General features: G+C 37.7%; 2 protein-coding genes and 1 long non-coding RNA gene across 4 annotated transcripts; 1 reads left to right on the top strand and 2 right to left on the bottom strand.

Moving 5' to 3' along the window:
• Window positions 1-23,646: 23,646 nt before the first annotated feature.
• LOC121965989 (uncharacterized) lies at window positions 23,647-37,339 on the bottom strand. Its single transcript, XM_042516098.2, has 12 exons — window positions 37,017-37,339; window positions 34,647-34,780; window positions 31,303-31,412; window positions 29,093-29,182; window positions 28,961-29,007; window positions 27,332-27,465; window positions 27,121-27,202; window positions 26,852-26,965; window positions 26,499-26,588; window positions 24,863-24,934; window positions 24,600-24,777; window positions 23,647-24,452 (listed from the first exon to the last, which is right to left on the bottom strand). Exons 1-12 carry the CDS (start codon window positions 37,136-37,138, stop codon window positions 24,246-24,248), a joined length of 1,380 nt encoding a protein of 459 aa, XP_042372032.1. The 5' UTR covers window positions 37,139-37,339; the 3' UTR covers window positions 23,647-24,245.
• A 1,533-nt stretch (window positions 37,340-38,872) lies between these two features.
• xxylt1 (xyloside xylosyltransferase 1) lies at window positions 38,873-66,705 on the top strand. Its single transcript, XM_042484036.2, has 5 exons — window positions 38,873-39,380; window positions 40,589-41,211; window positions 47,610-47,757; window positions 55,421-55,553; window positions 65,746-66,705. Exons 2-5 carry the CDS (start codon window positions 40,693-40,695, stop codon window positions 66,140-66,142), a joined length of 1,197 nt encoding a protein of 398 aa, XP_042339970.1. The 5' UTR covers window positions 38,873-39,380; window positions 40,589-40,692; the 3' UTR covers window positions 66,143-66,705.
• LOC148189555 (uncharacterized) lies at window positions 47,591-110,250 on the bottom strand. 2 transcript variants are annotated; one of them, XR_015776600.1, is made up of 3 exons: window positions 109,909-110,250; window positions 67,692-67,884; window positions 47,591-47,751 (listed from the first exon to the last, which is right to left on the bottom strand). It is a non-coding gene; the product is annotated as an uncharacterized LOC148189555 (long non-coding RNA). The 2 variants fall into 2 exon arrangements; XR_015776599.1 differs by lacking the exon at window positions 47,591-47,751 and adding an exon at window positions 59,602-59,729.
• Window positions 110,251-136,233: the final 25,983 nt, after the last annotated feature.

The raw sequence follows: 136,233 nt of genomic DNA, 5'->3' as shown, positions 1-136,233 counted from the left end.
CAAGCAGCAAATCAAGTTACTACTACTATAATCTAACAAATGAACCAAATGCACAAGTGCAAAAAAATGTCATATTATATACTTTGTCTAATATCTTCTTGAAAAAGTCATGGCATAGTAGTATAGGCTTAAGATTCTACCAAAAAAATTACGTCCTAGTATAGTATGTCAAATACCTAAATTTAAAAAAAAGTCATAGCATAATATATCGTTTAAAGATCATAAAAAGAGATAGTACAGTATTTCATCCAAAAAAATAAAAAGTAATGGTTAAGTATGTTGTCCAAAATTGCATGCAAAAGGCAAAGTATACAAAATTGCAAAATATTGCAAAAAACTGTAATACTATAGTATGTCATCCAACATGGCATAAAGAAGTCATACTACAGCATTTCGTCCAAAATCCCACGAGAAAGTAATGCTATAGGATGTCATCCAAAATACCATAAAAAAGTCTTACTAAAACATGTTGTCCAAACTCACATAAAAAAAGTCATACTATAGCATGTCATTCTGAATCGCATAAAAATGTGATACTATATCATGTTATCCTAAATCTTTTTTTTTTAAAAAAACTCATACTAGAGCATGTCATCATAGATTTTATTAAAAAAAAGTCATTCAATAGCGTCCTAAATCACACAAAAAAGTAATGCTATAACATGTTGACCAAAATAGCACAATAATGTCCTGATATAGCATGTTGTCCAAAATTGCAATAAAATCTCAAACTGTATAGAATGTCGTCCAAAATTTGATAAAGATGTCGAACTTAAGCATGTCGTCCAAAACTGCATGAACAACTCGTACAATAGCATGTTGTCAAAAATCGCATGAAAAAGTTATACTATAGCATGTCGCCCAAAATTTCATGAAAATGTCATGCTATACCATGTGGTCAAAAATAAAAAAGAATAAGTCACACTATAGCATGTTGTCCAAAATCACATAAAAAAGTCATCCTGTATTATGTTGTCTAACAAATCCTAAATTTCCATACTATATTATGGCAAATTATGTCAAAATATGACCTGTCCCAAAAACAGCTGAAAAATGCATAAAGTAGCATGCTGAGACATGCCATAGCCTAGAATGTTGTGAAAATGGCCAAAACACCATACTATTACAGGTCCAAAGAACAGCCGAAAATTCCATACTATAGTATGATGAAAAATGTCAAAATATAACCTGTCCAAAAAATAGCTGAAATCTGCATAAAATAGCATGCCGACACAAGCCATAGCAAAGAATTTTGCAAGAATGGCCAAAAAACACCTTAATTGAGCATAGTATGGCGAACAAAATGTCAAGATATGACATGTACCAAAAACATCTAAAACCACATAAAATAGCATGCTGACACATGCCATAGCATAGAATGATGAAAAAACAGCCAAAACCACCATAATATAGCATCCGTATTATAACTCACATAGACTCGTAATTGCATAGCATGTGGAAAAAAGTATCAAAAAACGCCAAAATGGTCATATTTGACCATTTTGGCATATTTTTTTTGACGCATGCTATAGTATGGCGTAAAAATCTCAAATTTTGACATTTTCAAAAAATGGCTGGAAATGCCTTATGATAGCTCATAGAGACGCGTAATAGCATAGCATGTGGAAAAAAGGATCAAAAAACGCCAAAAAGGTCATATTTTAGCATGTCAAAAAAATGGCCAAAAATCGCATGCTATAGTATGGCGAAAAATCTCAAATTTGACTTTTTCAAAAAATGGCTGGAAATGCCTTATTATAGCTCATAGAGACGCGTAATAGCATAGCATGTGGAAAAAAGGATCAAAAAACGCCCAAAAGGTCATATTTTAGCATGTCAAAAAAATGGCCAAAAATCGCATGCTATAGTATGGCAAAAAATCTCAAATTTGACTTTTTCAAAAAATGGCTGGAAATGCCTTATTATAGTTCACAGAGATGCGTAATAGTATAGCATGTGGAAAAAAGGATCCAAAAACGCCAAAAAGGTCATATTTTAGCATGTCAAAATATGGCCAAAAATCGCATGCTATAGTATGGCTAAAATCTCAAATTTGACTTTTTCAAAAAATGGCTGGAAATGCCTTATTATAGCTCATAGAGACGCGTAATAGCATAGCATGTGGAAAAAAGGATCAAAAAACGCCAAAAAGGTCATATTTTAGCATGTCAAAAAAATGGCCAAAAATCGCATGCTATAGTATGGCGAAAAATCTCAGATTTGACTTTTTGAAAAAATGGCTGGAAATGCCTTATTATAGCTCATAGAGATGTAATAGCATAGCATGTGGAAAAAGGATCAAAAACGCCAAAAGGTCATATTTTAGCATGTCAAAAAATGGCCAAAATCGCAGGCTATAGTATGGTGAAAAATCTCAAATTTGACTTTTTCAAAAAATGGCTGGAAATGCCTTATTATAGCTCATAGAGACGTGTAGTAGCATAGCATGTGGAAAAAAGGATCAAAACGCCAAAAGGTCATATTTTAGCATGTCAAAAAATGGCCAAAAATCGCATGCTATAGTATGGCTAAAATCTCAAATTTGACTTTTTCAAAAATGGCTGGAAATGCCTTATTATAGCTCATAGAGACGCCAGAATAGCATAGCATGTGGAAAAAGGATCAAAAACGCCAAAAAGGTCATATTTTAGCATGTCAAAAAATGGCCAAAAATCGTGATGCTATAGTATGGCTTAAAAAATCTCAAATTTGACTTTTTTCAAAAAATGGCTGGAAATGCCTTATTATAGCTCATAGAGACGCGTAATAGCATAGCATGTGGAAAAAGGATCAAAAACGCCAAAAGGTCATATTTTAGCATGTCAAAAAATGGCCAAAAATCGCATGCTATAGTATGGCGAAAAATCTCAAATTTGACTTTTTCAAAAATGGCTGGAAATGCCTTATTATAGCTCATAGAGACGCGTAATAGCATAGCATGTGGAAAAAAGGATCAAAAACGCCAAAAGGTCATATTTTAGCATGTCAAAAAATGGCCAAAATCGCATGCTATAGTATGGCGAAAAATCTCAAATTTGACTTTTTCAAAAATGGCTGGAAATGCCTTATTATAGCTCATAGAGATGCGTAATAGCATAGCATGTGGAAAAAGGATCAAAACGCCAAAAGGTCATATTTTAGCATGTCAAAAAATGGCCAAAAATCGCATGCTATAGTATGGCTAAAATCTCAAATTTGACTTTTCAAAAATGGCTGGAAATGCCTTATTATAGCTCATAGAGACGCGTAATAGCATAGCATGTGGAAAAAAGGATCAAAAACGCCAAAAGGTCATATTTTAGCATGTCAAAAAATGGCCAAAAATCGCATGCTATAGTATGGCGAAAAATCTCAAATTTGACTTTTTCAAAAATGGCTGGAAATGCCTTATTATAGCTCATAGAGACGCTGTAATAGCATAGCATGTGGAAAAAAGGATCAAAAAACGCCAAAAGGTCATATTTTAGCATGTCAAAAAATGGCCAAAATCGCATGCTATAGTATGGCGAAAAATCTCAAATTTGACTTTTTCAAAAATGGCTGGAAATGCCTTATTATAGCTCATAGAGACGCGTAATAGCATAGCATGTGGAAAAAGGATCAAAACGCCAAAAAGGTCATATTTTAGCATGTCAAAAAATGGCCAAAAATCGCATGCTATAGTATGGCGAAAAATCTCAAATTTGACTTTTTCAAAAAATGGCTGGAAATGCCTTATTATAGCTCATAGAGACGCGTAATAGCATAGCATGTGGAAAAAAGGATCAAAAAACGCCAAAAAGGTCATATTTTAGCATGTCAAAAAATGGCCAAAAATCGCATGCTATAGTATGGCGAAAAATCTCAAATTTGACTTTTTCAAAAATGGCTGGAAATGCCTTATTATAGCTCATAGAGACGCCATAATAGCATAGCATGTGGAAAAAAGGATCAAAAACGCCAAAAGGTCATATTTTAGCATGTCAAAAAATGGCCAAAAATCGCATGCTATAGTATGGCGAAAATCTCAAATTTGACTTTTTCAAAAAATGGCTGGAAATGCCTTATTATAGCTCATAGAGACGCGTAATAGCATAGCATGTGGAAAAAAGGATCAAAAAACGCCAAAAAGGTCATATTTTAGCATGTCAAAAAAATGGCCAAAAATCGCATGCTATAGTATGGCAAAAAATCTCAAATTTGACTTTTTCAAAAAATGGCTGGAAATGCCTTATTATAGCTCATAGAGACGCGTAATAGCATAGCATGTGGAAAAAGGATCAAAAACGCCAAAAGGTCATATTTTAGCATGTCAAAAAATGGCCAAAATCGCATGCTATAGTATGGCGAAAAATCTCAAATTTGACTTTTTCAAAAATGGCTGGAAATGCCTTATTATAGCTCATAGAGACGTAATAGCATAGCATGTGGAAAAAAGGATCAAAAAACGCCAAAAGGTCATATTTTAGCATGTCAAAAATGGCCAAAAATCGCATGCTATAGTATGGCGAAAAATCTCAAATTTGACTTTTTCAAAAATGGCTGGAAATGCCTTATTATAGCTCATAGAGACGCGTAATAGCATAGCATGTGGAAAAAAGGATCAAAAACGCCAAAAGGTCATATTTTAGCATGTCAAAAAATGGCCAAAAATCGCATGCTATAGTATGGCGAAAAATCTCAAATTTGACTTTTTCAAAAAATGGCTGGAAATGCCTTATTATAGCTCATAGAGACGCGTAATAGCATAGCATGTGGAAAAAAGGATCAAAAAACGCCAAAAAGGTCATATTTTAGCATGTCAAAAAATGGCCAAAAATCGCATGCTATAGTATGGCGAAAAATCTCAAATTTGACTTTTTCAAAAATGGCTGGAAATGCCTTATTATAGCTCATAGAGACGCGTAATAGCATAGCATGTGGAAAAAGGATCAAAAACGCCAAAAGGTCATATTTTAGCATGTCAAAAAATGGCCAAAATCGCATGCTATAGTATGGCGAAAAATCTCAAATTTGACTTTTTTCAAAAATGGCTGGAAATGCCTTATTATAGCTCATAGAGACGCGTAATAGCATAGCATGTGGAAAAAGGATCAAAACGCCAAAAGGTCATATTTTAGCATGTCAAAAAATGGCCAAAAATCGCATGCTATAGTATGGCGAAAAATCTCAAATTTGACTTTTTCAAAAATGGCTGGAAATGCCTTATTATAGCTCATAGAGACGTAATAGCATAGCATGTGGAAAAAGGATCAAAACGCCAAAAAGGTCATATTTTAGCATGTCAAAAAAATGGCCAAAAATCGCATGCTATAGTATGGCGAAAAATCTCAAATTTGACTTTTTCAAAAAATGGCTGGAAATGCCTTATTATAGCTCATAGAGACGCGTAATAGCATAGCATGTGGAAAAAGGATCAAAAACGCCAAAAGGTCATATTTTAGCATGTCAAAAAAATGGCCAAAAATCGCATGCTATAGTATGGCTTAAAAATCTCAAATTTGACTTTTTCAAAAATGGCTGGAAATGCCTTATTATAGCTCATAGAGACGCCAGTAATAGCATAGCATGTGGAAAAAAGGATCAAAAAACGCCAAAAGGTCATATTTTAGCATGTCAAAAAATGGCCAAAAATCGCATGCTATAGTATGGCTAAAATCTCAAATTTGACTTTTTCAAAAAATGGCTGGAAATGCCTTATTATAGCTCATAGAGACGCGTAATAGCATAGCATGTGGAAAAAGGATCAAAAACGCCAAAAGGTCATATTTTAGCATGTCAAAAAATGGCCAAAAATCGCATGCTATAGTATGGCGAAAAATCTCAAATTTGACTTTTTCAAAAATGGCTGGAAATGCCTTATTATAGCTCATAGAGACGCGTAATAGCATAGCATGTGGAAAAAGGATCAAAAAACGCCAAAAGGTCATATTTTAGCATGTCAAAAAATGGCCAAAAATCGCATGCTATAGTATGGCGAAAAATCTCAAATTTGACTTTTTCAAAAATGGCTGGAAATGCCTTATTATAGCTCATAGAGACGCGTAATAGCATAGCATGTGGAAAAAAGGATCAAAAACGCCAAAAGGTCATATTTTAGCATGTCAAAAAATGGCCAAAATCGCATGCTATAGTATGGCGAAAATCTCAAATTTGACTTTTTCAAAAATGGCTGGAAATGCCTTATTATAGCTCATAGAGACGCGTAATAGCATAGCATGTGGAAAAAAGGATCAAAAACGCCAAAAGGTCATATTTTAGCATGTCAAAAAATGGCCAAAAATCGCATGCTATAGTATGGCGAAAATCTCAAATTTGACTTTTTCAAAAAATGGCTGGAAATGCCTTATTATAGCTCATAGAGAGCGTAATAGCATAGCATGTGGAAAAAAGGATCAAAAACGCCAAAAGGTCATATTTTAGCATGTCAAAAAATGGCCAAAAATCGCATGCTATAGTATGGCGAAAAATCTCAAATTTGACTTTTTCAAAAAATGGCTGGAAATGCCTTATTATAGCTCATAGAGACGTAATAGCATAGCATGTGGAAAAAGGATCAAAACGCCAAAAGGTCATATTTTAGCATGTCAAAAAATGGCCAAAAATCGTGATGCTATAGTATGGCGAAAAATCTCAAATTTGACTTTTTCAAAAAATGGCTGGAAATGCCTTATTATAGTTCACAGAGATGCGTAATAGTATAGCATGTGGAAAAAAGGATCAAAAAACGCCAAAAAGGTCATATTTTAGCATGTCAAAAAAATGGCCAAAAATCGCATGCTATAGTATGGCGAAAAATCTCAAATTTGACTTTTTCAAAAATGGCTGGAAATGCCTTATTATAGCTCATAGAGATGCGTAATAGCATAGCATGTGGAAAAAAGGATCAAAAAAGCGCCAAAAGGTCATATTTTAGCATGTCAAAAATGGCCAAAAATCGCATGCTATAGTATGGCGAAAAATCTCAAATTTGACTTTTTCAAAAATGGCTGGAAATGCCTTATTATAGCTCATAGAGACGCGTAATAGCATAGCATGTGGAAAAAGGATCAAAAACGCCAAAAGGTCATATTTTAGCATGTCAAAAAATGGCCAAAATCGCATGCTATAGTATGGCTTAAAAATCTCAAATTTGACTTTTTCAAAAATGGCTGGAAATGCCTTATTATAGCTCATAGAGACGCGTAATAGCATAGCATGTGGAAAAAGGATCAAAAACGCCAAAAGGTCATATTTTAGCATGTCAAAAAAATGGCCAAAAATCGCATGCTATAGTATGGCGAAAAATCTCAAATTTGACTTTTTCAAAAAATGGCTGGAAATGCCTTATTATAGCTCATAGAGACGCGTAATAGCATAGCATGTGGAAAATAGGATCAAAAAACGCCAAAAAGGTCATATTTTAGCATGTCAAAAAATGGCCAAAAAATCGCATGCTATAGTATGGCGAAAAATCTCAAATTTGACTTTTTCAAAAATGGCTGGAAATGCCTTTATTATAGCTCATAGAGACGCTGTAATAGCATAGCATGTGGAAAAAGGATCAAAAACGCCAAAAGGTCATATTTTAGCATGTCAAAAAATGGCCAAAAATCGCATGCTATAGTATGGCGAAAAATCTCAAATTTGACTTTTTCAAAAATGGCTGGAAATGCCTTATTATAGCTCATAGAGACAGCGTAATAGCATAGCATGTGGAAAAAGGATCAAAAACGCCAAAAGGTCATATTTTAGCATGTCAAAAAATGGCCAAAAATCGCATGCTATAGTATGGCGAAAAATCTCAAATTTGACTTTTTCAAAAATGGCTGGAAATGCCTTATTATAGCTCATAGAGACGCGTAATAGCATAGCATGTGGAAAAAGGATCAAAAAACGCCAAAAGGTCATATTTTAGCATGTCAAAAAATGGCCAAAAATGCATGCTATAGTATGGCGAAAAATCTCAAATTTGACTTTTTCAAAAATGGCTGGAAATGCCTTATTATAGCTCATAGAGACACATAATAGCATAGCATGTGGAAAAAAGGATCAAAAAACGCCAAAAAGGTCATATTTTAGCATGTCAAAAAAATGGCCAAAAATCGCATGCTATAGTATGGCGAAAAATCTCAAATTTGACTTTTTCAAAAAATGGCTGGAAATGCCTTATTATAGCTCATAGAGACGCGTAATAGCATAGCATGTGGGAAAAAAGGATCAAAAAACGCCAAAAAGGTCATATTTTAGCATGTCAAAAAAATGGCCAAAAATCGCATGCTATAGTATGGCGAAAATCTCAAATTTGACTTTTTCAAAAAATGGCTGGAAATGCCTTATTATAGCTCATAGAGACGCGTAATAGCATAGCATGTGGAAAAAAGGATCAAAAAACGCCAAAAAGGTCATATTTTAGCATGTCAAAAAATGGCCAAAATCGCATGCTATAGTATGGCGAAAAATCTCAAATTTGACTTTTCAAAAAATGGCTGGAAATGCCTTATTATAGCTCATAGAGACGCGTAATAGCATAGCATGTGGAAAAAGGATCAAAAACGCCAAAAGGTCATATTTTAGCATGTCAAAAATGGCCAAAAATCGCATGCTATAGTATGGCGAAAAATCTCAAAATTGACATTTTAAAAAAAATGGCTGGAAATGCCTTATTATAGCTCATAGAGACGCGTAATAGCATAGCATGTGGAAAAAAGGATCAAAAAACGCCAAAAAGGTCATATTTTAGCATGTCAAAAAAATGGCCAAAAATCGCATGCTATAGTATGGCGAAAAATCTCAAATTTGACTTTTTCAAAAAATGGCTGGAAATGCCTTATTATAGCTCATAGAGACGCGTAATAGCATAGCATGTGGAAAAAGGATCAAAAACGCCAAAAGGTCATATTTTAGCATGTCAAAAAATGGCCAAAAATCGCATGCTATAGAATGGCGAAAAATCTCAAATTTGACTTTTTCAAAAAATGGCTGGAAATGCCTTATTATAGCTCATAGAGACGTAATAGCATAGCATGTGGAAAAAGGATCAAAAACGCCAAAAGGTCATATTTTAGCATGTCAAAAAATGGCCAAAAATCGCATGCTATAGTATGGCGAAAAATCTCAAATTTGACTTTTTCAAAAAATGGCTGGAAATGCCTTATTATAGCTCATAGAGACGCTGTAATAGCATAGCATGTGGAAAAAGGATCAAAAACGCCAAAAAGGTCATATTTTAGCATGTCAAAAAATGGCCAAAAATCGCATGCTATAGTATGGCGAAAAATCTCAAATTTGACTTTTTCAAAAATGGCTGGAAATGCCTTATTATAGCTCATAGAGACGCGTAATAGCATAGCATGTGGAAAAAGGATCAAAAACGCCAAAAAGGTCATATTTTAGCATGTCAAAAAATGGCCAAAATCGCATGCTATAGTATGGCGAAAAATCTCAAATTTGACATTTTCAAAAAAATGGCTGGAAATGCCTTATTATAGCTCATAGAGACGCGTAATAGCATAGCATGTGGAAAAAAGGATCAAAAACGCCAAAAGGTCATATTTTAGCATGTCAAAAATGGCCAAAAATCGCATGCTATAGTATGGCGAAAAATCTCAAATTTGACTTTTTCAAAAAATGGCTGGAAATGCCTTATTATAGCTCATAGAGACGTAATAGCATAGCATGTGGAAAAAGGATCAAAAAACGCCAAAAGGTCATATTTTAGCATGTCAAAAAATGGCCAAAAATCGCATGCTATAGTATGGCGAAAATCTCAAATTTGACTTTTTCAAAAATGGCTGGAAATGCCTTATTATAGCTCATAGAGACGCTGTAATAGTATAGCATGTGGAAAAAAGGATCCAAAAACGCCAAAAAGGTCATATTTTAGCATGTCAAAAAAATGGCCAAAAATCGCATGCTATAGTATGGCGAAAAATCTCAAATTTGACTTTTTCAAAAAATGGCTGGAAATGCCTTATTATAGCTCATAGAGACGCGTAATAGCATAGCATGTGGAAAAAAGGATCAAAAAACGCCAAAAAGGTCATATTTTAGCATGTCAAAAAAATGGCCAAAAATCGCATGCTATAGTATGGCGAAAAATCTCAAATTTGACATTTTCAAAAAATGGCTGGAAATGCCTTATTATAGCTCATAGAGACGCGTAATAGCATAGCATGTGGAAAAAGGATCAAAAACGCCAAAAGGTCATATTTTAGCATGTCAAAAATGGCTAAAAATCTCATGCTATAGTATGGCGAAAAATCTCAAATTTGACTTTTTCAAAAAATGGCTGGAAATGCCTTATTATAGCTCATAGAGACGTAATAGCATAGCATGTGGAAAAAGGATCAAAAACGCCAAAAGGTCATATTTTAGCATGTCAAAAAATGGCCAAAAATCGCATGCTATAGTATGGCGAAAAATCTCAAATTTGACTTTTTCAAAAATGGCTGGAAATGCCTTATTATAGCTCATAGAGACGCGTAATAGCATAGCATGTGGAAAAAAGGATCAAAAAACGCCAAAAAGGTCATATTTTAGCATGTCAAAAAAATGGCCAAAAATCGCATGCTATAGTATGGCGAAAAATCTCAAATTTGACTTTTTCAAAAAATGGCTGGAAATGCCTTATTATAGCTCATAGAGACGCGTAATAGCATAGCATGTGGAAAAAAGGATCAAAAACGCCAAAAGGTCATATTTTAGCATGTCAAAAAATGGCCAAAAATCGCATGCTATAGTATGGCGAAAATCTCAAATTTGACTTTTTCAAAAAATGGCTGGAAATGCCTTATTATAGCTCATAGAGACGCGTAATAGCATAGCATGTGGAAAAAAGGATCAAAAAACGCCAAAAAGGTCATATTTTAGCATGTCAAAAAATGGCCAAAAATCGCATGCTATAGTATGGCGAAAATCTCAAATTTGACTTTTTCAAAAATGGCTGGAAATGCCTTATTATAGCTCATAGAGACGCGTAATAGCATAGCATGTGGAAAAAGGATCAAAAACGCCAAAAGGTCATATTTTAGCATGTCAAAAATGGCCAAAAATCGCATGCTATAGTATGGCGAAAAATCTCAAATTTGACTTTTTCAAAAAATGGCTGGAAATGCCTTATTATAGCTCATAGAGACGCGTAATAGCATAGCATGTGGAAAAAAGGATCAAAAAACGCCAAAAAGGTCATATTTTAGCATGTCAAAAAAATGGCCAAAAATCGCATGCTATAGTATGGCGAAAAATCTCAAATTTGACTTTTTCAAAAAATGGCTGGAAATGCCTTATTATAGCTCATAGAGACGCGTAATAGCATAGCATGTGGAAAAAGGATCAAAAACGCCAAAAGGTCATATTTTAGCATGTCAAAAAATGGCCAAAAATCGTGATGCTATAGTATGGCGAAAAATCTCAAATTTGACTTTTTCAAAAAATGGCTGGAAATGCCTTATTATAGCTCATAGAGACGCGTAATAGCATAGCATGTGGAAAAAAGGATCAAAAAACGCCAAAAAGGTCATATTTTAGCATGTCAAAAAAATGGCAAAAAATCGCATGCTATAGAATGGCGAAAAATCTCAAATTTGACTTTTTCAAAAATGGCTGGAAATGCCTTATTATAGCTCATAGAGACGCGTAATAGCATAGCATGTGGAAAAAGGATCAAAAACGCCAAAAAGGTCATATTTTAGCATGTCAAAAATGGCCAAAAATCGCATGCTATAGTATGGCGAAAAATCTCAAATTTGACTTTTTCAAAAATGGCTGGAAATGCCTTATTATAGCTCATAGAGACGCGTAATAGCATAGCATGTGGAAAAAGGATCAAAAACGCCAAAAGGTCATATTTTAGCATGTCAAAAAATGGCCAAAAATCGCATGCTATAGTATGGCGAAAAATCTCAAATTTGACTTTTCAAAAAATGGCTGGAAATGCCTTATTATAGCTCATAGAGACGCCAATAGCATAGCATGTGGAAAAAAGGATCAAAAACGCCAAAAAGGTCATATTTTAGCATGTCAAAAAAATGGCCAAAAATCGCATGCTATAGTATGGCGAAAAATCTCAAATTTGACATTTTCAAAAAATGGCTGGAAATGCCTTATTATAGCTCATAGAGACGCGTAATAGCATAGCATGTGGAAAAAAGGATCAAAAACGCCAAAAAGGTCATATTTTAGCATGTCAAAAAATGGCCAAAATCGCATGCTATAGTATGGCGAAAAATCTCAAATTTGACTTTTTCAAAAAATGGCTGGAAATGCCTTATTATAGCTCATAGAGACGCGTAATAGCATAGCATGTGGAAAAAAGGATCAAAAAACGCCAAAAAGGTCATATTTTAGCATGTCAAAAAAATGGCCAAAAATCGCATGCTATAGTATGGCGAAAAATCTCAAATTTGACTTTTTCAACAAATGGCTGGAAATGCCTTATTATAGCTCATAGAGAGACATAATAGCATAGCATGTGGAAAAAAGGATCAAAAAAAGCCAAAAAGGTCATATTTTAGCATGTCAAAAAAATGACCAAAAATCGCATGCTATAGTATGGCGAAAATCTCAAATTTGACATTTTCAAAAATGGCTGGAAATGCCTTATTATAGCTCATAGAGACGCTGTAATAGCATAGCATGTGGAAAAAAGGATCAAAAAACGCCAAAAAGGTCATATTTTAGCATGTCAAAAAAATGGCCAAAAATCGCATGCTATAGTATGGCGAAAAATCTCAAATTTGACATTTTCAAAAAAATGGCTGGAAATGCCTTATTATAGCTCATAGAGACGTAATAGCATAGCATGTGGAAAAAAGGATCAAAAACGCCAAAAAGGTCATATTTTAGCATGTCAAAAAATGGCCAAAATCGCATGCTATAGTATGGCAAAAAATCTCAAATTTGACATTTTCAAAAAAATGGCTGGAAATGCCTTATTATAGCTCATAGAGACGCGTAATAGCATAGCATGTGGAAAAAAGGATCAAAAAACGCCAAAAAGGTCATATTTTAGCATGTCAAAAAAATGGCCAAAAATCGCATGCTATAGTATGGCGAAAAATCTCAAATTTGACATTTTCAAAAAATGGCTGGAAATGCCTTATTATAGCTCATAGAGACGCGTAATAGCATAGCATGTGGAAAATAGGATCAAAAAACAGCCAAAAAGGTCATATTTTAGCATGTCAAAAAAATGGCCAAAAATCGCATGCTATAGTATGGCGAAAAATCTCAAATTTGACTTTTTCAAAAAATGGCTGGAAATGCCTTATTATAGCTCATAGAGACGCAGCGTAATAGCATAGCATGTGGAAAAAGGATCAAAAACGCCAAAAGGTCATATTTTAGCATGTCAAAAAATGGCCAAAATCGCATGCTATAGTATGGCGAAAAATCTCAAATTTGACATTTTCAAAAAATGGCTGGAAATGCCTTATTATAGCTCATAGAGACGCGTAATAGCATAGCATGTGGAAAAAAGGATCAAAAAACGCCAAAAGGTCATATTTTAGCATGTCAAAAATGGCCAAAAATCGCATGCTATAGTATGGCGAAAAATCTCAAATTTGACTTTTTCAAAAAATGGCTGGAAATGCCTTATTATAGCTCATAGAGACGTGTAATAGCATAGCATGTGGAAAAAAGGATCAAAAAACGCCAAAAAGGTCATATTTTAGCATGTCAAAAAAATGGCCAAAAATCGCATGCTATAGTATGGCGAAAAATCTCAAATTTGACATTTTCAAAAAATGGCTGGAAATGCCTTATTATAGCTCATAGAGACGCGTAATAGCATAGCATGTGGAAAAAGGATCAAAAACGCCAAAAGGTCATATTTTAGCATGTCAAAAAATGGCCAAAAATCGCATGCTATAGTATGGCGAAAAATCTCAAATTTGACTTTTTCAAAAATGGCTGGAAATGCCTTATTATAGCTCATAGAGACGCCGTAATAGCATAGCATGTGGAAATAGGATCCAAAAACGCCAAAAAGGTCATATTTTAGCATGTCAAAAAAATGGCCAAAAATCGCATGCTATAGTATGGCGAAAAATCTCAAATTTGACTTTTTCAAAAAATGGCTGGAAATGCCTTATTATAGCTCATAGAGGCAGCGTAATAGCATAGCATGGGGGAAAAAAGATCAAAAAACGCCAAAAAGGTCATATTTTAGCATGTCAAAAAAATGGCCAAAAATCGCATGCTATAGTATGGCGAAAAATCTCAAATTTGACATTTTCAAAAAATGGCTGGAAATGCCTTATTATAGCTCATAGAGACGCGTAATAGCATAGCATGTGGAAAAAAGGATCAAAAAACGCCAAAAAGGTCATATTTTAGCATGTCAAAAAAATGGCCAAAAATCGCATGCTATAGTATGGCGAAAAATCTCAAATTTGACTTTTTCAAAAAATGGCTGGAAATGCCTTATTATAGCTCATAGAGACGTAATAGACTAGCATATGGAAAAAGGATCAAAAACGCCAAAAAGGTCATATTTTAGCATGTCAAAAAATGGCCAAAAATCGCATGCTATAGTATAGTATGGCGAAAAATCTCAAATTTGACATTTTCAAAAAATGGCTGGAAATGCCTTATTATAGCTCATAGAGACGCGTAATAGCATAGCATGTGGAAAAAAGGATCAAAAAACGCCAAAAAGGTCATATTTTAGCATGTCAAAAAAATGGCCAAAAATCGCATGCTATAGTATGGCGAAAAATCTCAAATTTGACTTTTTCAAAAAATGGCTGGAAATGCCTTATTATAGCTCATAGAGACGCGTAATAGCATAGCATGTGGAAAAAAGGATCAAAAAACGCCAAAAAGGTCATATTTTAGCATGTCAAAAAAATGGCCAAAAATCGCATGCTATAGTATGGCGAAAATCTCAAATTTGACTTTTTCAAAAAATGGCTGGAAATGCCTTATTATAGCTCATAGAGACGCGTAATAGCATAGCATGTGGAAAAAAGGATCAAAAAACGCCAAAAAGGTCATATTTTAGCATGTCAAAAAAATGGCCAAAAATCGCATGCTATAGTATGGCGAAAAATCTCAAATTTGACTTTTTCAAAAAATGGCTGGAAATGCCTTATTATAGCTCATAGAGACGCGTAATAGCATAGCATGTGGAAAAAGGATCAAAACGCCAAAAAGGTCATATTTTAGCATGTCAAAAAAATGGCCAAAAATCGCATGCTATAGTATGGCGAAAAATCTCAAATTTGACTTTTTCAAAAAATGGCTGGAAATGCCTTATTATAGCTCATAGAGACGCGTAATAGCATAGCATGTGGAAAACAGGACCCAAAAACGCCAAAAAGGTCATATTTTAGCATGTCAAAAAAATGGCCAAAAATCGCATGCTATAGTATGGCGAAAAATCTCAAATTTGACTTTTTCAAAAAATGGCTGGAAATGCCTTATTATAGCTCATAGAGACGCGTAATAGCATAGCATGTGGAAAAAAGGATCAAAAAACGCCAAAAAGGTCATATTTTAGCATGTCAAAAAATGGCCAAAAATCGTGATGCTATAGTATGGCGAAAAATCTCAAATTTGACATTTTCAAAAAAATGGCTGGAAATGCCTTATTATAGCTCATAGAGACGCGTAATAGCATAGCATGTGGAAAAAAAGGATCAAAAACGCCAAAAGGTCATATTTTAGCATGTCAAAAAATGGCCAAAAATCGCATGCTATAGTATGGCGAAAAATCTCAAATTTGACTTTTTCAAAAATGGCTGGAAATGCCTTATTATAGTTCACAGAGACGCGTAATAGCATAGCATGTGGAAAAAAGGATCAAAAAACGCCAAAAAGGTCATATTTTAGCATGTCAAAAAAATGGCCAAAAATCGCATGCTATAGTATGGCGAAAAATCTCAAATTTGACTTTTTCAAAAAATGGCTGGAAATGCCTTATTATAGCTCATAGAGACGTAATAGCATAGCATGTGGAAAAAGGATCAAAAACGCCAAAAGGTCATATTTTAGCATGTCAAAAAAATGGCCAAAAATCGCATGCTATAGTATGGCGAAAAATCTCAAATTTGACTTTTTCAAAAAATGGCTGGAAATGCCTTATTATAGCTCATAGAGACGCGTAATAGCATAGCATGTGGAAAAAAGGATCAAAAAACGCCAAAAAGGTCATATTTTAGCATGTCAAAAAAATGGCCAAAAATCGCATGCTATAGTATGGCGAAAAATCTCAAATTTGACTTTTTCAAAAAATGGCTGGAAATGCCTTATTATAGCTCATAGAGACGCGTAATAGCATAGCATGTGGAAAAAAGGATCAAAAAACGCCCAAAAGGTCATATTTTAGCATGTCAAAAAAATGGCCAAAAATCGCATGCTATAGTATGGCGAAAAATCTCAAATTTGACTTTTTCAAAAATGGCTGGAAATGCCTTATTATAGCTCATAGAGACGCGTAATAGCATAGCATGTGGAAAAAGGATCAAAAAAGCCAAAAGGTCATATTTTAGCATGTCAAAAAATGGCCAAAAATCGCATGCTATAGTATGGCGAAAAATCTCAAATTTGACTTTTTCAAAAATGGCTGGAAATGCCTTATTATAGCTCATAGAGACGCGTAATAGCATAGCATGTGGAAAAAGGATCAAAAACGCCAAAAGGTCATATTTTAGCATGTCAAAAAAATGGCCAAAAATCGCATGCTATAGTATGGCGAAAAATCTCAAATTTGACTTTTTCAAAAAATGGCTGGAAATGCCTTATTATAGCTCATAGAGACGCGTAATAGCATAGCATGTGGAAAAAAGGATCAAAAAACGCCAAAAAGGTCATATTTTAGCATGTCAAAAAATGGCCAAAATCGCATGCTATAGTATGGCGAAAAATCTCAAATTTGACTTTTTCAAAAAATGGCTGGAAATGCCTTATTATAGCTCATAGAGACGCGTAATAGCATAGCATGTGGAAAATAGGATAAAAAAACGCCAAAAAGGTCATATTTTAGCATGTCAAAAAAATGGCCAAAAATCGCATGCTATAGTATGGCGAAAAATCTCAAATTTGACTTTTTCAAAAAATGGCTGGAAATGCCTTATTATAGCTCATAGAGACGCGTAATAGCATAGCATGTGGAAAAAAGGATCAAAAAACGCCAAAAAGGTCATATTTTAGCATGTCAAAAAAATGGCCAAAAATCGCATGCTATAGTATGGCGAAAAATCTCAAATTTGACTTTTTCAAAAAATGGCTGGAAATGCCTTATTATAGCTCATAGAGACGCGTAATAGCATAGCATGTGGAAAAAAGGATCAAAAAACGCCAAAAAGGTCATATTTTAGCATGTCAAAAAAATGGCCAAAAATCGCATGCTATAGTATGGCGAAAAATCTCAAATTTGACTTTTTCAAAAAATGGCTGGAAATGCCTTATTATAGCTCATAGAGACGCGTAATAGCATAGCATGTGGAAAAAAGGATCAAAAAACGCCAAAAAGGTCATATTTTAGCATGTCAAAAAATGGCCAAAAATCGCATGCTATAGTATGGCGAAAATCTCAAATTTGACATTTTCAAAAATGGCTGGAAATGCCTTATTATAGCTCATAGAGACGCGTAATAGCATAGCATGTGGAAAAAGGATCAAAAACGCAAAAAGGGTCATATTTTAGCATGTCAAAATATGGCCAAAAATCGCATGCTATAGTATGGCGAAAAATCTCAAATTTGACTTTTTCAAAAAATGGCTGGAAATGCCTTATTATAGCTCATAGAGACGCGTAATAGTCTAGCATGTGGAAAATAGGATCAAAAAACGCCAAAAAGGTCATATTTTAGCATGTCAAAAAAATGGCCAAAAATCGCATGCTATAGTATGGCGAAAAATCTCAAATTTGACATTTTCAAAAAATGGCTGGAAATGCCTTATTATAGCTCATAGAGAGACATAATAGCATAGCATGTGGAAAAAAGGATCAAAAAACGCCAAAAAGGTCATATTTTAGCATGTCAAAAAAATGGCCAAAAATCGCATGCTATAGTATGGCGAAAAATCTCAAATTTGACTTTTTCAAAAAATGGCTGGAAATGCCTTATTATAGCTCATAGAGACGCGTAATAGCATAGCATGTGGAAAAAAGGATCAAAAAACGCCAAAAGGTCATATTTTAGCATGTCAAAAAATGGCCAAAAATCGCATGCTATAGTATGGCGAAAATCTCAAATTTGACATTTTCAAAAAATGGCTGGAAATGCCTTATTATAGCTCATAGAGACGCGTAATAGCATAGCATGTGGAAAAAAGGATCAAAAAACGCCAAAAAGGTCATATTTTAGCATGTCAAAAAAATGGCCAAAAATCGCATGCTATAGTATGGCGAAAAATCTCAAATTTGACTTTTTCAAAAAATGGCTGGAAATGCCTTATTATAGCTCATAGAGACGCGTAATAGTCTAGCATGTGGAAAATAGGATCAAAAAACGCCAAAAAGGTCATATTTTAGCATGTCAAAAAAATGGCCAAAAATCGCATGCTATAGTATGGCGAAAAATCTCAAATTTGACTTTTTCAAAAAATGGCTGGAAATGCCTTATTATAGCTCATAGAGACGCGTAATAGCATAGCATGTGGAAAAAAGGATCAAAAAACGCCAAAAAGGTCATATTTTAGCATGTCAAAAAAATGGCCAAAAATCGCATGCTATAGTATGGCGAAAAATCTCAAATTTGACTTTTTCAAAAAATGGCTGGAAATGCCTTATTATAGCTCATAGAGACGCCAGCGTAATAGCATAGCATGTGGAAAAAAGGATCAAAAAAGCGTCAAAAGGTCATATTTTAGCATGTCAAAAAAATGGCCAAAAATCGCATGCTATAGTATGGCGAAAAATCTCAAATTTGACTTTTTCAAAAAATGGCTGGAAATGCCTTATTATAGCTCATAGAGACGCGTAATAGTCTAGCATGTGGAAAAAGGATCAAAAACGCCAAAAGGTCATATTTTAGCATGTCAAAAAATGGCCAAAATCGCATGCTATAGTATGGCGAAAAATCTCAAATTTGACATTTTCAAAAATGGCTGGAAATGCCTTATTATAGCTCATAGAGACGCGTAATAGCATAGCATGTGGAAAAAGGATCAAAAACGCCCAAAAAGGTCATATTTTAGCATGTCAAAAAAATGGCCAAAAATCGCATGCTATAGTATGGCGAAAAATCTCAAATTTGACATTTTCAAAAAATGGCTGGAAATGCCTTATTATAGCTCATAGAGACGCATAATAGCATAGCATGTGGAAAAAAGGATCCAAAAACGCCAAAAAGGTCATATTTTAGCATGTCAAAAAAATGGCCAAAAATCGCATGCTATAGTATGGTGAAAAATCTCAAATTTGACTTTTTCAAAAAATGGCTGGAAATGCCTTATTATAGCTCATAGAGGCGTAATAGTCTAGCATGTGGAAAATAGGATCCCAAAACGCCAAAAGGTCATATTTTAGCATGTCAAAAAATGGCCAAAAATCGCATGCTATAGTATGGCGAAAAATCTCAAATTTGACTTTTTCAAAAATGGCTGGAAATGCCTTATTATAGCTCATAGAGACGCGTAATAGCATAGCATGTGGAAAAAGGATCAAAAACGCCAAAAGGTCATATTTTAGCATGTCAAAAAATGGCCAAAAATCGCATGCTATAGTATGGCGAAAAATCTCAAATTTGACTTTTTCAAAAAATGGCTGGAAATGCCTTATTATAGCTCATAGAGACGCGTAATAGCATAGCATGTGGAAAAAAGGATCAAAAAACGCCAAAAAGGTCATATTTTAGCATGTCAAAAAAATGGCCAAAAATCGCATGCTATAGTATGGCGAAAAATCTCAAATTTGACTTTTTCAAAAAATGGCTGGAAATGCCTTATTATAGTTCACAGAGATGCGTAATAGTATAGCATGTGGAAAAAAGGATCAAAAAACGCCCAAAAGGTCATATTTTAGCATGTCAAAAAAATGGCCAAAAATCGCATGCTATAGTATGGCGAAAAATCTCAAATTTGACATTTTCAAAAATGGCTGGAAATGCCTTATTATAGCTCTTAGAGAAACATAATAACATAGCATGTGGAAAAAAGGATCAAAAACGCCAAAAGGTCATATTTTAGCATGTCAAAAAAATGGCCAAAAATCGCATGCTATAGTATGGCGAAAAATCTCAAATTTGACTTTTTCAAAAAATGGCTGGAAATGCCTTATTATAGCTCATAGAGACGCGTAATAGTCTAGCATGTGGAAAATAGGATCAAAAAACGCCAAAAAGGTCATATTTTAGCATGTCAAAAAAATGGCCAAAAATCGCATGCTATAGTATGGCGAAAAATCTCAAATTTGACTTTTTCAAAAAATGGCTGGAAATGCCTTATTATAGTTCACAGAGATGCGTAATAGTATAGCATGTGGAAAAAAGGATCAAAAAACGCCAAAAAGGTCATATTTTAGCATGTCAAAAAAATGGCCAAAAATCGCATGCTATAGTATGGCGAAAAATCTCAAATTTGACTTTTTCAAAAAATGGCTGGAAATGCCTTATTATAGCTCATAGAGACGCGTAATAGCATAGCATGTGGAAAAAAGGATCAAAAAACGCCAAAAAGGTCATATTTTAGCATGTCAAAAAAATGGCCAAAAATCGCATGCTATAGTATGGCGAAAAATCTCAAATTTGACTTTTTCAAAAAATGGCTGGAAATGCCTTATTATAGCTCATAGAGACGCGTAATAGCATAGCATGTGGAAAAAAGGATCAAAAAACGCCAAAAAGGTCATATTTTAGCATGTCAAAAAAATGGCCAAAAATCGCATGGTTTAGTATGGCGAAAAATCTCAAATTTGACTTTTTCAAAAAATGGCTGGAAATGCCTTATTATAGCTCATAGAGACGCGTAATAGCATAGCATGTGGAAAAAAGGATCAAAAAACGCCAAAAAGGTCATATTTTAGCATGTCAAAAAAATGGCCAAAAATCGCATGCTATAGTATTGCGAAAAATGTCAAATTTGACATTTTCAAAAAATGACTGGAAATGCATTATTATAGCTCATAGAGACGCGTAATAGCATAGCATGTGGAAAAAAGCATCAAAAAACGCCAAAAACCTCACACTTTAGGATGTCGAAATAATGGCTAAAAACTGTATGCTTTAGTATAGTGAAAAATCTCAGATTTTGACATTTTCAAAAAATCACTGGAAATGCCATATTATAGCTTATAAAAACGCGTAATAGCATAATGTGGAAAAAAGGATCAAAAAACACCAAAATTTTCAGATTTTAGCTTGTCAAACAAAATGGCCAACAATCGCATGCTATCGTATGGCGAAAAATCCTACATTTTGACGTCATAAAAACTGCTAAAAAAGACATATAATAGGTTGTAGCCATCTGTCATACTATACAAAGTGGGAATAAAGGCCAAAAAAGTCCAAAGATTTCATAATTTATCATGTTGAAGAAACGGCCAAAAACGCTATAGCATAGTAAGTTGATAAATGTCATATTTCCACACGTTATAAAAATGGCTGAAAACGACATATTAGAGCTTGTAGAGACCTGTCATAGTATACAAATTGGGAATAAAGGCCAAAAAAACTCCACAAAACACCATAATATAGCATGTCGAAACACGACCAAAAATGCCATACTAGGCTATGGCGAAAAATGTCAAAATATGACATGTCAAAAAGAAGCTGAAAACTGAACGAAATAAAATAGACTGCGGAGACTTGCCATACCAAAGCATGTTGCAAAAATGACCCAAAACACCATAACATCGAATGTCGAAAACAACGACCAAAAATGCACTTCTATAGTATGGGGAAAATTGTCAAAATATGACATGTCCCAAAAACAGCGGAAAAACACCTAAAATAGCGTGCTAAAACAACCAAAAACACCACAATGTAGCATGCTGAAGAAACAATCGAAATTGCCATACTATTGTGTCAATATTATGGTATAGTGTCATGTTGTCCAAAATTGCATGAAAACGTCATACTATCACATGATCATTCAAAAACGCATGCAAAAGTCATACTATAGCATGTTGTCAAAAATCGTACATAAAAGTCACAGTATAGCATTAAGTCAATAATATAATTAGAAAGTCTTACTTTTTAGCATGTCCTAAAAATGGCCAAAAACGCCATAGTATGTAGTTTGTTGAAAAATAACAAATTTTCACGTCGTTGTAGAGACACATCATAGTACACAAAGTGGGAATAAAGGCCAAAAAATGGCCAAAACCACCATGGTATGTATGGTGAAAAAGGTCAAATTTTGACATGTCAGAAAAATGGCATAAAACGACATATTATAGCTTGTAGAGACCTTTCATGGTAGTAAAAAAAATGTAATAACATCATACTATGGCATGTTGTCTTTAATTTCATTAAGTCATACTACAGCATGTTGTGCAAAATTGTATAAAAAAGTCATAGTAGAGCATATTGTCTAAAATAGCATTAAAACGTCATACTATAGCATGTTGTTCAAAATCGCATCAAAAAAGTTATATTATAACACGTCGTCCAAAATACCACAAAAAAGTCCTACTATAGCAAAGAAATGTCATACTATAGCTTGCTGTCCAAAATCGCTTAAAAAAGTCATACTGTAGCACATTTTCCACAAGTTCATGAAAGTCATACTATGGCATGTCATTCAAAATTTCATAAAAATGTCATACTATAGTATGCTGTCCAAAATTGCATAAAAAATTATACTATAGCATGTTGTCTTAAATTTTTGTAAAAATACATCTATACTTCTTTATAGAAGCAATTAAATGTGGCACAGGTCATTCTGACAGGTGCATGGGTACAAATATCTATCAGAAAAGACAACATCTTGGATAAATGTAGTTCAAAGTTGCATAGGTCATTCTGTCAGGTAAAAAAATAGTATTTTTAAATAGTATATATATTTATTAGTATCACTAATAAATAGAGTACTTCCTGTACAAATATAATCAATGTGGCAAAGGCAAAGTAGGTCTTTCTGTCTAGTGCAAATATTATTTGTATGTGGTTTAGGTCATTCTGTCAGGCGCAGTAGGTCATTCTGTCAGGTACAAATATCTATCAGAATGTAATAATTCCCGTGCACATGTGGTTAAATGTCGAGTAGGTCATTTTTACAAGGGCGGTCGCTATTCTGCCGTCAATCAGACTGAACTGATGGCACACTGCCAGGGTTATGTTGTTCACTTGATTAGATTAATACTGAAAAACACTCATAATTACAGTAGCACACACAACTCTCATTCAGGTAGCTTGATGATACCTCCTGAAATGGTTATGGTTTGATACTCAACATTTCACTTAACACATGTAATAACCCATAAAGCATACAGTAAGATATTGGTGATTAACACGAGAAATATGTCTTAATAAGACAATTAATAAACCACCAAACATTAGACATGCAGCGATCATAAGCATGGTCAAGACTCTGTGGGAATGACCCGAGAACATGGGAAATTTTGCAATATTACAATGTTACATTAACGTTGCAGACCATTAGATTGCGCATACTTCATACCCTTCAGCTCCCCTGGGGTCAGAGAGTGAGTCACAGCCTTCATTTGATAGCCTTCAAGATGCAAGTAAGTTTTATAGAGTGATTACCTCAAAATAATTACAGTAACATCAAAACAAATTGACAGTTTGACCCAATTTTATTCGTTTCCTTTGGAAAACCTAATGTACTTCATTGCAACAACACATTTCAATCTACAGTGTACACTTACAAAGGGCTGTAAATAGGAAGGTTAGCTGAAACACAACTTGGAGCATTACAGTTAAAGCAAAATGATTCAGCAACCAAAAATTAACCATGAGGTCGGTGCTGGGTGGCGAGTGACTAACAGTCGGAAAAAAAGGACTCAATCCTGACTCGTAAAATATTTACATGGACAACATTGTAGTTGGGAAATGCTTTGTATTCTACTGCCAGGAGCACAAAGTTTGAACACAAAGGCAACAAAAAGAAAAATCAACAGGATCTTAAAAAAGTACAGCGATGACAATTTAAAACCATGTCTCATGTTATTCATATTTTAGTCCTTGTTTTTTTTTTTGTCTTTACAAAAATTATTTGACTGCTTTCCCTCTACACCCCTTCCTTCCCCAACGCTTCTACAGTTAAGACAACAAATGTTTTTAACTTCGAATGATCAGGCACAGACATGTTGTGGCCTATATTAAAAATATAAAAGAGGATAGTGGAAAGATAATATGGTCTGGTTCAGGATGTTCTTAGTCGCTCATCTCCATGTCTTCCTGATGGTGGTCGTCACCATTCAGTTTGGACTTTTTGGGGACTTGGCCCTCTGATCTCTCCATCTCCTCTTGGCCTTTGGGGGATGAAGCAGAGTCAGAATCGCTCTTCCTCTCATCATCATCCTCCTCTCCTTCCTTTTCACTGTCATAACCTTGCTCCTCTTCGTCATAATCCCTGGTCACCTGTTAAGTAAAATTTCAGTGAGTTTTAAAAAAGGGAATTTAGAAGCTTCAGCAAAAATCTCAGGAAATGTAGCCACCTACTGGGATGTTCAATTAATTGTTAAAACCAGTAATTTTATTAGGAAAAAACGCGTGCTCAAAACGTACCTTAACATCTCCTTTCTCACTGTCGGATTTGCGTTCTCGATCTCGCTCCTTATCTTTGCTCTTCTTCTTCTTACTTGTGGAGCGTTCTCTTTCATCTCTGCTCCGGTCCCTGTCGTCCCTCCTGTCTCTGTCCCGGTCCTTCTCACGCTCCTTGTCCTTCTTTTTCTCTTTCTTGTGACTGTGAACATGATAAATGTTTAATTTTTTTGTTGTACTTAATCCAAATAAATTAACTGCAAGTAAAAATCCATTTGAAAACTTACCGTCTGGGCGATGGAGACCTGGACAACCTCCTCCTGGGGGACCGAGATGCACTGCGGCTTCGCCTGTGCCTCCTGAGGCACAAGGTAATTTGATCATTTAAAATGACTGAATACTCCGGAGCCCGAGAGGTGACATTGATCTTTTGTTTTAGTCGTTTTAAAAACATGCATGCCGATTACTTAATCGCGCATGCACCTTACTAAAACAAGCTCAAGTCCTTAAATTGTGTGCACGATTTGCTCGTATTTCACGGGCGCGTTTTATTCAAACGTCCCTAGATTACTATTATAATACAGCACATACAGTGCACCTTTTCACCCTGCCAAAAAGTGATTACAGCTCCCATCTTATCACTGAAAAGCTGTTTCTGCTTCAGAATGACTTACATTCATTCATAATGATCTTATTTGACAGATTATAGCCCACCCAGTCCCTTTTACTTGTTTAAATGCCTTTAAAGGGCCATAAGTCAAGCAAAAAGTACAGAGCGAGGCATGCAAGTTTTTCCTTTTTTTAAAAGATTATTTTTGGGGGGGATTTTTTCCTTTTATCGATAGGACAGCTGTAGAATGACAGGAAATGTGGGAGAGAGAGAGGGGGAAGGACACACAGCAAAGGGCCACAGGCTGGAATTGAACCCGGGCCGCTGCAAAGGCCTCAGCATGTGGGGCGCACCCTCTAGCAGGTGAGTTACAGGCCGCCCCGCAAGTTTTATTTTTTGTCCAGTTGTTGTAGTCGCTGACATTAAACACATTCTCAATTCAATTAGGCGCCTTCAGAAGTCACGCAGCAGAAATTGGCCAACAAATCAAGTTTCATGTTTCTCTGTTGTATTTAAGGCTTCTTTGGTTCTTCACGAAGGCACAAGATGTAGGCTACATATAATATTTCCGCCACTGTGAAGGCAGCATTTGAACAAACCACACCTAGTTCTTGGCTGGTTACTGCTGCCCTCAAGCTGATACAGCAAAAAATATTATCACAATAATTTTCCCCATATTGACAGATATCGATATATCACGATATATATAACTCGATAATGCTGCCGGTTTGAAAAGTATTGTGATAATGTCCAAACGATGGCCAAACGGTGGCCCACAGAGCTGTTTTCACATTCACCAAACAAGCTTGAAAAATATTTATGTTGTCCCCACCGCCCCACTGTGACTGGAGTCTATAAACCTCTTTAACTCTCTCCCCGCCAGAGGATTTTTAAGTTGCCAGCACCAGCGTTTTTGGTAGTTTATCAGTCTTTCAAGACCTCCTGAATATTTTGTGTTTTGAATATATAAACAATGAATACACCAAGATGAAAAACAGATCTTCAGCTTTCACACACAAAAAAACCATTTAATTCTAACTTCCGTTCCTTTTTTATCAACATATGAATTTGTGCATTTGTGCAGAGCAAAATCAACTTCTTTTCTTTTTTCCCCCCTATTTATTTTTTTTTATGTGAACTTGAATCATACAAATATAATGCCAAAAATGATATTGTGTTGGATCACTATGAGTAACATCAATTAATTTTGAGGCAGAAACAGCCTTTCAGTTGCAAGTATACCGGCTGTAACTGGCACGTGTGCCTTTTTAGTTCACCATAGTAGCATGTAACACTGCACTCTGACTACTTACCGACTAATGCTGCGAGACCTCCTGGCACTGCTGTAGCTCTTGGGGGGTGTCTTTGACCTTTTCTTAGACTTTTCCTCCTTCCTCCTGTCCCTGATAGAGACACACGCCAAGTAATCAACATCAGCATACAGCAGCCCTTTGCAGGGCACAAAAACCAGATGCACTGGCAGCTCTTGCAAGTGATGATTTGCAAAGTACTGTGTTATCAGAAAGTACCAGACTTAAAAATAATAAAAGCAAAACTAAAACTGTTGCTGAAGCTCTGCAGCAGTGGTCAACATGTGTGGCCTGCAATAAAAAAAAACAAAAAAAAACACCAGCTATGTACTGAGGACAACAGTGGAGAAACTGACCTAGATCTACTGCGGCGACCTCTATCCCGAGAGTGGGACCTCCTCCTCCGTGGACTCTTGGACCTCCTCCTACTCCTTGAATGGGACCTCCGCCGAGACCTGCTCTTTGAACGTCTGCCAAAATGAAAAAGTGGCACATTTGAAACAGCTAATTCCTAGAAATTAAATACATTGTTCATGTCTTGTATGCAGATATCAGAGCTCATTATTTTTGTTCAAATGTGATATTGGTAGTTATGAGACAGACTTTGTCATGGAGGTGTCTTTACCTGTGTCTTGAGCGAGATCTGGACCGCCTGCGGCGTGACCGTGAACGGGAGCGGGAATGTTTGCGCTTGTCATCTTTCTTATCTGCAAAAACAATGACATAAGTTAAATATCTACCAGGTCATAGACTCATTGCTCACATAACGAAACATATATTACACAGCTGACTGACCTAAATTCCAACACCATGTTTACAGAAAACTGAGCACTCACTTCCTGGTTCAATGGCAGCAGAGATAAGAGACTGGGCCTCTCGGACTCTCTTCATGGCCTCTTCAATCTCCTTGTTGGAGGCGTCATTCTTCAGCCCTGGATTCAAGTTCAGCCCGGCCGCTAATGGATTCAGTCTGAAAGTGCCAACAATTATTTCATTTTTTTCACTTAAAATGTATTTAGATGGTTTCATACCAATAATCAGTGTTAATTTTGGCAGCTTTTTAAGATTTAGTCTTCAGACGAAAATGCTTATTAGTTTTAGTCCCATTTTAGTCATTTTTATCCGCCACAGTTTTAGACTAGTTTTAATCAACGAAAACTCGCAACATTTTAGTCGACAAAAATTCACAACATTTTAGTCAACTTTTTGTTATTACTTTTAGTCAAGGTGTTTTTTTTTGTATTCAACTCATCTAGTCAGGATAATACAGGTCCCATATCATGTATAAAAATATCATTTAAACATTTTTTTTCCTTTTTAAATACAACTACAAATAATTTCTCAAAAGTCAGAAACTTGTGATTCTCCAGCAGAGTTTTTCACAGGTTTAAAGGATGATTTACAAGCACCACTCACTGATCATCATTTGAAAAGCTAATAATCTCTTTATTTATGGCCTCAAACACTTTGACATCACAAATAACAGATTTGAGACAACTAGGATTTGTACCAAGGTTCACTGTAAACTCTGGCTATTGATCTCACTGTTCAGAAGCAGAAAAGTAACTTGATATCAGCCTGATTCTTCTTAAGTCTTCAACATGTTAGTCTGGAGGAATAAAGTCAGGTCCTCTCACAGAGTCATTGAGTGAAATTTAACAGATATAGATACAGATAACAGCTCCATCATCCAGTCAGACACACAAAGCTGCTTATTTACTGCTGAACTACAGCTCACAGTTTGCACCAACAGCTGGCACTGCTCCAGTGTGAGTGTTTGCAGGCTAACAAAATATCCTGGTGCCGACTATCTACTGGAGCGTCCAGCCAGCTGGCCGGCGCTCTGATCTCATACAGCTGCTCATAAAGCATTAGAAAACAACTGCATGCACGGCTGTTGTTGGTCATTCTGTTCTCCTCTCCTCTTGAATGTCTGATATCCACTGACACTTCATCTCGTCTCATTAACGAAAACGAAACTTTCTGCTTTTTGTTTGAAAAAGTTCGGGCGAAGAACCCTGACTTATTTTGTTTGTCTGAGTGTGATATGTTGAGCTGGCTCTTTAAGGATGTGATTTATGCCTTAGCCAGATTCAGTGAAAATGCATGGACATTTTGCCAGAAAACATTGTGACTGGTATAACTGTCTATTATTGGTTTGCATATTATGAAATTCTCCTTGTATAATTCATATTTTGATCTATGGACGTATTAGAAAGGGCTACGCGACCATCTTTGTATCCTTTCTGTATTGTTATCGTCAGTGTCTTATAAGCTCATGTGGGCTGGGTACATTTAAGTGCATGACATTTGAATAAACAAATCAATCAATGAAATATTAAGATCTATTTTTTGCTCGTCAGTGTCTTGTTACTGTCACGGAAGAAAGGTTGATGAATCATTTTTGTAATAGTTTTCATTAACCAAATTAACACTGCCCTTGATGAGTGTGTATAGTTTCTTACTTAGGGTCCATAGACTGCATGAGCTTCAGGAAGTCTGCAGAAAGAGCCTAAAAGATAAAAAAGAGATTACTATTAGAAATACATTTAGTTTTAAAATTCTGAGACTACTGAGGTCAGTGATCAGGTGCTCACCTGGGGGTTCATGTTAGGGCCTGGCATTCCCATGGCAGCCATTTGTTCCATGTTGGGAGCTCCAAGACCTCCAAAAGGCGTCCCTCCCATCTGAATTAAGAAGCACAAATATTACATTCATAAATTGAGATCCGCCCAGGAAGATAAAATCTGAATTCCACAGTTCATTCCAATCAACGATGTAGTTTTACAGCGTACACAGACCATCCGCCCTCCAGCCCCACCAGTGTTTCCCCTTAATTACAAAAACTGTGGCGGGCGACCATAGTCTCAGTGGAGCTGGACTGTTCATTAAGAGCTGTATTAAAACACTGTTGAGTTATTTGTAGCGCAGTAGCACCAGAGACGCGCAGCAGATCGTCAGGCGCATTAAAAGTGAAACTGAACGTTCATTCTGCTGGGCCTAAAACTGTCTTTCACTTACAAAAATCTGCAAATACCTCCTCTTATCTATCGATCTGATCAGCTGTGAACACATTAACAGATCAATTATCCACCTCAGGATTGAAGTTCAGCTGCGAAGGAGATAAAAATAACTCCGCCTGCTGCGCTGCATTCACAGACCCGCAAAAATGCCGGATATTAGATAGACACCATAGATGGAGTGACAGTAACCGCTACACCGTTTTCTCTGTGCGGTGAGAATGAGGCTTTGTAACGGTTAGCTCTGACAAAGCTATTCGATTGGTAAAGAGGCATTCCATGAGCGCTGATACACAGTACAACTCAATGGGACTTTTACTCTGCAGGTATTACTCCACTCTACAGTTGCTTTAAACCACTGATTAGACATAAATTAATGGTCGGTGGTTATCTAACGTTATGTTTGTTGCAATGTTTGATGAGCAAGGAAATCTCCTCTGACCGATAGCATCGCTCGTACAACAGCTCGTAAAACTGTCATGTGTAATGTAAAAGCAGGAGGGGAGCAGCTGCCACACCTATTTTTGATGTACTCCTATTCCCTGGGAGTAAACGGGCCCTCACAAATGATTCAAAGATGTGCAGTGAGGCGGGGAAACACACTCATCTTTCACCAACTACAGCCTGAGAGCCACTGTCATACAGAAACTTTCTGAAACAGGACTCGAGGCGACGAATCATGACAGTGAGTGGACACTGTGGAGCAACGTACTGTCTGATCAAACTAACTTATCTGAATAACACAGAACACCAAAATGGCTGTTAACAGACTCTTATTTCACTGGTACCACAATTAACGGAACTAAGGACCCCCAAATTGCATTAGCCTCTGGCGGGGACTCCCTGCTGCAATTTGTTTTTTATTACATGTAAATTATAATGGCAAGCAACTTCTCAATATATTTTCCTCATTTTATCAATAATAGTCAGTCTTTCCTCTGTTATGAATATTTCTTGTCATTTTATTCAGCAGTAGTATTAACATTAAACCTATTTTTTTTTCTTCGATTTTTTCTCTTTTGTTAGCCCCTTTCTTTTTATTACATTCGGTGTCTTGTTTTAAATATTCTGTCATTTCTTTTCAGCAATGTTTAACAACAATATTACATATTATATTAATAACAATATTAATAACAGTAATAATTTTTTATAAGTTTTTTTTCTGTTTTGCTATTCATTTCTTACATTCAGTGCGTCTTTCTTCTACAATAAAGTCTGTCATTTCCACCCTTACAATATTCAACAGTATATGAACATATACTATATATATATATAATACATAATATGAACATTAAAAGCTTTTTTTAAATTAAATTTTTTAAAATATTTTTTCTCTTTTGTTATTAATTCATTATTTTTTAAAATAAAAATCACAATATTGGCATCGAAGGACACAGTGATTTATAGCATCCAAAAATACATATATTAAAAAAATATTTGTTGCAAATGTTTTTAGTTGATTTTTTTTTTTTCTCCCTTCAATATTCTCCCTTTTTTCCCCTCAAAAGTTTCCACGGTCCCCCTGGCAGCCCCCACTTTAAAAAACAGTGGGCTAAGTAGCTGGCCTGCACATAACAAGTAGACCGAGCTTATACAAAGTAGCAAGGTAGTATGCAGGAAAATGTTCTTGTGTTGCATTATTCAAATAAATACACAAATCACTATCTGTTGTCGCTTGTCACTGTTAACAAATTAAGAACGCTTATAGAACTGTTGCATAAAAGCAATATCACACTTGAGGTCGTGCTGTTGGACAGTTTATCATTATGCATTAATGTCAAACTTACTGTTGCCAGAGGATTTGGTGTTGGAAGAAGGCCTCCCCCAGGCATCATTCCTGCCACGGCATTGGCTGGAGCCAGCAGCGACATTGCTTTAGATTCATCAGGAATGACTCCTGGAGAGGAACAACAACATTTCAGTACAAGCTCTCAGAAAACATCAATAAACACTCAGACAAGACTTGCAGACAAGCCACCTCAGTCTAACTACTCTGTAGTAAAAAATAAAAAATGATAAAAAATCCACTTTTTTGTCTTGTCTGTAAATCTTGATCCCTGATTTTTTTGTTGTTGTGAAAGTATGATTGTAGGATTAGCAGCTATGAGTTTATAAGTCACAATACACACTGTGGTCAACACTGCCAAGATTTTATCACCTGTACTTGTTTTTTAAGTCATGAACCAAACGTAAGCAAGCACAGCCAGTTGTCCCATGGGATGTGCTCTCAACTTTCATTAGATGTTTTATGAACAAGCGACTCGTGCCGGCTGCTTCGCTATAAAGCACACAAAAACATTGAGATACAGAAAACAAAGTTCATGATTTGGGTGTAGACACATGGGTACAATTCAACATCACTTACCATTACCAATACAAAAAACAGAAAAGGTTCAGACATATTACCTTTTCTGGGCTTTTGCTGGTGGTTACTTTATACAATTCCACCACAAAAGAAAAACTTACTTGGCAACCAGATAAAGTATTGCTAACAAGCTACAGTGCTGCTTGGTTTTAGCCAATAAACACTAAACAATGTCAAAGATAAAATGCACTAAACAATTAAGGGCTACTGCCAGCAAAAGCTGTGATAAAATCATGAAAAATGTGCCCAAAGCTGAAGAAACCAAACAGTAAAATCAAAGGGAAAATCTTATGGAGATGATCATCCATGGTGCAATCTGAAAACAGGCTATTTTAATCTGACATTTTACATTTTAAAAGGGGAGGGAGAGAGAGAGAGAGAGAGAGAGGGAGAGAGAGAGAGAGAGACACACGCGCACACACACACACACACACAACAGAAAGGACACTTGAGAAACAGGATAAGGCTGCAGAAGACAAAACTGTTGGTGGCATTTTCAGCAGGGCCTGGTATATAGGGCTGGCTGAACCAGGAAAAAGAACTGTAAAACACAACAACAAAAGAAACACCACTGTTAAACGTGAGATTCACTCAACTCTTTCAGAGTCATGTGTGGAGAGGGTCAATAAAAAAAGCATTTTACTGCAACATCAAGCAGAAGCTTAAATCTGTTTTTATCTCTTGTGTGTTAGTGAAATTTTGGAAATACAGATACACAGAGTAAATTAATAATACCAAGCTTTGGCACATGAAGCAAGGAAATGCCAAAGGCAGTTTGTGTGCTTATCATGATTAATAACCAAATTATATGCTAATCAACGCTCACAACATCTACTGAAAGTAACTGATGATGGCACACACCTTCAAAATCTATTCTAGCATGCACAGGTGATTAGTTAATCTATCCAGCATGCTTTGCGCTGGTGTAGGGATGCCCCGAACATTTTCCTCCAATCTGTGCTACACTCTGATCCAGTATTTATATTTTCCTTTGAAATTAGGTTGCGCAGTGTATACTTAGCCCAATCAGGGCAAAATTTCTTTCTTCTCTGCATTAAACAAAACCACACACTGTACACCCAAGCAGGTAACATCTGTATCTCCAGTTAACTGGCTGATTAGACTGCTCCTGTGAACTGTGCGGACCTGTAAGCCTGGGGTGGACTGACATCACCTTCACCCTGTTTCCACTGTTTCGATGTACCTGCGGGGCAACTTACACATGGAGTTTGGTGACCTAAGTAAATTGTCTCCATAGCTCCGCCCCACGACAACCTAAAATTATGTCTAATCAGCCAGTAACTGAAAACACCAGAGTGGATGTGGAGGGTGTTCAATTATTTCTGACAATGTTGCACATCACAACAACGAACAAAGGAATCTCAGCGTGGATTTGTTGTTGCAGCAAAACAAAGTTACAAATTATACGGTATACCAGTGTTTCCCACAGAATTAGAATTAATGTGTAGCAGTAGTTTTTTCATTTTTTTTTGGTTTGTTGTTTGTCCTTTTTTTTTTTTAAAAAAGTCATTCTGTGTCCTCTCGACATTTGTCCGTTTTTGCGGCAGTCTGTGGAGTTTGAGTGGAGGGGTGGATGATTGCTCTGCCAATCCAGTCAGATATGACTAATGGATAAGAGGAGCAGACGCTATAGATGTGAGTGAATACAAACTTTTAAACTCAGCACAATTATGATTACAGTTCACTTTCAATGCGCCTGGTGTCCTGCTGCTCCATCTGTGCTAAGAGTATGCTCTATGCTGTGACAGTGTGGTACAACACATGACCGAATGGTTATGTAATGGGGCTCCAAAAGTACGATATCAATACATGGCAGCAGATGTTTTGACTGTGGTGGACTGACACAAGTAAATAATGTGTGGGAAATCCTGGTATACCAAAGTTTTAACAGCTTTTAGGAGGTGTATAAACACCTGGGAACTGTTGATGAAATTGTGGCAATGCAAAAAATTTACAGTGACTTTTCTAACTGGTGTGTGCCATCAGTGTGGATATTATTTTTTAACAGTTCAAGCATAACAGGACATTTTAACAGCTGGAATAGTTTTTTGTGTAAAAGCTTAAAATATAAACAGAGGATCAGAAATAGTTTAAGCTTTAATGTCAATACTTATAAATTAAAAATTGTCTCAATCTGCCTTGATACCAATCCAGCAGATCTGCTCGGGACATCCCCCTTTGGTGCATGCCTACTAATCGACAAACATTGTATTTAAAAAAAATTAAATATTATTTAATCATGTGTGGATTTGAGATTGCCCTGCAACCTCTCCCACCACCCCCTCATTTTGCTTTAGAGTTGTGTGGCTAAGTTTTTAAAGAAAAGATGCCTTGGACAAAGAGAAAAAATAAAGAGTTAATATTTTACTGCAGAACAAGAGAGAGAAGGGGGCTTGCGAGCCTGGTGCCATTATTTTTTCTAATCTCCTGATGGCAGCAGAGGACCACTTTCAGCCAGCAAGGAAGGGGCTCTCTGCAAATGACTTGTCCACTATGAAAACCACAACACAAATAACAGAGAGAGAAGTTTACAGCTAGATTGTCAGACATGGACACAAATGTACATTTTCCCTTTTACATACCTAGAAATGCCAAGCACTGAAAAGCTTAGCGAATTTTGCTTGGTCACAAAAAAACTCACAATGGCTCAGATAGTGTTTGCATTTCTATCAAGACAACCTACACAATGTGATGCATGTTGAGATAGACATGTGAGAGAGACAAGAGAAAAAAAAAGACACCCACCTTCAGCAAAAGGGACCACAATCAAGGCTCGGTCCACAAAGACGGTGTTCGTCAGATGTTGAGAAACTCCCACCGACTCAGACTCAAGGAACTTTACAAAACAGACACGTGAAGTCACAGGCAAGGGAGAGTCACTGGAAGAAAATACAGATATGTTGTGCAAAGAATACAAACAAGGAGACCCAACATGTATTCATCAAACTGACCTGAATGACTTTTGTGTCCCCAGGGATAATTTACTTAACTATGGATTACAGGCTGTACAATCTTCTACATCCTCTGCTTAGACAAAAATGCATCTCAGAACTTCTTTTAGTATTGTGTTGTAGTGTTAGCACTTTGCTCATTGACAACTGTTAATAATCTAAGATCACTGTCAAGGACACATGGACACTTTAAACCTTTGTTGTTGTTACAATCATTTAACATGTCCTACCTGCTGAGAGGTCAGGTGTATTTCGATACAGGAAAATACAAAGCAGAGAACAATTATTTCCTACTAGTCAGTGTTGAAATACTGTAGAGTTTGTGTTGCAGTAGCTCATTAGCATCCAAAATGAGATGTAGGGAAAACAAGAAATTGCCAAAAGGAAGTCACTCACTTAACAACATTAACACCAAGTTAATTTGTTTTTCTTTCTTTTTCCACATCAGTATTAGCTACACTTCTGCAGCTGTTACAACTATGTCTGAAATTAATTATTTTGTTTACATTAATGAACCATCTGACCTTTACTCGTCCAATTGCTCTATAAAGAGAAAATGCACATTTTTTCCATTTCAACTCACGGGGTAGTAAAGCACAAAAAGGCTGAGATTCTTGACAGGGAAACATTTAGTATCTCTTAGGAGTGAAACATTCAATTAACTGACATAATTTTTTTTATTATCAATTATAAAGGTTCTATCTAGGGCTGGGCGATATGGAGAAAATCAAATACCACAATGTTTTTGACCAAATACCGCGATATCGATACTGCAAATGATAATGCAAGGTTGACTACTTGTGCTTTGACATAATATTTACACAATGAGGTTTTTTATTATAAAAGTAGAAGAAAAGAGGAAGAGGAATTCTTTATTGTCACATGTACATTGCACAGTGAAATTTGTCCTCTGCATTCAACCTATCCTCAGTGAGCAGCCAGGTGCAGCACTCAGTTGATTATTTTCTCAATTATTGGATTGTTTTTTTTTTTTGTTTGTTTTTTTTTTAAGTCAGAAAATGGTGAAAAATGTCGATCAGTATTTCCTAAAGCATTCACATTTAAGAAGCTGGAATCAGAGAAATTTTCCTTTTTTGAAAAGAATACACTCAAAAAGATCATTCACTCTCAAATTAGCTGCCAATTAATTTGCTAGATCACGTAATCAACAGAAACTACTACAACTTTCATAGTTTCCTTGTTTAACATCAGAAAAAGACAATACTTATTAGGAATCAAAATCCAAAATCTATGATGATATCATATCTAGTCTGAGAACACAATATTGATACAACATTGATATATTGCCCAGCCCTAGTTTTACATTTGGCTTATCAAAACAAAAAATGCATTTTCTATTACTTAAATCTTTACTGTACTGCATTTACTTTACTGCATTATTTGTAAGTCTTTTATTAATACCATGGCAAACTGAATATCTTTACATTTTAGACTTTTAAAACTTGACTGTTTTATTTTTTTCAGAATTATCTTTTCTTTTTATATTTGGGGACTAAACGATTGCTCAAATAACAGCGGCAGATTAGTAAATGACATATACTCTCCTATCCTATTATTGATATGATATTGATAATATTGCCTAACCCAGTTTCACCAGTGATTTATTGAACAAAAATGCTGTTACTCTAATCTTAGGATTAACTGCTTTATTTGTGTTTATTTTATTCACTGTAATCTCAATATCTTAACCTCTTAGGCAATTAAAAGTTGACAATGAGAACTTCCAACCGATTATTAAAATCGAATTAGCAGACTGATAAACGATCTTCGGTCTTAGTCTAACATAACCGTTTTGGCTTGATAACGTAAACACTCACTCAATCAACGTTAACGATTAATCGAAGTTGTTGTCAGTTGATTGAACTCATTAGGAAATGTTTACACCCCGGCGAATGTGAGGAAATGTGATTTAACTTTAATGTGCTACTTCCCTCAAATAACATTAAAAATGTTGATATTGTGTGGCCCTCGTGCGGTAACGTTGAGGGGAGTGACTGCTGCTGCTGCATTCGCTGAAGGCGCGCGCTATCGTTAGCATTAGCATGCCGTGAAGCGAGGCCTACAGGCCTCAAGGGAAGCCTAGCGAGAGCCAGGTAACAGAGGTAAGACAGCGTTATACCACTTTTTAGTTCACAATACTCACTCAGGTGGAAACAGTTTGAGCTCCTCTATGTTTCCGAGGAATCCAAACAGAGTCCTCATCTGCTCGGACGTTGTGCTCGGGGAGACGTTTGTCACCTGAATGACGTGCGTGTTCGAATTCATTTTCGCGAGTACCGATCAAACTGCAAACAAAAGAAGACGAGCTAGGAAATGTTTACGAGGAAAACAACATCAGGCGATTGCAAAAGCTAGCATCTTTCCTGTAGATAAGAGGAAATGGACATTTGCTGCGGGCGAACACACGACGGCCGCGAGCAGAGAGCAACAATGCCGCTGCCGAAGATGTCGTGAGGCAGGATGGTGCGTTCATGTGCAGTTTTGTAAACTCGTACTTACACAAACGACCCCATTCGAGTACTTTACTGTTGAATATTTACCAGCGGAGAAAGAGGAAAGTACCAATACCACCATATAAAATACACTTAAACGGTGGTGGAGGAAGTTTTCAGCTCCTTTTCTTAAGTAAAAGTACTAATACTACTCAGAAAATACTGTTACAAGAAAAAGTCCTGCATCGAAAATTACCTTAGCAAAAGTAAGTATGTATAATCAGGAAATTATACTTAAAATATCAGAAGTAAAAATAATAAATATATCAATTAATTAATAAACAAAAAAATACTTTACTGTTAAGAAAAACGTTGGCTAATTTATTTCAGCTGCACCTTTGTAAACGATTTGGTAGTTTAATTTATAATAAATCATATTTGAAAATGTTGTATTTTTTAATGCAAAAATCTGGCATGATAAGGAAACACTGAAGTAAAGTACAAGTATATCTTTTTTTGTACAAAACATAAGTACTTAGTTACCTTCCCCCTCTGCTCTCACATCATATCCTGCAAGCAAGTTTTTTTTTCTTTTTTGTATGTAAAGTCTATGGCTTGACCGATAATGGTTTTTCAAGGCCAATATTGATATCTATTTTTGTGAGAGTTAAACTCACGTACTGATATCAAACACTTAACATAAAGACAATTATAATTTAAAAAAGAAAGAATTGTGACGGGGATACATACTAAGATAGATATTTCACATTTCAGACTTGTCAGTACTCTCTGTTGGTCAAACTAGGTGAAGGTGACAGTACTTTGAAATTTGGCGATCTCAGACCTAGTTTGGATTTCTGTCTTGCAATTTCTCTTTATATTGGCAGATACACACATAAATACCAATGTATGTTCAAAAAACAAACATGGATGATACATCAGCATGAGCAGTCTTGCTCTTGTAAAATCTTAATATGGTAAATAACTAGTAGCTGTGTAAATGTATGTTGGAGTTAAAAAGTTCAATATCTTTCCACCTAATTACAATAGAGTAGCACATAATGTAGCATTACATGGAAATACTCCCAAACTGTGTTTAAGAACAGTAGCCTGCTTTAATAAATGTAGGCTACTTAGTTACTATCGCTTTTGCCATTTAGGCTACATTATGCATCCAACAAGGAGAAATTGTGCATCATGTACAGTATATGACTATGATGACTTATCAGTGTCATGATAGTATCCATTGTGTAAACATTAGAAAGAATATTTGCTGGCTTAAAAAAAACCATGACCTATCATCTCACAAACCTCAGTAACTGGACTAGTCCTTGGTTGAGATGTAATATATTTTTTAGAGATTATTGTCAGCATAATATGTGACATTTTCTGTCTTTCAAAGTTCTGAATAGAATCTTATATTAAAAGTCAGGAAAAAGAACAAAATGCATACAAAAATAAAGAAACTAATAAAAGTAGTTTTCTCTATTACTTATTAATTTCTTAGTAGTACATAAATGCCAAAATGACAAATTGCATTTTTCCAACTACACGTGAAGGCAACGTGGCTCGGAATACGGCTGAACCCAGAGTGGGTGTGGCCAAAGTTGTGTCACAGCATTTTGTTGCTAGGCTGCTAACGCTAGCTGCAGGGTTGTCGCTCTCCAAAAAGCCGTTTTTCCTCTTGAAACCTAAAAGCCATGCAAACACAGCAATGCTTTAAGGACGACAAGCGACAGCAACAATATACCAGCAATTTCGAGCAATCGAGCGGATCTTGGTTTTGTGCTCGGGATAAACCAACAGCGTCGGAGGGCAACTCAACGACCCAAATATAGGCGCAAAGTCGTCGCTTGCTAATTTAGCATCCTCGTTCCAAGGTGGGATTTCAACAGGTTGCAGCGGTGTTGCTTACTTCTGATATTTTGATTATGGTGCATCCCGTTATCGTTAATAGGGTTGTTAAATTTCAGTGTAACGTTAGCAAATGTTGCTCTGCTTCATAAACGGGAGGATCCAGTAATACAGAGCAAACAGGCTGTCAAGATGGAGCTGCAGAGATCAACATGACACAGGCAAGTGGATGCACTTCTGCCCCTTTACTGCAAACGTAGATTACCCTTTCTGTGCATGGAAAAAATGGGTATTTATATATTTAAAAGCATCAGTGTTTACGGTTCAACACTGGCGGGAAATGCATGAAAATAATGGCCGCAGATCTTTTGGAAACTACCCCCCAGTAAAAAATAAATAAAAACACTAAGTACAGGAATAACACAATTTTACAGTGAATCTATCTTTGAGGGACAACTGAGAGACAAACGTATAATTGGCAAGGCTCAACAAACAATATGTAAAGTGTTATTAATAAAGAATTAAAAACAACTATATAAGGAGCACATGTGTAAGGACACCACATTTACATCTTTAGATTGCTTGGTCAAAAAAGCCAGGAATGGAAAAAGTACTAGATCTTTGACTGAAATACATTCAAATGTGTACTTAACTAAAAGCACAAAAGTTTTAGCATCAAAATGCACTTAAAGCATCGAAAGTAGAAGTACTCATTATGCAGAATTTATTGATGCATTCGTTTTAATGTTGCAGCTGGTTAAGGTAGAGCTTGTTTTCTTTATTTCATATACTGCTGGGAAGTTGATGCTATAATAGTATGTCATAATATTTTAGCCGTTTGGATGTTGTATTAATGTCAGAATCTGCAACATAATAAATAGTGCCTAAAGCTATAAAATATGTCGTGGAGTAAAAAGTAAAATATTTGTTTTAAATATGGAGAGAAGTAGAAGTATAAAGTGGCCTAAAATTGAAATACTAAAGTGACGTACAAGTATTTCAAAGTTGTACTAAAGTATAAATGTTCTTAGTTTCTTTCCACCACTGAAAAAAGACATTTTAAATTCATGCTAAAAAGAGAGATCAGATGTGCTTGTTTATGCCTGAGTTGGAAAAAATAGGATATTATTCAAAGTGTTTATTATATGGTGATCCAGCTGTGGACGTCTAACTGAAATTAGTCGTTATGGGTAGCTTTAAAAAGTTTCGTTTCAGTTTAACAAAAAGTAAAAGAAATTTCGTAAAACTAGATTTTTTTTTGTCGCTAAAATCCATTGCCCTAGTAAGTGCATGTAATTGCTTTAAAGTAGGTCCTCATTTTATGTGAGGGTAACATGCTGGAAGTCAGTGTTCAGATTTCAAATCTTTATTAATGTTGTTGGCAGATCTCTGTGCGTCAGGACTAATTTGAGTATTCTTACTTTTACAGGAAAATATCGGCAACTTAAAATTAATAACCATGAACCAGAGGGACACAATGTGCTGAATATTTTCTCATGCACACTCCCATTCTCATGACATCAGCAGGGAGATATGGGCATCCTAAGACTGATCGCCAGAATCATGGGTAGGATCAGTACTTTTAGGTCCTATCAGTTTGTCCTCCTCCTGGCTGCTGCACTTGCTGTTGTAGCTTTTTACTACTTTGGCTCAGAGAGGCAGAACTTCTCCAGCACCACAAAGAGGATCAAGCAGACCCAGGCCAGTCACAACGCCAACAGAAATGACGCTGATTTAACTGTAGACACCAGGCTCTCGCATTCAGCTGGATCTGAGGAGCAAGGAGGGGAGGAGCAAGATGGAGGAGTGGGTGAGAGATTTGGGCCCAGGAAAGGGGACGGACGCTACCATGCACTCATGATGTTCACTAAGGTGGACAAGAGCCGCAGCCTGCAGGACAAGTTCAGGGTGGCCATGTTGTCTATGGTGAAGCACGGACACTTCATGGAAGGAGAGGTGCTGGTCCTGCATTTTGTGAGTGACCAGGCCAGCAAAGAACTGGGAGAGAGGATGCTGCAGGAGTTTCTCCTTGATGCAACGTTTAAGTACGAGGTAGGCAGTCTAAAATGTGTTTGCACTGTACCATGACTCTGTTATCTATTGATTTTAATTTAAGAAGAAGTTTTGTCTTATGCTATTGAGACAGTAGTTACGTTTTTTACATTAAAATATACATTTATTTGTATTTGAGTTAAGTCAGGACAAATAAAAGGAAGCTAGTATTGGTATTAAAAGTTTTTTTTTTTTTTTTTTTTTTACAGAATGCAAATGTATTTAGTTTTATTATTTTAACATCTAACAAGTTAAATTCTGACCAGAAAAGTCCTTTCTGCAACTAAGCACACCATTCAACCTAATTTAATAAATATAAAAAAAATACTGATAACCATGATAACTCTGGTGACATTTATCGTGATGCTACTGTTTATTTTTTTTTTTTAGCATATTTTAATTGCTAGAACACATGTTTTGAACTGTCTCCTCTACAAGGCATTCATAGTATTGTACTCGTTGCACTTAATGATGTAAATAGTTGTTTATGGATTTTTTTAGTTCCTCTGAGAGAAAAAGTAGAACTCCTGACATTTTTTCCACTCCTGACTGATTGTCGAATGAATTGGGTATGCTTTTAACTTAGAGTTCATAAAGTTACAGAACTTTAATACTGACCCCTTAACCCAGGTCCACTAGGTATTAGAGATTACACAAACACATTGTTTGTAGGTGCTGTTTAAAGTTGAAACACATGGAGGCAGTGTTGGCCTACCAAACTAGTCCTTCACGAATGGGGACATCCCTCCCTGACTGAGCTCCCTCTGCCAAAACAGAGGATTATGTCCCCTCTTGCTCTTTCTGTTGCATGCAATGCCCACTGTTTCTCCTCTTTTGTATTCCTCACAGAGCATTAGATCAACAACTTATTACAAATTACCCATCCCCAAATCCTCCTCACAGGATAGGCCATGTCACTCAGGAATGTCTCATCATCTACAACATCTGGTCTTGTTACAGCTCTGTATTAGATCAGGGTGATCTCATGCCTGCTGTGGGTTGGGCAGAGGTTTGCTCAGCTTGGCATCTTGGCAGTTTTTAGCCTGTGGGTCAGATTGCTTCCTGCTCACTTCACTTTCTCTGTACTCAGACAGAGCTCAAAGTCTTCAAGGACTAAGCTGAAGTTTGTAATATAATGGACAAGCTACACTAATATCAAAATGATCTGTTATGTAAGAAAGGACCAGACAAGGTCTCTTTTTAAAAAAAACCTAAAAAAATACAACTCAAACGGGCATACAGAGATAATCTCCCCACTCCCTAATGTTAGCTGAGATATAAAACATACAGTATTGGCAGTATTAGCAGGATGTTGGTGTGCCAGTGACAAAAACAAAAACATCATATTTTAAGTGTCCTTAACTAACGGCATCAAAAACATTTTGGCAAAAAGAGTCACATTTTGTGGTTATATTTACTTGAACCATCAGGCAGAAACCTGTCTGCCTGATTTTCAGACAGACCTGTCGACTCAAACTTGGTGGAGTGGGTGGATTCAAAGATCTGGACCCAGGCAAGAAACCTGTCAGAAAAAGCACAATTTAGAAGCAGGGTGTTGCTTTGGAAATACAGTGTGAATGTTGTGAGATATATCAAGTTTACTGACTGTCCTAAGGCTATGGTGCTGTTTTTTGTTGGCTCCATTCCAGGATTGCCATGTATTTGACTCTCTATGCAGGGTGCCACTGCTTCCAAACTATCAAGGGTACATTAAAGCCACGCAGGCAGGCTGAGCACATTTTTTCTTTGACTAAGAAAACAAGTGGAGCCTTTGCACATTGCATCACATGCATGCCTTTTTCTGCTCCATTTCTACGCTTTGTTCAGACTCTGAAAATATTTAAAAACCTACTATTTTCCCACACAGAAAATTGATCAGGAATCTATATGGTAGTTGGTTAAGAATCGGACAATGAGCAGAATTAGGTAATGGCACTGGTATCAATAAAATTCTAATAATTTACATCCCTAGGCCCAGGGAAACACACTTACTTAACTTATATAATTCTCTTATATCATTTTTTGCTTTTATAAATCAAAGTTACATGCTCCATAAATTTTACCAACAGGCTGTACTCCCAGTGTTTTCATCATGGTCATGGCGTCATTCCAGACCAGTGCTTTCAGACATCATGATTTCAGATAATGAATCATGAAATTATGTCTTGCCACCACTGACACAAGTACAGCCACTGTCTCCTCTGTCTCTGTTGAAGCGGACACTGAAGTCCTGCCAAAGTTATAGATGGGACGGGGACTTCCCGGGGCTGACGGGGACAGTGCATATGAGCATGTTGTCTGCTCATCTCGAGTCTCATTCGTTTTAATTATTTATCTAAAAAGAACACGAGGGTTAGAGAGCAGTTATGCAAGAATTTTAGCCTCCATCACTTCTCAACTGTGATAAATGCAGAGACCCACTTGACATTTGCAACAAACAGCCTTCAGAGTCACCCTTCCCAGAGGCTGCACTCCCGCACTCTGCACTACTGCTGACCATCATTCACACAACATAATGGAGCCATGTGCTTTGTGCCTGTGCAGTCATTAGTGCAGGAGATGTGATATGATTCCCAGTTTAGTATACTCTCTCTGTTAGCTGGATTTTTGTGAACGAGGAAACATACATACAGTATGTTCATTTCATGTAACTGTCAAAGGGAAATCACAAGTAAATTAGCAGGGACTGGTAAATACAAACAGTCAATTTGTAAAACATATAAGCAGCCTTTTAGGGCCTCAGGACTCTGTATGTGCGTCCAGAACCACAGCTTTTAAGGAGCAAATCCCTAATATCTTAATGTCCTGCTAACAGGTACTCTGTGTTCTGACTCTACTTTGTAAAGTTTTATCTTGTTTTTGTGCTTTTGATTAGATTCAGAGACGCATGCATGATTTTTGCCCACAGAAAGGCATTTGATGTTGCTGAATGGAAAATGAATGCCCCCCCAATCCTCTGTCCAGTGTAAAGTATGGTCAGCAAGCCTTTTCACAGAAGTCAAAAAAGGACATTTTCTTCTAAAAGCTGTACAACTTGCCAACGACTGCCAATCGTGTTCAGCCCCTCAAGTCAACTTCTGTTTGCAGGCTAATAATATAACTTGGCCAAATACACTGAATGCCATCAGTATCAGAAGTATAGATAACAGAGCAGAATTTATTTCATCACTAGATAAGTAATGCTGTTGTGCTATTTTGCGCTTGTCAATGTGTCCAATAATCTATGGTCTTTGAAAAGTCTGGGTTGGAGGAGGCTGAGGAGGAGAGTGCCTGGTAGAGCCATGTTAAAAAACTTGTCTCTTGCGTAATAAAATATTAAGCAATCATCAGTAAGCAACTTAATTCATCATTTGATTCAATTTAAATCCATTTCTATGTTAAAAAAAATGAATAGCTGTTTCTCAAAGGTTGAAAGGTGTAACATTTTCAACTTCTGGTAAAGGGTGGCTCCTTAACCTGTCCCTCACAAACCACAGGACCTAAAAATAAAATGGGAACTAGTACTTAGGCTCTTGAACTTTGCTGGTACTTTAAAACAGCAGAGCTTCAATTGTGTGTTCAAGCATCTCAGATTTTAATTTCGGTTAGTCTGTTAACTCTTGTGGTTCTTGTCCCTTTATTGTAGAAAATTCAGTGCACAAGCAATGGCTGCATTTATACATTTTGTATCAATTAAATGAACATCTAACCAACATGACAGTAAGTCTTCTCGTGCAAGCAACAAAAATTTAAACAAACCCCAAAAGAGAAATGGCAAGAGTCTTTTGTATCAACTTACCATATGTTGAACAAACAAACACTCTACTTTAGGAATATGTCAAGCTATTCTTTAAGAACGTGTTTCATTATTAATTATTGCCAGTTGGGGGAAGTAATAAACTTAGTTTGGCTGAGTTGTCTCCATGAATTGTTAATGCAAAGTCTTACTAAATAGTTTATAAAATATGCAAGAATCTTCCAAAAATACACATGCTATAAAAGATCGACTTATGTTTTTCTGTTCTCAACCAATTTTCTCTAGGTCGTTATTGTTTATCCGGTTTCATCAAGGTCATATTCTATACAGTGAAACACATAATTGTGCACAATCTTTTCTTTACTTTTACCTGCTTGTCTTCTTTAATTGGTTGTGATTGGCAGTTGGTTTGTCATGATGAAAATACTGAGTGTTAGGTTTTGGTTGAAAGTTTTATTTAGCTTATTGAAACGTGGAAACCAGAGCAGAAAGTTGAAATGATATGCCACCTGTGGTGTTCATTCATTTAGTATTTCCAAGGACTGAGATTTATTTATCAGGCCTTCAGCAATATCACTTAATACCCACAGCAGTGATTCATGTGCCATCACATCACATTACCAACAGCAGTCCAGGACAGCGCTGATTTCCACAAACGAAAGAGAGCTTACCTTAATCTGCCAGGGGTCATTTGATAATGTTTGCCCATCGAGGCACATGGGCCTGATTTATAATATGACAGCAGCCATATTGTCCAGGTTTATCTGAAACCTCTAACGTACACACTTACTGATGTAAGGCTTAACCAGAGAAGGCCATATTCTCCTCCTGTTTTTCCCAAACCAACACATTTATTTTTTGTCCTGCAGGAAGGCTTTAATGTTAATCACTGATTACTATATTAAAGAGAAAAAAAATCCTCTTTCAGTAATCTGTAAAGATGTCTGCTTTTCATGATCAGAGCAGAGGCCGCTGGCCCACAGATGTCTTGTGATTTAAAGCTCAGAGGGGGAGTACTGAGAGGCAGGAAAGTTGACGTTATCGCCGTAATGGATTTGGGTTGTGGATCAGTAAGACTGCATCATGTGTTTTGACTACATGCATAATATAATACATCATGTAGTCAAAACTTTTAAAAAGACATATGACTAGTGTGTTTTGAAAAAAACCCAAACTTGTTTACTCTTGTATCTTTTTTTTCTTAAGATACCACTGTTTTCCTGGCTAACTGTGCACAGTAGAAGCTTTATTTGAGAGATTCCACAAGGCAAGTAGCTGTGCTTTAGTTGACTACAAGCCACAGTCAGGATCTCCCGAGTCAACGTATATACAGTATTTATGGTCAAATCTCCCCACTTTTGAAGTCTTTCCTTTCCTTTATGTAAGGCTTGCATTTTTTGTCCTGATTTTAAAGGACACACACAAATGAGTTAATGGGTTTAAACTCACTGTTGGACAGATATTTAATTCACAGGATTCCCATGGTCATGGAAAACCTGGAAAAGTCATAGAATTTATAAAAATAACTTAAAGTTTTTGAAAAGTCATGGAATTTCGGTGTATGTAATGAAATTGTTACATTGATCTTCCATGGATAGCCTTCCACGTTATGTAATGTTGCGGGAAATATTTTTTCCGCAGCTGTCGACATAACATAGCTCTAACATGTGAGACGGCAATGTGTGACATTTTATTTACAATCACGTATGTTTTTCATTTTCTTCCCGGGTTCCGTCTCTCACTTCATGTATGCCCGTTAGCTGAAATTATGACTGAAGTGAGTTTGAATCTCATGTGGGTCAAGAAACTATTCTTTTTAAATATGGGTCATCTGAAAATGTGTCCAAGAAAATGTGTGAGAACACTGAATTTAAAAGAATATTCTCACAGGCTTCAGTGTTTAGCATATATGACAACTCACAGCACACTTCTGAAGCTGTAAGATGATTGTTTGCAGAAATGTGATGAATTAGTGGTTCTAGCATTAATTGCCACAGCTGCGCATTGTGACAGCTGGTCTCATGTTGCTGGAGAGCCTGGGCAGATGCTGACGGTGCAATACCACATTTTTCCCTTATTTCTTACTGACAAATGGTGGTGGAGAGTGCACAACTAATGGTATACAAAGGGTTGTTTAAGGGTGTTTCTACAGAAATGTATGGCCAACTGTGGGAGTTGAAATGAGGCTTGTGCATGTGGACCCAGATCCACAGTAGTTGAGATAAATAGAATTGAATCAGGCATATAAATCTGATGAAAAGAATGCATGTATATCTTTGTACGTACATGCTGTTTGAGAGTTTAGAATCTGCACAGTTTTATGCACCTGGCCCCAAATGGTTTTGTGTAGAAAGATGTCTCATAAACCTCAGATTCCTCTTACAAACACCTGCAGTAAAGTGCTGGTTAATGAAAGATTCAAATATTGTGTACTTTTGACCAAATATGTGAATATAATGTGAATGTATTCAATATAGTCTTTTTGGCAATGAGCATTGATGCTTAAAAATTATGTGAAAGAACAAATATTACAACAAAAGCCCAAGACGGTATGTACCAATAGTCTCATAAAATGATACCTTAAGTAATCCCATAGATCTCCCTGTTCTGTTGCAATTGTACTGACATGACTCCACTGTGTTGTTCTGCTGCTGATCTGCAGGTGTTGTTCCATGACGTGGTGGCTCTCACACAGAAGCTGTTCCCTATTGTAGAGGCCATGCAGAAGCACTTCAGCGCTGGCTCTGGGGCTTACTACAGTGATGCCATCTTCTTCCTGTCTGTTGCCATGCATCACATCATGCCTGAAAGTAAGAAAAGCACATTTTGTCACATTTCTTTGTCAGTTCTTCATCACAGATGTAACTTTAGATCTGAGTGTCTGCTGAAATTACCTCTATGGAGTCTAAACCTAACCTCAGCTGTTATTGCTGTTATTGCTGTTATTTTTATGACTGGTGCTTTTTGTCTCTCTTACCCTTACTATGTAGACAGATTTAATTGCAAAGGTTTTTAGAAATGTGTTTCTGGAGATTTCTCTCTCAAAAAGTCTACACATCACATCTAAGAGAAGCTTCTTTTTTAAAAACATAAATACTCAATGTTACTATGTACTACTGTAAATTTAGTTTCCTGCTTTTATTCTTTGGCATAACATATTCCCCTTAGCTGCTCACTTTCCTATCCTGGCACAGCAGGTGCACAGCTGGAAAAAGCAGCATGGGCAGGTATCTAACAGGCACGTGGCAGGCTGCAGAGGCCCTGGGGAGAGGGGAAGGAAGGATGTGTTTTGTCGCTGCTGCCCACTTCAGTGCCCGCTGTGTTGGTGCTGACTGATGGCAGAATTCCCCTCTGTTGTGGTTCACTTCAGTGGATGTGCAGAATGGGCACCACTCCACAAATGAACCAAACCACTGAGCTTTCAATCAATAGTCATCAGTGGCACGCATATGAAACCTGAAGTCTCCGTCTTACAGACAGCAGGGCGTCGTCCTATTTCAGGTTTTTAACTGTAACACTTCAACTCGTCATGTTTTTGTTCCGTATGTTTTTTTTAATTTTGATGTAGGCATAATAAAACATTTCAATAGGAGTGGACATTTCATGAACAAATGGTGTAGTGTTTCTAACTCTGAAGCGAAGAGTTTTTTAAGCAGTAACATACTTCAAACTATTTTGATAAACAAGGCAGTAGTGTGAATCAGAGTCTTCTACGTGAGCTGGAAGGCAGATTTCTTTGTTAGCTTTCTCCTAAAGAATTATGCTCTGTGTGCACATTTGAAGGCTTGACAGCCCCTGTGGTCAAATTCATTTTTTCTTTAAGGTTTTCTAATGCACATCAAACCATGCCATTTACATTACTCAGAGTTTTTGGTTTTCACTCAGCTGTCAGCTCTGATAAGTAATTTTGGTGAAGCACAAAGTTGTTTTCACTGGATTTTATTGCCAGTGTGGCATTGGGTGTTTTGTATGACAAGGGTTTTGTTTTTTGTTTCTTTATTTTGTCCCGAGCAGCCCCTCGTATGAGCTGGAGGTGTGCATCTGATGCTCTCTCACGTTGTGTCCTTGAAATGCTTATTGATCAGTCACATGTGCCACCCGTCTGCTTTGTGTCCAAGTGGTCACGTGTTTCTATTTTAAGAATCCTTTTATCTCTAAAGGGCATAATGTGGTTGTTTTAGCAAAGAGAGAGTGGGGGTACTATTTCCCTGAAACTCTCTTCATTCAGCAAGCCTCACAGCAGACACAAATTATTGTTTATGATTAAAGACAAAGTGAAGCAAAAGTGATATCCATAAATAAAAGTAGCAGCTGCAAGTGGGAGGGTTGGAAATTTAACATCCTCCAACTTGTGAAGTGGGAGATGTTGTGATTTCAGCGAGTTTAATTTGGTTGTCAAAAGAGAAGGAAGGAGTAGAGGAAATTGTCAGCACTTTGGTTTCAACCGGCTACACAGCCTGAACATTGTTTGCTTAATACAAATGGGAAATTAAAAGGCTTGGGGGGTCTGTATTATATTTCTTTCAGACCAATGCAGTCTAAACTCAGAACACTTCAAAACAATCATTTTTACTCAACTTTTCTTTTTTTCTCACAACACAAACAGTCCGTCAATACATGATAATATGTAACAACACAGCTTTCAAAATACATCACAATAGTTTTGCTAAGGGAAAACATTTAACTATGTGCAGTAGGCCTAAAAGAAGTAAGTAGGCAAACTATTTTCACACCAACTATCCTTGGAGGATGAGAAATAATAGTGCACAATGGAAACCTGTTGCAATTAATGATGAGGTTCCTAAGAAACACTGTTTTTGTTCATGGAGAGGTGTTCTATGTTTTGTTTCCCCTCTAGAGGTGTCAACATGCTGAGACTTGAGTCTTTCCTACAAGCTCAACCTCTGTTTTCCACCTTAGGTAGAAGTAACACTGCTGATGTGTGAATTGCTTTGCTAAAGTGAGAAAGATGATAGCTGGAAGCGAGGTAGTAGCTTTACTATTTTTTGACACACAGAGCTAAAATCACAGCAGATGGATGTCAAAAATGCAGATTTATAGTTTTTAGGTTCCATCTTTATTTGCCTCTTGACAGCTATCTGTTTCACCTCCTATCAGCGCCTGGTGAAATTCCAAAGCAAAGCACCAAAAACAAACTTGCTTTAGTGATAAAAGCATTTAAAAATCAGTTCAAACACATGGTGTGTTTCCTTTCTAAACACTGGTTTTAGAAGCCAACCCTGTCCTGTCCTGTTTCTTCAGAACAGATAACACGGAGCTAATAACTCTTCCCCCTGGATTTATTGATATAAAATAACAGCCAGCGTTGAACATTAGTGGGAGAGTGGAGTGTAGTGCTGGAGCTAAATTTACATGACACATGCCAAAATGCACATGTGCAACATTTTCAAAAAGTTAGTAAGACCTAATAACACTATTATCAGACAGAAATCCCTTCTTTGATTCAAAGTTTCAAAAAACACAAAACACAAAAGGTCTATCTAATACCAATACTTACTCTTTCATAGTTCAAGTTCATGATTTTGTAAATCTGTCAAGCTGAAATCATATTACATTAAGGGCTGGAAAATACATCAAGTCATATCAATATCGAGAGATAAGACTAGATATTATCTTAGATTTTTGGTGTCATAATACCGTGTTGTCTTTTTCTGGTTTTAAAGGCTGCATGACTGTAAAGTGATGTCATTTTCTGAACTTGGCAGAATGTTCTAGCTGCTGTTTTATTTGTCTTTACCCACCAAGTCATTATATCCACATTTCTATTGATTATCTATCAAAAATTTCATTAGGGTAAATATTTTGTGAAAGCTCCGATAGTCAACCTTCGTCACATTGCCATATTTGTAAAAAAAAAAAAAAAAATGTAATATTTGATTTTCTTTATTTCGCCCAGTCCTAATTATGCTGTTTGAGTGTAGTGACAGTGCAGAGGATGAGATCAGATGCCATATAACAGGACCAATAAATGCTTGTTATTGAAATATCATGTCTTTGTTATTGTTTAGAAAGCACTGCTGGTGCATATATTATATGTAGCACGAGAGCCTGATGCGTTCACGCATGAGCGAGGTGACATGTCACGCCCCTCACGCCTCTTTTGATTGCAGAATGCAATGTATAATCACAAACTGGAGCGGCACCATGTCGCTGTCATTTGGTTCTGGGTAAAAAAATGCAAGGGCATTACACAGAGGGGTAAAAAAATGCAAGGGCATTACACAGAGGAGACGGCCCTACACTGCAATCTCTGTGTAAATGCAGCTTGTGACTATCCTTTTTGCTGCAAACAGCAGTAGACAGTTTTCCCTTGCAGCAGGAAACACATCAACTTTTGCATACATAATGAGCATGAAAATTAATTTCAAGTGATCTCCCTGCTTTGAAAAAGCCACAGTGTTTTCCAGGAAGCACTGGTGAAAGCCGACAACAATGAGCCTCACAAACAGCCGTAAGTGGTCACATCAAGACTGATATTACAACTTAATGAGGTTGACCCACTTTCCTCCTGAAAAAAGTGATGTTAGATAACGCTTGTCTCTGTTGTTTTGTTACTGTGGCTGAGGTGAGGTTTATTCTGATTTGACCAGAGCCTCAGGCGAGCTCTAAGCCATCCTAACAACATTATTCCTGCAATAAATTTTCAGCACCCATGCACCTGGCCAAGGTTGACTTTAACATCATTTATTTCTACTTTTCCATTTCGTTCCTGCGTCCTTGTGAAACCTTAAACTCAGCAAAGATCTGCCCTCACTAATATCTGAGTTCTCTTAATGCTGCGAGGAGGAGACGAGTAAACCCAGGTCAAAGTCAGTTGAAAAACTTTACTCCCTTGAAAGAAAGAAAAAATCTTCACCCCCAAATAGTCAAAAATGTATTGATTCTACCTCTTAAACATTGTTGAGTAATTGTATTTAAAAAGTAATTGAAATAAACTTAAAAATGTAAGGTTAACCCAACGGTTCATTTTAAGTGTTAAACTTAAGGACAATAATACAGTACAGAACAGCTGTGCATTAGTCAACAGTGACAGGCAGCACTTTAGACATTTGTCCAGGCAGGAAGTCTCAACTTCGCCACCTTTCATTTCTGTTGAGAGGGAATGACGCAAAATTAAGATGTAAGTGTGGCAATAGAGGATATGACTAAAAGTGCACCCTGTCTTTTTTTCATCACTCTCTCTCTTGTCTCTGATCAGGCTCATACCTATTTTTCTATAAACACGAAAGCCATCAAGCCTGAAATACTAATACACTATTTGACACCAAGCAACAACCTCTGAGGCTGAAAAATGAATCGAACCCAGAGGTGCCAAAAGTTGCAGTTCAGTGAATGGCCACTTGAGTCTGGCTCCAAATCAAAGTCCATCCCCAAAGACAACCTGAGGAATCGGTCCTAAAACACAGAAATCAGTTACCATTTCAGCACCTATGGTTCCCTCATCTCAGAGTTAATGGGTTTTTGGAATGGGTTTTAAGTAAGGTCAGTAGTTAACACAACCTTAAGAGACTTAACAGACATGAAACACATCAGTAAAAAACCCACTCACAAACTTTGAGGCTTTTGTGTGTCTTAAAAAAGGTGGTTGCTACCAAGTGGCTAAATGAGACTACTTAACGTCATCAGCCTGAACCGCACCAAGCATGGCGTTACAGCCTTGTGGTGACAATGTGACTGCAGCGTTGCTCATGTTAGCCTAGCACTAGCTTTTTACTTCTGGTGATTACATTTAGGCTTAAAAGTCCTGAAAGTGGTGTTCATTATTGAAGATTATCTTGCTGAGCAAAACGTATAAGTATCATAAACGTTTGTTTGCCACTGAGCTTATTTTCTGCAATGATCTAGAATCCAATGGAAAAATCCCATAGGCTTTTTGATGAGGGAACCAGGGCGACATTAGCTTCCGTGTAGGCCTACAGAAAAACGTCATCCATGGGGCACTCTATAAACCCCCATGTTATGATGCCCAGCTTTACAACAGAAATAAAAACAGTGTTGATCTCTATAGCTAATTTCTCCATTCATGTCTACTGTACGGGGGTTGAGATTTTATATAACTTGGCTGTTTATATTTTTTTTATTAAGGCTTAAAATTATGCATACATTTGAGCGGTGCAGCTTTGAGTGACAAGCTGCCGATGGTGTCCTCTGCTTCTCAGTCAGAACCACCCCTCACTCCCCCACAGCTCCAGCCACATGTCCAAATATGGTCACTTCTTGCTTCAAAAAAAACCCAAAAAAAAACAAGATGCCCCACTCGTGGCTACTAAACAGGAGTCCATAAACCAATGGGTGACATCACGGTAGCTACATCTATTATTTCATACAGGCTATGATTGACAGCTAATGCCGAATCTGTCTTGCACAGTTTTCAAGATCACTCTTATGCCTCTGTTTATCATAAAATGGTTTTGTAATGGAAAAGGGCTGGTTTGAAACAATGGACTTTGTCCCTGTGAGCATCAGTGCAACTTATAGCCCTTTAGGCTCTTTTTTACTTAAACACACTTTACAAAAAAACTAGTTTGATGGAAGTTGTATTCTCCATCATTTAGACCTCAGTTGGTTTCAACAAGTCAGATGTCCTTATCTGCAGAAAATGAAAGCAGACAATTAATTTCAGTGGAGGCGTTACAGCCATGTTAATCATGTCTGTAATTTGAGGAATATTGTGATCAATCTCAGACACATGCAGCTTTATTTGGGGGGTAAAAACCGCAATGCAGACACGGTTGATTTAGTCTTTGAATACTGTTCAAATAATGACTAACTCCATACTTACAAAAAAACTTTTAGATACAATATAATACTTCTGGAAGACATGCAGCTCAGCCATACTGTTGAGAGTGATTGCTTTTGGCAGTGGTGAAATCACTAAGTTTATCACGTGAGAAAGTGGAGCAAGAGCTACCTGAGTCTTTTAATACATATAAATCAGCCCTTTAATTGGAATCATAATTTGCTGTGATGAAACATTGCCCTACTTTCACCTTCACAAGACTGTGTTGAGTCATTGATCTCACATCACAGTGTTGTAACAACTTCAGGCCCTCTTCCTGTTATTCCCCCACTAGTTAAGCCCCATTAATACAAACAAACAGTGCTGACCACTCGGAGATTACTCATCCGAGCCACTCTCTGTTGCCACAGTGCATGAAGGCATTGTGATGGCAGCTTCCTTGTTTGGAGAGCACAGAAAACAGGTCGCTGCCACACTGCTGAGTCTTCCTTTTGTGTCACTTGTTTCAGCACGAATCGCCTCTCAAATATCTGCAGCACAAACTTGTAGTCCAGCTATGAATTTCCCATACTTATATGTACAGCCTTTTTTGTTTTGCAGTGTTGTTGGTTTTGTAGAGGCCAAAGTTGCGATTTTCTTTTTCTTTTCAAAATTGGGATTTAGTCTGTGATGTTTGCCCCCCCCCAGTGATTTTTCCTACTGGTAAATGTTTTTTTTTTATATGTTGGATAGATAAAGCAACACAATTTCATTTTTTTTTAAGAAAAATCACATTTTCTATCTGTATTATAGTACACATTTAGTGCTGCTGGAATTATAATTACCTAAAAAAATATACACTTGTTGAAAGAATGAAAAAAGATCTGAAATAATGTTGAACTAAGCTCTGAAGGCCCATCATGCACACAACCCATACAGATCCTGATTTTTAAGTATTCTCATCTTATAAGTTTTTCAGCACCTGTTGTACCAACTCTGCAGTTGTTGTCAAACCAATAAACGTTTACTGCCCTCAAACTAGTGGCCATCATCTTTGACAGTTCGTCTTAAGCTGACAAGTGTTTTCATCAGTTCAGTAATCACGTTGTGCCCCTGGCACACCATTCCTGAGTGTTTCCCATCCTTTCATCACCATGCCTACCAGCAAAACATAGGAAGCTGAAACAATTAACAGATGAGGGCTTGAATATCCTGGATACTGCTGTTAACATTTCATTCACAAACAAAGGTGTTAATCATTTACTGTATGAATGCTCATAACTGCCAAACATGCATTTTTTTTAGTCATGTTCAACTTTCTACATTCATTCATTTCATTTTAATGCAATTTCCTTTTATTCTGGGTCAATGGCAACATAGAGATACAGAATACAGATACAGAAAGCCCACCGCTAAGCAACCATTTATTTGTGTTAAGCTTTTCAAAAATGAGTCGTCAGAGGCTGCCCTATTTCCTCTCGCTGTGTCCTCCTGGAAGGACTTTTAAAGGTGCTTATGCAGTCACTGGATAATGTGCGAGTGATCAGAGAATTTCAACCTATGGGCACAGTTGACTCAGAAATACATTTCCTGGAATAATAAAAATAGAGAACTCATTTCACTCACACGGAGTGGCAGAGGCCGCTTGTTCTTCTAGAGGTTTACACGTTTAGATTAACCTTATGTTTTGTAGTTTGATATTGCCTAACCAGCATGCTGTGTTCTTCTTACAGGTCTGACGCGCATAGTGCAGCTCGATTTGGACCTGAAATACAGGACCAACATCAGGGACCTTTTCCAAGAATTTGACCGGTTTCCTCCAGGAGCGGTAATAGGCATTGCCAGAGAGATGCAGCCAGTCTACAGGTAGGCAGTGTGGCGCAATAAATCAGTTAATAGTGAAACAAATTTTTCAGGGCAATACTTTGTGATATAAATGGTCTGTGTTTTGGATAAATGGATCCCTGGTCATGGATTGAGAAAAAATAAATAATTGTCCCAGGAGTTTCAGCAGTCGGCTGTTACAATGCAAACATTTTTACCAAATATTAAATAAAGTCAGATTCATATTCATGTTTTCATACTCTGTAGACAGATATTTGTGCATTTAATTCATACATTTACAGGATAATTAATCCAAGCGAAGCCAGACTAAAATTTAAAAGGATTACAGTGTCGTATTCTTGTTTTGGTCACTCAGTGTATCTTCCATGAGCAAGTCCATGCCTAATCTTGCTTAAAAATTTGCAAAGATTACCAAAGATTTTATGATTAAAATATCTCTTGGTTTTTGCAAAGCCTGTATGCTAAATTTATGCATGAAATTGGTAAGAGCGTCTACATGAGCAACATCCTTCTTATCTCTTCCTCACTAATGGGTTAAAAGCCTCTGCATTAATCTCTCACACTCCTTTTGACCCCAGATGGATTTTAGTTTTTACGAGGTTCACATGCTCGCTCACAGTTTTTTTTCTCTCTCAGTTCCTAAGTGAGAAAGAACATCAGAAGTCTCTCATGCAAGCTCTGATTCACAAGAACTACACCAGTGTTACCAGTCTGTCATTTCCCAACTACGGGCAAAAATTAAAAACTTGTGGGGCATCCGGTGGCTTAGTGGATAAAGCAGGTGCCCCATGAATAATGGCACTGTCCGTGCCGCAGCGACCGCGGGTTTGAGTCCTGCTCGCAGCCCTTCGCTGCATGTCATCCCCTCTCTCTCCCCCTTTCACACTGCTGATCTGTCCTATGTAATAATGGCAAAAATGCCAAAAAATTATCTTAAAAAAAAAAATTAAAAACTTGTAATGCAACATTTCAGAGACATGATTTTCGGTGCAGGATTTTTTGATAAATGAAATGCAACCTGCGAAATTTAAAATGTGTTTCAATAATGATAAATTCTAAGATCAAAACTGGGAGAACAGGGATGAAAATGATCAGATCCTCTTCAAATACAGATTCAGGATGTTGATTCAGCAGACGTAACGCCACATTCCTAAATCTGTAGTATCATGCTTCAGCTTCGTAACACTTGAATCATCTTGTGCAGGGGAAGCCTTTTTTTTAATAAGTATGTGATGTGTTGCTAATGTGCTGCTTGCACGATGCAGCTGTCTGGATTTTGAATGAAAATTTAACCTCTGCTGTCAAGTACGACTGCAAGTAACGACTATTTTGATCAAAAAATGAAGTCACAGCTCAATGGCTCTTATTTAGTTGTTAGCTTTTAAATTTAGGTTGAGGTTGTTTTATGCATGTGCTTACAATCAACTTGTCACAAAAAATCTTAAAATTTCATGACCACTCATGCCACTTGGGGCAAGCTTCATAGTTTGTTTCCATATCTTGACTTCATCAAGATAACCCAAACATGGGCCACGACTTCACTACCTAGTCGCCCACATGGCAGTGATTTCGTAACGGGACTATGTCAATACTCACACCCATCCTTATTCATCATAAAGTACACGACTCTGCTTTTTTCCCTCCAGTTGTCTCTGCTCTCTCACATTATTATATGTAAAAAGAGTCTACTGGTTACCGATCCTATCAGGTATTCCTGGATTTAGCCAAAGTTCGGTGAAACAATGGATATTTCAGTTATTGATATCCTTCTGGGCTATGATGTGGGTCACAGCCAATGTTTAATTCCTCCAAATCATGATTTTTAACATTAAGCTAGCTTGCTAATGAGTTACCTAACTTATGAGATGACTCTTCATCGTCCAGAGAACCGCCATGCCTCCGGTACTTCAGTATAATTGGTGTGCTTCCATGCCAGGCATCCTTTTTAGGTGAGTTAATCGTAAAATGCTCCAACACTTTGGAAATTTTGGTCCTGAAAATGTTGAGATCACATGAACGATTTGATTACCGTCATCAGGAAGCGACTCACATCATAGCAGATGACGTCAACAAGTAATCGATACTTAGATTCTTGGCAGCTTATCTGGTCAAGATTTTTGTCCATTATTCCTTGCATTACTACTGTCATGTGGAAAAAAAACATGCATCGAGGTGTTTTTACCCCATTAATTATTAGACCACTATTTCAATCAGCCACAAACTGCCGAGAACTATCCTTTTACCAAGCACAGTACTACAGCCAGTACTGTAAGACAGTGATCCATGATGGCAGCCATTATGGATCACTGACAGTATGATGTGATGTTTTCATGAATAAGCTATTTTAAGTTTCCCATGTCAGATAAATAATTGAGGATTTGGCAGAATGTAAGCAGAAAGACGCCTCATGTCAGGAAATGTTTTGTTCTCATCCTGTGATTCAGAAGTGTCTCCTGTCTCTTTGTTAGACCCGTCTGAGGGAAATAACCCATCTGCTCATCCCCCAAACTGACAAACAGATAAGAAGCACATAACATCCACTAACTGGCTGTATTTTTCGTTTGGAACTTGACGTCTATCAAGTGAAGTTGATGAACTCTCTGTCACTTTAGGTTGGCATTCCTTTGTATCATATTTTCACGAGAAAAAAAAATGGTCATTTTAGTTCTTACAGTTGAGATAAACTTGTGCTTCTGTTGGCACAGTGCATTTGTTTTCATAACAGTCTGGAAAGTTGTTGAGTAAGAAGTTTTGGTAATGGGTACAGATCAGCTTTTCGTAACATCCGTCCCACTTAACACCTCCTATCAGCCAGTTCTTCTTTCTCATACTTTCATTCAGATGTGTCTAATGAAGATACACAAACCTCCTAATATCAGTTATTCATCCAAATCTAAATTTTATCCTTATTACTAGCAGTGAACTCTGTGCATGTGTGTGTGTGTTGCACACAAACAAGGAATGCCGCCTTTTAAGCTTTGTTCCTCAGCTGATTTTCCTGTCCCTTTTCAAGACAGTAAAATAAACAAGCCTGCTTCGTTTAGACTACTTCACTGTTTTCCATCCACAGCATCAAAACAGGACGTCACTCAGTGTGTGTGTGTGCACGTGTGCATGCATGTGTGTGAGAGATATAGTAAGACTACACAAGGCAAGTGGGATGTTTCATGTAGCAGCTGCTTACTGGGATAAACACAGAGCCAGGTGATTTCCTCTGGGATTTTAAAAACCGTGTGAATGAATCAAGGGAATCAGAGAATTTGATTTTAATTAAAGGCATATTAAGAGAATTACTCCGCGCACCTTTCAGTGTCTTTTGTTTGTGTAAGTTTTTTCCGATATAACCTTTAAAACAGCTGTGACCCAATTAATGAAATGGTCAAAGGCATTATGTTTTCATCAGTGCCCGGTGCATGTGATATATGTGTTAGAAGTGTACAAGTATATTAACATCACTTTTACCTAACAGAGTTACTCACATTCACGTGTTATAACTTACTACTGACCAGGGATCTCGTGGCTTCATCCAAAAGGGAATCTTTGTTTTTGAGATATTAATAATGCATAACATTAATATTTTTGTTTTTCACATTTTATCTACTATAAACTTATGCCCTGAGCCAACTCTAGGGATCAGTGTCAGGGCAGATTTGGGTATCGGCTACAATAAACCTGATCAAAATCCCACCCTTTCTTGAATGTACTCTACTGTGTTTTATCCACATTGCCTGTTGCAATGCTGCTCTCTTTAATGACAGCTGGGCACCATTTCACAAATTTGCCAAGCTAAGAACTAAAAGTAGCAGTGTAGAAAATATTCAGGTAGCATCTTCTCACTTTTTAGCCGAGAGTGTTTGTTATTGTATAATTAAACATATTGCAGCACTGTGCTGTCCATCTTAGCGGAAAATGAAGAAATGTCTGGCTGGGTCCTCCTCGAGTCATTCTAAGCACTCACAGCCATGTTCGTGGAAAAAGTCATGAGATGAAAATGTCATCAGGATAAAGTGGCCTTTAATCGTGCATGCCAGACAGTAAAGTTTAGTCTACATACTGTAAATGTTAAAGAAGTAGAGTTGCAATTTTCCTGCCAGACTCCAGTTGGCACCAGCATCTCCAAACAGATCTGTATCTCTGCTCTGCCACTGTGCTGCTCAATGCATTTCTCACCCTGGGAATCCCCAGCTAATGTTGTTCCTGTGGGCCGGACACACTTGTTTAAAACACACGGCAACATTGCTGGATATTGTGCCTAGCATAGCATAGCATGCACAGGCTCACCGGTTGAAATCACAACTGTCACAACAGATTATCTGTCTTTGTATGGTTTTGAACGTGTTTTGTGTCATGACGGACAACATCTTGTTCTACCAGCATATTTTAGTTTTTTAAGTTCAGAGTTTTGAAGCGCATTTGTGGAACAGCAGATGATTTTCATCTCTTCTGTTTTTTTTTATTGTTGAGATCTAAAAGGAAATTGGGGATTTAAATCACTGATATTCGAGAATATTGGCATCTTTCACTCAAACTGTAGTGGCTGGTCATGCCAGGTGCAGCTTCTGAATACATATCCATGCCCTCAACGCAAGATATCATTTTTAGTATTGACTGGGGGGTTGAGTGACATCAACGGTAACAAGCTTTGATTTTTTTCCCCCTAAAAATTTATTTTGAAAAACTGAGGGGTAGTATTATTATTAAAGATTATTCCAAAAGTATAAAACAAATTCCTCACCAGTAGAATGTGGCGAAAGTCTTTACAGGAGTGCACTTTCTTCCAAACCAAAATTCCTAAATTCCACACAGGCTGCATCACTGCTGTCAGCTAGTGTAAGTTAAGCTATTTCCCAGTGTGCTTTGTGCATTAACATGCGCACATTAGGTTATAAATAAGTTTTAAACATTTTAACGGCTGGCAATTTTTCTAAAGGTTTAGTGTTTTTCTTAACGTTTCGCATTAGAAGTCACACCCCTAGCTTAAATACATCAAATGCATGTTTTCTGAATTTACCATATTGTCCAAAGGCTTTGATCACTAAACTCTGAGCCCTCTCCTTGTTTGTTTGTCTTTGCACAGTACTGACATTGAATGATTGAGCTCTGGATGCCCACAGAGGGTGACTTTAAATTCATCCTTTATTTCTAATCCTCTGTAATGTCAGGAGAAACCGAGAAACTTAACTATATCTTGACACGAACAGGCTTTCACGACACAGCGTCACAGATAACTTATGCCAAAACCTGAATGACGTGATTTTTTTTTCATCTTTTGTCATTCATGCCAACCAGCCTAAATTTGCATTTATTTGCGTCATTGCATTGACTTTGAAGGCAATCACGACATGCAAAATGGTTGCTCCGCATTTAACGTGAACACACAATAAGAGAACACCAAAACAGACAACCTTGGTTACTTTGTGTTTCCTTGAGAAGATAATTCTGCCAAAGTCAACATTTGAGAAACTGCTAGTTAGCACAGCTTGTTAGCTATTAGCCAGTGGTCAATGGACGAGTATTTTCAATGTAAAATTGTAATTTTCAAACTTGGTATTAGTGATTCATTGTGTGCAATCCTGTCACCCCAAAGTGTTTTCCTGTGTCGAGTGGAGATGGCTCTCAACTCCCACTCTGTTTGGGTGCTAATGGACAAAGCATTATGCAGCAGGCTGTATCCTCCCACCAGCTGCATTCAGAGCACATCCTGCCACTGAAATGTTTATTAGAAAAAAATGTCCCATATCTGTTCCCTGCAGCTGCATTTGCAATGCCTTAAAAACCCAAGAGACAAGACCCACTATCATAATGTCACCATCAGAGCCACAAACACACACTAGGAGAGACATTAGCCAGAAACATGTCACTTGTTGTGTGATATATCCCACCCATTCCCAGTTTTTGTTCTAAGATGGAATTAAATTAAATGTTGACTGTGAAATATTTAATTTTACATATCTTTGTGTTTTTAAGTTAGGTGGCTGTGAGTTATGCAGCACTCACACTGACATGGGTCAGTGTGAGGGTTTGTTCTGTAGTAGAAAAAAAGATTGAACCATCATGATCCTCAATGGACAGGAAGCTTTAAAGGTGAGAACAAAACTTGTATTATGAGATATTTAATAAATGGTTGAAGCAGCGCTGTATGCTTTCTTGTTTGAAGGTTTCTCTCTCTCTTCTCTCAATGCTGGAATTTTCTTTCATAGACCTTGTATTTGTTGCCAAACTATTCAGCGATGAAAAGGCACAGACATTGTATTTGTACACCCAGAACCAGACTCCCCTCTGCCAGACAGTGTTTTACACAGCTTTCAGAGAGCAAGCTGTTTCTTGTCCTGAACAACGCAGAGGACACATTTGGATAGGATTGCAGCACTGAATGTCCCCGTCACCTGCTAATGCTTTTCATTCCTTCGCAAGTGAGACTTCACTTAAAAGGCTGACAGTGAAAATTGGAGGCAGCAGACGATGGAGCTGTGAACTGGCAAAGCAGGGGAGGCATTGGTAGGAAAACTGATCTAAGCTAAGAGGTTATATGTCTAGTTTGATTGAGTCTGGTTTGAGTGTTCTGGTACAAAGGAAAAAAAAGCAAGGTCATTGTGAACATAGAGAACATTGCTGCACTTTGTACTCGTCCTTCAAGTCTCACCACCTCTAAGAGGCTAAAGAAAGAGGAAGGACATCAGAAAGATATGATGAGGTGCAGTTTAGTAATGATGTGTACACTGTATATATTTACGTTATACTATGGGTTTTTCATGTACATGCAAGTTGATATGTAATGGTGGCCAAACACTTTCAGTTCTTCCGTGCCTCAAAACGAGGACAATTACAGCGCTGCCGGCATTTCATATGAGAGAGGAAGTAATTGTAAAAACATGCTTTTGTGCACCAAGCCTGCAGTTCTTCTGAAAATGTTCCTAATGTACCAACTTGAGTGGAAAATATTTTCCTGCATATTTTATACTGCTGATGTATTATATTGATACCATTAAAGGTATTATTCATAATAATTCATCTGATTCCTCACTGGGTCAAAATAGAAATGGAAGTGGTACGCTGAGGCTGCCATGCAAGGTGCTGATGTGCATCTGCATCTCTTTATCTTTCACCATAAAACCTTCTGCATATGCCTCTTCTAATGCTAGCTTTAATCTTCATCAGGCCTCATCATCATTATGCTGTCTGTCACATATAATGGCCATCATGGCACTTAATGCAAATGCCTTACGTTCCATTTTCGTATGTTAAAGCTGCAGATTGGATAAGGGCACATTTACACAGTTGTTCCTTTACTGACTCACTCACCCTGAACGTTTCTCAGGGAAAGTAGATCCAGTGTTTGTCTTAAAAATGATAAATGCTCCACAGAGGCCTCAAGTCCCTAGCTACCAAATCAACAGACTGTATAAAACAGTGTGGACAAGCTACAGCTGCTGAATATAGGTCAGTGATAATATCAAAGCATGACTCAGAGAATCTGCTGCTCCCACTAGATTTGAGGCTTCACAGCAAGAGAAGTATCCTCTACAATATGAATCATAATTATTGTACACTACTTTACCATGTGTTTATCTGTACCAAGGGAGCAGGTAGCGATCCGCTGATTTCATTAACGTGATTTAAAGGGCGATGTTCTATTTTCTTTAATGAAATTGACTGCTCTGCAACAGCTTGATCTGTCCTCTATCCCCATGTGTGTTAAGCCAACACATTTATCCATTAATATTTAATCTACAGCAGGTTTCCTCAGGCTTGGTAAGTACTTAGAATAATCTCAACTCTGTTGAGAGTATGTGTGTGTCCACATACATGCAGTAAAGAGTTTATTCCCATTCATTCTTGTGTTTTGGGAGGAATGAAACATTATCGCACTGGCGGTAAGTAGTATATGGGAAAGCACATGTTGTACTTTCCTTAAAGAAAACATATCAGCCCCCGAATAAAACTGAAATAGTACCACCACAGAACAGACACGAGTGGTCTCCATGGACTTGACAGAAGTAATAAACCACAGCAACATAAAGGTGCTGCTGTAAGAAATTGATAGCTGTACACAAGACTGTGTATTTTTTCCCTGCTTTTCTTATTTGTCCCATATGGGTTTTGTCTACTCCTTGAGTGGTAAGATAAATAACTCATACATACATTATGGGATGTTTAGGCGAAAAAACAGTGCTTAAAGTGGGGATATTCTCTTAATCTGGATGCACAAGGACAATCAAAGTTTAAGGCTCATTTTTAGCACAATTATGTAATAAAATAGATGCGTTCATTTCAAACCTCGCAACTGTCACTGCCCCGACTCTTCAATTTGTCCTTTATGTTGGCATAGATGCATCCACTAGATGGCGCTAGAGGGCATAGGGCTGAGTATCATTTAAAACATTAGGAAACCAGAACCCTTTACAAGTTATACCGTCACCAATAGAATTCTTCTTTTGATACCTTTTTTCCCCACCTCATTCAGTATCCATCATGTTGTAACAACCAGATTTGTGGTATTACTGCAGTGCAAAAATAGTACCACAAGGCGATGCCTTCTCTTTGTTTTATCGTGGCATCCAATTGCCACACTACTCTGACCAATGTCTGCACGAGAGGACTCTCAGCAGTAACGAGTTAGGTGCAGGTTATTCTGTCTATGTTCTACTGCTAATGTATGATTAGAGAATATAGTGCTGTGGAGACCATGAATAGAGGGCTTCATTCTTGTCCATAAATGTGTCTAATGTTGAGCATAAATAAGTGTAGCTCCTCTCCTGTAGCTCTGTGAACTTGTTAATTCCTGTCCCACTTGAGAAACCTGTATGTTCTTACATACATTCATGTATTTCAGGGCTGTAACTTACCTAACTCTATTTTTTTAAAGCAGCCTTCAAATACAGGAGGAATGTTTTTGGCACATTTATTAGTGAAGTGGGCCAAAAAATATTGACCTATATTACCCTATCTGTTACCCAATCACTATCTATGCTACCTATTAAAGTAAAAAACTGCTCTTGCCCGGGTAAACATTGGAAATAAGACAGATAATATTAATAAATCCAACAAAAGGTTTTACTTGTGCTTACACAAGTAATGTCTATGCATACCAATTCTTTTTGAATGAAGCTTTGTGTGTCATTTAGCTACTTCAGAGTTGGTATGTTGGCAGAACAGCGTGCTGAGCTGGCACCAGCTTCTGGCACTCCAACATGCTCCGATACTCCTGGACCAGCTCTCTTCCTGTTTTTGGCCCCAGTGTTGTTTGTTCAGCAAACGTGGACTGAAACAGAGATGCCCCTCACTTTTCTAAACATGCAACAGCCCAGACATACTTATGAGTTTGACATTTCACCAACACAAGAAGTGCTTGGCAGATGTGTCGCACAGTTCCCGACCTTCCTGAAGCTACATGTCCTTGTCATCCTGATTTGATTTTTGAGCCACTTTAATTAATGTCCTCAAGAAATTGTGTCAGGTTCTACCCTTTGCTTTGCTTCTGTTGTTGGTGAGACCAGAGAGAAAAATAACACAATAGGCAATCAGATCCCACTTTGAGCGCTGTGACACCAAAAAGGGGGACAGCAAAAGACATTCCTATCCTGCCAGTTAGCAGCTAGCTAGTTTCTGTCCAGAAATCTACACCCCTTTTTGCTGAGCACTTTATTCTCCAAAAGAGCAGGGTCATATAAAATGTAAAAATGTGATACAGTTACAAATTTTATGCGGCTGACACACAGATTGGTTAATTCATGTTCCACCTAAAACACACACATGACTAACTCAGAGTCTAATTACAACCCGTTTGCACTGCATCTGGCGCCCAGATTATAGGTCGTTTAACTAGCAAAATGGACCTTGGCACGCCCAAAACGCATTTGACCATGCGCTTGAGATCGTTGAAATAGGGCCCATAGTCTTTTCATAAAACAGACACAAAGACTTTTAAAAATGTTGCTATGTGATCAGAAAAAAAAGGACCGAGACATTCACTTTTTTCTCAAGAGGTAGAAAAACCAGAATTCACTGCTCTGCAGCAGACCAAAAAAAGCTTCAGGTGGTAGGTGATGTAATGCAAAATTGTCAGTTTAACACACTGGAGGCTGGCTGGTATCAAATGACCTTGTATTACAGTTAAATGGTAAGCTAGTATTCCTTTAGTGTAAAATTTAAGTTATAAATATTGCGTGACCAACTGTCACTGTCTTGTAAACCTCTCTCCGTCTTCCCTCAGACACACCTTCTGGCAGTATCGTAAGGAGAACCCTCAGACCAGAGTAGGTGATCCACCTCCTGAAGGCCTCCCAGGCTTCAACAGTGGCGTCATGTTATTGGATCTCGGTGCAATGAGGGACTCTGCTCTCTACAACAAACTATTGAAGCCTAGCAATGTTGCCAAACTAGCAGACCAGTATCGCTTCAGGGGCCACCTGGGGGACCAGGACTTCTTCACTATGATCGGCATGGAGCATCCTGAGCTATTTTATTCGCTGGCGTGCGGGTGGAACCGGCAACTGTGTACATGGTGGAGGGACCACGGATACGGAGACGTGTTTCAGCTGTATTACCGTTGTGATGGGTATGTCTACATCTACCATGGGAATTGCAACACCCCAATACCAGATGACTGATGAAGCCAAAAAAACATCTTCCTGTTTTTTAGAAAGGAGGATTGTGACTTTTACAAAGGTTTCCTTTCTTGACCACTATACTGCCTGTGTAGTCACAGACTCTGCCCCTTGCTGGTCAAGGCGCTACTGAGGGCCTGCCCATACAAAGTTGCTACAAGTATGGTGTTCACCTGTGTCATTTTAGACTACATTTTGGCATCCAGGCTGAGAACAGCTCTGTGTTACAGCAATGCAAGGAGCTGCAATAGTTGGGGTGTGTTTCTTCACGTTCAGAGATGTTGATATGATGAAATATGGTCTATGCAGTTTGGTATGAAGAACAGATTAATTCATTTGAAGACATAATGGTAGAAAAACGTGTTTTTGCCCGTAGCTGATTTGCCAACACAGCACCTTGCAGGACGTGAGGCAACACCCTACTGTCTCAACACTGGAGTCATTCAAATGAAACTGGTCTGACAGTATGAATGAGGCCTAATGCGTTATAAATAGTTGATGTCCGATAATTTTTCTTTTTTTTTGCTAAAAAAGTTCATTTCAATAAATGTTGCTTTTTGTTTTGAGGAGAATCTACAAGATCCTGTCCGTTAACCAAACTGTTGATAATTCTGAAGGGATTCCTATTGCTAACAAATGGTTTAATATAATCTGCAATGAATTCAGGATGTCAGTAGTTAACTGTTAATCGGCTAACCTTTGATAGGTTAACAGCCGACAATATTTTTGACCCTTTACACGTCGGTCTGTAGGTTAATTTTGCTACTCTTTAGTTAACTGTAAGTGTGTCTGGCGTGAGCTAACTAGCTCGCAGAGCCAATCATTTAGCAATTACTGCTAATAATGCTGTCCTGACACAGTCCTAAAAACAGTTTGCCAGTCATCCTACTCCAGCTCACCCCGCTGAGTAAGTGTTTTGAGCTTTAGCATCTTATCACTGTGAGCTCTGTTACTGTTGTTAGCAGTGTCAGCATGGCTAGTGGTGCTTCCATAGTTAGTCATGCTGAAAGGTTTTTGTCGTCAAAATGAATCCACTTAGTCACTGACGTGACCTGGGGGGGAGACTGGAGGGTGGGCATAACGCTCCCCTAGCAGCACATTCTGCCACTGGGATGGTGTTACCAGCTGAACACTGAATGGGCGTCACCACTAGCTACCTAACATTAGCTCTCACCTGACCAGGGCTGCGCAGTGCATAATGGCCTAGGAACCAGTTGAGACTGGAGGTTGGGCAGTGGGCATGTTTCCACATGTTAACATGGCTGTCTGACAGCAAAGCCACAAGAAAATAAAAGACATTAACATCACAAAACATTAAAACTTCACCACCTTCAAACAGATAGTGCTTTGAAATGCAACACTTAAGTCCATTATGATCATGGTATGAAAAGAAAGGCCATTTAGTATTTACTGTCCTTCTTTTCTTAAAAGTTAACTGGTTAGTTACCAGTCAATGGGTGTTGGCCTATAGAAAGCAAAACTAAGAGAAACCCTAAAATGAATATAGAGTGTGCTAATGTAATAATTGGTTTATAAGCAAAGTGTCTCATACCTTGGATTTGCAGAACCTCAAGCTTCCTGTGTCGCCTTATCTTCCTGCAGCACCACACCAGGTGAAGGCTAACCTGGCTAACGCCATTTATTTCCCTCCTCTGTAGCTTGCAGGAGAACGGGAGGGGTTTGTTCTCTATCTTTCCAGAGACACGTGTGTCAAGGGCACACTGCCACAGTTTAAACATGTCTGTCTGCAGGTTGAAAGAAAGGGGGGAACAAAAATCCCATCAGAGAAAGGAAGAGGTTTTGGGGGGATAACGTTTACCAGTGATGGCTGTTGTTTGTGCCCTGCATTTGGAGGTTAGCTGAGGCCAAACACGCACGTTTCAGAAGAAGTGAGGCGGCCGTGCAGACACTGACCCACTTTTGAGTTTTCTTGCTGTGCTCACTGAACTGCCACTTGGATTCAAAGAAATGTCACACTCAATAGTAATCAGTCAGGATATTGTCTGCAGTGATGCACACTTTAACACACACATACACATAGTGGGAGTGAAGCAGCTGAATAGCATGCAACATCAGTGGAGTCAGACTCCTGCAACTGAAGACACTTGAGAATAAACAATCTAAAATCAATGTGCTTCCCCTGAACTCACTGTGAAATTGGTCAATTTTTTTCTTGCTCTTTCCGAACGACATTATTGCCTCCTTAGCTTTAAAAACACATTGTTAGCCAGAGAAAAACTGCAGAATCAGAGTAAATACAGAAAAATAACTTCCTCCTAATTGCACTTTACACTTCAAAGCAAACACCTATCTCACCTAAGGGTAGTGTTGACTAGACGATTGTCTGATTTATTTTTACTATTGATTATTTGCTTGTTTTACAGACCATTCCAATGTAAAATTTGATCCATTAACTATAAAAGTTCATCATTAGTTTGTGACTGATTTCCTACTCTTCAGGCAGTGATTGCTTTCCATTTCCTTCAATACAGTATGAAAATTGCAAAGACTAAACGCTGCTTAAGCCTGATAATCCATCATGGTGAGAACTTTGTATTTTTTGTCAGTACATAATTATGTTGTACTGCAGTAGCACATTTCAAAATTGTTAATAGCAGTGCACTGGAGGACCTACACAGAATTATTATCTGCTGAAGAAGATACATGTACAGAATCTGTTTAAAAACGAATCCTCAAGTAAAAAATGCAAATATGGACACAGAAAAAAGGACTAATGAATCTATTCATGGCTTCGATTAAGAATTCAATTCAATTCTTGAATCTCCTGTTGGTATGAGCGTTTTTTTATGAAGGTAAGTGAGTGCTGCTTACAGCTACATTATGTTGACAAACAAAAAAAAACAAGAAATGCAATAAATAATTTAATGTGGTGGATAACTATTCCTCAATACTTTTTAAGTTTCTTTAAGTTGACATCCGAAGTGTAGTTTAAAAAAAAAATTTAATAACTGGCAAAAGACAGAAAGAAAGCTAATCTAAAAAAAGTATGTGTTGCTCTGGTGGGCATATTGCAAAATGTTAGATCATGGGCTAAAACATGCTCATCTAACGATATTATCCTAAAATATCCTGTCTGTGTTTTGTCAACTGTTTATCCATGTGTACGTTATATATCCATCACAAGTTTTGACAAAGCTTTATTTTTTGGGTCCATAATCTGCCACTGCTTCCTAATGTTAGTTTAGTTTTGTGGAAATAACTGCAATGTGATACTAATATAATAGGGAAAAACACATTCATTATTCATTTATTGATCATTCATATATATTATTATTATTTCGCATGTTCAGAAGACCTTACTGTGACTAAAATAATTATTTTCCCTATAATTAGTATCAAATTACATACCTGTCTTTTTTCAGGAACCTCGTTTGAAATTATTAGGAAATGATGGACTTTTAAAATAAAATACCGCCTAAATTTTACATGTTACTTTTAGCTCCATTCAAACACTCCTGTGTATAATATGAGATCCTGAATAACTGAAGTTTCAAGATTGTGTCTATTGAGAATATATCTGGTTTAACTTGATAAATGTATTAAAGGTTGTTACACTTTTCCCAGTCCGTTGCTTCAGTGTAAAAATGTAAATGACTCTTTTGTATCAGTAAACTGAATGTGCAATTATTATTTTAAAGGGCTAACAGATGTTTGCAAATAAGTGTACTGTAAATGTTCCATATTTCATACAGGAACCCCTTGACCGATTAGAAAGGTGTTGTGTTCAGTGTTAAAGACTCAAGTTGAAAAAAGCAAATGTGAAAGCATCTTTAAATGAAGCCAAACATTTTTTTCAAATGCTGTCTTGAAAGAATGTTTCACCTCAATAACCTTTCGTAGGCGAGCTTCCTGAGACACAGATACAGTAAACTTCCTGTTTTGTTCAGATGTTTGTCTATATTATTTTACAACTTTGAAATTATGTTTCTGTTGTGGTTTCAGCTTTCCTGAATAAATTATATGATACCCTTACTCTTTTTACGGTGTTATTGTTTTATGTAAACTACTAATGCAGACATAAGTTATTCTTTGTCCTTGTTTCCGTAATTTAACAGCTCCCATGAGAGATGATCTCTTGTTAGTTGTGTGGGAGGAAGGAGAGCCAACAACACATCCTCATAAAACAGGGGATGCTTTTAGTCACCTGAGGGTTAGAATGAGGTGGAAAAATCAATGTATGTTAATGGAGTGTCCTCGCATTTCTCATTATACAAACTGCATATTTGTTTTTCTGCTGCACCATAGACATGACCCATTTCTGTCATTCAAATTTGCATACAGGCAGCAAACACTCTGGAGACAGAAAAGTAACATCCATCAGCCTTGACCTCTGAATGTGCTGACATTAAAATAACCCAGTTTACACCTGAAGCTAAATCTTGTATCAAGATATGCTGGAATGTGATGGTATTTTCTCTGTCTGCAATGAAATCAGATTGCTCTTTTTATAAAAAAAAAAAAAGAAAGATTGTTATTTCCCATGTACAACAGTTACTAAAATGTAAACACAGTGAGAGAAGAGGGCAGATTCATGCATGTCTAGCCTTTTACAAAGAGTTTTGTTATGACAGCAGATTTTGTGCATTAGAGTACAGATTTTATTGATACCAATACCGATATCGGTACTGCTTACGATACTGATACTTATCAGTACTCTTATCAATACTACTCTCTATAATTTGGTGCAGAAAAGAAAGACATGACGTGAAGCTGTGAGCAAAATCAAGTTAATTTGTTTTTACCACAAACTGGAAAACCCAGTGACTTGTATGACATGTGACACTGGCTATACAAATTTCCACAAACTGAGTGAACTGCAAGGTCTCGCTACAATATAACTTCTCAAGTCAATCTTCACAGTTTCCTTTGAGTAAAAAAAAGAAAAACATTACTATAGTCCTTGTTTATTAACATCTATTGTTATTAGGGCACATTAAACTTTATTCTCAGCATATTTATCAGCAGTTATCTATCATACCTAAACCATCTTCATTCAACTGAAGTGAAGGGCTGTCTTTCACAAAAAACTTAGTCACCGTCCTGTGGCATTCTGGTGTTTTTTCCTGCATCATCTACCCTCGTTTCGTGATGGCAACTGTGTTGGACTTGGGTGTCTGACTTCCACTGACTGAGAGCCACCGGAGTCAACAGGGCTCGGGGGCTCCACCACCTGACTAATATTAGCATTAGCAGCTTTGCTAACGCTATCACAGATGTTGCATTGTCTCATATTTATGAAATGCTGCACTTGCAGCTACACTTTGACACATTTAGCTGCACAGTCGTGACTTTTACAAAAGTGAGTCAGCACTGTCTACCGTTCGGTGTTATCCACTGTTTGCCTTACTACTACTATAAGCAGAGCAGCAAGCAGCGGCACAACAATAAACATCATAAGTCCTCCCCTGAGGGGCAGGTTGCCAGATATGTTAGAAATAAATAACATTACATAGTTTATGTCATAAATACCGACAGCAGCACCGTTTGTCAAGGAGCCTTTCGGTGCTTAAAAACCGACCCAGTCACAAACTTGTACCAGTTATTACCGGCTACCGGTACGCATACTTACATGAGAGTAACTACAAGTGCATCTAAAATGTAAAATTTTTGGTCTGAGTCATTGTGAAATTGTGGACAACATACATTAGTCCAAATATCTCTTCCAATTATCCATGTTTGCATAGACATTAAGACAGTTTAGCAGACGGTAAAAAAGCAACAATGTTTCAACTGTTTATAGCCCTCTACAAAAACAGACTGCCCCATTAACAAATTGGCGTTTTACACTTTGGAGTCTCAGTGTATGGCCTTTTATATAATCTCCTACACTGATGAAGTTAATTTAGGTTGGGCATAATAACCCTCGGCTATAGAGCCCATCAGCTTGCTGCGATTTCTAAAAATCCCTCAGCCTCAATTCATCGAAAACCACTTTGAGCACATTTACCTTCAGGGCAAGCAGCAGAAACAGCAGGCTGCTATAGCTCTGATACAGCAGCAGCCGTATTGATGTCTTATCCAAGAAACACAAACAGCTCAATCTAGAGCTTAGTGAGACTCAGTGTGTCTCTGTGCAGCTCTGTTTCCTGCAGACTGACAGCAGAGTGAAGACAAATGCTCTGCAGCATCTACTGCTGTGGCTCTAACTGGTAATCAGAGATGACTCACAAAGTCATGGATTTAAAGTCAACAGAAACATCACATGATGATTCTCTCCTACACAGAGAGAGAACAGCATATGGACATGTGCGACACGTTGCGCGTATGGCAGCTAATCAAAAACTGTGTTTAAATAGGTGGCCTATTCACCTTATTTTGGTCTTTAAATGTGAATCAGTTTGTCTCTGACAGTGTTTTGCTTTTAATAAACTGGAACTTTTTACTTTTATTCTTTTGTTCTGCTAGCAGAATAGCACGGACAAAACATTAACTTTCTTGAATGTCTTTCATCTTGTATTGCAAAAAATATTCATCTTAAATCATCATTTTTGTTGAGTGTTCTTGCCATATTGTGTTTTTCGAAACCAGACCAAAACAAAAAATTGTATAAACAATACTTCTTCTTTCTGAGTGTTACTCCATCCTCTTTCTTTCTTTCTCTCTCTCTCTCTCTCTCTCTCTCTCTCTCTCTCTCACTCACACACACACACACACACACACACACACACACACACACACACACACACTTGTTCATTGTTCTATAGCCATTACATTGTGCCTTCAACATAAAATTCTGAGTTAAATATTTAAACAAAAAAGTTATCTTTTTAGGATTTAATAAGATTGATACTAATATCAGTTATGTGTACAGACAGGTTGACCCTCGCAGACCGGAAGATGGGTAAAAGTAAAAAGTGTCTTCCAATAACTACAAAGTCGTCTTTGGTGGAGTTTATCTGGCCCAAGTAGCAACTGTAACTTATTTATTAATGTCAGGATCCCGCAGTTTTCCCACTCATCATGCTGATGCTTCATATTTATATTGCCGTTTGTCTTCTAAAAGACTCGGTTTTTCGTTTCAGCAGCCTAGAAAAACGTTGTTGTGTTGTGTTTTTTGTTTTTAGCCTGTTGATGGTGCATCCCACCACAAAGAAGCTTTTTGGTATTTTGCTTTTGTTTGCTGGTAGTAGTGGCACCTTCGTGCAATGCAAACTCAATGGAGAATGATAAATCGTCTTCGCCTCATGTCGAGGGTGAGACAATTGCGCTCTGTCTCCATTGATTGATTCATATCAACACAATGATGGTGAACCACTCTGAGCTCATACAGACAAGCTGTCATGTTTTTTCATTAATTTCATGTGCCGTATTCAGCCTTGGTGCCAGCTCTTGCAACGTCATTGTCTTTTACCAATGCCTTTTATCAAGTGCCTGATTCACCTTTATACTGTGAATACTCAGAAATGTTTTATTCACTCCCACAAAAGCTGTTAGACTCTCATCACTTCCTGACAACTCAATAGTCTGAAAGCTATGGCCAGTTTGAAGGCGAGCGTCATGAAAAAACAATGAATCCTTCTGCTCATTCATAAAAACTGTTCACGTGCCTGCGCATCCTGTGACTTCAGAGATCCATATAGTAAAAACTTCCCGTGAAAACAGAATTACTGCCTTTCGGTTGTAGGCCTCCAACAACAATCCAAGTTGCACTTACAGTTTGTATCCATGTCTTTAAAAACATGGATGATTCCCTGGCAGCACATTTTATCTATACAATCAGCACAGTTTTAAGGTGGGCACCCAACATAAGTGTCACCAATTCAATATCTGACCAAATGTGGACTTCTGTTCCTGAGATATGACACTGAGTAATGGCCAGAAAAGTGTTTCTGCAAAACCACAAGATGCTGATTAGTTAATTCTTGAGCCCAAGTGGACATTTGAGCCAAATTTGAGGAAACTCCCTCAAGGCCTTCTTCAGACATTGCGTTCACGAGAATTAGAAGGATGCATGGTCGCAGTAACCTTTGACCACCAAATACTAATCAGTATATTGTTGGGTCCAAGTGAACTTTTGTGCCAAATACGTAAAAAAAATTCCCCGGGGTATTCTCGCAATATCATGATCATCACCAAGAATTAGACAAACAAGGTCACAGGGACCTTGACCTTTCACCCATCAAAATCTAATCAGTTCATCCTTAAGTCCAAGTGGTCATTTGAAGAGATTCCCTCACGGTGTTCTTAAGATATTGCGTTCACAAGAATGGCAGGTTAACTCTGAAACCATCACCGGCACAGAGGCGTAAAGAATAACCAATGAAGGGAAAGAAGGTCTGATCTTACTGGCATCCCAGGTGACATCCAGCTTAAGGCAATGGCCGTTGGTATTTCACACTCAAAAAATTAGTTTTACCTGCAGTATCACTTTAAACAGAATAAAACCTTTACAGAGAAGAGCACAGAAAAAGACAGTTTTACTGAATGCAAATGCGTAACTGCTTCTGTCATTAAAGGACATCTATTTCCTTTTTTTTCCATTTTTGTTTTTCATCATGCTCCTCTCTTACACCCAAATTTGCACATATGCATAACAAGAAACACATTAACATGCACTCACATACACCAGCACCATCTGTGCTCCTCAGAGACTGCTCTGTTTTCCAACTCTCAGTGTCAGAACAGCTGTAACTTATAAACAAGAGGGAAGATTATGATGACAGCAGAGGGTCATTTTGTGAATCACCAACAGATAAAAAACATCAGCCAAAATGAAATGGCTTGAAATAGGGCCACTGAGTGTCAGCATCATTTTTGCGGCTCATTAGCTTAGGTAAATTGCAGGTCTCTTATACACACCGATTTGATTCTTTTCTCCGAGCTGACATAAACAGACTGTAAAAGTAGAATGACCTCGCCTCTGTCGATAAACAACATTACTAACAAACAACTACTCAAAGAAATAGTCTGACATTTTGGATAATATGGTTATCCCTTTTCGTGTCTAGTGCTAGAAAAAATCAATGCCTACCAGAACCACATAGGGGGGTTGTGGGTGGAACCACAACTTGTTGTTTATACACTTCAGTGTTTGTGTAGATAAAATACAGCTTGGGCTTCAGATGTGCTGATGGTAAAAGTTGACCAATTAATCAGTTTGACCAATATTGTTACATCATAAGTGTTGCCTTCTCCTGGTTTTAAAAGCTGCATTACAGCAAAATGCTGTAAATCTATGAAGTTACTAGACTGTTCTATATGTTCTATTTTTTGCCTTCATTGTCATTTTTTTGACATTACTAATAATAATTGGTAAAAAAAAAAATCTGTGAAAGCTGCAATAGTCAACACTAAAATATAGCAATATTTGAGTTTCTCCATATTGCCAAGCCTTAGCCAGTTGGTCTTCGATTTTAAATTAAAAGTCCTTGTTTCAAATTAAAAGATCTCTAATGTTTCATACAAGGGTCAGACATATATCCAGTTTGGACCAAGTCTTGTTTTTTTATGCTTTATGAATAATGGAGAAAGTATTTTGAGTATTTTGTTACTAAAATTATTCAGCCACATCAAATAGGCTACTATTACAAAATACTCAAACACTCAAATCACATTTTAAACTGTTTAAAACAAATACAATTCATATTAAGTGATCCAGATGTAGTACATTTTGTTATTCATTTAGTTATTTATTTGACTTACTTGTTCAGTTCAAAAGTTGTTGTCCAGTGTCAACCAAAGTCAAAGATCATTAATTTCCAATTTCTTTGCTTCAAGTCTCTTTGGTTTGGTGTAATTTTTTTGTACAGAGGGTGAGGTGGTGAAATCACCTTTTCAATGCTCCAATCTAACCTTATTATATCAGCCTTTAAAAATGTAGTATCAGTTGACCTCTAGCTGGTAGGTTAATTTTGTTTCCCCCAGTTTTTAGTCTTTATGCTTAGCTAACTGCCTGCAGGCTACAGCCTTATATTGAACAGCAGATTCTAGATCCTCGTCTAGCTTGCAGCAAAAAGGCAAATGTGCATTTCTCAAATTATTCAGCTATTATTGGGGTTGTAAATCACTGGTTCCATCACGGCATAATATTATATTGATACTTTGGACAACAATACGATAATTGCCGGTTTTACACAGTCTGCCATGGTACAATTTTGATTTGACTAGATTTAGGGGCCTGCGTTCGATATGGGCCAATATTATATGCATATTTAACACAGGCAGTTACAGGAAAATATGACACCATTTTCTTTGCTTTTGGCCAGAAAAGATAAAATTAATATATACATAATTGGAAATAATCAAAACTGGTTCATTCTGTTTAAAAAGGGCTTTCAGGAAAAAAGGTTACATTTCAATTCAAACCATGATCTTTTTTCCTAAAACTTCAGGGCTGTCTGACTTGAAGAGAAACTTCTCCCAACATCCTAAAAATGTGGATTAACAACAAGATGTATGTATGTATAAAACTCAGTAATATTTTTTAAGGGTCATAGAAAAAACAACTGTCTTTTGTAGGTCACATTTCCCCCACATACAACATGCTAATGTTATTAGCATAAGCCTACGGCATTTTACATTGTTAAAATTAGCTTGGCGGTGAGCAGACTTTTCCTCTACTCATGACTTAACCAATTTACTATTATTTATGCTTTCTCTTACTCACTGCTGGTTTAAATCTCTGCACCACCTGACAGAACAGCACGGATGACTTTCAGTCTTACATGTGTTTTTTTTCAGTCAACATTGCTAAAACAGAGCAGCTCACCTAACATAAGCAAGAAGTCAGTGAAGTGGTCTGGCAGGTACGTCGTGTTTCCTCAATATGGCTTTTGTTTACATACGCCGTGCTGTTGCCGTGCAGCTTCTTCGAAAACAAAACATTTCTATTTTTTTCTCTTGGCTGCTCCCCATCATCTGCCTGATCCTCTGTGACAGTGACACAGACTTTCAAAATAAGGGCACACCTGAGAGAGGATGATATGGATCGATGCATCCATGTTACGTGATCATTGCTCATTTAATCGATATGTCGATGAAGATCGAAGGATCGTTACACCCCTATCTATTACTTCAAGAGACAGAAGTGTATAAGCAAACTCAGACAACTAAATGGAGACTAAGTAAAAATCGGAGCAGTCTTTAAGTAAAGTTGAGAAAATAAAAGCTTAAAAAATCTCTATCTGGCAGAAATTAGGCTAATGAGAATTCATTGCATTTAAAATATTTTACTGACATATTTTTTCTTTTTTTTTTTTAATCTTCTAATTTCCAATTTTGTGCGCAACACTTTCCTTTTTGTGAGAGTTCACGTCTTTGTGAACTTTCAATCATTTATAAGGCACTTTGAATTGCACTAATTTAGCTCCTAAAGAACAAAATAGTGCTCTTTTTGTGCAAAAAAGTAATCTATTCTACATCATGCTCTTACTGAGATGCAAAAATGTGGTGAAAGCACACAGTGTATATATGTACAGTATCAGCCTGTACTGTCGAGTCAGTCTAAGTGCATTATGTAACATGTAGATTTTCACAGACTATAGCAAATGTGAATGAGATTTCCAAATACTGAACACAGTATGGAAGAAGCCACTGTGAAATAATGTGTTAACAAAGGCATCAAAGGGATTATGTATATACAGTATAGCTCAAGTACAGCTACAGGAAGTACAACGACCCTTGAGACATGTAAGCCCATTTCAATCATATGTGCTGTGTGTTCAGGTCTTCATCATGTCAATGACACAACATAAACTATGAGAGATCATGTGGGTAGGCCTACAGAAGATGGATTTTGGAGATGCGTCACGAACCACAGGGAAGATGTCATCTCATAATGAGCTGACAGTGAGATACATGAACAGACTGTCTCAAGAGCTACACCTAGACATATTACAGCCATTTATTCAGAAGATATGGAATCACAATGCCTTCTGGGAGAATGCAAACTGTGAGAACTGGCCAGGAGGCTGACCCACATAATATATGGCTCTATCTAGCAGAAATTAGGTCTCTGTGTCGCCCTACTTCAAAGTCCATGGGGAGATATGTCCATGTTACAGCTAATCTTATAATCAGCTGCAGTGTCTGATTTAAAAATTGAGGTGGTGAGCTATTCTTGAGAGAGGGTGAGTTTGATTTGATGTCCAAGTGCAGCTGAGTTCAGTCATGTAATATGCCTCTTGTTGAGTTATATGAAATATTAGGTGAATATTAGTTATATGATTCTGATGTAAGGTAATGTCTTTTTTTTTTAAAGCTCATCAGATCTTGTTTTACATTTTCAGGTCAAAAGTGAGTTTGTTCCCTTAAATTAATAACTCACCTGCTCAAATTAATACTGTTAATTCGTTTTTGATTTGGGACTCGCATCAGGCTGTTATGGCTTATCAAGATAATCAAGTCAAGAGTCATACTGTTGCATTAGTCTGACTCATCGGATGTAAACTGGTGTTATGGTCTGCCGTTGGCTGGCTAATTAGGCAAGCTTTCTCCCTCTCTTTTGCAGTCTGTTACAGTTTTTTAAAATCCCATTCGCTATGGGAAACAAAAACATCAGATCCAACAACCTACACGCTTCCTGTTTTGGCTGCCAGGTATGCACATGCTGCTGTGCATTAATGCATTTTAAAATACACAGTGAAAGTTGTCGGGTCATGGAAAATCACAATGGGCTGCTTAAGAGCTGCTGGATAAAAACAGTTTTATTTAGATTTCGGACTGAGATGCAGGAATGCACTTTGATGTTTTAGCTTTTAAACACATAGTTGTGTGTCTTTGTCTGTTTATGTCGTCCCTCGGATAACAGATCTTTTAATGTGAAATAAATGTAAGTTCCTTGGAGCAAAACATTCAACACAAAAAGTAAACAGTGTTCCCCTCTGAGGTTTTGCAATGATTCATAAACCATTTTGCATTACACTGCATGACATAAAACACATTTTTGTGAAACTCAGATTTGCAATCACTAAAATAAAAACTAAATGAAATGCCTGACTTACCTTTAATCACTTCCACACATGCCACTGATGATCGATTAGTTGACCTACTTCCTCTCCTTTGCTCAGCTGTTAAGTTTCATCATTGACGCCTGAGGTCATAGCTGATGTAATTGGGCAGAAAATGAATCTCCTATTGGGCTTATTGGAGATTTATCAAGTAAAATAATCAATTGAGATTACAGCAGTCAAACTTAGCCTTCCTCTCTCCTGAAAAGTCAATATCTTTGATTCGAAGACACTACAGGTACTGGTACAGGTACAGGGGTTGTTTGGTCTTAAGAATAATCATGACTGACATGAACTTTACAACTCTAAGAGGACATCTAGGCGTGAATGACCCAAATGTTAAAATGCCTGAGATGCTTTGTGGAGCTGACTGGGTGAAGAGAGCTGAAACATCTTTAAGAACAAACAGCAAATCCAGTTAGTTCCCTTTGAAAGACTGAGACTGGTCATAGAAGATTCTTTTAAGGTCCGAAGTGCGTGTGTGTCTGTGTGATGTGAAATGACGTATATGCCAGGTGATTTTGTTTTATGATATTAATTTCAGTCCTCAAAGCTTATTGTGCCAGTTACCTAAAAAGACATAAATGTTGACCCCCATTTGTGGTATTTGTAGGTGATATGATGTCTGATGCTTATTGAGGACACATGGATTGCTTCAGGCGAGATCTTAAGATGGCATTTATGGCAGTTTGGAGGAAAAGCCGGTCAGTGTGTGTGTGTGTGTGTGTGTGTGTGTGTGTGTGTGTGCTTGTGAGTGTATGTGTTGGGACTTTCATTATACAGTATTCAGTGCTTACAAAATGACTTTAGTGTGCCTGGACAGATGTAATTATAATGAGGCAACCCATCTCTCTCACTCATATGAAACATGTATATTTGGAGCTGTTACATACATGCCTGCACAAACTTGCACACATATTCCACACACACATACACAGACTTGTACTTACATACACCCACATAGCTTTTATCTTGCACAAGCTGGTTGATGGAAATAGCCCTGAGTTTGAGAGGAAAAGGTTGCAATAATGAAGCTCTAACGTATCAGCCCATTCTGTTGCCTGTCTGTCAGAACACAAACTGCAGACCACATAAGTAGGTCAGTGTGCTACAGTACATGCAACAGGCTAGCAGAAGAGAAACTTTGGTGGTGATTAACAGCCACTTAGGCCATCTCACTGCATATATTTTGAGAGTGACACACTTCATAACAGGATGTAGGTAGAATAGAATAGAATAGAATAGAATATTCCTTTATTGATCCCCCATTGGGGGAAATTTCAAATGTTACAGCAGCAGGAAAAAGAGAAAGTGGAATGTAACAAAGAAAATAACAATAACACAATTATACAATAACACAATTATACAATAACAAATAACAATAAATAAGTAATAAAATAAGTATGTACATAGAGGAAAAAGGTATGTACACATAATAAGTAAGTAATAGAATAAGTATGTACACAAAAGATGGATTTGAGAATATACTAAGTTCATAGTGGGGAGACCTTTTTGTGGGTGATTCATCAGAGATCAGCTGTTTAATTAATTCAGGAAGCTGTGTTTTCTTCCACATTAGAAATTCTCCACCATGGCCTACAGGACAGCATAATAAACAGATGGAGCCTGCCAGTCAACCAGAGGCTTTGAGTTCAAGCCTCATGACAGTGAGCAGCTGCCCAACTGAAGGTGCTGAACTCCAATCGTTCAAGCAGTGCTGCTCTGTAGTTGACCCTTGACCTCTCAATTCGATTTGGAGAAGGGCAGCAAGGACACCAAAAGACCACCGTGAATTAATGAAATAAATATCAAGGCTTCAATATCTAATAAGCCCATACAGAAATGACCATGAGCCTGTTTACGCCTGGTATTAACATGCGTCTTGTGTGATTCGATCAAAAGTAGACAGCTGTAAATACAAGTGTAAACAACCACAAGACGCATTGTGATATGATCACACAAGCTGCCTGGACACCACTAAAACTGACTGATAATTTCCCAGCAGCCTAAGCTGTTTGGCAGCATATTCAAAAACAACAGTTGTCTGCATATGTATTGCACATTAGCATTATATTATAGTAATACACTTCAGCTTAAAGAACAGCTGAGGCAAGTACATTTGAAACTGATAGTTGAGCCAATTCACACAATGTAAAGCTGAGTCTGACATGCCTAAAAATGGCAGTTGTACACTTGATCATTCCCTTTTTATCTCTTTCTTTTTTTGTCCATTCAGAAACTTCTTTTTCTGGTATATAATGAGCATTAGAGTCTCATGCATTACTTTATAAAGTTCATTCTTCTTTTCATACAGTAAATATCAATCAATCAATCCATAAATCAACTACCGATTCCCAGATTAAAGTGCTTGGTGCACACTGCCATGGCAACAAGCACACTGTCACACAAGGCCAGTCTCTATTGTTGGAAGCATTAACCACCACATAGTGACTGCACGCCCCGCAGACAGTCTGTATGTCCACAGCTCTGCCCTCATTCCTTGGCCCAGATGGCCAGCGTCCACACCCTGCGTCTTTGCCAAAGCAGTGGTGGTGACTCACTGGCATTTATGACACAAAAGTCAAATAGTCAGAGCCGTCTTAGCTGATGACATGCTGTTCTGTGACTGAAATAACTGACGGGGGCATCTTAGTCGCACTGAACATCAACCTGCAAAATATTAGGGTGTTCGTGATGAGTTGACAGGGTGGCCCATATGTTGCTGACTGACTGCAGTTTCACCAGAGGATTAAACAACCCATGAAATAACGTGGACTGGGAAAGAATGTGTTCTTAAAAACAAATTACAAATGTCAAAGATATTACTCAAAACAAGATCTGACGCCGCAAAACCGAACCATTTCCAGATGACTGACCAGAATGTGCCTTTTTTGAGAATGTACCCTTCATTGTCATTCACGCTTGCTGTCATGTTGTCATGTGTGTTTATCTCTGGGAGGGAAGCGCAGGAGGAGGACGCAGCCCACTGCGACTGTGGAAGCCCAAAGGGAGTGGCGGAGGAGAAAATCTAGATTTGTATTTTAAAAAATCGTCCTGAACCACAAAGTCAATTAATGAATAAAATTGATTAATCGCACAGCCCTAGCCCTGCCCATTATCTGGATGTAGATATACACAACAAGAAGAACTACACAAAAAAAACTGCAGCAATTACATACAAATGAAATACCACGCACTATAAATGCATGTACATGGGATAGCAAACCTCAGTGGGTATTAAGGCAAAGTAGTGTTTTCATGCTCAGGATCAAGGACAAATACACATTTTCATAGAAATGTATCTAAATATTAGCTTATAATTACTGAATATAGCCTCTTGTGTAACAATAAAGCCTTTATTCTACATCCTCTTCCTCTGAATTCACATTAGTGAACCTTCTATAATCATCCAGTAAAGGGAATAGCAGTAGCGAGTCCCAATACAAAGCTCCCTTGTATATGCCAGCAGTAATTAATTACCTTGAGCTCAGACCAACTCAGGCTCCATTGTAAATTCTCATCCATCAAGAGATGACTAATAGCTCTAATATTCTGAGGTCCCGGTGGTAGCCTTGCACGTGACATCAGTGACCTGTAAAAAAGTTGCCTTTGCTTGAACATTTTTGGTTTAAATAAGTGCACAGCATGATGTCTTTAGGCTTCACAACAGACAGAAATTAGTTGTGTAATGTTACGTCAGTGTAGAACTGACTTTTGGTTGGTTTCTGTTTTGTGTGTTTAGTGAAAGACTTTTCGTACACCAAAATTGAGATATTGCTGTGGAAGGGTTGAAAGCCTGCTGCGTCTTGTAAGCTCCTGTGTCGCCAAACGGACATCAAAGAGCAACAAAAGCACAGTACTGCGTCCTCTCACAATGCCTGTGTGACGGCGAAAAAGACGCAAAAGAACACGCCAAAAAACTAGAATGGTCAACCAGCACGCCTGTGTGAGAGGAAACGGCAGTTGTCTGTAATCGTCATGTAGATAGGAAAACTAGAAGACCGTTTTGATGCTAATTAGTCAGTTAGCACATTAACAGCACAACCTAATGTTGAAAGATGAAAGCATATTAACTATGTGCCAGTGTTAAAAATCGCAAACCAACAGGAAAAAAGTTCTGCTGAAGAGCTTTATGGTTGAAACAAATGTGTGTGATTTCATTCACCAATGGGATCCACCGTCTCAATGCTGATTCAACATTCTGAGTCACCAGAAAAAAGGTTAAGAGGGCCAAAAGTGTGATAAACATCACCAAAACTATATGCTGAAAGATGCTAAAGTGAAGGACACTACACTATAGAGTTTGGCGATTATTCTCTGTAGATTTGTCAGACCAGTGACCTCTTTTCCTATATGCAGCTCTCCCTTTCTTCCTCTCTTATGTGACCAGCCCTGCATAAAATTACTGATGATTAAGTGCTTGTGTCATATCCAGTGACCTTAATAATCTTCTGCTAATGGGCTGCAAAGGAAAACTTGCTGGCATACAAATGAAAACAAAATCTTGCTTTCTTTTGCACTTGCATCACTCAGACTGAGACAGATGTGACGCATTTACGTTCGGTCTAACAAAGCACTTAAATATCTGACAGACAGAAGACATAGGGAAGTTAATTGCCATCCACATGTAATCAAGACAATGTGGGAGTTTCCATAATCTGACAAGGTCTCATTATCCCTCTATAGTTCTACATCCTAAAATACACCCTTAACCATTCTATATTGTTAATGTATAAATACAGTACACAAAAAGTTGCAGATATAAACAGCCCATCCCACCATACAGTTTCACAAATGTCTACATGTGTTGCAAAGCATGCTCTCACGTGGCACAGGCAGAGGGTTTACATGAATTGATCTGCCTTTCATGTGAAGGTAACAAGAAAAACAGCCACCTTATGAAGAAAAACACATACACTTTGCCTTCAATTTGTCCTGCTCAGCCTCCACTGTATTTTTTCTCCTCTGGTGTATGGACTGAATCTTTGCCTGACCCTCGTTAGGTACCTTCTCATCCCAAAACCCAATTAGGGAACGCAGTGGGGTTACACAGCAATGTACATCATGTTACTCATGAGCTTGTTGTTATCTCGCAAAAGCATTTTAATTTTTAAAACACTTGCCCTTTATGAGGAAAGGACATTTATGAATATCAGATACAGAACAGAAAGGCCATAAATGACATCAGAGCTGTGAATGACGCAGAGAGAAAAAGAGGAGGAAAAGGGAAAGGGGGAGGAGGGGGATATGTGCAGGTGAGTAGCTGACTGCTTAAAATCTTCTGTGATCAGACTGAGGAAGAGCAGATGCAAACATAATCATGTCTTTGTAAAAGCTACAGAATAAATTAATTCCTCCTGGCAGGTGGAGGGAAGTTTTGTTGACACAGTGGGTAAAATGTCGAGCCTCCACCAGTTTGACCCACATTCAGTGTTCAAACAACACACAGGTGCTCCTACTGTTCCAATCTCTCTCCTCTTTGTGTTTTTTTCCTTTTATCAAAGAAGAGCCCACTGTGTGAAAAGAGGTATGACTAATGAAAATTAATACTCTCCCTCAGGTTAAGGTGCTTCGGAAAGCAGCGAGGTGCTGGGCAAAAATACTGACAGTGCTCTAAATGCTCAGCTATTTCATCCATGCAACGTTCTGCTCAGGGAATATTTTGTTCCACATCAGAAGAAAAGCTTTGATTAAATTAAAATTTGCAGAGGCGGTGGAGCAATGGATCGTTTGTTCAGTTTAAATTCAGCCTTTCTGTCTGGTAACTTTAATATGAATAGCTAATAGCAAAGCCACACATGTACAAAGCTACCTGTTTGAACTCCAGTGCACCCAAAGGGCCTTTACTGTAACTTGCTTTGACACAGGTGACCTTGGTGCATATGAGGAATTCAGACCACATGCTGTTTGCATTTTGAGGCAATATGAAAGTAGTCTGACATGCACGTGGCGTTTTCTATGACCACACACTCAGCACAGACTGGCTTGATACCTGCAGTCACGTTCCAGCTGTCTGTCCATCGACAACTGTTGCTTTCATCAACATTTACTACTAATGTGTGTATCATAATGACTCAGATACTGATGATAATGTAAAATAAAACCTGAGGCAAACTATAGTTTATTCCATGTTTGGAAATACAATATTTGCAGTTTGCATAATCTTAAATCTGAATTTTATGTACATTTTTATCATTAAATCATCACAAAAGCACATTTCATGCAATATCACTGTAATGCTACTGCTAATAATAACAATAAAAAAAAGTATTAACTATAATCATCATCATCATTAATAATAATGATAACAACAACAACATAACAATACTGAAAACAAATGGAATGGTCTGAGTTTTCATATTGGCATCCAAAAATGAGTCACGTTTACTCATGCATTCAGTAAAATGCAAAAAACATTCCACCTTAAAAGTTGCCACCATCCCTTGAGCAGCACAGTAAAGTAGATCATCTGTTTCTTCAGCTAAAACTAACAACAATTTCACCATGTGCTTGTATGCATGCATGCGCCATAAACAATCAACATTACACCCCTGGATGTAACAGTAATGAACATGTTTTTCTATGTTATTTTTGTGGCCTTCAGGGTTAATAAACACATTTTTTCATAATGAATACAGCACCAGCTGTCAGCGGTGGTGAATTAGAGGCGGTGGGCGGTAATACTGAAAATATATTATGGCTCATTCTGTCTTTCTTTGTGTCTCATGCTTTCTTTATGCCTTGCTGTCTCTCTGGCTTGTGTTCAATTTTAGGCTTAACAAACCAATTATCTATCTGTACACTTTCTGTTCCAGTCTGTGTGTTTGCATTTGCTCTTTTTTGTCAAGTGAGCTTTGTGCATGCACAAGTTTTAGCGTGACAAATAAGTTATGCTTTGATTTTGACATTATGTCAAAACCTAAATAACCCCAACATGTACTACAAATGAACTTACAAACAAGACCATAAAAAAAATGTGTAATGTAAACAAAAATGTAAGCGATTGGTCAGCAGTCTATCACAAGGCTATCACACAAATAGACTTTCTTTTGAGCATATCATTGGACTGGAGTACAAAACCAGAACACCTATGCAGAACATACAACACGCACATAGGCTGGTGGATTTTGCAAACCACTGATCGACAATGCTGTCAACATAAATGTTGCATGAAACTACATGTGATGCATATAGTTTTTAATGTGATAAACTACTTAGAACAATGGTTGTGAACTTGTGATAGCATGTAGGTAGTGATTATATAGCCAAAAGACATCTTTATGAAAGCCTTTGATGGCGCAAAATACTCAAACTGCATCTCACTGGGATAGCAGTACAACCACCTCCATGGCAGTGCCATTTCCTCCGTCTGCCCCAGAGAGGCTGCCAGTTCAGCTCTGGCAAAACACCCGTCCAGCAGCCTGGACCACCCACTCATCTCTGCTGAGACTTCTGCTGAAGAGACACAGTTGCCTCAGACACTATGACCAGTACACATATATACTGGCCCATTAATACTGTACAGTATGCGCTAATGTTTACACATTGCAACCATAAACTAAACAATTAATTAGTAAAATGTCCTGCACACATTTATTTAAAGCACATTGAAGGGAACCTTTAAAAACTTATTTATGTTTTGCCAGAAAAAATGCTGGCATTGTGCATTTCAGCAAACAGCAGATGAATTATATTTGCACGCAATTATGTGGCAAATCTGTTGAAACTCAAAATTTCAACAACGCTCTGGTTAACATGTAGTTATGTTTATGCGCAAAACCATTTGGTTATATTTATGAGAAGAAGTTTCAGTTTGTAATGAAGAATTTAGCAAATTTTTACTCATCAATATTCGTGTCTGCCTTTTGTATCAGTCAGGCTATGTTTTTACTTATATTTCTTTATTCAATATTAGAGATTTTCTTTGAGTAGTTCTGCCTCTATATTTGTATGTTATTTTGCATCCTTTTGAAGGTCCACTAAGCCTCTCATATCTTCCAAGCAGATTTTTTAAATTTAAAGTGCATCTCAATTATGCATGTCAAACATTTCTCACATAGCTTAGCACAATATACACTTATGTTACTCAAGTGTAGTATAGTATGTAAGCAATAAGCCATGAGAGGCCGTGGTTTACAGTGATTTTACAACAGATAAGGGTTGTTGTTAGGCACCATGTGGACTGTTTAAATTTGATTAACATATAAAGTTATGCATAATGAAGAGTGTCCTCATGCTCTGTTAGTTCCACCCCTTGCTCATTAAAAGTGTCACCCTCTTGTCCAAATATGGTCACCTCTGGCTTCAAAGATCCATGTTGGCAATGGCTGACATGCCAAACTGAAAGCCTCAAAACAGAAGTCCACAAACCCATGAGGAACATCAAGGTGGCTATGTCCAATACTTTTATGCAGTCTATGAACAGTCATTTCAGACATTTCAAACATCTATGTCCAGAACACCGTGTGCATAAATGCATGTATGCACCTGCCCTCAATGATCACACAGAGAACACAGCTGCTCCATAAACCAACAAATGTACAATGCTTGTGCCTGCATGAATGCAACACACACATATAGATTCTCATCCTACACCATGTCTCCTACACACTGCGACTGCAGTTAATGGGGTGATGGTATTTGGCTCTTCTTGGAATTGCAAATGGATGCTGCTGTGCTTCCAGTTAATTGAGTGACGTATCTTTGGTCACTGCTCATTATTTATGGCTATTACTGCAGGGGACGTTTGATTTATCAATGCCAGTTTGATCGCAGCTGCTCTCTTTCCAGTCAGTGCCAGCTCAGTGATTTGGGCAACAGGGATTCCTATCAGGAGGCGGCAGAACATTATGTTTGTTGTTGTATGTTTTGTCATTTGTCATATGCATTTAGCGTTCCCACAAAGTTGTCCTTGCTCATCGTGGTCTGGCAAGGCTGAATGGCTATTTGCTTTAGACACGCATCATTCAAATAAGGCCTGGAGATTGACAATCTTTCCTCTACAACAAGACAACACATTTATCCTCATTGAAGATGACTGACGAAACATCATTGGGCTGTTACTGTTCTTGCTTTGGATATCACAGCTAGAAATTCAGGTTTCATATTTATCCTTAATTATCAACTGAATCATTGTCAGAACTATGTTGAGTCTGCAAACAGGCCGTGCAGAGTGATGCTGCATTTTATATGCACAGCAGCTAGATTACATGGTTATTTATTGGGTTTGTAAGACCAACGCAGAGAGAGAAAGATTTAGACATGGTTGATATATCAGTAAAACAATTCCAACAAGCAGTCATATGTCCTCATTACTGTATCTAACTATTTTTGCTGTTGTAAATGACTTATGTGTGTTTACAGACAGACCAAGAGACAGAGAGATGTCCCATGCAGTGACAACATTTCCACAGTATGGAACTGAGCCAGAGGGATGTTCAGCACAAGACACACTTTATACTCTGCTGTACATAGTGTTCTGTTCACACGGTAGTGAAAACAGGCTGCCCAGATCTGGTTGGCTGCCTACAGGAGGCACTGCTGTACTCTGAGGCGAGCACTGTTGGTGTTCATAAAATGGGACAAACCTCTTACATACACGCTGCCCAGCTCTTCCCAACTGTAAAATGATCTGTCCATGCATAACACTATCTAATTGGTGTCTGTTACATACTGCTAATAAAGACGACTACATGGGATCGGAAGAGTGTGTTTTGTGAAATGGACCATCGACCTCCAGCTTTGCAGGTACATGTGTTGAAAAAGTTCTGTGAATTGTGGTGCCTGCAGGGCCAATCAGTGATCAGGGTTGAAATAAAAGATGATCTGGGGCCAGTAAAAGTTTATGGAGGGCAAGCTTAAAAGCCAAGCGCATAGAAATCACAATAGAAAGATTTATAATTGATCTTGTTTGCAGTTGGAGGTGTCCTGTTGGCAGTTTTACGGACATCTGTTTTACAATGGTGGTCTATGAGGAAAATGCTTTTTGGGCCACAGGGGATTTTTTTTCCTGCAATACCGCTAGTGCTCACTGAGAAAAATTTGCTGCAAGGCTGAGCAGCTGTTCTGGGGGCCTGTGTAGCCCATACAGGCTAACAACGTGAAAGAGAACTTTTTACCTATATGGAAGCAGCAAACCTTCTAGGTGGAAAGCAACAAATGTGGTATTTTACAGTTCTGAATATCAACATTATGCCTCAATAAAGAAAATAATACAATCTAAAGGAAACTTCAGTGTTGTACATACTATGTATAATAAATCACCAAAATTATGGAAAAAGATAATTTCGTTTTTGCCTGCCGGGCCAGTGCAAATACACAATGGGCCAGTTAAGCTCTGAACTTCTGGCCATGTGGGCCGATGGGGGGCGAAGTGTTACATTGGACACTGACTGTAACTGATTGTAACTACTCTTAAGTCTAAAATAAAATGGGTAATGATTTATTTTTTCCTGTTTACATAGATGGGTTTCAGAATGACATGGCTGTATGACAGGAAGAAAAAATCAAATCAGAATGACTGGAAATTTATGGGAAGATCAAGTTGCTTTTGTGTCATAAATTGCTCAAATCACAACATCATGTAAGTAAAATGATCAATATTAAAAGAGAAAAACCTATCTACTGACAGCACATGTTTAGGTATTAGCCTCTAAAGAAGAGGTTAGAGCCCTAAATATGGAATAGGTGATAAATCATTTTTTAATGTAGCTGGTGAGAAAAACATGCTTTTCCTTCTTTCATTCGCGAACACATTGACTGCAGCACTTTAGAACACAATGAATATGAATTTTAAACTGTATCACTATCTTAAAAGGCTAAAATGCAGGAATTTGAACATTTTTTGTCAGTCTGTAATTGTCCATAGTAAATCAAGGCCTATGTCTCTATGGTTGATTGTGCTTTATTGAATAAATAAATAAATTGCATCGTTATACACTGTGATATCTGAGCAATCAGGGGCCATACATAAAGATAAAAGGTAATCAATTTGCCATAGCATAGTGCATTTTCTTTTTCATTTTTCTGTTGAACTTCTCCTTTCTACCTCTCTTTTGACAAACATCCCCCTCTCTCCTCTCCCTCCCACTATTCATCAAATTGTTTCTTTGGCCATCTTGTCTTTCATTTGTCTCTCACGCTCTGCTCTCTAAAGTTGTACACCTCATTCCTAACACACTGACATACATTTCTGAATTGGTGACCTACATTCACAACCCTGGGTTTCCATCTGTCACTATGGCGGACTCCCTCTCTCCTCTCCTTTGTCTCTGTCTCTCCCCCTGCCACACACTGTTGCTGGTATTCATTCATCCTTTCATTTTCATCTGTAATGGCATCATTATTTGTTGTGGGTGTTTGCCATGATGATGTCTTGCTTTCCTGCCTTTCCTCCTTCCTTTATGTGAGAGAGCATGTGAATGCATGCAGAGTACATGCTTTTGTTCAATTCATTTTGTTCATGTCACTTTTGACAGATTGCACATGCAAATTACAGGATAAAAAAAATTTGGCAAGTGGATTTATTTTTTCCTGGAAAAGTTTCTAAAAAAGACAATTACAAAACACTTTCAAGCAGCCACTTGTTGCAGGCAATTTCACATTGCACATATATGCCTGCAAAGAAGATCTATACAGTCACCACAGTTTCAAGATAAGTGTCACCAGTTCAGTAACTGACAAAATGCCCCCCCCCGCCCGCTCCTGAATATTATGTTGAGTAATGGCCAGGAAAGTGTTTTTACCAAACATCATAATGTCACAGTGACGATGACCTTTGATCTTTTTGGATACAGAATGTCATCACTTAATCATTTTATCCAATCCAATTAGACATTTGTGTGAAATTTTGTCTCAATTACAATAAGAATTCTTAAGTTATGGCGAAAAAACATGTTTTGTGAGGTCACAGTGACCTTAACCAACAAACCAACAAATTCTAATCACACTATTCTTGAGTACAAGTGGACACATGCAAAATTTGAGGTAATTCCCTCATGGTCGTCTTGAGATATTACATTTACGAGAATGAGACGGACAGACAACCCAAAAACATAATGCCTTTGGCCACTGCTATCACTGTTCAGGGGGCATAAAAAACCCTCATACAACCATAATAATAACAATTTGACCAATAGTCTCTCCTTATAGTTTCACTTCTCATTCATACCAACTACTGGGACAAACAAATGAATATCCAGCAAACACTTTACATACATTGTGCAGGAAAATAACAACTGAACGAGAATCCTAATGCACCACCCTCCTGTCATTCAGTGATTGTTCACTGTTGGTGAAGTAACAGCGAAATTATCTGGAGATGCAAGTGTGGGCAACGCTCACAATGGCTATTGCTGTAATTCAGGCTTCTATCCATCTCCCTAAATATCCTGTCATGTCAAAAAGATTCATGTGGAAGTCACCTCTGTCTGAATGTTGAAAAGTAAGAACAAAAAGATGACACAAGTAATGTCAAGTATATTGTGTCTAAGAAGGGCTTAAAAAGTGCAACATTTTCTGTCTCATCTCATAATAACTTTCCTAACCTACCCAACTCTCACAAGTCAATGATTCTTTTTCTGCAGAAAGTTTACCTCAACAATTACATCAACATCTCTGATTGGAGCTCTCTTTTTACAGAGATGGATCAAAGTTCATCTTCTGCATATCCATCTCAGCAAACTGATGTGCAGCAGAAATACTAGCTCAGAAATAGCACTTGTCATCTAAGCACGGTGGCTTCATGCTGTCACCTCACACCATGTGAATCTGCAGGGAGCAAATTAATTATATGTTGATAAACGGGAATATTCTGTGATAATGTAAATGACAAACCTCTGTCAGTCTGTTTGTAATAGCACCAGAGCAGAGTGAAAGTGTATTTGAACACACCATTTTCCTGTTAAATTAAGAGATACAAATGAATGTTTAAGCTTAATATCGTAAACCTATTCCTTTAGACAGGTGAGGCATTGATCTAATTGAGAAGCTGAGGACAGGACACTATCGGCAGACAGTGTGTCACTCTAAGCAGTAAACCTTTCATTATGTTTAACTTTAAGGCTTAATAAAATGTAAACGATGAGTTACGTAAAAATTTTCAAGTATTCAGTTATCATGAAATGGTTTATTTCTTTTGACATTTATTTCTTGACCCCAAGAATCAAAATCGAATCGAATCGTGAGATACTGAAAGATTCACACCCCTACAAGGTCCCCCCACAATAAACATGTATAATTGAGGCTCTAGATTGGCCTTTGACTTAATGCCTTCTTAGTGCATAATGGGATATGTGCCAGGCTTTCTTCACCTAGAATTGCACAAAGAAAATAACTGTAGGGAAGTAAATTATATCCTTGATGGACCCCCCCAGCCCAACATAATTTCTCACTCAAGTTCATATTTAATGACAGCATCACTGTGATAATGACTTACAGAACTGGCAGTCATCTGTGAACGTGATGCCGCTTAATCAACAAAGAAAATGGACCCACATCATCACACGTCCACCACACATGCACTGAACGTGATGAGAATATAGGGAAAAAATAGATCTTTTCGTCCCTCCACCTCCAACTCCCTCTGACTGTAGCTTTTCCAAACAGCAATTATTATAATAGTGGAAGAAGTCCTCTGCTCTATTTTTCTACTTTCTCAATATATTCTTCTTTCAGTGAATTCCTTTTTTTATCTCCTGCAATCTGTTGCTCTCTTTTTCAAAAAATTCCCTCTCCCAGCACCTCTTCTCCCCTTTTGTTTATTCCCTTTCATTTTCTTTGTCATCTCTTTCTTTCCATGCTTTGTGCTTTTCTCATCCTTCCCATCTCTATATCCCTTTTCTCTGCCTTTGATTGCTTCCCTTTATCACTTTGTCTCTCTCTAGGGGCGCTGAACGGCTGCTGACTGATGCCTCCCTGTGCAGCAGGTGATCAATAAGCCCTCAGCAACAGGGTGTCACAGCAGGCGGCAAAGACACGTGCCCCCCGCCCCCCCTACCAAAACCAAACCACCTGTCTGCATGTGCTCACAGATGTACAAACACTATCTCTGCTAGGCTACCAGTGCATCCTTTACACTGTGCTCTTTGCTGCATTGTGAATATTTATTGAGCATTCATCCTATTCATGCAGGACTTTATTCTGCAAATGCCTTGCTATTTTGAAAAATTATCATAATTTTACTGTAATTAAAAAGACAGAAAGCAGTCCACTTGTAGTTTGACAAACCCTTTTTGACCATTAACCAATGCCACTGAAGAACAGCTGTTGAGCAGAAGATATAGTAAAAAAAATTGTTAAGAGCAAGTTTACATTTTAAATAATTTTTATTCGGTAGGTTGCATTAATTTTAAGTGTTAGTTTTGTACTCCTCATATTATTTAAATTTTCTAAAACTCTGAAATACTAAAATGCTGTGTTGGGAACTCATAGGTTAAAAGTTTCACAATAGCTATCACAAATTATAAATAACTGTCAAAAAGAATCAATAATTTAAATAAATAAATAAATAAATAAGAATTATAGTAATGTAATTTACATTAAGTCTCTTCAGAAGCACCAAGCAATTTTAATTGATTTACTTGGTCTCATAAAATATACTACACGGCCTATTTGTTACTCGTATTAATACTCTGGTCTGTTCTCCCAGGAGATAACAGTGCTGGAGGTCTTCCTGAACAATGTGATCTGCGGTCAGAGATACATCCGAAGAGCGGACGGAAGAATCAAGAGCTGTGCTTTTGTTAAACAGGGATTCACACATAGGTGTGAAAATTGGAGCATTGTGAGAAACTGAGTTCACACAGGACGAGGCACCAAAAGAAGGTGTTTCCATTTCAAAATAAAAGTCAATTTATATCACACAAATTAACAAATTCATCTGTGGAGTTTCTGTTGTCCCAACAGATTTTTTTCCACCAACATAAGACTCTATGTTTATTTTAAATATGTATTATTAACACACTGAGGTGCTTTAATGTAAATGTGAACACTTTCTTTTTCATCTCCTTTACTTTCAAATACACTGAAGCCTTGTTTGTAAAACCTTGGCAACTGGTTCTGTGCAACCAGCTGGCCACAACACTAAAATCTCACATGGCTTTTATGGAGTGCTGTTTTATAAGTTTTATTTCACACAGAAGTTATCCTTTATAGACCAGCCTACTCATTACTGTGAAACAGCACACTGAAAATTGCAAGCACCAGTTTAGCCTCTCATGGAAATCCCACCAACAATACATTTTTTGTTGTTTTCAGTTATTATTTTGTGACTGCTGGTCTGCTTTCTCTCTCATTAGCCCCTTTGGCCGCTGCTCTGCAGTCATTCTGTTTGACTGTTCTTTGCATCTTGTACTTATAAATGGGAAATCAGCCATTCATAGTAATGCTGGCATAATGTGATAAATACATGCTCCACAGGTTTTTTTCAGCCATGCTCTGTTACCGGACATCCGGCCATTATAGCCACCATATGAGGAGGGCTTCGGTTATGACTTTTTGCTTGACCCTGCTAAAGACTGTGTGACAGCGCATTGACACTAAAATTAAAGAACGTAGTAATTACCTGGATTACTCGGGTAGTAGCATTCCTGAAAAAGGAGAGGTTTTGCACCAACAGCATTACAAACAGCAGGTAAAAAATGTAAATATAAAAGTAAGTGCCTCTCAGACTCTGGTCTATGGACTCAGGTCTATGGATGTGATTAGTTACAGGGACAGACACATGCCAACAACTGTTTTACTGTTGTTACATGAAACAGATGTTCAGCTATTTGTAGGTTCAGACAGTGCAGATCCAGAATCAGCTTCTAAAGTATGACAAATCTTACAGTTCACACAAATCTTAAGTATGTCAAAGGGTCAGTTGTAATTGAGTACCTCTTCTGTCACTGAAGAATACAGCATGATGCTGTTAAGTCTAATAAACTGGGTCAGAGACTTCAGAACAGTTTTTTTACCCTCTATCTCTAGGGTGAACTAGAGAAAATAAAGCATTGGGAACATACTATACAATAGCCTCGCTGTCACTCTTCACTCTTTGCCTGTATGCTGTTGAATTTTGCACCACTTTATCACCTTCTCTTGTCTCCTGAGATGATCTGTTCTCATAGCAGTGAGACAAAATTCAGTGTTTCTGCTGTCGGGTTGTCAGACTAAAAATACACTTGTGCCAACAAGCTGAATTCATTACTGAACCAGCTGACAAAGTTGTCTGTCACTCAGTTATGACCATCAGCTTCACTTGCACCATGTACATGAATCTGTCTCAGACACTGTGAGGTAAGTTTCATCACTCCTGGATGCAATCAAATGATACTGGGACAAATAAGGCAAAAAGGACAATGCAAGTCTTTCAGGATTGACAACAAACCTAATTTCTCTGAAAATTTACTCAACTTTTATACTGAAACTGCACTTCTGCTTCACAATTTTCCATCTCAATACTCAATTGTGTGGTTTGTCTGAAGTCTTGGAAAGACTCCACATTGAATGTCCACGGACAGCTACGCTCATGCAGACACACATGCGGTTCTATTCATAGTACAATTGAGGAGCCGATCACACGGAGATGCGCTGCTAGCAAATCATCGTCAGCAAATCATTGTTTCTCTATGGTATAGTGCACCTGTACCATAGTTTTGTTGCTAGTGGCAGTGGCGAAAATATTTAGATAAGACAGACAGAGAGCTCAGGGGCAGTTTAGGAGCAGCATAGCTGTGCGCCCTAGCCCCTAAATGACACTGAGACAAAACATGACTCATTATATTCTCTCTCTGTCACAGAGATGAGGAAATACAAATATGTTTGTTTTACCACAACTTCCTTGCTTCTCTTTCAAAACAAAAGCTATCTGACTGTGTCTCTGTGGACAGAATGCCACCAGTTGCTGATACAATGCATTTATAGGGTTGTCAGCTTTGCAGGAGCTTGTATAACTTCATAAATGAGTGGAATATGTGCTTATAAATATGAAAATACAGCACTCACATCAGCAGGCAGCGGTATGCCTTAAAGCTCAGTTAGGGCTGGACTATTTTGATGCAGAAATAATGTACTAGTTATAATTATTTCTGTTAGAGAAAAGTTAAAAGTTATTCAAATTGCACTAATTTTACTGTAAAATGTTTTGTTGGACTGCTAGATTTGAGGTTTGTTACTGTAACAAAGAGTAACTGTTTTGTTACTCCTCATTTAAATGACTTGTATTTTACATTGTTTTATTTTTTTTGCCATTGGATTGCTAAATGTTGATTGCACTACATTCCTTTCACTTGAATGGAACAAGCTCTTGCATTCATTTTATTTTTTAGAGACTTTATATCAGACTGTAAAACTCAGATTACCAGTTCAGACTGGGCTATTTTTTGTTGGGGAATAATGCATGAAAATACTAATAAATAACGCATGAAAATGTATGACAAGTTTTAAAATGTTATTTTCGGTAAATTCATTGTTATATTAATCGAGTAATAAAAAAATTATAGTAGGATCAATAAAAAACTAACAATAGATAAATCGATTACTCAAAAAATAATCGTTAGATTAATCAATTAAGCAAAAAAATAATCGATAGATTTGTCAATTAAACAAAAAGATAAAGATTTAAAGATTCAAAGATTAATTGATAATAAAATAATCGTTAGGTGCAGTCCTTCAGTGGACGCACTTGCTATGCGTACAGTCTGTGTGGTCGCACAAAATTGGCTGCACATGGATGTCCACATAGGGTCTGTGCAGACCCTCACAAATGTGTGAATGACAACATTTACAACACACATTCGATAGTTGATGTTAACCACCAGTTAGACAAAGGAGCCCTTTCAACTAGTTATCAACCTTTGATTCATCAGTTTTCTGTAACACAGGAACAGAGGAGAGTGCCATGATAATGTATTCAGAGAGAGAGAGAGACTGTGAGAGATTAAGGTGATCTCAGTTTAAGTGCAGAGTCCTGGAATTTAGGATTATTTTTGAAACTTTGCCAAAGAGTTAGTTTTAGTTTTTTACTGGGGCAGGTAAAGAAAGGGTGGTGTAAGGCAAGGAGAGAGAGAGTGTGAGAAAGAGAAAGAAAGAAACAAACAAAGAATGAAACAAAGAAAGACAGACAGAAAGAAAGATCTCATCTCATCTGCTCAGCTGACACTGATATCTGCACTGAGAGACGAGGGAACACTTTGTGCTCTCGCCTGCAATTTCTCAGTTTTCAGGTCAGTCAGAATTGAGACACACCAGAGGTCTGAGGCTTTCATTTGGGCAATTTCAGCTTTATTGCTCTAATGGAATAAATGACCGACATATATTTTTAAGAAATTAAAACAGCAACAAAGCACAACACTGTAGAAATTAAATGATATCAAAGCCACAGACTTCCTTTTCTTCTAACCTTTTTTCTCCCCCCTTTTTTGGAAGGAAACTATGAAATTCATCAACTGTGCTAAATTATCCTTGTTCGAAATTGATATTTCGCTTTGCAGGGTCTGCAGGGAATGTGCTCATGCTGTTGTGCATTAAATGTCTGACTGACCTGAGATGTCCTTTCATTTTTTTCTCTGTCAAATTAGGAAATTAGTTTGTTTTGTTATAAACAAACGTACACAGACCTGTACAACTACACTTTGCCTTTTCTAAGTATGTCAGTATGGAATGTAGCTGATTTATAGCTACGTAACCAAAGAAAAAAACAAACAAATAGTTATATAGCAATTTTACATGTAAACATTTTCTATTTTAAATATAAAATATGTGCTAAAATGGAGGAAACCCGTTTTGGATTTTGCTTACATAAATTATCTATTGGTGCTTTTTTTCCTTTTTTCTTACTCCTAAAGGAACAGTGCAACCCACAATCAAAAGTACACATTTTTCATCCTATCCTTATTTCCATCTAGTATTGATGTAAGTTACTGAGTGTTGGAGAGCTGTCTGCCTTCTATCCAATATAGTGAAACTTGATGGTAATTGACCTATGGTGGTCAAAGTGAAAAACTCAACAGTCTCTTTCAAGAAATCATGACCTGGTTACTCAAGGTAATCCTCAGACCTTGCTGTGAGTTTCATTCAGGACTATTTTCTTTCTACAGAACTCACCAATCACATCACTGAGCAAAAGGAAGCGTGCATCTACTAATGGACAAGAGCTTGTAACAGCACAAAATGTAAACATTAATGGCATCCTTCTCTGCTGAGCTCAGTGGTGCTATGGGAGCTAGAAGTAGATGCATGCTGTCTTAATACGGTTGGCAGATGTAGTTTGGTAGAAGGAAAATAGCTAATACAAGAAACTTCACTCGGGCTGGCCAAGGCATCGACGTCATTAATTACGTAAATACGTTGATTCACGTAATGTGCGGAGACACGTCGCACCATTTCACACAGCGCGCGTCATAAGAGCGTGAGCAGCGCCAATCGTGTTGGGTTTTTCTTTCGGCACTCATGTTATCAAATAAGAGCATGCACACTGCCTGCCTGAGCAGCGCATGTCAGTCACGTCTCCGCTGCATGTCAGCTGCAGCACATCTAGAGAAACGGTGCCTCGCCGTTTTTTTATGCGCAACGCTCGTGTTTGTTGACTCTACACCACTCTTTACTGCAGTTTTAAGTCTCTCTCTGTCACAGAGCTGAGGAAATACAAAGCTGTTTGTTTTACCTCAACTTCCTTGCATCTCTTTCAAAACAAAAGCTACCTCACTCTGTCTCTGTGGACAGAATGCCATCAATTGCTGATACAATGCATTTTATTTTGAAACTCCAGTGCTGCTGTGTGGTTTATTTGGGATGTGTGTGTGTGTGTGTGTGTGTGTGTGTGTGTGTGTGTGTGTGTGTGTGTGTGTGTGTGTGTGAGTGTGAGAGTGTGTGTGTGTGTGTGCGTGCACACGCGCATATTTGGAAAGGCATCTAAACTGCGGCATAATGACAAAACTATTGATTGACCACAAAACATACACCTGCTAGCAGAGAGAAAAACAATCATTTGCTCTGGCCTGAAGTGTCATCCTGTCCTCCTGTGTATGTTTCTCTGAGGCCCGCCTGAGCCAAAATGTGAAAAGATTCTACACTGAACACATCACACAAAATCAGGATTTTGTGCTCAGTCCTCAGAGCGCACAAGAAACATTCCCTGCACTCTGATAAGACCTGGAATGTCAAAATATTATCTCTTGTGAACACCTCTATACATCTTTTTACACAACTAATGAGGGTGTACCAATAACCTATGGTCCAGCTATCAACTCTGCAACCTGTATCATCACTTTAACTTGTACATTTAACCCTCCTCTTGCTCTCTTTAGCTTGCTCTCTTTAGAGTGACAAAGGCTGGATAGCAGTGCTCTGGCTGACTGCCTGCTCCACCTGTCACATCAAATAGTCCAGTGCATTCCTACAATAATACACTGTATTTCCTGCATGTTAAAGCGAGTTCAGCAGTTGCATAACTATTTTTCATAAGCGTGCTGGCATTCTGTGCACATTCCTATTCAGCTGGATTCCCAGGGGGGTCATGTGTCGGGGAGCACCACAGGCATAAAATATTATTTATTTATTTTGCATTTTGTAGCATCTATTGTCAGATTGTCAGTGGCTGTGTGATACTTTAATGTCGCAATTTTTTTGATACTGTTCTCTATTTTTAGATTTGCTTAGAGCTGAAAAAGCTTTGCTAAAATGATTCAGAAAGCTGTGCAACCTCTGGGAGGGTACAAAGGAATAGCAGGTTAAAGAGTGAACAATTAAAAAGACAGAAAAGAAATAGTGATGCACGATAATGATTATTTCAACTGATATCAATAACTGATAATTTCCAGCTTCTCATGACCGATAAGATACCGATAACCAATAAGAGATTGCTTCAAGTCGAGCAGTCTTTTTTTTTTTCCTAGTCAGTGTGCTGTGCAGTGTACCTCGGGACAGATTTTGTTGGGGATTGAGTGCTCTTGACTTTCACTCTACTCTTTGATAGAGGCTGCAGTGTACACGATGCAGCAGCACGGAGGAAGAAAGACTCTTGCACAGTAAGGCTCCGAGAAAACATTATCTTGTATTTTCTGCTTAGAGGTGGTGAATCTACAGCACACAGCAACTTAATACGGCACAAACTCTGGCTTTTGTTTGATATTGTCAGAAAAATATGTCGTTCTACATTGCTGATCTGTTGTTAGTGCTGTTAGCTTGTTTACTATATCACATGAATGCTGCTGTCACACTAAATGTCCTGCTGGTAGTGATGTGTCCTTCCGTGTCAAGGCTTCGAAGCGTGTGTCGAGTAATTCATGAAGATTTTTGTGAAGCGCGTATCGAGGCTTGTATCGATGACATATGTGGTGACGTTCGAAGCCTCGGGAGCCGGTCGTACCATGTGACTGATTCAGGAAATGGTTTGCGGGTTTGGCGTGTGATTCGAACTAAGGGGCAACGAAACGCAACGGACCTCCACTGTCCCCTCATATTTTGTTGACTTCGGACTTAATTGCATGTTTTTTTGCAATCTATTTGAGCTTATTAATGAGTAATTATTGGTTTATTGACATTATCATTAAAGTACAATTCAATTCATAGCTTCACGCATCATTATAATCACTCTGCCTGTTGTACATTTATTGTCCACTTGATGGCACAGAAGAGCAAATGAAGCACCGTGGAGCTTCGGCCCATGAGTGAACCAATAGGATGGAAAGCTTTAATGCTACATGACGCTTCATCTCGCCAGCACTACCTGCTGGACCCTGTTCTGACTTAATAAAAAATAATTTAAAATAAAAAAAACGATTCGGCAATTATTTGTATTTAAAAGAGGACTCTTATTTGACTGTCATAATTCTAAACTGGGTACAGCCCTTGTATTTTCAAATTCTGCCCTTGCCACATTTCTCCCTACACCAGCTTTAAGGAAGTAATACTCTAATATCAAATGGTAAACATGGTAACATAATCTGCGTCAGCAGGTGATATTTTCTCACAATTATTTTCATTATCTATTTATCAGTTTTTCTTTAAATTTTTAGAAAATTGTTTTAAAAATGTACATTACTATTTCTTTTCATATTTGCTATACCAAAGCAAATATATTAAATTTAAAATTATTGTAAAATGAGAAACTCAAATGATTAATTGATTACCTAAATAGCTGATGATTTTCTGTTGATTGGCTAGTAATTGTTTCACACACTGTTTGTGTGCTTCACCATGGATTTGTTTTTTTTAGTTCCTCATTATAAAGTGAGTCAAATGTAGTAACCACACTCTGACAGCAACTACTGTATTCCCCTCTTACCAGACACCTCATCATTATCCTGTTTCTACCCGTCCATCATATTTAATAACATATGAACAGTTTCAGTCCCAACTAATAATGCTCATACTGCTACCTATTTCAGAGGAGATAAAGACATGAGGCGCAGCAACATGCAGCATGACTGGCTATAGGTAACTGTGGTGGTGGGTTTGATTTCCTCACATGGGTCCACGTTGTAATGATGATGCAAGGTGATGGTCATCAAAACTGTCCTATGAACAATTTACCCCTCAGTCCAAATGACTTCATGTTTATACCTAAGATGCGTCATTAAAAGCCAGTCTTGACACGAACCAGACCAGAACTAAAAGGTAACATTCTTTTCCCTTTCAGTTATGAAACGAACATAAATTTCCTAGGAAAAAACGTATTCCAGGGTGCCAGGTAAGAGACTTTTGACAAACCTGAGCCTAAAATTCAAGATACAGTGGACCAGGTCACATTAACCCTTTGACCCCCTGAGCAAATGTTCTTGCATGGGAAGAAGGCAATGAGCAATGAAAAAAGAAATTATCTGAAGCTTTGCAAGAAATTAGTCAAAACCACAAGAAAAATTACCTGAAAATTAGTTTAAAAAAAACAAAATATAAAAAATAAAATAAAATAAAAATGACCCAGAAAGAAGGTGCTTTAGAAATTACAATTTTGTAACATAATTTTAAACACGTTATTATGATAATTATTTCCTACTAGTTTTGAATTTTATTTAAAAAAAAAAATCCATAGCATTTTTAGGAATAAAATTCTAAATCTACTAATTTCTTGCTAATTGAGGAAAAAATTTAACAAAATTGCTCATCACCTTTTCCCATGTTTTCAAAAGAAATTGCACCAATTGGCTCAGTATTCAAATAATCAAATACTTGCAATATACATGCAATATTCATTCAAGTTTTAAGCATGGATATTTATTTTTGACCTTTGGGAAAAGTATACCAAACAAAATGTAAGCTCAAAAGGTCCACTTACTAAGTTCCAGACCAAACTTTTCCGACGCACCACACCTTTTACAGCAAATGAAGCTAGCGGCTGGAATCCTTGCAAGCTAGAGAGTGGACCTTTGAGCTGAGATTACTGTTAGGACATATGACTGAGTCCAATGAGGTGTTCAATGGGGGGCACTGTGGGAGTGTATGGTGCCAGTCCCCATCTGGCACAGGTTCATACTGCACTGCACTTTTGTGAGCTCCATAATCCAAAATTGTCTGTCACAGCTCATGTAGGATTTCCAGCCAGTATGCTGTGCCAAAGTTCTGTCCTGAGGGGTGCGCGATATTTTACACTCTCTGCCTGGGTGTGATCTCATTATGGTCTCATTGGCTGGGTGTTAATATACAGTGATGCTGGGGTGAATGTCAGGTCACAGCACTGAGTCAGAGAGGTTTCCCAAAGCCTCTCACTGTGGGTGTTAATTGGTGCTCCAGGCAGCCAGGGGCAGTTTTCTGGCTAAACTGTAATTGGGTAAAGTGGAGAGTTGGCGAGACTGGCCACTTCTCTCCCTCTTTTCCTGTGTCTGTCTTTGTCATAAATAACTTGCACTCAAGTCTCTTCTTCACACAGATAATTTGGCATGAAAGAAATGAAGACAGAGGAGAGAATGAGTGTGTCAGAGAGAAAGAAAAATAAAGAGGGTCTTTAAACTCAGCGGAAGCAGACTATGCCTCTAGTTTCCAAGGTAATAATGAAATGCCAATTATGGTATGTCACTGTTCCCCGTGTTGTATTAATAAGTGCCCCTTTTCATCTCAGCGTCTCTCATTCTTTGAATCTAGTATCAATTTACTCTAACCTGAACACATTATAATGTATGCAATAATTTCTAATGAAAAATGACAAAGTTTGGGCTATGGTGCAGTAACACTATTAAGGGTAAGAAAAACACTGTCTGATTAAGCACACAAAATTCAAACTTTTCCACTTGACCAAAACGTATTGTTTGTCTCAATGTGAATACAGGCTGTGCACGTGTTGGCATGGATTTGGTGCACAAGCCAGTGACGGCTGTGGCTAATTCTGAAAAAAAGACTATACGTATTGCACATGTGTTGCCACTAAACACAAAAGCGGTATAATTAAATCACCTAATTTTTTATCCTTCTGAAAAACAGGTTATTATACTGCTACTGCTCCTTTTTTCTCAGTTAATATGAAATTCAGGGGAGGTCAAAAGACACAGTTCTTACTGTTTGCCTGGTTTCTTTGGAAAAATACAGATGCAAAATGATGAAGAACTGGCTATAGGAAGTACACTCTTAAAACGTCTTTTTAAAATGTAAAAAAAAATAGAAATAAGAGGTTAACTGTGGTTAATAATTGAAACAAGACACACAGAATCATTATGTCAAGACCACAACTGCACGGATAACCCTCATTGCCTGTGCAAAGCCGCAGTGTTGAATAAAGAAAGTTAAAATGACTTAAGCTGTTTCTTCAAGTGTTTGCATTTGTTTGTTAGAAAACAAAGGAAAATCCCCACGCATAAAATTCACCTCAGCATGTTTTTTTTAATATTTTGTCACCACATTTGTCATGGTACACGTCTACACACACATACTATATGAAGTATGGTGATAAAAGAGGTGAATGTAAATTAATGTTCATTTGTTTGTCTGAGTGTTTTTATGGGAATGTGGATCTTTCAGTTACATTTAAGGAAAGTCTATGGTTTGCATGTTCCACATTTTATCATAAGTGTGAGACTTGCCCTGATCTGGTCTTGGTCTTGACTCTCTTTAAACCACTAAAGTTCTTGCTCCTGTCTCAGTCTCTACACAGTGTGATCTGGTTCATGACTTGTGTTTTGTTTTAGGCGGTCTTGACTACAAAAATGCTCTGTGCAAATGTCCTCTTATATCTGGGAATGGCAACCAGTACTGCTCTTTTTCACTGATGAACACAGGGACCAAGACCAAGTGCTGATGCAGGACCACAGTGCCAATCAGTGTTGTCGGCTAATGCATCGTTGTTTCAATAAGACACATTACGAAGTAAATATACCGCAAAAAAGGAGCTAATCTGTATGCATTGCATTAAAAAGCAGGAGGAAAGAAATTCAATATTTAATTGTGCGCCAGCTAAGAGGCAACACCAGAGAGTAACTGCCCAATTGGAGCTCCATATGTAAATGATATGTTTAATGTGAAACACCAAAAAGGAAGCAAGTCACTTTTAAATTTCTATGTTGGAACAAGACAATACACTGATTGAAAGGGAACTGTCTGGAGGGAAGAGTAAGCAGGCGTTCAGACTGGCTGTATCGGTCAGGGTGTGCTGCTTTGAGTGCTAGACATAAAGTGCAATCTGAGAAGTCCAGTTTGAGTGAAAGGTCTGTGAATGTGAGGGCCTCTGTGTCAGCAAAACAGAGAGGATTCTACAGCCAGAAAAATCACTTAATTATCATAAAAAATATAATTGAATTGTCACATAAAATGCACATGAGAAGGTTTTTGATGTGAGAGAATGAGCTGTTTGAATAAAATAGCTGAACAACTCATATACAGACTTAAATAGAAGAGCTGACAAAAAAAATCACTGTCTAGTTACTAGGACAGGCTCTTTCCCTCTTGCCCTCTGCTTGCTTTAGTTTTGATTCATCAAATCAGCCGGGGCCCTTTAGAGTATTACATTTACCCATGGCTGACTGGCTAACTGGAGACTGGCTGATTGTCTGAGGGGCTGGATAAATGGGAGGACATTGAGAGCGAGATTACTGTAGGTAGATCGAGGACAGATAATTAAAATGGCAACATTTATTTTGGGTGTGAAAGTCAGGTCAACTCAGACACGAAATAAGAAAAGGGCTGTAAAAGTCAACATTTGAATAAGCCAATACCTAATGCAAGGAGTCCACAGTTGTACAGCTACAGTACCCTCGGAGACATACAAGACTGGCTAAAGCTAAAGCTGCCATGAATTAGGCTTAATGACAAAACCTTTATACATAAACATTAAATTAAAGACACAAGACAAAAGATTTGCTGATGAGAGAGATTCCAGCTTTGGGAAACTTGAGTATTTCAAATTACATTTAACATGCGCCGTCAGTTCATCCTGAATGAATGCTTAAAGTCACCTTCATAAGCGCAACAAATTTTTCCAACACTCTCTTCCCATAAACTTATCAAACACTAAATTCCCATCTAACAAAGATCCACTAAAAAACAAGAGGAATTTAAGCTGCAGCGATGAATGGACACTCGCACCTGAACACTCGTCAGGGGTGCTAGCCAGACCCCAACTTAGGCAGTCATGTCTTTCTGAGAAAGGGAAACACTGCTTGCAGCAGGAAAATAGTATTTAATGTGATGCTGGAGCTGGAGATGTGTCAAATTGCTTTTCATAAGGGTGTGTGTGTATTTGTGCGTTTGTGTGTGTGTGCGCGCACGTGCATGCGCGTGCGTGTTCATGTGAGTGACAGAGGGTTCAAAGAGGGGAGGAGCCAGCCTGTGTGACTTGCTGGGCTGCTTGTGAGCTGTGTGAGAGTTGACAGCAGATCCCAAATAAGTATGAGTAAAAGAAGTAAAAATACAACATGAGATCACAGAAAAATTATGACTGAAAAATACCCTATTAATTATTTCAAACAAAAATTATACAAAACATGTTATCCATTATTAACAGAGCTATCAGGGCCACTGCACGCAGGGCCACTTCAATAAAACAGTACATTTCTCAACAACTCAATCACCAACTTACTCCACTGCCCTCTGGGCGCAGGTACAGAGCTCTGAGGCGCAGATGGTTCACTTTGAGAAGAGCCTGATTCCCATGGCTATATCTGCCTTAAATGATATACCTCGCTGAATGGGCCCGAGTGTGCACCCCATCTGTGTTACTATTGTGGTGTTTGTACATGTTGTTGTGTTCCATTGTAGAGCTTACATGTCGTTGCATATGTGGGTATCGTGTGCTGTTGCGATTACTGTTGTCTGAAAATGCACAGTAATGGGAAAAAAGGGTCTCCCTTCTTGGACAATAAAGTCTAAGTCTGATATCATATATTTATCCTAAGTTGCGTAGTTTAGGTTTAGGAAAACAAACATGATGACGGTGTACCTTAAAATAGCTCAGTTCATAAAAAAGTTAATTTGGTTTCACAGGTCTAAATAAAGATTTGTGATTCATTCACCACCCAGATATTCCTCCTCACACGGCAGCGTCACAACCTGACACCATCCTGACATGTTTCATGCGCACGTGACAAGTTCCGTCCGGCCACGTTCTTAAGTGACGCCGCCGATGCACAAATCAGGCAGATACAGCAGGTAACATCCGGGTATGATAACACCACGCCTGGCTCTGTCCAGCCAAATTCTCAGCTAACGCCATCCGACAGCGTTCCATGCGCACACGAAAGGTGCCTTTTGGTGTTGCACACTTATGACAAAAGCACTGACAAAGTAGCTCTATTTGACGAGTTTGGAATGAGAACAACCTGCATTTTCCGCATGGTCAATACACAAATTGCTGGCCCATGATTACATAGGTTATACTGTACATGGTGCATTACTTTTTGCAGGACAACCTACAAACATTGCGTGAGAACAGACTGAACCATGAGGTTTCCAAACTTCTCCTTATTTTATGAAATGAAATAAAGTAATTAAGAAAACAAGAAAAATTAGTCAATAACTACAATGATTATTAGTTGCCACTCTGGATGTAACTTGAATGAGAACAAGTAAACTCAGATAACGCTGAATAGCGGCAGCACTAATAGCTGTGGCTTCTGATAGTCTGACTGTCTTCCTACCAGTGACCTGCTGGATGCTGTTGATCAAAAATTAATATAACTTAATGATGAAGATCCTCAGCAATGTCATCAATTCCAGAAGATTTGAGGTTGCAGCATGTTCAACAAACTGGCATAACATCTGATATAATTAAAATGTAAGCTAAAGATGTGCATGAAACTATTGATCACATCATCAGCCTTTACAAAACATTGAACAGGTGTTCTTATACTGAACTGTGACTTGAACACAATGGGCCTCTCCAAACATTTCATTACAGCAGTAATCGTTGCTCTCCTAACAATGAGGTTTTGTGAAGACAGGTATTATAATTGTGAAAACAGGGCAAAAGATACAAAGCTACTCAGCACATTAGGGAAAATAAAATACCACTCTATCCTGGTTGCCTTATTGACCAAAGTGCAGTCAAAAAGAAATGATATTTAACAAAAAATCTGTGTTAATAAAACATATTGAATCTTGGCTGTTTTTTTAACCACCATTGTAAATGCAATTCTAATGCACAGACATAAACAAGCAAGTGTGTATGTGTGTGTGTGTATGTGTGTGTGTGTCTAGATGAATTTAAGATGATAAATTTAAAATCTAATAAAAAAATGAAAAATAAAATAAAATAAAAATCTCAGGACATGGATTTACCCAAGCCTATTCATTAAATGTCATCTTTTTCAAAGTTTATACTGACGCTGTTTGATAGGTTTAATTCACAAAGCCTTTTCTGACTTTGAACATTTCTATTGATAAATCCTGAAGAGCTTTGTGAAGCAAGAGACGTAGTCCTCAAATCCTCAATGTCAGAATCTCCATTGCTGTCTGTCTTTGCTGCAGGGCTTTGATTGATGTACAGGCTCCCATGCACATGCTGCAATTGAGTCTATTCCTTGGGGTTTGCAGGGAATTTGCATAGAGAATCACCTTGAGATCAATAGGCTTCAAAACATAATCTCATGCGCTCCTCTGAGCTTCTGACCTTTTTCTTTTTACTAATCCATCGCTATTGGCAAGAGAATAACTGATAAATCCTATTAAAGCAGCATGCGGTTTATCTTCACAATAGTAGCGTCTCATTCCTGTTACACTTGCTGGTGTTGACTAAATATAGTAAGAACTTGCAATAGTATTGTTATATGTATAAGGAGGTTTTCACATCAGGTACCTAATGCACTTTACCCTTAAGTCCAGTTTTCATGATTAGTGTGAACAATGCTGAATACAAGGCTCAGCAGCAGACGAGCATTCCTTTATGTGTATGTTTTTTGGGGGTTTTTTTTATTGGTGTGTCACATTCAAAATAATGGACCTACCTGATATAGGGTAGTACAGCAGTAAAACAGCTAGTGAAAATGCTATTGTGGTTATCTCTTTATTATATCTCTTACTTATATAATTTGGGATGACATTGGAACGTTGCTTGGGTAGATAGGACTGTGTTGTCTGGTGGCTTGGGGATAAAATTACTGTGTCCACACAGGTGTCGTATTTCTATCACAGCCGATGGAAGCAGATTGGAGCTGGAGCCGATAAATATCCGTGTCTACTGCCGAGTAATTTGACCAGGGAGTGAAGGCCGATTGTATCTCTCCCATTAAATAATAAAAAGCCAAGATGTTACTGGGTGTTAGAAGGTTTTTAGTGCAGTGGGAAAGGGGCTTAAGATGCTGTGACTTGTTTTAGACCTGAATGATGGGGTGTTTGGGTTAGGTTTCTTAAGGTAGCTACTATGATGGTTTACATGTTTTTGGGTAAAAGGTATAGTACCTCCTACACAAAGAAATTAGCCAACATTGCAATATATATCACAGCGAAGACTGTACACAATTGTATTTCAAATAACTGACCCTTGACAACAATTCACTGACTGTTTTATATTTTTAAAATGAATAAAGTGTGTGTGTGTGTGTGTGTGTGTGTGTGTGTGTGTGTGTCTGTGACGAGTGACAAAGTTTTAAATACGTTTAAAATTAAAATAAAATCAATAATCTCTTTGAAAACTGAGCAAACTGGCTTGCTTCCTTTCAAAAACATGTTAAGAAGGAAATGAGCAACATCGGAAGAAATTACCCAGAAATAGCAGTTAAGTTAATGAAAAGCTGGGCAGTCAAAAACGTAAATTACCTGAAAAAGTAATAATAATAAAAACAATAATAATACTAATAATAACAATGCATTTTTTGTGACATAATGTCAATTATTTAGTTACTATGAATATACTTTTCTTTATATTGTCCCCTGGTTTGATAGACAGATCCTTTTAATTCCATCTCTCTTGCTTTTAGCTAATTTTCAGGTCATTTTTTTGTCAGCTTTTACTAATTTTGTGCAATTTTTGAGACACAGACACTACAAGCTAGTGCTTGCCTTGTATTTTTTCACAATGTTTTTGACAGAGATGCAACCAATTTACTAGTGCTTGTGAAAGGTATATGAACACATCACAAGAAAATGGATGTAGATCCAGGTGTGATAGATGAAGCTAGCTGCTTCAAAAACATTTAACTCTATATTGCCTTTACCAAAATATTTCCCCACAAAATCTTGGATTTCTCTGGCAAAATCCATATTACTCAATATGCTACCACACTTTTCCTTTGTAGACGACTCGAATATAGTTAACTAGGATGTGGTAACAACACGCACGCTCACATGCGCGCGCGCAGTAAAAAAAAAACATCTGGGGGCCTGAACATCGCTCAGGTGCGGTGTGGCCTATTGAAACTTTATCTTCAGCAGAGCACGAAAAACACAGACAGTTGAACTCACAGTTTGGCGTCAGTCACGTGGTCCGAAAGATGAAACCAGACGGCTGCCGCGGTGAATCCTCTTCAAGAAGCCCACAAACACACAGTCCTCTCCGGTCAACCATGGCGTCCGCTGTCCGGCGACTCACCGATGCTAGCGTTAGCATAGCACACTAGCACACAACTTTTGACTTGATAAACTGTAATTAAGAAACAAATGTGCATTATAGTCCACTACTACAATCTTCGTCTGTTTACTTAAACTTTCGCCAGACTATCTATCCTTGTGTTTCTCCGTATTCCTCCTGACTCTTGTTTTCCTCTCTGTTTCCGACCTGTACTTTAAACTTCTCTTTGACGTGTGTTGTGCACTGCTCTGTCCCCGCCCCCCTACGTCATTTCCTCACTACAACCAATTACCACAGGTGACCTGATTGAAACCTTCATCAACCAATCAAATTAAAAAGCTCAAAATGAAGTTACAACCTGTGTGTATTTTTTTAAATTCCTTTACTCAACAGTTTGCTTGCAAACTTTATTTAGAAATGTTTATTTTAACTACTCATTCAGCTGTTACCGAAGATGGTTGTTTTTTTGTTTTTTTTATAGATAGATGTGTTCTATTATGCATTCTATAAAAACTGCACAGGTGTTGATAGTAAAACCAAATCCCCCTCACGTACACCTACACACACACTCACCCACACACTCATACATAGACCCATATACATATTATACCATATGCTTAATTATTGTTGTTATTGTTGTTGTAGATGTTATCTAACATATTTGTTTTTAGTTTGGCATCATTGGTATTATTTTTTGTGCTCTTCCTGTATTTTGAGTTTTTAATAATTTAGAACAGAAAGATTTTTAGGTGGGGGCTTTAAATAAGCCCTTTGGGTTTTTTGCCTCTCCATGCATTGTATATTACTTGTCTTTCTTGTTATCTTTTTTCTCTGTATGTTTTAAACTGTGCAAAATGACTAAATACAAATACAACTATTTACATCCTAACTTGTTGATGTGTAATCCCTATTAACCATTTCTCTTTTGTTAATATCATAAGTGATAGCCTAATGCCTGATGAGGTGTCCGTTATCACAGATTAGTGGCTGGGGGAACCAGAAGGAATTTGCCTCTGTGAAGGCCATTAATTCCTGATAACACCTCAAAGGTCATTATCCTGATTACCGTGGTCACTTTCCAAAGGTGTAGGTGTAGTTTATTTAAAGAGGAACAGTGCAAATTAATAAATACATAAAGCATAAAATGACATTGCAGAGTAATGAATATATATAATCTTTATATAGATAACAGCATCAAAAAGAGTTAAGTGCTGACAAGTCTAAGTATCAACCATCCATTTTTAAATGGTTACTGAAAGATATGTAAGTGTTAAGTTCTCTGATGTGAATTGGAATTATATTCCATTCTCTAGAGCCTCTGATGAACCAGGCTGACTGGCTAAAAGCACTTTCCACAATGGGATAAAACTATCTCCTCTTGTGGACCCCTGAGTAATATGGTTTTTAGTTCTTCTGCTAATGTAGCCTTCAATTGGTGGTGGAGCCAAGTCATGGGTGACTTTGTAAACCAAGCATATATTTGCATATTTTATTAGGTCATCCCAATTTAAAATCTGATTTTTTTTTTTTAGAATTGGACAGTGATGGAAGTGCTTTGATTTTTTATATAGCATTTTGAGGGCTTGTTTGTAAAGTGATTCAAATGGTTTCAGTGTGGTATGATTGGCCTGTGACCAAGTTGTAATACAATAATTCAGATGAGTAAAAATCATGGAGTGTATTAACATCTTAGCGGCTTCTGTAGACGTTTGATGTCGAATGTATCGAAAATTTGCAAGATTAATTCAGACCCTTTTACAGGTTCTTTTAACATGTGGCTTAAATGAAAGGTTAGAATCAATTTAAACCCTAAGATATTTAAATTCAGTCACAAGAAAAAAAGAAAGAAAAAATGAGAGGAAAAGGCAAACTTCAGACACTCATGAGTGGAGCAGCAACGAATGGATTACTCATGAAATAAAGTGGTAAGCCACTTTTATCATTTTTATAAAAATTGAGATCTAAGTAATTGATTTTTTTTCTTTAGAATACTCAGTATTTAGTCATATATTGTTAAAGGATGATTTTAAATAAACAGAAAAGGATCGTCATTCAGTTTCACGATCTGAAAAATGCAGATAAATAACATCAATAAATCAACATTATAATCTGACTGTGTTAAATAAATAAATGCAATAAAAGATGATAAATATAATATAAGAAATAATATAAGAAGACGACACTGTCTTGTACACTGTAGCAACAACATATAAAAATGTGTATTCGGCTAAGGAACAACATGTGAAAGCTGAGCAGTGGGGGAGTAAAGGAGGGGACAATAATACTTTCTTTTACAGGTGCAGTTTGCTTGTTATCTCGTAGGGCTGTTCTTACACTGTTGTTGTTTTTCCCTATTTGTTCTCATTTCTTGCATGTGATCACATGAGTGTTTAATCAGTAGGCATTAGTCTAAAACCCCAGCATCAATAAGTAATGGAGGGGGAGCCAGATTGCATTAGAGCGCTGGGATCAATAGTCTCTGGAATACAGCCGGACCCCAGAGGAGGCGAGGCAGCCCTGACTCTCAGCACAAATAATGAAAAAAGTGACTTATGGGTTTTATGAGTTTTCATCATTTTTTATGAGTTTAGAGTGACCTCATTCTGAGTGATAGGAACTTAGATCCCGACCCCCTATTTCATTAAGTTGGTTCTGCTTAATAGGTCTGTAGTGTGAAAGGAACCAGCTCTGCTCTCTGTGGCTCGTGCATTGAGCTTGTATTCTTTCTTGGTCTCTCTCTGGATCTCTTGCTCTTTCTTTTAACCTGTGCTGAAGACCTAGAATAATGCACCAATAGTATGTAACTGATCTCCCTTGCCTTCTGTTATTTCAGCCCTGAAATTACTATCAGATGCACTGGTGCTTCTGCAGATTTACGCCCAGCTGACCCTTGCTACTTTGATATGCTGGTATCAAATGAAGCTTCTAAAGGCCTTTTGGCAATAAACAAAGAACAAATGAACTGAGTAATACCCTGAGAGGTGTTTGGTTTAGTACACACACATGAAACCCTGACAGTCTTGGTTATGTAAGTGAACTTGGGTAAGTTGGTTAAGTTCATGCAAACATATTATGCACGCTCTATAAAGTCCTGAACACAGCCTCATTAAAGAAGACCGGATTTACATAACAGACTCTAATTCTGTCCAAAACCTGTAATAGAGCCGTTTATTTGTGAGCTCTTTGTCGATTCTGTTGATGTTTCATTCATCCGTTTTGTTTTGGTTTTGTATGTACTGTTACACCGACGGGCATAGTGTTTGTTACACGCCAAAGATTCAGTTCCTGTGATAAGAAACTGTGTTCCTTCTGAGTGTCTTTTTTAGCAAAGAACTGAATTACTTGCTGCAGATGTGTTGTTCTTTGAGGCTCCTGCATTCAGTCAGTTGTGTGTAAATTCTCAAATAAAGCCCAGAACTCGGACACTTTACAGGTCTCAAAAAACTAGGGCTGCCCCCTGAAAGTTGGAGATTTGAATCATCAGTCTAGTAAACTTGCCTATTGGTCTCTGGCCAAGATATCATTTTTGTTTCTCTTTTGGAGCGACATAGGCTGGACTGAACTCTGCTTGATTTGACACCAATACATTCAGCTCAAATAAATCTCAAGTCAAAAACACTTGAGAAACAATGTAATCAGCGAGTCACAGAGACAATAAATAACTGGTATCTGTCCAACTCTTCTGCTTTACATGTCTTTCATCTCCACCATATGCAGTAGCTGCAACTTGCATGTGCCTTGCCCTGCTCCTCTCTGTGTTGAGACAAGGAGCAGCCAACTCTGGCAGTGACCAGCCTCCTAAATGAGACCATTGTATCCCCTCCATCAATGCTGTCTTGCAACATCTTCATGTTACACAGCCGTATCATGAACTTTGATCTGGGAAATTACATCTACAACCCCATACGGACCTGGCTAACCCTCACACAGAGCAGGCTTTGTTCTCATGTTACTCAAGCCTCCATCTCTGTAACGGCTCAGAGACACAGTCTTAAGATTACAGCAAACTAATGGCTGTGCGTGTGCATGTTTGTGTGTGTCCTGCAATATAAATCAGTTTACACCATCATTATACTATATCCTATGCAGTCTCTTAATGATTTTATCATATTTTCTTACGTAACATTTGGGATGGTGATGTGACATGTAAGATCATTAGATTTGTATGAATACAATATGTGAATGTACAGTAATTATGTAAGTAGACAGCACGGTAGCCAAATTATTAGAGAAACATTCACGAGAAACTCTCATGTTATAAAGCCAGTGTCTTTAACCATTTGAAACCTGGGCAAGTAGTAGGCTTGATTTCTTTCATAGACATGGGAAGAAGTCAGTGAGAAGTCTGGACATTTTCCATAACTTAAAAAAAAATCTAAATTTACTAATTTTTTACAGTTTACTGGACATTTCTTGCCAAGCTCAGTGCCTTTTTCCTTTTGTTTTTGAAAGAAAATCAAACCACTTAGCTCAGTTAGAGCGAGGGTTTAAATACTCATAAAAAGGGGTCTGAACATAGAGCAAGAAAAGTGTTGTCAATCCAGGTTTCAAAGGGTTTAACAAGACTTTGAAACTTTCCTCTTCTTTCATGTTCTTTTACTGTATAAACCTGTCAGCTACATATCTGAACATCAAGAAATAGAATTTAAAAAAGTCTTTAAGGGCTGTTGTTCATAATGAGTAAGTGCAGCCTCGTGCTTATGTTAAGATTAAGATGAGAGTTGTGCACTCAGCAGGTGACAATCTAATCTCTGGATAAATAAAGTTACTGAATGAAAACATTACTGACACATCTAATGTCCTTTCATGTGACAAAGGCATTATCAAAAGTGACTGTTCTGTCCTTTTATCAGGAAAAAAACTCACACTCTGCTATCTTAAACATATCACCGCAAAAATGGCTGAGAAAGTGGAAGATACGTAAAAATATTAACAATTTGTAAATCAGTTGCCACACAGATAACATAGGCATGTCATTGTGTTTCACCTTGAATGTCTGCAGAATCAGCATCATTATAACTAAGTGATTACATCACTTAAAGTTGCTACTAACACAAAAATAGAGCTGCCTCAAATGTCAAGGATTCAAATCATCAGTCTCATTTGGTCAGTCAAAATGCTGCACTGTTTTTAGCTGTAGGCTGTGACCCCCAAACAATGACCTCCATGCTGTGAAGGTTACGAACACAAACTGTTAGAGCCTTAGTGGTTAGAAAGCTTTTATTCCTTGCCAAAATGAATAAAGGTTAGCAATAACACCTCACATGGTTCATTCAAGAGCCCGTTTACTGCGGGCCCAACATGAGTTCACTCACCTCAATCCTTCATGTATTGATTTTGTTGTTTCTTTCTGTTGCTATAGTGACAGCATTCAACAAAAGGACATAATTCAAATGCTCTCTGTTCCAAAAAGGCAAGTGGTCAGACATCTTCTGCAACAGTAAATCCATTTTTGTTCATAGGCTGGTATACAACATGTGTTCTGTGTTGCTCATTCACAAGGTCCTGCAGCAACCTCTAACAACAGCCATATTAGTGGTCACAAAACATGCTTTTTTAGTCACTGCTACTCAATATTAAAACTAAATGGTGATATTAATGTGTCTCATGTGAAACAGTCTTGTTTTGTGTGAACTAATGCAGGGAGTAAAGAAAAAACAAAATGTATCCTTTAAAGAAACATCAGATTTATCAATTACAAAGTGCCATGGTAATAACGACCAAAGATGTCTGCCACCATTTTTAGAGCTGATACACTTATTACACACTTTTAGTCAATCAACAACCATTTTAATATTCATTGTTTCTATTTATTTAATTTTAATTAATTAATTTATTTATTTTTAGGGGAAAATGCAATCTCTGGTAACAGCTTCTGAAATGGAGAGATGTGATGCTTTCCTTTATAGGATATAAAAGTAGATAAGTAGATAAAGTAGAAAATAAAACAAGAATTTTAAAATGGCCCTTCTCTTCTTCTTTTGGACAATTTATGTTGTGACAGAGATCTAAATATAAATAAATATCAAATCCATTACCAATGAAATAATCATTGATTTTTTTTAAATTTCACAAAGCGCAATTTTGCTGAACAGCACATTTGACCTGTGTCTAAGCCATGATATGATCATATGAAGCCTACAGCAGGATTTGGCACCAATAAATGCAGAATTTACAATACAAAAGTAGAACTATATCGTCATAATAATTTTACATAATAAAAAGAAAATAAATATATAAAATCATGTATCAAAATTGTACATATCTAAGTGCATACATGCACTTTATACATTTATACTCATACACACCATACATCTCACACATGCATACATTTAAAGTGCATCATACACTTACACACAACAATGCAAACATTGCATACATACATGCATACAAAAGCTATTTAAACAGCAGCTTGTGTGAGAGTGTTTTGTCTCACAGGAATGAGGTGTGAATGAAATGAGGAAAACACACGGTGAGACTGTCACAGTTTCCCTGCAGAGTATACCAGTGAGCTTCAGCTGCTGACAGCCTCAAACAAGAAAACACACACATGCACAAATAGTATAAAATACTTACACACACACACACCTACACACACACACACACACACACACACACACACACACACACAAGCAACAAAATGTCTTGTAAATGCCTAGGACATCCAATTCAACCTTAGTGCAGTTAAAGGTAGCTGATGGACATTTATCACCACAATGCTGCTCCTGACCTAAGATGTGTGTGAGCTGTGCCCTCTCGCCTGGTTTAGAGAGATGAGAGTAGAAGGTGTGCTGCTAAATTTAGCCCCTATACTTAAAAATAAACCCACAAGCGGAACAAATAAGAAAAACAAACTGAAAAAACAAGCAGGAGGGACAGGAAGGGGACTCTAAGAGCAATTGGACAAAGCATTTCTACTGACGTGTTGCTGAAAAGTGAAATGACCTATGCTCATTTCCTAAAGTGCCAAAACATGCTTATAAACATGCTGTGGAGCACTGGTTTACAACACCAAGTGCACAGCCAAGATGAGATAAAGGAAGACATAGAAATCATATCACTGTCGACATTAAAAATGGACTCGCTATATAACATTATTGCTTTCAGGATGAAGTAGAAAGCAGACAGTGCACACAGCATTTGTGCATGCCAAAGTGTGTGTGCATGAAGCACAACAAAGACAGCAACACGTACCAACAGGTGCTGAACCTGGCTTTGCTGTCCTCTAACCTGCTGATAGAAACATTATCATGTCGATGTCACACAGTGAAATAGATGCTCATCAGCTTAACAGTCAGTCCATACTAGGAGATGCATATGGCAGAGCAATGAGTGTAAAAGGTGATTCATAGTGTATATTAAGACTTATCCAGCCTGGTGCTTATCATTTTGACAGTATTTTAACCCTTTGAAACCTGAGTACATTGATGTGGTTTCTTTCACAAACATAGAAAGAGGGCAATGAACAACTTAGCAACACATAGCTGAAAAATAGCAAGATATTAAAAACCAAACAAAAAAATGACCTGAAAAAGTGCAGAAAATTTAAAAAAATATATGTCTAATTGTTTTAGTATGTGCAATAGTGTGCTATTTTTGAGTGTACTAATAATATACTTGATATACCTATTATATGCCATAGTGCCACTAAAGATATACTAAAACACATCTTAGTGTACTTCACTGAATCATTTTGACACACCATGAGGATCCACTTGAATTTACTAATTCTAAAATCACTGTAAACCAATAAAATAACAATTCTTAAAAGTAATGTTGTTCAATGACATTTAGCAGAATAGTTGCCAAGCAGCACAAAGACGCAGTGGAAAGTGCTGGTTGCTTTACAAATCCATAGCAACATGGAGAAGTTCACCCCCTTGGTCTCTTGTACACCTAACGTTAGAATCAAAGACAAAATGTTCTCATCACATTGCAGTTACACTATAACTACATACATATCACCCATCTGCAACTACATTGCTCACTTTAACAGAGGTGTTGTCACTCGCCAGCAATATTTTTGTGACAGTGTAGCTGAGTAACCAAGCTAAGCTGCTAGAGAAAAGATGCATAAAAACATAAAAGCTAGCTCAAATCAAATTGTTAACTTCCATCGATTGCTGATGGATTGGATGACAGCAATGACAGGTATTTTTCCAATAAAGCAAGAGGACACAATTACTGAATGACATAGTTTTGTGTACCTCTGACCTCATCCTGGCAGGTGATTAATGATTAAGGCATCAGCTGGCGCTTGCCTTTTTTTAGTAAAACTAAAACAGCACTGAAACTGTAATTGTTGCAGTCATTTTGGAGAATGGGAAGACCTTGCTGCACCTGCATTCAAGCAATGTGACAACTGATGCAAATTATTTTGGAGAGGCTGGCACCTCCTGTTGTTGGGGTCACCCACTCTACTATTTACTGGAAGAGGAGAGTTGGCTGCAACCCCCTGACTAACAGCAGGGTTAGATCCTGATAACCAGGACAAAAGTGTGTGTGTGTGTGTGTGTGTGTGTGTGTGTGTGTGTGTGTGTGTGTGTGTGTGTGTGTGTGTGTGTGTGTGTGTCTGTTTCTTTGTCTCTCTAGTACCCACGCAAAAAGGGAAAAAAATGAAATATGCAAATAATGAGTATTGCACTTTAACTAAATTATGATTAAAAACTAAACATGGTTGTTGATAAATTGTTGTATTTCTTTTGTTTCGCTTGAAAGTAAAATTTTTGAAAACATATTAGTTTTTAAAAAAAAAACAAAACAAAAAAACACAAACATCATGAATCAGTTCCGTTGTTCATTTACCTCTTTAAGGCACAAGGTTTAAGTCTGTCTCTCAACAATTTTTCCTGCTGATAATGTGTAGCCTCCCTGTTTCACAAAATTCAAAAGCCAGGACAGTTTCCACTCGAGTTTTTTTTTATAGTTGTTCTGGCCAGGTCGTCTTTAGATTTTGTTGAGGGTTGAGATGTATCTACTATGCACGTGAAAACCTGTGTTTTGCAAAGCAAGTTGTGCCATGACATCTGGCTCCCATGAGGTGTTGTCATCAATGTTAGCTGCAGCATAACAGCGTATTGAACAGGTTTTTCAATATGTTAATTTTTATGTTTATTACTTAATTATTGTGCAACCCAGTCACTGGAAAATGCTAGCATTGTTCATTTCTGTAAACATACATTACATTTGCATGTTATTGTGTAGCGGACATATTGAAGATTTATATTTCAACAAAGCTGTGGTTAGTATGTGGTTAGGTTTAAGCATAAAAACCACTTGCTTATGGTCAGGAAAAGATGAAAATATAATATTTTGGCTTAAAATACTCAGTTTTAGTGGCACAATCCTTTTAACCTCAAGTCCTGTCTCTACACTAACCTCGACCTTTGATCTTATCCATAAATAAACCTGTGATTCCAATCAGTGCATGCTCTGAATTAAAGACCAGAAGCCAAATGGACTGTAGCCAAATGAACTCTCTAAAATGTCCCCGCCCCAAAAGCCTAAACCTCCAGCTGGTTTTCACAGGGACAGCAAAGCAAGCACACAGACGCACACAAATACAACATTCAGCAAACAGCGTGGTATAAGCTCCATTCCTAATAGGGTCATTCATAATGAATGGGGCATTAGAAATGCCAGGCTTTTACTCAGCAGATAAGGTGGGCATTTATCGACAACAACAGCAGGCTAAATCCAATTGGGATTACGTAACTTTCAAAATCAACAAGGGTAGTGCCCCCGAGATGTTTTGTTTTTTGGGTTGTGAAGTAACAAGCTTGCAGCCAAATTTGCACACAGAGATTTTTCCTTGAGGACTCATGAAAGCTGCTTCTTCAGCCCAACTGCTCTTGTCTGGTAACTATCTGAGTTAATACACAGCAGACCTCATCTCAGTAGGCCTCAGGTTCTGACCAGCTGTAATCCTCTGACAGTTTATATCACACAGGAGCAGACGCTGCAGGTCCAGGGTCAGTGCTCGGCTCCAGCACCCCCATCCCATTCATCTTCTCTGTCAACTCTCACAGCCCAAAATATAGAGTGTCTCTTCTACCAAGAGGAAACAGAGCCTTCTTCAGAGGCTTGCCCTCAATCCGAAGAAGAAGAAGAAGAAGAAGAAGAAGGAGTGTGACGTTATGGAGCCACAAAGTGCCCCACTTTGTTTCTCATTTTGTACTGACAACCAATATTGGTTTCTTTTAAACAAGACTGTTGTTATCCCCAGGCTGTTACAACGTTTTTATTAGCGTAACTGTGATGATGAAGATCTCCTAACCTTCACTAAGTAGTTATTTTAATGCATCCATATTTATATATCACCAAACCATAATCATAGCTGTGTCAGATCAGAAACGCTATGTGTCATTCTGAGGCGCATGAGGGACTTTTTGGTAAATTTAACTTTTTTCTCCTCTTTTTTTTTGGCAGAAAAGTTTCAGTTTATTGAAGTCTGCAACCTCACTGCCAGATGACACTAAATCTTCCTCACCAGACCTCCAAGTTTTTCCCTCAACAAATTTATTTTGCTCTCCAAATCAGCCCCAAGCTCTGTCAGGTGATCAGTGACTTTAATAAAGTTTAAGAATAAAGTCATTGAACCTTAAAAAGAAGGCTATGACTGGTCACAAGTGTCAACAAATACAGACAGTAATCACCTGTTTGTGTCACTCAAGGACATTATGATATTCCTCTTTTCATTTCAGTAGTAGTTACAGGGCCATACTGTCATAATGAATTAAAAGCCAGACAGAATAATAAATGCTTTTTGCACTGGCTGGAGCTGGTTTGTTTATTACCAAGGTGATGGAGAAGCGGAGGAGTTGGATCATTGATATATCTTCTTCCCTCCCTCTCCTCCCTCCTTTGTCCCGCCTTCCTTCACCTGCTAATAATGACGCAGGTTGTTAACCTACATGTTATGATGCACGTATAACTCCTCTCACTGCAGCATGGACAGGTGTGTCAGTAGCCAGGAAAGAAGCGCTTAATAAAACTTGTGGGTGTGTTAGGAGAAGATAACATGGACATCTTGTGTGTTTATTGAGGGTGAGAGACTCTGTATCCATCTGTGTGTGTGTGTTGTGAGTTTATTTTGTGTGACAGTGATGCGTGTGTTTGTGCGTGAGAGTAGACTGGAACAGTTATTGCGCCCTTCAAATATTTATGAGAGGTTGTTCCCTCATATTTATAGTCTCGAGACTGAAAGCACAGCAGTCATTTCTCATCAACCCAGTTAACTCTGCCAAGGTGGGGGGTTACATAGAAAGACAAAAATACAGAGAAAAGAAAAAAACTTAACAGGTTAAGAGAATCAATTCAGGCAGTTTACAAAAACATCTTAGATGTGTTAAAAATATTTGTAAAACAGAATAGCGTTGGAAGATTTCAGAGTTAAAACATTTCGTATCATTTATCTCTTTGCTGTACTGGGCTGGTGTCAGATCTACTCACCAATACATCTATCAGCATGGACATTCCCCTTACGCAACCTTACATTCCTCTGTTTGAACACTCTCTCAAGAACCAAACAACACTATTCCAAGTGAGCATATTAGTCCAGCCAGATGGGACTACAGCACACAAATTACATCCAAAGTCAGCATTCAGTGCTAGTGTGAGATCTAATGTGTCCTGTAACCAGGCAAAAAATAACAGTATGGAAGTTGTGGCAATGAACAGCCATATAGCTTATAGCTTATAAAAAACTTAAATGTTTTAGTTGCCTAACCATTACGATATTTTACAGAGTACCTAAACTCCTGACGTTTGGCTTGAGGGCCTCCTCCCTGAAAGGTGAAAAAAGTCTCAAAAATGGGCAGAGTTGGGAGGAGGTCTAAGACATGCCCAGGCACCCAATATGCCTCCTCTTGATCTACAGCACCCCCCTGCCCTCTGCACACACACAGTTATTGTTAGGTGAGAGAGATGAGACTGGGTGGCGACAAGCGACTCAGTTGGTGGTGAAAGTTCCTGCTACCAGGGTCAGCCAATGGCAGAATTCAATTGCAATAGCCAGGTTTCAACCTTTGGGGGGCAGTCACTATTTATACACGATATCCACAATTTTAATACTTTGCACTCAAATGTTAAGAGTTGGACTTCAAATAATTAATCAATCAAAACAAATATCCATACATATTGCTCTTCAATTGCAAAAAAAATGTGACCCACCACCAGAAAACCAGCAACAAGTCGACCCGGCACAAGTTGTGTAAACAAAGAAAATTTTTTTTTATGCTTTTTTTTTTTTTTAAATTAATGATTTTCTTTTTTTTGCAGAATATGCAAGTTTAAATCACAAAGAAGCCATTCCATGCTTCAAATAACAGTATTGGGGGCCTTAAAACCGTAAACTTTGTATTTGAATTTGGGTTGTTTTAGAGGAAAAGGTGTCTCTGCACATCAGTATCTGATGCTGAGATAACTGAAAAAAACATAGCAGTATTTGATAAGTTGGGGATGAGAACAGGCTGTAAATGTACGTACTTTATCATAACTTCACCAAGTCCTCTTCACCATTAAATTGCTAGGTAACCTTTATGGGATGCTTGGCTAAATTTTGCTAAATCTCTCTTTTTTTGTCTGTCAATATGGTTAGATCGACATATTAGAACATGTCAACAAAAGGTAGATCTGCAAATATTTGCAGCATTTAAATCAGCTATATTTTGTTTGGAGAAAAAAAAGAGCCAATGTGCCCGGGACTACAATCTGCGTTTGGCATTTGGCAGTGTGATTCTCAGGAATGCTTGGCTGTGGTGTGAGTTACATCATAAAACAAGGAACCCACTGTGGAGGATTTAACACTCTGAAGGTCCAGTGCTCGCCCTGAGCAATATGTATCCAGAGGTACAGATGAATCAATCAACACAACATCTGCACTCTAATCTGCAGAGGCCCCCTGCACCGAGAAAAGCCCCCATTAGCACACTTCCCACTGGACACTAAGAGATACGTGTAAACACACACACACACAGTGTGTGTGTGCTAAGGCACACACATAGGCTGCACTCACATGCACCTAAGTAACATGATCATGCGCTGCTTTGGCAGTAACCTAAATCTTTGAAACACATCTCAACCAGAGACTCAGGCCACTTTATCGGGTTGAGGGATTACAAAAACCCAGATAAGAAGATTTCTGAGGGAGAAACCTGATTATTCGGAAATGTCTCAGCTTTTCCTAAAGTACCTTCTTGTACTGAAGCCAAATAATTTAGCCTCAAACACAACTGCATTGATTGTACTGAAACTTTTAAAGATTTGATAAGTTCAATAGCTGAAAAATAGACAAAAAAATAAACACATGTAACTATTTCATATATATACACCTAATTTCACTTAAATATGCCAGTTTAACCATGGTCCAAAATTGGTTATATAGGGAGCAAAACTGTAAATTATTGCTGGCCAATTACAAATAAACTGGGTTTTTAGAGTTATCTGTCTAAACTATTTCAAATTTGATAGATAGATTATCCAATTTTGTTCCTAAACCCGATTGCTCAAAATAATCTATTTCTTAAAATCAACAGTTTTCTCAACTCACACTCCCTGCATAATCAGTTCTTGCCTTGGATGCAAATTTATTTGATAATGTGGCTGAATTGCAACACCTTTTTGTGGTTAATTTGTTTGCCTTTGTTCTTAGATTGCTGCTGCACAGGTCAAAAATAACTGAAAAAAACAGCTTTTTGCACATTAAAACAACAACAATATCAGCTGGAACAAATTCTAACTAAACCTCTGTCTCTGTCTGTTGGCTCATGCAAATTGAATACAAGGGATATTAGTCCACTGATGAAAACATATTTTTTGTTCATTGTTTGAGCTCATTGAGTGTAAAGGTCACTTTTCATGCCCAAGTGCTCCTGTAAACTCATGAGAACCCGTGATATTGTTTCTCCTCCAGATTTCTTGGCACAAATTGTGAATCTTCGAAGAACTGTCAACCTGCTGAAACCACTCGGGCGATCAGAGTGTCTTTTCTGGAGACAAATACTCCCTGATCATTCTTTCAGGGCCAGCAGTCAGCACCTTGTGGCTTGTGATTATAGCTTTGGTTCCACTCAGCAGACAGCTCAGTTCAGCTTGTTGCAGATTGGTTATATTTGCGTTTCCATCGTAAAAAGTTGTGAATGTTATTTTTTTCATCACCCCTCTGTTGTGGCAGATGCACACTGATCTGATAAAAGATGAAGCTAGAAACATTGCAGTCAATGCAATCTGTTGATTAGTCAAGTGAAAATTGACATACCAGCTCTAGTGGACTATAAGCATTAATCCTATGGTGGCAAGATTACATACATCACACAATCATCACAATCATCACATTTCATAGACTGAGAAAAGGCAACTCCTGGCAACCTTTAAGGTGAAATCTTTTCTTGCATGTCACTCAATGCATGAGATGATATCCTGAATCAATTAATAAATACATCCTAACTTTCAATACGACAGCTTTGACCATTCCATTTGTTTTTATTGGCTCTCTTGATATGCATATGGTTTAATGATGATTGGATCTTAAAAATCACTTAAACAAATATGCATGAACTTTCAACACGTCTGCTGCTTTGCAGTAGACTTCTGTGTCTACATATTAGGTTTTAGGTATCCTTCTGCATCTGTTTATGTTTGGGGATGGTGCTTCCGTGATGACAACAAATGCACATGGTGGGATGACATGGTACGTGGTTATGTTAAGAGAACATAAGCACATGGCCAATGCCAGGATGTCAACACACAGATGCTGCCATGGATTTTTGGTATTACATGGAGGAAGCACATGGTCAGGTGTAGAAAAAAAAACAGCACATTCAGATGGGAAGTGAACACTGGACTCCCGTATGAAAATCTGGGGTTTGTTGTACCCATCCAACACCCCTCCTGCCCATCCTCTCAAAAGGCACCCTTGTGTTCCTCATATTACGTCCTTACAGCAGTGTTTTAACTGTCCTGCCATCCACTAGCGTACAGTATCAGTGTGAATAGTTCTTTTCAGTCAAACTTGTATCTGATACTGTCCGGTGGCATTGTGCTCGCAAAAAGTGGCTTTTGATATTGCGATCTCACGCCAAAGGCACTATCAAAGCCGCATTATTTTATGACTTCAGAATGAGAACTGGCTGGAATTTCATTTGGATTATGTGAACCGCGTAATATTCTATTTTCTGACTTGGAAAAAAGAAAAGTTGGCGGAGCATCGTTCCAGTGTGCTCTGGCAGCATTACACCCCTGCTCTGCTCTAAGCACTCCAACCTGTTCTTTTTTTATTTGAAAATATCGTGCTTTCATTACCAGTGAAGAGGAAATATAGCGGGAGCTCGATGGAGCAGTGACGCAGATCTTACCATCTAATAACAACCGTGTATATATTTGGAACGTCTGTGGTGGAAACGGTTCAGGTACATGTCCATACCGTTGAGGAATTACTGACAGGGCCTACTTCAAATTAACATGTACTGACCTGGAGGAGACTCAAAATGACCACAAAGAGATTGAGGACCTGAAAAGAGACAAAAAAAAAAAAAAAAAACAAAAATTGGAAAAACAACCACAAAGAGATACAGATGACTACAAAGCAACACAAAACTACAAAAAGACCTCAAATACACACAAAATGACCTCAAAGACAAATAAACTACTACAAATGATATAAATCAACAACAAAGAGACACAAAACCACAAAACGATGCATAACGACTATAAAACAATATAAAACCACCACCTGTGTCCACCTGTATCTCTTTTTTTTTCTAGCTCTTTTGTATATTTGCGCCCAGGGGTCTATTGTTTCATAATCCACCCATGGTGGCAACATACGGTTCTAAGGGCACTACACCCAATGAGTTTGGTGGAAAACGCAGCTTATGTAACCGATTCAGGATGGTGCCCCATGTCAGCTTAACACTGTAGCTATTGTGGGCACATCACAGTTGTTTGTTGTTACTGATTATTGCATTGTCCAGGGGAACAGACAGAAGCACAAACTAAGCTGGGACTGCATTTATCTTCACTAGCACTCGCTGAGACCTGCAGGAGGTAGAGCCTTACCTCTCTGTGGTGAAGCATGAAGACAAATGGAAGGGTGGGCCAGGGGCCTACATAGGCTCCAGACAGCCCCTCTGGATATTGTTTATGTGGGTCAGAAATATATCTGCACAGCCATGCACCAGATTTAGCAGATTCCTCCTATTGTTTGCATCAACACAGAGGATGAGGAGCCATCAAATGAGGGTTGTTAGAAAGCGAGGCCCTCGGTGAGGCTTCAGCAAAGTCCTTTGAAAGTCAGAGAAGAGACTCTCTGTAAGAGGAAATGATGTTGCACTCTATTGTTGAAGGACATGGGGGGTTTACCGCTCCACAGTAATTGGTTGGACATATTTCTGTAAGCTTTCTGTGGGGACCACATTAACACAGGATGACGACCATGTCTAATTATTGTCTCCGCAGCTCATTGTTGGCAAGCTAATGAGTCTGTATGAACACAAAGCTCAATTATACAGTACACACAATAATATATGAGAGGAGTTTGGGACAGGGTAGCAGTTCGCAAAGAAAGACAACCTCCAGCTTGTCAAAACGAGTTTGCTCAAACCAGTAATGATAACATTTCAGCGGAAATGAGGCCTTAAATTATCAATAGAAATGGGCCCCTAAAAGCAACACTCATAGATAATTAAGGAAGGTCACATCAGTCAGCCTGGAAAAACATTACAGAGAATCTGCTCACCTTTTTATGCAGTAATGAGGCACTTGTGGATAAGCAAACAATGCGTAAAAAGCATGCACACACCAATGCAAAACTCAGCCCTGGCAGTGACCTTGTCTTTAGTGTTGTCTCCGACTTCAAGCAGTATTTGTGTAATTAGAAAAAAAAAAAAAGAAATCTGGTACATGTTCAAAAACAACAGCGGCAACAATAATAGCACAGCCTGTCTTCATTCCTTCCTGCTGTACGTAACAATCTATCCTCAGGATGAAAGTCATAACATCATCAGTATTTTTGGCTGCAGTCATCCCAAGAAAGCACAAAATTTCAGAAGATCTTGATATTGCATTCCAACATGAAAACATTTTATGGATTGGTCAGTGTTTTAAGAGAATGATACATTCCCATCCTGTTGCATAATTATAAAAAGAACTCCAGTGTTATGGCATAAAACCTGGTTCTGTTTTATCTTTTTCCTAACATGACAGTGCTGTTGCCACTCCCTTGTCTTTTAATAAAAACAATGACTCCCAGTGGAGACATTTCAAGGATTTTCCCTCTATGGCAGTCCAATCCGCCATTGTCTGCCAACTCAAAACATCTGAGTTACAAAAATACACTTTTTATGTCAAGGTGTCAAGGTATTCTTATTTGGACCACAAGAACTATTCAAGCATGATAATTTGGAGTCACAGCCAAACCCAAGATACCACTGATACTGTAAGGCCAAACGTAAGATTTGCCAAGAATTTAATAATGTATTTCTTGTTCCCCTGTGATCTCGGCAGTTCAACAAATGATAATTCTGGTTTTATAGGAATTTTAGATAAATGTGGTTTTGTAATTATGTCATGTAATTACTCTTTATTCCCAGCATTCATGCAAAGCTAAGCTAGCTGGCTGTTGCCCATATCTCTATATATGCCATGCAGACATGAGATTTCAAGATAGCAAAAAAGTCTATTTTCAAAAATGTCCATCAATTGTATAATGATTAATCAGATGTCAGCAGGCTTGGACTGGCTATAGATAAATTTGGCAAATGCCAGATGACTTGGTCAAATGTGGACCACCAGCAATGTTGAAAAAAGCCACCGGAAAGACACAGGGATGACTTGCTAAAAAACTACTGCTTTTGTTGTTCGATGGTTTAAAACATAAAAAGAAAGACCTGCAGCCCGTTTGATGTAGGAACAGCCCATTCGATTAAGGGTTGTACAGTTCCAAATTGTCAGTAACCTACCAATACTGTAAGGCAAGTGCAGTGATACCAACCTCTGTTGCCTTCCCTCACCTCTCCGAGTGGATCTGTCCATCATGTAATCTCAGAGGTCGAGCACAATATAGATTTCATCAATATAGCAAGAGCAGAGTAATAAAAATACAGATAAGATGGATAAAGGAGCTAAACAACAAAAAGGTGGTCACTGCTGAGGATGAGAGACATAAAAACTTTAAAGCAGGTGATACAACTTGCTCTAGGCCAACTTTTGTACTGACAATTAACTGACAGTCAACTGAATATATTTGTTCTTTAAATCCTATTTCAAATTGACAGTCTATTATTTCTAAATAGCAGACTACTAGCAGTAGCAGGTAGCAATGAGGCCTGTCCATAAGGGTAATGCCAGGGCCAATACGTATCCGGTACGTAGCTTCCCATTCATCTTATTACTATTTGATTCACAACTTGTTGTTTTAACCCTTATGAACAAATATTGTTTCTGGGTCTGCAACTGCAGTTCTACTGTTTGCATTGCAGCTAACCAAATATGTACAACAGATCTTGTGTAATGCATGTGTTAAATTTAGAAACAGAAAGGGAACTCTTCCAAGTCTCAAGGCTCTTTAACATAAGTTCATAATGGCCACAAGGCTGGTGGTCCAGCCGCTTTGTTGTAGGAACAAAACAGCAACATTGATGAGTATCATGACCTATAATCACTGAATCCTGTTCACTGTGACACTGTCTAAAGTAAGCAAACATGTGATGTGTGTTTTTATACAGGCATTTTCCAGGCCACAGCAATATTGAGATGACTTATTCTTGGTATTGCAACATCATTTAGGTGGCATCAAAGTGATAATCTTGTTTTGTTTATTCACAGTCTGTATCCTCAGCTGGTCACACCTCTCTCTTTGCTCCCTGGCAGACTCAACCTACAAAACAAGCTTAGTGTCCAAAATGAGGTAGAGGTGAGCTAACTATGTTAAGGTGCACAGCTAAATTTAAATGCGTCTGAGGGGTGATGCTTCCTGGCTGCATACTGCACGCAATGTCCCTGTGACTCAGATCTCATGCATATTGCATGATGTGGCAATGAATGAAAAACCCATTAACTCCTCAAGCAAACACAGTTGACAAAACAAAGCAGTTAAGCTGAAATAATTTGTGTGAGAGGGCTGCATTGTGTTGTAAAAGACACTGTGTTACCTATGCCTGTGGTCAGATGATCTTTGCAGCTTAAGAGGTATAATGAGGGGAGGTCAATGACAGTCAACAAAATCAATCAGTGCAGAGCATGGTCGAACAATAATGTTACCTTTAGTCAGAAGGTTCAGGAATTAGTGCCGGATGTCTCCAATGAATTTAATCAGAATTGTTTAAAGACAACTTGAGATATGGCCTATGTACTGTTACTCCGCTCTTTGGAAAGACTTTATGATTGATGGCAGCCATTTCTTTCAACCAAACTTGCTTATTTATAGTGGAAATGTATATTTCAATCCCACTGAAATCTATTCATATTACTGTTTTACACATATGCAAAAATGAGCGTAAGATTTGTCATGGTTGTCTCTTTTGTTTTTGACTTTTTTGGAGAGCACATTGAGCTGGATGTGTGGACCAAATTTCAAGTCATTTGGACTGTTTATTACGGCGCCACCATGTGGTTGATTGGGGTCATATTTCTTGGGAAACACCTGCACATCATTTCCAGTATTTGGGCCAAGTTTCATATTTCCAGTTCATTCCAGCTCACAGCAGTTTTGACTACAGCATAAATCGATTCAACAGGGCAATGCTCCTTCGAGGCTTAAACCCATACTAATATTAATAATGGCTCCGTTATATTCCACTCTGGTGCCCATGCCCTCCAGCCACAGTTTCTCAGGTTTCTCAGGTTCTCATTTGTTGCTGCCAGTGCTCATGAGAGCGTTTCACTGGAGGTGGTACTCAGCATGTAATTATCTCCATTGTCATGATCCTGGGATCTTGTTCGAGGCTGTAATCTTTAGGACTTTGTTTTCTGGATTTTTAGTTTTCTGCTGTGTTTCTTATTCATCATGATTACTTATTTTCCTGTCATGTCTGGTTTTACTTCCTGCCTTTGTGTTTTTCCTGCCTTAGTGATTGTCTGCCCCACCCTGATATTTTTCACCTGTTCACCCTCAACATTGCTGTCACCTGTCCCTCATTATCTCTCTCCAGTCCTTGTGTATTTAATCTATATGCTCCCTTTGTCTTTTGTCAGCCTGTCCGCATTGGTCTCTGTGCTTGTTAGATTCCCTCCATGTTCTTCATTTGTTTTTTTGTTTTCTTCATTGGTACTTCAGCCTGCTTCTCTTCAGCCTGCTTCCTCGGTTTTGTTGCCTGCTTTTGTTGGTGTCAGTTTGTGAATTGACTTTATGACACAAAATCTCACTCTTTGCTCTTAAAACCTGCTTGCTTGGTGTCTTGCTTTTAAGTCCTCTTTTGAACTTTGATAATGCACAGCCATCAAAAAAGATCAACCCAACTAAAATATACACTCAACTGTAAGTTTATAAGCTACACCTTGCTAAAACTGATCTTATAAAGCAGTCCTGCAACAAGTCATACCATGATGAAGGTTACAGAGTTCAGATTTTGTTTAAACTCTTCAAAATAGGTTTTTGTTCAACTGCAGACAGTTTGTGGTGTTATTGTTACGTTTTTCTGTTATTATGTCAACCCATTATATCAGTAATGGTTGGAAAATGTTAGGTTAAAGCTTCCCAGCAGTTGATATGTGATACCTTAATTAATCACAAGCATGTGCATGAAGTCCTCATGTGACACAAAAGTATGAATTTACATAAACAACATTTAAAATTTAAAATAATTAAATACAGAAGTAGAGACCTTCCACACGTTTGTGTGCAGCTGCAGCCTCAGAGGATATTCTAATGTTGACAGTAAGCAACAGAACTGCTGATTTACATCTAATTCTCCTGTGAATATCTATAATCATGAGGAACTCTGAGAAACAGTCATGGGTAATTAAAGTTTTTAAAAACTAAATCAGCCATGAGGTTCCTGGACTAATCTTAAAATACTGCATAGAATGACTAGAGCCACAGCCTTCACCATCCTTTCTCACTGTGGCAATGTACGTGACTGTTGTTGAGGTGACACTTGAGCACAATTGTTGAAAATCAATGTGAAAGTTATCACTCAGATGAACAAGCTCCCGGTTGTGTCTCTTCACACATACACCCACAGTTTAAGTCTGAACCTGGTCACAATCTTCAAAAAGCACACGTGATATCAGCATTATAAATGTGACTTTAATTGAAGATTGAGCGAGTGAAAAATTCAGCTATAACCAGACATATGCTCATGGAGCATCCATCATTAAAAAGCCAAATGAGGTCAAAAAAAGTATGTTATGTAACAATCATAGTGTGTAATTTAGAAATTTAGAGTGCAATTATATCAACATTTTCAATGTATTGTGTGGTATGTAATGCAAATTTACATGTCATCCACACCACACCTCCAGATCCAGAAAAGCATGATACATCTTTTATGAAAAACAACATGCTTTAATTAATATGTAGTTTAATAATCTTACATAAAGTTTTGTAATAGAGGCGGGAACTTAGTACCTGCTGTGAGATAGTCTGGACAGGTTGCTGTTGGTTTCATAAGGATTAACATGTTTCACTCTGATTTGTGCTGGAATGTTTGGAACAAAAACTACTTTGTTTCACAACTTCTTAGTTCTGCAGAACTGAATGAGTTTATTGGTTGAATATCCGATGAAAGGTCAGTCTGAGGTGAAAACCTGTGTTACATCAGCATTCTGTTTTAAAATGACGCCATAAAGTATGATGGAGAATGCTCTAGATGCTCTCAAAATGCTGTCTCATTGTGACCTCTAGCATCAAACTGTCCATTAATTATCGGCCCTTTGGTGACCAACAGTAGAGGAATGCAGTTGTATTGGACAGCTCCCAAATGTCAATATGACTCAACATCATACTTTTGTTATAAAAGGCATGATTCTTTTTCAATTCATTTGGGAATTTTTGTCTTATCTTCCACAGAAAAATACTCTAAGATGTGTTTTACACTATTTCCCAATTGTTTACAGTTTTTTGTGATTGCTCAGGTACTATTTTTAAAACTATCTGCTATTGTTGCAAAACTATACAAACTAACCACAAAACCTGACACCAAACCAGCAATACATTAAACACTGATTTATTAAACCCTTTTAAAAGTTATGTTTTTGCGTCAATACATTACACACAAACTGTTATTTGAATAAGGACAAGGAGCATTACCTACACACTGATAGTATAAATGAAAAACACTTGTGGCTTTTGCTTTGTCTGTGTGAAAGGGGTAATGTTTGCAAAGTGCAATACATTTGTCACACACGTAGTAAACATACATGCACATAGGTATAAAAATGTGTACAGTATGGACTTTTAGTCCGAACATAACACACAGGGGGTCCACCTAAATGTTCTAACACTCCTACAGTTTTTCCCAGTAATTTAAGCACATTTCCTATAGTTTTATTTACCCAAACACAAGACTGAAAGAGTAAACCAATTTATCAAGACTTTCTTCCAAACTAATGCACACAACTATCATATAAATAAAGACTGGTGTGGTGATTTTAAAACACTATCATTCATATAGGTACTGTTTAAATATCTTTTGGCTTTTGGGAAGGTTGCCTCCAAACAGGCTGCAGTTTTTTCATACTGCTGTATTGTAATGCAATACTGTGTACACACACAGCGTTGTATCAGCATAGGATACACCGCACATTTCTCTTGCGCTCCAACTAGGCTAAACACAAATGTTACTTATTTTGGTATTAAAAGGTAGCACCTCAAATATGTATTTGTTACTGTTACATAGTGAAATGCAAAGCTGACTGAACTAACATCAAAAGAAATGTTTATTCATGAGCCCCTTCTCTCTATTCTATCATAGTAGAGGCCACCTGAGGCCTTTTTTATGCTCTGACACATGACTGGAGTCTTTAGCGGATTTTTTTTTCTTTTTAATTCTGCTCTATATCTCAATACACAAATGCAAAACTGCACACTCAACTTCACAAACTAAAAACCTCAATGTCAAAACAAAACCAAACACTCCAATCAAAACCATGTAATCTTACATCTAAACCAAACTTTGCCTTCAGACATCACACAAAAGCCATCAAATACACAGACACTGCAACATAACCATTACACATTAGATTAAATCAATGCATTATCATAAAAAAACATGTCACTGCAATAAATACTGTAATGTTCAGTTTTTATATATACTTAAAGAAATCTGAATCATGAGTGAAAGCAGGGATTATTGTTGATAGTTTTGGGAAATGAATCTTTCTTTTGGTAGATGGTGTTATGCTTTAGGATTTTTTGTTAATCGACCCAATTATAGTGTGCAAGCAATCTGTAAAAACTTTGAATTTGAACAGGTGCGATTTGAGTTTTACAAAAATTTGATTTATTTTTATTTTATTTTTATTTAAGATTAAACAACGAAATTGTGCTCAATTAGTATTTTTCAACATCGTGTGCACAGTTCTATTTTGGTATATTCATGGAGAAAAAATCTTAAACAGCTAAAATGATGTTTATTTACATGCGGTGAATCAATTTAAACTTTGCTCATTCAGTCAATACGGATCAAGTTTATAATAACTAAATCAGCTGAATAAAAAATGTGACAACCTAATGGTTTGTTTTTTTCTGAATCCTTAAATATTAAGTGATTCTTGAAGCCTTATCTCCATGACTGTTATCCAGAACTATGTTTGGAGAGATTGAGGCGAGGCAGAGGACATAATGGTGTCTGCAGTGAAAGGCCACATGAGGAACCTCATTCATCATTAGTTTGAAAGACCTTGTGGATCAGTTCAGGGGCTCATTATCTCAGATAGTGTTGCTGGATGTGCTGCCGTCAAACTTGGGGGTATGGATAATGCAACACTGAAAATGGAGCAGAAAGTGAAATCCTCTGAAGCTGCAGAAACAAGTAAGAAGTCACACTGTTAATTGTGTGTTTATTTGAACTGCTGCTGCACATTGGATCTGTCCTATGAATGTTTGGTGGTAGAAATCTAATTTTTCAGTTAACTGGGGCAAGATACATGAGAATTTTAGTTCCTGCAAACCAGAGGGCTTCAATGTAGATCCATTTAAACAAGTGTTACCAGAAAAACAGTGCAAAACTTTTTCTTTTTCTTTAGAATTGTTTTTTCAATATTTGATTCTATTTAAATTAATTTTTGTCTGTGTGACTAACAGATGCAGAAGGAATGCATGAGGCAGATGAATACACTGTGCTCCCAGTTTCCAAATGTTATATCATCTGCTGGATCTGTTTACAGTGCACAGTGCTAATAAATGGAAGTTTAGTCCACATCTGAAGTCTGTTCCTAGAAGCTGAATACTGTGAAATTTCGACTGAGTGTGCCATGTTGTGATGGTATGTCTGCTGTGGCCCGAGTGTGGCGCGGGCCAATAGATCGGCTCCCAGATGATGTCACCTTTTCCACTGGGAGGGCTTTATCAGTGAAGAATATTATGCATGTTATTTTCCATGCCAGCTGTCTTTTTCTCACAGAGGCTTTACAAACACTAGTCAGAGACCTAAATATAAGTGAATATTCCCCACTTTTGTACATACTGGAACTAAGCACAGCTCCCGTCTCCACTTTATTTTGCAGCTGGAACAAGTAGTTGTCAAGCAATGGTCTAAATTTTGACCCAGAAAGAGATGGGTCAAACAAAACTTTACAATGCAAACACTTGGATTTTGTTGTTTATTTAAATCCCTTTTCATTGTAATTCTCAGCTTGAAACCCTTTTAAACCTGGGTATATTGGCAGGATTTCTTTCAAAAACACAAGAGGAAGGCAATGAGTAACTTGAAAAGAACTGGCTCAAAAATGAAATTAGTCAAAAGTTATAGGAAAATGACAGAAAAAATAACAGAAAACAACCAAACAATCAATCAACAAACAAAACTGGAAAAAAAAAGACTTTAAGAAAGAGCTAAAAAAAAAAAAAATAATGCTAATTTTTAGGCAATTTTCTTGTCACTTTTACCTACTTGCTTTTTCACCCTGTGCTTTTCTTTCAGAGAGACATCAAACCAATTTTCTTAGGTTGCTGAGGTTTTTAAGCCTGCATCTTCACAGCAAAACTGATGTTGATCCAGGCATTGAAGGGTTATTTTCTTGTCATTTTTTCATCATAGTTCAACAAAAATGCTAATCTGAACTTGGACCCTAAAATGTTTGAATGACTGGATCTTCAAGTAGGACTCAAACTGCTTAAAGGACTATATTCCACAGTTGTAATTCACAAAGGATACACTAAACTTAAGTTTATTTTAAATTAATTAAATTAATTAATTGTGGGTTAGTTTACGGGAGCATCATGTCAGCTTTAGAAATAAGCATGATAAAAATGGAGGCCAAAGTTTAAAGATTTGTGTTTTTGGTGTGTCCTCGAAAAACCAAATAAACACTTTAAAAGCTCTAACTAACATGAATTCTCTTTGTTCTAACACTTCTTTAAATTCTGCCAACTTGGCATCTCTCAGAAAACTTCACTCAACTTCTCTTCCACTTCAGGGGTTATCTGCATCTTATGGCAGAACGCCAAATGTCACTTTCATCATTTAGGAGCTAAATTTTCTTGCGGCTGAAATGCACGTGAACTGCTGATGTGTGAAATCATCTTCGCTCAAAATGACCTTGCAGGCTTCTTGGTAGGCCAAATTGAAACTGCTACATCCCCTGTATCAGGACTCCTCTCGCAATCCACTTGACTTATTTCCACCTTAATAAGGTTCGTCCTGGGGTTGTAGCTCTCGTAGAAGGGTGGACAGGTAGCCTGGCTCTGACTGATAGAACTTCTCACTCCCTGCAGGGCGATTTTACTTTCATGTTATTATCTCTCTCAAGTGGCCAAGAGATTTTAAAAGTCATAAGATTTTCAAGAAGTCAAGTACTCTTAATAAGTAGATGCTAGATCAAACAGCTGTGTGCGTGTGTGTGCACATGCCTGTGTATGAGCATATGCATACAAGAAATCTTATAAAAGTTGTAAACTTTTTAAAAATTTTAATTGATTTTTCTATCATTCCGCTAATCTAATAATCGACTAACGGTTTCAGTTGTGGTTCAGTTTTTTCCTTTTTTGTTTCTTGGCAAGCTTAAAGTTTCTTCTTCTTTGATTGAACCCCTCAAGACATGTGTCTGTTCATCAGAATTAC

Source organism: Plectropomus leopardus, chromosome 5 (genome assembly GCF_026936395.1).
Source record: "Plectropomus leopardus strain MGB_pleo_1.0 chromosome 5, ASM2693639v1, whole genome shotgun sequence".
NCBI lineage: Eukaryota > Metazoa > Chordata > Actinopteri > Perciformes > Serranidae > Plectropomus > Plectropomus leopardus.
Note: the sequence above shows the minus strand (reverse complement) of the source record. Positions and strands in the feature narration are given on the sequence as shown.

Excerpts from the sequence above, each read along its gene's own strand:
- xxylt1 (XM_042484036.2), top strand. The coding sequence starts at position 40,693 with ATGGGCATCCTAAGACTGATCGCCAGAATCATGGGTAGGATCAGTACT. Across the intron at positions 41,212-47,609 it reads ATGCAACGTTTAAGTACGAG|GTGTTGTTCCATGACGTGGT; the intron begins GTAGGCAGTCTA and ends GCTGATCTGCAG. Across the intron at positions 47,758-55,420 it reads GCATCACATCATGCCTGAAA|GTCTGACGCGCATAGTGCAG; the intron begins GTAAGAAAAGCA and ends TTCTTCTTACAG.
- LOC121965989 (XM_042516098.2), bottom strand. The coding sequence starts at position 37,138 with ATGAATTCGAACACGCACGTCATTCAGGTGACAAACGTCTCCCCGAGC. Across the intron at positions 34,781-37,016 it reads CTCAAACTGTTTCCACCTGA|TGACTCTCCCTTGCCTGTGA; the intron begins GTGAGTATTGTG and ends ATTTTCTTCCAG. Across the intron at positions 31,413-34,646 it reads TGTGGTCCCTTTTGCTGAAG|GAGTCATTCCTGATGAATCT; the intron begins GTGGGTGTCTTT and ends GTTCCTCTCCAG.